General features: G+C 55.4%; 1 protein-coding gene, 1 long non-coding RNA gene and 1 pseudogene across 10 annotated transcripts; 2 read left to right on the top strand and 1 right to left on the bottom strand.

Moving 5' to 3' along the window:
- Positions 1–16,606: 16,606 nt before the first annotated feature.
- On the top strand, positions 16,607–48,575 carry CLEC2D (C-type lectin domain family 2 member D). 8 transcript variants are annotated; one of them, XM_054443409.2, is made up of 7 exons: positions 21,918–21,970; positions 25,509–25,655; positions 32,353–32,414; positions 33,088–33,198; positions 40,038–40,222; positions 45,041–45,144; positions 46,957–48,575. In XM_054443409.2, exons 2-7 carry the CDS (start codon positions 25,651–25,653, stop codon positions 47,069–47,071), a joined length of 582 nt encoding a protein of 193 aa, XP_054299384.1. In that variant the 5' UTR covers positions 21,918–21,970; positions 25,509–25,650; the 3' UTR covers positions 47,072–48,575. The 8 variants fall into 8 exon arrangements, with proteins under 8 accessions (XP_063528483.1, XP_054299385.1, XP_054299382.1 ...); XM_063672413.1 differs by lacking the exons at positions 25,509–25,655; positions 32,353–32,414 and adding an exon at positions 16,607–16,860 and having other exon boundaries at positions 21,871–21,970; XM_054443407.2 differs by lacking the exons at positions 25,509–25,655; positions 32,353–32,414 and adding an exon at positions 32,207–32,294 and having other exon boundaries at positions 21,871–21,970.
- Positions 47,377–48,712, top strand: LOC129009825 (nucleophosmin-like; annotated as a pseudogene).
- Positions 48,713–54,295: 5,583 nt separating this feature from the next.
- LOC129009928 (uncharacterized) lies at positions 54,296–75,926 on the bottom strand. Of its 2 annotated transcripts, none has more exons than XR_010127769.1 (3): positions 74,904–75,926; positions 70,817–70,970; positions 54,296–54,544 (listed from the first exon to the last, which is right to left on the bottom strand). It is a non-coding gene; the product is annotated as an uncharacterized LOC129009928 (long non-coding RNA). The 2 variants fall into 2 exon arrangements; XR_010127768.1 differs by lacking the exon at positions 74,904–75,926 and adding an exon at positions 72,670–72,761.
- Positions 75,927–140,472: the final 64,546 nt, after the last annotated feature.

Below are 140,472 nucleotides of genomic sequence, written 5' to 3' on the forward strand. Positions count from 1 at the left end.
ACATTCCTACTAAGTTATATTCTTACTAAGCCCAAATGTTACGTTCTTATTAAGCCAAATGTTATATTTTAAAGAATGTTTACAGAACCGAACCTAAATATTTGTTACCTGGTACAGTTGTGAAACTCGTTTTTTAAAATGCATCCTGTGATTAAGTTTTTCAGATCCTGAAACTGAGTTAAAATTTGATCAGTAATAATGCTTTATTTCTTTGTTCTTCTGAGACATAATTCCTAACGTTGTTTTTCCAACTAGAAGTCTGAAGAGTATTGTGTTCACTGTGTACTTTAAGAGTGGTATGAATTTGTGGGAGTCAGGACACACTATAAGAAAGGTATAAGAGAAATAAGTGAGCAAGAGAGAGAAGTGGAACAAGATGCATGTGGGAATATTGCTGCAGGACTTTTCCTTATTTCAGCTAAAAATGGGCTTCTTTGTCCCAGGCCACGGAAATTCAGGCTCGCATACGGTTTAAAGGGTGTGTGAAGCAGAGTTTTATTGGGTGAAAAAGGGAAAAAAGGGGGGGAAACAGGTACTTTTGCAAGGCCAGAGTCCTTCCGCCAGAGCGCTTCCCACCTGACAGTTTGAATCCCAGGTTCTACAAATGAAAAAGAGGGGCAAGGCTCAGGCTTCTCCCTGCGGCAAACCTTGTTAACTTCCCAAGGCTCCACCTCATTGGGCAGGCTAATTGGAGTTTCTCCAGGGACCCCTTCCCACCTGGCTGTCTCAGTATTAGTAGGAGGAACTAGAGATGTAAAAAAGAAGAAGAGAAAGCAGGCACATTTAGAAGATTATTAAGAGAGGCAAATGGGAGATTTGGGGGAAGTTTTAAGGGGAGAGTTACACATTACCCTAGTAACAATGAAAAAGAATTGCGGAAGTCTTAGTATTCTGAACCTTTAAGACAATTTTGCATTAGTGTAGAACCAGAAAGAATAAAGGTTGATATTTTTATATGAGCCAAAATCCAAACGATATTTACTGCTTAAGATCATCCAATCTTACCCATCTTTCCCCCTGTCTAGAATTTAAGCTGAAGCTCCCTGTTATTCTTGTAGATGTATATTAAACGGACGAAAGTTGGCAGGGACTTTTAAAGTATTATAATTTATATTTAGTAGAATTCACTCTTTTGGTGTAGATTTCTATGGTAAACATATATACTCATGTAACTACCATAAAAGTCAAGATATAGAACCATACCCACCCACTCGAAATTCCCTCATGTCCCTTTGTAGAATGTCTCTTCCTCTACCCCTAGCCCTTGGCAACCACTGATCTGTTTTCTGTTGTTGCACTTTTGCTTTTCCAGAATGTCACATCAGTGGAATCTTGCAGTAGGTAAATGTAGAATCTGACTTCATTCACTTAGCAATAATGCATTTTCAAGTCATCTGTATTATAGTATGTGTCATTTGTCAAAGAAAAACAAGTCTGGACTTAGATAGGGAGAAACTTTATTCAAAAGGACTGTTGCAATAGGAATAACACTGATTTCAAAAATATGTTAGTGGGCCAGGTGCGGTGGCTTATGCCTATAATCCCAGCAATTTGGGAGGCTGAGGCGGGTGGATCACGAGGTCAGGAGACTGAGACCATCCTGGCTAACACGGTGAAACCCCGTCTCTACTAAACAAAATACAAAAAATTAGCCGGGCATGGTGGTGGGCATCTGTGGTCCCAGCTACTCGGGAGGCTGAGGCAGGAGAATGTCGTGAACCCGGGAGGTGGAAGCTTGCGGTGAGCCGAGATCACGCTTCTGCACTCCAGCGTGGGCGACAGAGACTCTGTCTTTAAAAAAAAAAAAAGTTAGTGGTGTGGGAGAGAGCAGGGGGCAAAGTCTAGGCATTTCAACAGGAAATAGTGCAATGTGGTCTGTGGTCAGGTTAAGGCAGGATGTTTTTTGCAAGTCTGTGCTTTGAGGCATTTAGGCATACTTGCAGGCAAACACGTGTAGGGCTTGTGGGGAGGAGAAAAACCTGACAAAAGTTTGGCCAGCTAACACACAGTAAGAAATCGACAATTGTGAATGTGTGATCGAGTTTTTTATTTTATTAGGCCTGAGGAATAGTTGTTTACCTCTTCAGCAGCTGAAGCATATTTGAGTTGTTGCTAGTTTTTTGTGATAATGAATAAACCTGGTGCAAAATATTCCTTACAGGTTTTTGGGTAAACACGAGTTTTCACTTCCCTTGTTTAAATACCTAGGGATAGGATGGCTAGGGCATGTGGTGAATTTACATTTACCATAACAAACTGCTTAACTGTTTTCCAAAATGCCCATAACATTTTGCATTTCCAGTGATGATGCATGAAAATTCCAGTTGCATCGTGTCCATTCTTGCACTGCTATAAGGAAATAGCCTGAGACTGAGTAATTTGTAAAGAAAAGAGGTTTAATTGCCTCACCATTCCACAGGCTGGCCAGGAAGCATGATTCTGGCATCTGCTCAGCTTATGGGGATGCCTCAGGAAACTTACAATTCATGGCAGAAGGCAAAGGGGGAGTCCATACTTCACTTGGCCAGAGCAGGAGGAAGAGAGGAAGTGAGGGAGGGCATCACACAGTTTTCAACCACCAGATCTCACGAGGACTCACTCTTATCACGACACAGTACCAAGGGGGAAATCTGCCCCCATGATCCAATCACCTTCTACCAGACCCCACCTCCAACGCTGGAGATTACAATTCAACATAAGATTTGGGTGGGGACACAGATCCAAACCATATCACATCCCTTCCTCACCAGCAGTTGATTGTTTCTTTTTTTGTTTTGTTTGCCACTCTAATAACCATGTAGTAGTCACTCATGGTTTTAATTTGTATTTCTCAAATGGCTGGTTATTTCAAGCATGTTTTTATGCACTTGTTTGCTATTCATATATCCTCTTTAATCAAGTATATCTCCAAATCATTGGCCCACTTTTTAATCTAGTTTTTGTTTTCTTATTGTTGAGTTTTGAGTTCTTAATATATTCTAGATACAAGTCGCTTTTTAGAAAGCTGTTTTTCTGCCTTTGCTTGTCTTTTTATTCCCTTTTCAGGGTTTTTTTCTAGCAGAGAGTTTTAATTACATTAAAGTTCAATTTATCAATTTTTAAAATACTGATAATGCTTTTGGTGTTGTATGTAAGAAATTTTTGCCTAATTCAAGTTCACAAAAATGTTATTTTCCTCTTTCCTTCTAATAGTTTTAGGGTTTGAGGCTTCGTATATGAGTCTAAAATTTATTTTGAGTTAATTTTCTTATAAGGTATTAGGTGTGAGCTGAGGTTCACTGTTTTGCATTAGGACACTCAATTGTTCCAGCACTACATGTTCAGAAAATATTACCCCTTACCTACCTGATTACTTTCTACGTCTGTCAAATGTCAGTTGACCATACATGTTTAGATTTGGTTCTGAAACCTTTTTTCTGTTCCATTGGTTTATGTGTCTGTTCTTTTGTCAATATCATACTGTCTTTGTTTCTATTACTTTGTAAATTATGAAGGCACGTTCCCTGATTTCCAAATTTGGCCATTTTTTTTTCCTTCAAAATTGTTTGGCTATTCTAGTTCTTTGCTTTTTCATATAATTTTAAAATTACCTTGCTTATTTCTACAAAAAATTCATACTGCAATGTTTATCAGGATTGCACTGAATCTCTAAACCTGTTTGGGTATAATTGACATCCAGCAATATTGCATATTCCAATCTATAAATATCTTATATCTCTCTGTTGATTCAAGTCTTCTTTGATTTCTTTGTCCCTTTGGTTTCCAGCTTTCATCATACTGATCCTAAACATATTTTGATATATTTATTTGATATCTTTCATGTTATTATAAGTGACACTGTTTTTATATTTAAATTTCTACTTCATAATTATGAATATATGAAAATATAAGTGGTTTTTATATATGAACATAGCTAATCCTGTAGCTTTGCCAAATTCATTTATTCTCATAGCCATTTGGTAGATTCCTTAGAATTTTACATGCAGACAACTATGTTGTCTGTGAATAGCAATGATTTATTTCTTTCCAATCTGTATGACATTTATTTCTTTTTTCTTGCCTTTTTGCCCCTAATAGGATATCCAGTAAAATGTTAAATTGGATTGGTGAGAGAGATCAGACATCCTTGCCTTGTTCTGTGTCACTGGGGGAAAGCATTTATTCTTTCATCGTTAAGTTTGGTGCTAGTTGTAGTTTTTCAGTGGATGCCCTTTATCAGGTTGAAGAAGGTTCTTCAATTTCTAATTTGTTGAGTCTTACTATCGTGGATGAATATTAAGCTTTTCACATCCTCTTGCTGCATTTATTCAGATGCTCATATGTTGTCCCTTGTCTCATTCTGTCAATACGGTGAATTACATTGATTTATTTTCTGCTTCCCTTGTTGCTTCTAACCAGCTGCTTTACTATGGGGCTAAATCTGGATTGTGTATGTTTCTTTTTCATCCCAATTTCTGCTCTTTTTCCAATAACTGGAAGATTCCCTGGGGGTGGGGAGAATTCGATTTTTATCTCTAGCCCTCTTTGGGCCATTATTCTCATTTATGAACCAAGCCCTTTTGTGAAAGGAGTTGGCAGTAGGAGAATTGAAGTACATCTGATCTTAGTGTTGATTCTATGATAAATTTTTTCTCTCTACGATATTCCTGAGATTGAGATTCTGATGTTTGTATTTTACAGATAAAACTCTGCAAAGAAAGTGTCTAGCACTTATATCTCCAGTAACTCCTGTCAAGGTTTGTTGTTGCTTGTTCATCTTTGCAGTCCTGACTACAAGTGTGATTGCACTTTCTATTGTTCTGTCAGGTAAGTTACTTGTTCTCCAAACTGTACAATATTCTCCATATGTTTTTGTTGTCAATAAATATTTATTAAGCTCCATTATGTGCCTGTCACTGTGTGAAATGCTTGAATTACATCAGCAAACAAAATACACACAAAAGAATTCCTGCCCTTCGGAACTTATATTCCAGCAGAAAAACACAAGTAAAAATAAATAAGGGTGGAGGTATAACAGGTTGCAATGGCTTGACAAAACTAAGCCTTCTTAGGAAGATGACATTTCAGCAACCTTTTGAAAGAGATGGAGGAACCATGTGAAGGAACCTATTCCAGGCAGAGAACAAGTAGACCAAAAGCCTGAAGGAGGATTCTTCCTGGCTTATTTGAGGAAGAGCAAGGAGGCTGCTGTAGGTGAAGCAAAGTGAAGATGGAGAAGAAGAGTGATACCATGGGGCGTCAGGAACGGAGGAACGTTGAGGGTCAGTTAAAGACTTTGGCTTTTACCTTCAGTGCAATAGGGAGACTAGATGAGGGAAGTTGTACGAGAGGAATGTCTTGATGTCACTTTCATTGTAGAATAATCATTTAATTGCTATATTGAGACTAGGTAGGGGAGGGTGGTCAGATTCTGGATATTTTGAAAGCTGAGCCAACAGTATTTTATATCAAATTGGATAAAAAGTCTTAGAAAGAGGAATGTCAAAGTTAAGCCTGTCTTTTCTTTTGAGCCTTGGCAAGAATGCATTTGCCATCCATTGATATGAGAAAGGCTATGGGTATAGGAATTCCACTTACGGAACTATTTCCTGACAAGTTTCTCTCAGAATTGTCATTTTTTATTAAAAATAAAGTAAGATCTCTACTTGAAATGTTTTCAGGCAAATCACCTGGCCCTAAGAGCTGGTATCTTCTACTTAAGCAGATTGAGAATGCACGAAAGTACAGAGAACTGTATACATAAAAAAATCATCTCTTGTATATAGAGGTAATAGGTCCTCAGCATTGCTTTGTCAAGAGGAAGAAGGGCTAATATGAGCGAGGATATGGAAAAATCATCCGTATGACCCTGTGAAAGTACAGTACTATGGAAGTCGATGCTATAGAAATTGATTTCCTTGAAACTGTTAGTGTCAGTGTAAATTTCAGAAAGTCAAGGGTGCAGATACCCAGCTGAAAACCACTGGACTGATGATTGTTGTGCTTAGGATAAGGCACTTTGTGATGAGTTAGGAAAACAATCAGATATGTACACTTCAAAATTGACCTCAGGAAGTTAAGCAGAAAAATAGATAAAAGGGGTGAGAAAATTTATCTATTATGTTTCATTGTGATTGTCTCACTTTTAGCAAGAAAGGAAAAGCCAGTGGTAGAGTCGTCTAAGTATGCTGCTTGCCCAAAAAGCTGGATTAGATTTAGGAGTAAATGTTTTTATTTTTCTGAAGGCATAAGAAATTGGACATTGAGTCAAACCTTCTGTGTCTCATTAGAAGCCAGCCTTGCTCAGTTTGCAACTATGGAGGAACTGGTAAGAGATATTTTTGAATCATGTTTTCTGTTAAATACTTAGCCCCCTGAGGCAGGTCGGCTACATAGGGTTAAAGCTGAAATACTAAGCAGGATCCCATTCCAGGGGCATGAGATGTGTTTTCATGTCTAACATTTGTTGAGGGTGTGTTCTCTGCCTGGAACGCTGTGAGATATTTTAGATATATTTCCTTATGTAATTCTGATAGTGAGCCTGTAAGATGAGATGTATTGTTCTCATTCTATTAAGAAGTAAGGTAATTATATAATTTGTCATCTAGATTAAGACATATAGGGTATTAAAAGTGATCATTAATACATTGGTGGAATGACAAGCATAAACTGAGAATTTCCCAATGAAACTGGGATATATGCTCACTTTAAATAAAGTAATTTAGGATCAGAGACATTAAATGACTTAAACTGAGAACTGGGAATTAGTCTCACTCTAGAGTTTATGCTGCTTAATTATACCACTCTGCCAGTGAAAAAGAAAAGGGATAGGGAAGAGAGACTCCAGAGTAATATGAAAGAAAGGGGCTCATGGTGTTAGTTTCTGTTTTATTATAGAATTTCCTGAAAAGATACAAAGGCCCTTCTGACCATTGGATTGGCCTTAGAAGAGAATCATCCCATCACATTTGGGAATGGACAGACAACATGGAATATAATAACACGTATGTTTTGAGACTTCTCATCTTCCTGCTGTGTTTATGTATGGTTATGTGTGTGAGTTGTGTTTATGAGATAAGAAATGTAGTATCATGGAAAACTTACTGCAATATGAGGTAAGAAATCTAAACCCTTTTTATGCTCTTCAGTTTATTAGCTGTGTCTTTGGGAACGCTTTACCTAACTGTGATTTCAGTTGAAATCTTTAACATGACAGTGACATTTCACACAATTTTACACTTTCATCCACTGATTTAAAACTGCTGAAATCCCTACTTATAGCTGATGTGCAACAAAGGTTCTACAATCATAGGAAGCCACTGAGGAGCTGATATCCACAAGGCTGTTAAGCCCACTCTTCCAGGTGTTGCATCCATTTACAATAAGAAAGCATCCAGGGAACTCATGGGAATCTCTCCTAAAGTTTTATCACCAGAAGGAAACTAGTAACAGTTCCTTGGACTGTGAACATTTCAAAGGGGTATTTTGAATATAATCATTACATTGCAGCAGATAAAATGTAGGAACCCAGTCATATCCATTAATCAAAGCTAAGCCCTTTCAGGAATTTACTAGTTTTTTTTTTTTTTTTTTTTTTTTTTAATTTTCACACATTTATAAAACAATTTGGGAGGAGACTGGAAATCATCTTGACTGAAGACCACCAATGGCAGCAGTTCATTTGGGTACAGCAGCAAGCATCAGTTAAATACCTATCAACATAGCTGGGCTTGGTATGGATGAATGATAAGCTTGTGATTTTCAAGCAAGGACCTTGAGGACATAAAGGACACTAAATACAGAAATGGTTTATATTACTATGAAGCAATATTAATGACAGACTTTTGCTTTTCTCTTATTCACATTAAAATATGGAGGGGGTGCAGAACATAGGGGAGGAACAAATGCAGGTGTCTAACTTACAAATATTTAATATTTTTGTGTTTGGATTTAGGCTTGCTATCAGAGGAGGTGGAGAATGTGCCTTCCTGAATGACAATGGAGTAAACAGTGACAGAATCTACATAAACAGAAAATGGATTTGTAGCAAGCCAAACAGTTATGTCTACAGTTGCCAGTTATGTCCCCACTGAGATACTACCTAGTAGAGCTGTGAGAAGAGGGCCACCATCCTCCAGACTCCAGAATGGTAGACTCATCAGCAGCTTCCACCATGCCCCTGGAAAAACTGCAAGTAACAGACCTGCACATGGATCCCCTAAATCTAAAATAAAAGTTGGAAAAAATGGAACTTTGATATTAAGATGCACTGATACAAAACTTAAATTTTGGTCTCCTACATTAAAACAATATGAGTCTCTTAAAATATTGATTTGTTCTTAGTAGGATTACAAGAGGCTTTGATTTTTAATTCTGCAATGTTTCCTTAACAGCCATTCTCTGAATTACAAACTAATTCCTATTTCTGCCACATTCCTTCCTGAGAACTGTCTAGTCCTGGTTTGGGGTTTATCTTAAAGGTCTAGAAAGGCAACATTTTACTTCAGCAAAACTTGATTCTATATTGTTGTTTTTTCTTAATGTGTCAAAATTGTTTTGTTACTAGGACTTCTATGTTGTCACTAAATGTATTCCCCTGATCAAGGTAACTGGCCTAGGAAACAAAGATTCTGTGTTTTACCAAGATAATTCCCAGTGCTTCATGGTGTCTTTATTAGGCTTTGACTGCTTAGGGAAACTGAGCTTTAAAAGGGTAAAGGTTTTTCCATCCATGTAACTTTCTGAGGTCTTTAGGTTGTCACTCTGATTAAATGAGTAGTATTCTTTTTTTTTTTTTTATCATAGCACAAACTTTAATACATTTAAGGAATTGCAATCTTGCAGAATAATGTATATTGTAACAACAGTGGAATCTAACTAGAAATGAATAATAGAAGATTACAGAAAAATCTGAAGTACTTGGAAGCAGAACAGCACATCCTAAATAATCCATGAGTTTAAAAGGAAGCTTCCAAGGAAATCTAAAATCACACTAAACTGAATGAAAATGAAAATACAAATTATAAATTGTGAGATAGAGCTAAAACAGTGTTGAGAGAGAAATTTATAGCATTGAGTACATCTTTAATGAAAGAGAAAATGTATTCAATCAATTATCCAAGTTCCCATCTCAAGATCCTAGGGAAAAATAAACCACATGACACAGAACAAAAATAAAAAAGTTAAGAGAGAAAATTAAGAAAACATAAATACTAAAACAATAAAGAAACATGATGACAAAATCTGATACAAATATCATTAAAATTTCCAAACCTCTAGAAAAACATAATAAAAAAGAGAGAAGACACAATATCAGAAATTAAAGAGAGGATATCACTACTGGCTCTATAGGCATCAAAAGAATAATACTAAGGATAATAATGAACACATAAATACAAAAACTTAGTTAAAATAGATACCTACATTACACCTACTATGATGTAGATTATTTATTTATTTATTATTATTATACTTTAGGTTTTAGGGTACATGTGCGCAATGTGCAGGTTAGTTACATATGTATACATGTGCCATGCTGGTGTGCTGCACCCACTAGCTCATCATCTAGCATTAGGTATATCTCCCAATGCTATCCCTCCCCCCTCTCCCCTCCCCTCACCCCGCAACAGTCCCCAGAGTGTGATGTTCCCCTTCCTGTGTCCATGTGTTCTCATTGTTCAATTCCCACCTATGAGTGAGAATATGCGGTGTTTGGTTTTTTGTTCTTGTGATAGTTTACTGAGAATGATGATTTCCAATTTCATCCATGTCCCTACAAAGGACATGAACTCATCATTTTTTATGGCTGCATAGTATTCCATGGTGTATATGTGCCACATTTTCTTAATCCAGTCTATCATTGTTGGACATTTGGGTTGGTTCCAAGTCTTTGCTATTGTGAATAATGCTGCAATAAACATACGTGTGCATGTGTCTTTATAGCAGCATGATTTATAGTCCTTTGGGCATATATCCCAAATGAGTAGTATTCTTAGCAGTGACTTATTATCTGTTGAAGGAAGTATTTTAGGCTTTTTGACATCTTTGGCAGGTTTCTCTAGAATCCAAATCCTAAATTAAGCCTTTTGGCCTAAAATTGACTGGGATTTTTCCAGGTGGACCCCCTAGATATGCCCCTCAAAAGGCATATCTTTCTTGTAGAGTTATTAAATGATTAGGCTTATTTGGCAAATACTACTGGAAGCATTGTCAAATAAGAAATGGTGTTTTACCTTTCTTTAAGCTATGTTTGTGTAAGTTCATCATTTATAGAAATGTGAAATTTTATGAGATTCCTAAGATACTGACATGCTGAGATACGTGTAATAATTGCAGTTTTTATGTTGGATGATTGTATGCCACAGAAACACTTAAATTTCCTTGTTAATTGGTAACTTTAATCAGATCTTTACCTATGGCTGTTCTGGGTTTTTGTCATTCACAGTTATTATTTTAATTTCTTCTTTGGAAGCATTCGCAATCATCTGTAGTCCAAAATTGCTAATTAAGATCAAGCAAAACAAAATTAATTACATAAAATTAATTTATAAGGATGTTTTTATGACTTAAATGTTTTATTTTCCAGAGCCAAGGAAATTTTCTGTCACAAGCTATCTATTATTTGCAATAATTTGATAAATAATCGTTTGTGAACAAATATGGAAGCATTTACTTTTTCTCTCTACTTGATTCCTGCAAAATTCAGAAACTATTTGTGAATATTTTTATTTTTATTTATACAAGTTCAGTAAAAATCCACTCTTTCTTTGTAAGCAGGATCCAATTGGAAACATTGTTTATATTGCTAAGGTTTGGCTTGAAATGTCATATTTAAGAATGTGCATAGAGGCCAGGGGTGGTGGCTCACACCTGTAATCCCAGCATGTTGGCAGGCTGAGGTGGGTGGATCACTTGAGGCCAGGAGTTTGAGATCAGCCTGGTCAAAATGGTGAAACCTCATCTCTTCTAAAAACACAAAAATTAGCCAGGCATCGTGGCACACGCCTGTAGTCCCAGCTATTCAAGAGGCTGAGGCACGAGAATTGCTTGAACCCAGGAGGTGGAGGTTGCAGTGAGTGGAAATCCCACCACTGCACTCCAGCCTGGGCGACAGAGTAAGACTGTGTCTCAGAGAAGAAAAAAAAAAAAGTACATAAAATGCCTTACTTCATGAGTTCCCAGCTTTACAGGGAATGAGTAAAAATTGTCACTTTCTGGCAGGTTCAAGAACCTTATTATAAGCAAAATCCAAAGGCTGCTTTGGTTTAATTTCCTAGCCTCAAGAGGTTCTAAAATCTAAGATCTCCTACATCATCAACGGGGGGAAAAAGTTATGCTTCTAAGGAAAGCAAAGTTACACCTGTTTTTAGATTTTAACCCTGTACATTGTCTTCAAGTCCTTGTTATCTGCCTGTAGACTGAACTAGATCCTGAATTCTCCTAAGTTCCTCCAATATTAGGTTATAACAGTCCTGATGGAGTCCCCCAACCCTCTTGCCTCGATTGTGACTAGGGATGCTCCAGGGACATTCAGGTGACTTCCCCTTCTTAAAAATCTGACCAACTAGGGACATTAGATACCAGAATTGGGAACAAACTAGATCCATAAGATACTATGGTCAGTAATGAGATCTTATTGTTCAGTGACTTTTTTTTTTTTTAAATGGAGTCTCACTCTATCACCCAGAGTGGAGTGCAGTGGCATGATCTCAGCTCGCTACAACCTCCCATCTCCCAAGTTCAAGTGATTCTCATGCCTCAGCCCCCCAATTAGCTGGTGTTACAGGCATGTGCCACCACACCCGGCTAATTTTTGTATTTTTAGTAGAGATTGGGTTTCGCCGTGTGGGCCAGGCTGGCCTCTGGCCTCGAACTCCTGACCTCAGGTGATCCACCTGCCTTGGCCTCCCAAAGTGTTGAGATTACAGGCATGAGCCCCTGCACCTGGCCTGCTCAGTGACTTCTAACACTTGCTGCTGTACCTGGGTAAATACTTCCAGTCATATTTAAACAGGCTTAAAGTCGGCAAAATCTCTGAAAGAGACATTTTCAGAAAGCCTCCACGCTGGACTTAGTGGATAAAATTTCCAATGTCCAGATATTTTCAGCTGCTTTCTCCTTGGTATAGGATTTCTTCTGCATTCTACCCTACACATCTTAATGATACCCGTCACATTTTGGCTAAGCATTTGACTCCCCTTTAGAATTGCTCTAACTTGTTTTTAACAGATGTCTACAAGAGATCCCCACCAGGATCCTGCCCATGCAATCTTTGAGACTCTAAACTCACTCCAGCTGGAAATAGGAACCAACTTAACCCAAGAGACTTTGGTTCACATTTAACCAGTACTTTCCTGAATGCCTCCCCTAAGTAAATGGCTCTAGTTGCTCTATTGGCCACTGCGCTGCCACTAGGATTCCTGCAAGGGATCCGATGGGCCCAGAGCAGGTAGCCAACCACTTCTCTGTTGGATGGAATGCAATGCTGTTTACCAGCATGTTTGAGCCAGTCCTTCAAGATGGATTCTGAGTGACTAACTGGACCTAAATTTAAATAGCACACAGCAGCCATTTGCTAACTAGATTTCATAGAAATGCTCTGAGTTCCTGGAAAACCCACACTCCTTAACTTTGGGACTTTCAAGACTCACCTAAATCAATCAACTAAAGCTCACTTGTGTCAGCTAATCAGGGATCCGCTGTATTGACTAATGAAAACTAAGCGAGTTTCAAATTTTAACCATTCATTTGTTTAGAAGACTTGATTGGGAGCCTGGGTATGAACACTTGATATAAAATCTGAGCATTCCCTTTGTTCTCTGGAGCAAACAACGTTAAGTTGTTAACTCTCTGTACCTTTCTCTAGAACTGGATGGAAACAACTCCATCTGAAATGCAGCCCTAATACCAGGGAACTCCTACAGCAAAGTGCTAAACAACTTTATTACTCTAACGAACATTTATGTCCCTAATCAGCAAGAAGTAGTTAGAATGGTCATCATCCCTTTCCCTCAAGATTGAGGAATGGACATAAAAAAGGAGGGGATTTGTAACTGCTCCAGACTAATCTGTTGTCAGAAAGGGGCTCTTGAACCAGACCGCGAAAGAGGGTTCTTGGATCTCCTGCAGGAAGGAATTCAAGGAGAGTCACAGAGTGTAGAGAGAATAGACAGTTTATTGAAAGCTACTCAGTTACAGAGTAGGGCATCCTCCAAAAGCAAGAGGAGGAATGTGCTGTCTTTGTTTTAAACTCTTCTTTTATAGGGGTTTTATCTATGTAAAACCTAAGCTATGTCTACATGTGGGTAGGCTGTCAGTGTGACAAAATTTAGTACTGTGTTGATATAAAGAAACTTATCCTTGTCATCTTAGTGCATAAGTACATCAAAGTATGACTATAGCTATCTTAAAAGCATGTATTGTTACGTGATGTTGGGACATCTGGACATTCTGCTGTCATAGGAGTCTGTCCTTGCAGCATTACTATATCAATTCCTTAGCTGTAAACATCTTATAATCATAGGTCATGACTGTCAAGGAACGTGCCTTGCTAGTTTTTAGATGGAGTTGATTTTAAAATAGTGTCACTCTGGCTTTCCTATGCTCCTGCTTTCCTAACAAATCTGGTTCAACTTTTTTTTTTATTCAACATAATCTTTTTTTTCTATGCTACCTCATTTACAGAGTGCTTCCTATAGATATGGTCGGTCTGTATGTTTCCTTTTTCAGCTATGATTCTTATTTTTTTGAATCACACATGCTTTATGGGGGCTTCCACTACCATGAGCCATATTTTCTGTATTACCAGCAAGATGTTTCGGTTTGTTTTTTGTTTTGTTTATATTTCAAATTTTATTTTAGATTTAGGAAGTACATGTGCAGGTTTGTTAACATGGGTATATTGCATGATGCTGAGCTTACAATACCAATGATCCCATCACTCAGGTAGTGAGCATAATATCCAATAGGTAGATTTTCAGAACTTGCCTTATCTTCCCTCTCTCCCTGCTCTCTTAATTCGAAGCCTGTTTTTCCTATCTTTATGTCCACATGTTTCCAGCATTTAGCTCCCACTTATAGGTGAGAGTATGTGGTATTTGTTTTTCTGTGTCTGCATTAATTTACTTAGGATGATGGCTTCCAGCTGCATCTTTTGTTGCAAAGGACATGACTTTGTTCTTTTTTATGACTGTGTAGTATTCCATGGTGTATATGTACCACATTTTCTTTATCCAATCCACTGTTGATAGGCATCTACATTGATTCCATGTCTTGGCTATTGTGAATAGTGCAGCAATAAACATGCATGGTTCAACTTTTATGGTAACAAAGCTGTGAGTTGTTCTTCAGTTGTCATGGACCCTCAGGTCATGTAACCTGAGCATGGACAGGTGAAACAAGTGCAACCACAAGGGAAACCTAATCATTCAGACTGAGGTACAGGGACCGAAGTAAGAAGTGGACATAGGATGGCAGGATTCAGGATCCAACTGGATAGAATTCAGGCATCACTTCATGGCAGGATCCAGTCAGATCTTGCCTCCCAGCATCACCTCATTGCAAGATCCAATCAGATTATTCCTCACTACCCTATGCTTATAAAACCTGACCCACCTCCCGGCTTGGGGAGGTACTACTTTGGGAGCTTTGTCCAGTGTTCTCTTTACTTTCTGTAAGTAACAAAATCTCCTTGCTAAATCCTCCCTGGCTGTGGTCATTGGGTTGATACCTGCCAAGTGACTAAACCCACCTGTTGTGTGGGTAACATTTAGAACGTATTTTCCATTTCTTTATTTTCCTTGACTCTCTGCATTGGTGTCTGTGCACCAGATAAAATAGCTTCCTTTCCAGTCTTCACAGACAGGTCTCATACAGGACAACAACTTTACCAATCAGTCTAGACAGAGGTTCTGGGTATCTTCCTGGTAGTTGAAACCACAATGTTTGCTCTTAATGGTCCTCAGGCATCTAGAGTATGCCAGGTCCTTTGAGTGCTCTCAGATATGTAAGATAAAATCCAGTTCCTCAGGTAGCAGCCAGAAAAGCTGGGGTGCTAGTTATTTGGTCTGTCTCCTTTGCTTTTCAGAGAGAAGCTGGAAGCCGGGCTTTATCACTCTGCACTGAGCCAAAGTGGGGAGCAGGGAGAAGTACCCACATGCTTATTAAAAACCGCTCTGAAAATATTTGAAGTAACAGGGCTATAACAATTATTATTTTAAAAACAACTGCTGTTTTGTTTTGTGTAGCCCCAGAGGTTTAGCAGATGCTGGGCCCTGTCAGCTCACCAAAACAGGGAAATTAGAAACCAGTCTCTCTGGTAGTATCTAGAGAAGTTGTGATACCAGATAGGTGGTCCAAACCCTTCACTCCTCAGGGATGGACTAAGAGATGGGAGTTCCTTCCCGATCATATGGCGTTGTATTAGGGTTGGGGGTTATGATCACAGTGTGTGCAAGTTTTTTCCTATCAGTTGTGATGTGGATAGTTTCACACTCGCCTAGGGTGCAGGAGTGGCTCAGTCAGTTTCTGGATTTCCAATGATGGGAATTTGCCTGTGTGTTGCTGTTGAATTGATGGTGGGGAAGGAGAGTTTAGGGCCTTCTATTCTGCCATCTTGTGACTCTGACAGTTTCTTTTAATATTAAACTCTCATACAATCTAGTTACTACATTTGTAGACATTTCTGTCACACAAATGACAACTTATATTTACACAAAAGCCTGTATATAAAATGTGCATAACAGCTTTATTCATAATAGTCAAAACTTGTAAACAACCGTATGTCTCAAAATGGCTGAATAATTAAGTAAACTCTGTTATAGGCATACAATGGAATACTACTCAGCAATAAAAAGGAATGGGCTAATGATACATACAACAACTTCCTTGAATCTCAAAGTACTTGGGCTAAGTAAGAAAAGCCAATTACTGAAGATTGCATTCTGTATGATTTAATTTACATAACATTCTTGAAATGACAAAATTGTACAGATAGAGAATGAGGGTTATGGATGGGTGAGTGGAGAAGAAGGGGCAGTATGGAGAAAGGGTGGTGTGGATCTCCGTGGTGATGGAAGAGTTTCGTTTCCTCATTGTATCAATGGCATTATCTTAGTCGTGATATTATAGTGTAGTTTTTTAGATGTTACCATTGGGAGAAACTGAGTAAAGAAGATGTGGGATCTTTCTGTAGTATTTCTTACAACTGCATGTGGATCTACAACTAGCTCAAAATAAAAAGTTTAATTATAAAATAAAAGCTACATGAAATGAAGCAAAAAATAATTCACCCTTGTCATGCACACAGAGTCAGAGACTGTAACATAATTTGCAGGATCTAGAGCAGAATACAGATGTAAAACATCTTGTTCAAAAATTATTAATAATTTTGAGACATTGATGATAAAGCATTAAGCCACCTGTGGGGCCCTTTAAGCATGATAAACTGTGCTACCACACAGGTTGCACGTTCACATATCTGGCCCTGCAAATGGAGTGATTTTTGCCCATGATCAATTCACCATGGCCTCTTTGGGCTCAGTGAATTTGCTTCTTCAGGAGGGTAATTTTCTCTTCTTTCTCTGCTAAGCTGTTTAACAGTAGCCGCCCTGCCTAATGGGCTTCATCCATCCATTTCTCTTAGATCGTTATCATGACGCACTAGGATGAAGCACACCCTTTCTCCTAGTCTTGAGGAAACATCGATATTCAGAATATTTAAACCCAGGCACTGACCAATCAGAAGAGTTTCTGGCCAACGTTCCGCACTTGAGGGAAATGACATTATCTGAGCCCTAAAGAAAAAGGTTGTAGATATTCTCCAGATCAAAGCATCGCCAGGAAGATTTTAGATGTTGAAGTTCGTAATACTTCCTAAAGCAGGTATGAATTACTTGTAACTTAATAGGTATATTAACTGATGAAGTTTTCATTTCTCAGGACAAACCAGTCAAGGAAGGTGCTATTATACTCCTTTTATTCATATAGATCTTGAGGCTGAGAGTGTTTAATCAATATGCTATAATTATTGTGTAATAATAAATTACCATAAACTAGGGGTGCTATGATCTCAATATTTGTGTCTCCCACTCCCAAATTCACATGTTGAAATCCTGACTCCCAAAGTGATGGCATTAGGAGATGAAACCTTTGGGAGGTGATTAAGTCATGAGGATAGAACACTGATGAATGGGGTTAGTGCCCTTAAAAAAGGGGCCCACCAAAGCTCCCTTGTTCCTTCTACTATGTGAGGACACATCTAGAAGTTGCCATCAATGAACCAGAAAGTGGGCCCTCACCAGGCACCAAATCTGCCAGCGCTCTGATCTTGGACTTCCAGCCTCCTGAACTGTGAGAAATAAATTTCTGTTGTTTATAAGTTACCCATTTTATGGTATTTTGTTATAGGCCACATGAACTAAGACAAATGGATTAAAAACAACACAAATTATTATCTTACTGTCTAGAAATGAGAGGTTCAAAATGGCTAAAGTTAGGGTGCCACTGATAGGGCTGCATTTCTTTCGGAGGCTCTAGGGAAGAAGCTGTTTCCTTGCCTTTTTCAGCTTCCAGAGGCCGCCTGCATTCCTTAGCTTACGGTCCCTTGCTACAGCTTTAAAGCCAGCAGCACAGCGTCTTCAAATCTCTCTCTGACAGTGACATTCCTGCCTTCCCCTAATAAAGACCCTTGTGATTAGATTAGGCCCACCTGGATTATCCAAAATAATCCCTCTGTCTTTAGACCCTTAACCATATCTGCAAAATGTCTTTTGTCATGTAAAATAACATCCTTACCTCAAGGTTTTGGGAATTAGCTTATTAATGTCTTTAGGGGGTCATTATTCTGCTTTCCACATACATTTAAAATTAACTGTCAGGCTACAAAAGTCATATATGAATTGAGCTTGTTTTGCTCCAAAGGCTGTGTTCTTTTTTTATTTTTTTTATTTTTATTTTTTGAGACGGACTCTCACTGTCACCCAGGTGGGAGTGCAGTGGCACAATCTCGGCTCACTGCAACCTCCGCCTCCTGGGTACGAGCGATTCTCCTGCCTCAGCCTCCCAAGTAGCTGGGATTACAGGTGCGCACCACCACGCCCAGCCAGTTTTTGTATTTTTAGTAGAGACAGGGTTTTGCCATGTTGGCCAGGCTGGTCTCCAACTCCTGACCTGAGGTGATCTGCCTGCCTCGGCCTCCCAAAGTACTGGGATTACAGGCGTGAGCCACCACGCCCTGTCAGCTGTGTTCTTTTACATCATAATACACTGCCTTTTATATCCCTCACTTATTCAATATCATTACCATCCATCATGCTGTCACAAACACAAAAACCCAAGAAAAGTGGGATACAGGTCATTAAGAATAAATAATTTTTATAAACTTTTGTTCTTTCTTGTAACTTTTTATCAGTCAGCTATTCCAATGAAGCAAAATCTGATAATATATTGCTTTTATACTACTTAGTTGAGACACTCACATCTATTGAAGAGTAATGGGTACCTTGAAGGGGCTTTTTTCTTTCCTTTTATATCCGGTCAATTAGTCATCAATTTCTGCCTTCTAATATAGAGTCAACTAAAAAATTATATTTTGAAAAAAGAAATTTATTTTCTAAATGAAGTTAAAATTACTCTGTATGTGTACTTCTTTTCCTCACACTGGAATTCTCTAAGGACAGTGTAAATGCACATCACTGTATCTTATGTATGGTATCAGCTATTTAACACAAGGTTGCATAAGAAAGTAAGCACGATGGCTTAGAAGTCATGAGATTCACATAGTTTAATATAAAGCTCTTGTGATAATTGGAGAGTTATTTTGTCACGTTTCTCCTTTCATAATTTATGCTCCAGCTCTCAGATTTCAGGTGTTTTCCCAACTCTGAGATATATTCTCTTCTCTCTGGGCCTAACTAAAGAAACTAGAAGACTTCCTTCAACTGGAAGACTTCTTCCTCCACCTCAAATGCCTCACTTTATTTTTTTAATTAATTAATTAATTTATTCATTTATTATTTTGAGACAGAGTCTCGCTCTTTCGCCCAGGCCGGACTGCAGTGGCACTATCTCTGCTCACTGCAAGCTCCGCCTCCTGGGTTCACGCCATTCTCCTGCCTCAGCCTCCCGAGTAGCTGGGACCACAGACCCCCGCCACCGCGCCCGGCTAATTTTTTGTATTTTTAGTAGAGACAGGGTTTCACTGTGTTAGCCAGGATGTATTTATTTATTTATTTTAAGACAGAGTCTCACTCTGTCGCCCACGTGGTGCAACCTTAGCTCACTGCAACCTCTGCCTCTAGGGTTCAAGCAATTCTCCTGCCTCAGCCTCCCAAGTAGCTAGGACTACAGGTGCAAGCCACCATGCCCAGCTAATTTTTGTATTTTTAGTAGAGATAGGATTTCACCATGTTGGTCAGGCTGATCTTGAACTCCTGACCTCAGGTGATCCACCCGCATTGGCCTCCCAAAGTGCTGGGATTGCAGGTATGAGTCACCATGCCTGGCCTAAATGCCTCACTTTATTTAACTAACTCCAGCTCATTTGAGTGGTACTTTCTTGGGAAAACTTCTTCTGGGTTAAGTACCCTCATTAACTGCTCTCCTAATAAATTATTCTACTGCCATTCACATCGTGTTACAATAAGTCATGTATACCTACTTATTTTTCAGTTTCATATTAACTTCCTTAAAGAAAGGGACATTACTCTACCCTCAAAGTCCACCTGGCATGCTGGCTGAAAGACGTTAAGTTTGAAAATATTTGTTAAAGGGTAAATGATTATGTACATCTTTAGGACTTCATGAACTTACTTTCAGTTTAGTTTCCACATAAGGAGAAACTTACAGCAAGGTAGAAACCAAGAGATTGATATGAATAAATGATGTGATTAACTCACAAATACCTTGTCATTTGATATTTGACCTTTAAAGTAGTTTTCATATCAGATCTTTCAGTCATGGGTTCTATAGCTTACTGTGAACTTAGACATATTAGTCCCTCACCCAAGATCATCTGAAAAATAAAGGTCATATCAGCCTCATTAGTTATGCCAATTAAATAAGAACACATATTTAAATCTCATATTAATGTGTATGGAGCATAGTAAGCAGTAATAAGCTGGCATGTTGTCATGCCAGGCTAGTAACAGTAAAAGTAATAGTTTCACTGGAAGGTCCAAGACTGGTGTGGAAATTCCAAGATGATGTGAAATTTATCAGGGTTTACCTTCTGTCCCCTTTAAGCTAAAAATGAAATCATAAAAGGATATGAAAGGGATAAGCCTGACAGTTCATATCCACTTCTGTGTATGATAATATAACTGGAGAGACATCAAACTCATGCTGAGAACAACTAGAAGAGTTAGAATTGAAGAAAAAGGATTTCATTAAGATATTAGAGAGTGTTCAAGGCAACTGGAGGGGGAACAAAGATTCTGGAAAGGGGCCACAGAGAAGTGAGTCAGCATTCCAGGAGCCACCCTTCTCTTAGGGGCATCTTGGCAGTGGGTCAGATGCTGAGATTCTGGGGAGAGGGCAGTGGATACCAGGCATTTTTTGGGGGGAGAGAAAAATCTCTTCCTAAAGCACTTGAAGGGCCAAAACCCCCAGAGAGGAGAGAGGGCCAAAGAAATGAGAAAAATTTTTCTCTCAAGCAATTTTCAAATTATTAAATTTCACAGGAAAAGAGGTTAGGAAGAACTGTGTGAAAAACAGACTTCAACTTTTAGCAATCACGTGTTGTTCAGGAGACAAAACCAAATTCAACTTCCAACAAAGAGAAGCAGCTTTGATAAAAAGCAGGTTCTCAGATGGAATTTCTAGAAGGCTTTATCATAGGTCCTAGGACAAACTAGAAATGATGAAATAGTAAAGAAAGAGTTATATAGAATCTTACAGAAACTGGAACTCAGTCCTAACTCAACTTCGTTTCTATTCGATTAAGGCAATAGCTGTCCAATCTGGAACTTATTTCTCACAGGTAAGGGGGGACTACTGTATAGAATTCAAAAGCAGGGAAAATAAATTTATGTTGTAAGAGTTAAGATAGAGATTATATTTGGGGTAATGAGCATTGCAGGACATGAGTAGGGCACATAGCATGTTGGTATTGTTTTATGTGGTTTTAAGATATACTTCATCTAAGCACTTGTTGCATGTTATATTTTTAATGAATGTGTTTAGTTATATGCTTATGATTTGTGCACATTACTATAAATTATACTTTAGTAAAAGGTGCCCTTACCGGCATTTATATACAAGAAATCAACACATCTGACAAGAAGCTCCTGCTGCTAAAGAGTCTCTGTGCTCCTGGATTATGCCAGAGTGAGCACAGAAGCTGCACACCATTCAAGCCCATTTTTGAAACGTTGTTGTAGCAGCCATAGCAGCAAATTCCCAAAATATCTTGCAGAAATTGAAAACAAGATATTTTTTGAATGAGCATAAACTCTTGGGAATGAATTTTAATTTGAGATTAAAGTTGCTGTTGTCTTTACTTACCTAACATTCATTTCCTCTGAGAGCCAACTCCTTCCTTTCAATAAATTCTTATTTTCTATCACAATATTGCTTTGTACTGCACAAAATACAATTATAATTTTTAATAGTCAAAAAAATTTTAAGTTATCAAACATTAGTTTCTTTCGTAACCAAAATACTGTTAGAGAAGTAGCTTCAACTTTTTTTCTTTTAAATTCTTACAAACACCAGTTTATTCTGTTGTGATGAGCTGATTTTTGAAACAATTTATGCTTCATTTGTTCCTCTAGCCATATTTAACTTAAAGGCTTGACATTTTGAGTTACTGGGGAGGTTACACACTGACACATTTAAATCGTTGGGCTTTTTTTTTTGTCTTGTTTTGAATCATTCTTGGGGTTGAAAACGTAGAGACTGTGGTTTAGATCACTCATAGAAACTGGAGGCAAAATGCATGACAGGAACAATGTGGAGAAAGACATTGCACCATCTGAATTGCCTGCAAACCCAGGTAAGAAGCTGGGCTCTACAGAGTAAGTGTGAGGACTGGAATGGGAAGGTAGTGGTAGTGATGGGCTCACACAGGAAAGGTGCTGATCTAGTAAAAAGTTTTCAAGGATAAGAGATGGAATGTGGGAGTCCATAAATTGGCTTATAATTTGTGTAAAACATGCATATATTTATATTCCCAGTTCTAACAACTAAAGAGAGGGAACAATGAGAGAAAGATGTAAGACAATGAGATAAGGTTAAGTTTAGGATTGAAAATAAAAAGTTAATTTCACTAAAAAAAAACAAAAACCATACAAACTCTAAAGTGTTACTCAGATACAAGATACTATCATTATTACATAGGTAGAAAACCTATCATGGAAGCTCTTAAGAGAGAAAAGGTAGAAAATAGTATGTAAAGGACATTTACAAATCAAAAAAGTAAAAGGTTGAAGTAAAAACTTAGTAGGGCATTCTAATGGAATTATGTTACATTGGATGCACTGGAAATATATATATATATAGCTTTATATGATGATTTAGTAAGTGAAAAAAATGACTTTTGCCACAGTTAGGGAAAATCAAGGTTTTATAACTTAGGACTTAAAAGTTTGGAGTTTTTTTCCTCCCAACTTAAAAGGTAATCAATTTAGAGAAAAGGTAATTCAGACGCGGAAAAAGATGAACTCTAAATGTTGTTAAATGACTTCATTTATTTCTTCATTCATTGGGTATTTTGAGCATTTTATACCAAATGCTTTAAAGTATTTGTCAGATAGTTCCAACATCTCTGTTGTGTCCTCCTTGGCTTGTGTCGTCTTTCCTCATGGAAGTTGACATTTTCATGGTTCTTCATATACTGTGTAATTTTGGATTGCAATTTGAACGTTTTGAACAAATATTTAGTTAGACTGGATCTTATTTAAATTTTGGAGTATATTGATACTATTGTTTTAGCAAGCAATCACCCTGGTGAGATGAAGACAATCTGTGGGATCTGGTTCCAATGTCAGTTCCATTCTGAAAGCCTTTGTAGTGCTATTCAGCTATGTGCATCAACCAGGGGTGAAATTGGGAACTGTGCAATGCTCTATTCATTAGTTCAGGTCTTAGCATCTTTAGTATACCAATTAGAACCATATCTAGGCATGCATAAGTTGAGGGGCAGGTGAATCCAGGAGTTTATAAATAATGTTCATGGGTCTCTTTCTAAAGTTTCTTCCTCTTCACCATCTGACCAGTACTTTCAGGTTCCCAGGGGCTTCTCCTTTCCATCCTCCAGCTAGAAATGCGGGGCTCCTTTTATTCTGATGAACCATACACTTCTGCAATTATGGCTGCATCTTTAAGCTCATGTGGCAGACAGACAGTGAGAGAAGAAAAAAAAGCAAGAGGTTTGGCCCCACTCTCATGGAGCCACAGCTCTACTGAATGGAGAGGATTGACTTTTCTTTTCTTTTTTTGAGGCGGAGTCTCGCTCTGTCCCCCAGGCTGGAGTGCAGTGGCGTGATCTCGGCTCACTGCAAGCCCCGCCTCCTGGGTTCACGCCATTCTCCTGCCTCAGCCTCCCAAGTAGCTGGGACTACAGGCGCCCGCCACCACGCCTGGCTACTTTTTTGTATTTTTAGTAGAGACGGGGTTTCACCGTGTTAGCCAGGATGGTCTCAATCTCCTGACTTTGTGATCCGCCCGCCTCGGCCTCCCAAAGTGCTGGGATTACAGGCGTGAGCCACCACGCCCGGCCGAGGATTAACCTTTCTCAAGGTTTTGGCTATTGCATGTTGCTGTAGTTTCCCCTACCATCATCAGATTGCCTGAGGTTTGAGGCACATGAGAATGTAGACAAGAGGGGGAGAAAAAATAAATGTGGTATTTTCATACTGTATTTGAGGTAGGAGTTTGCTTTTCTGTTCCTCAGACCATACCTCTAGTGCTTCTCCTGGAGCCCTCTCTATTTTTATGCTGACAGAGGCTCAATTCCATGTTTCTGGCTGTATTAAGTTCAGGGCAGTGATACTGGAGGAGGGAAATTTAAATTCACCACTGGTTTGATGGCTCTTTAAATTTGGATATTCTTGTAAGATCTGCTGCTAGTATATCCTTTTTCCTTTTGCTCTTTTTTTTGTTGTTTAAAGACCATATTTTTAGAGCCTTTTTGGGATCACAGCAAAATTGTGAGACAGGTAGTTTGTTTTTTTTTTTTTTTTTAATTTTCTCCTTGTTGCCACACATACATAGACTCTGTCTTAGTCTGTTTTGTGCTGCTATTACAGAATACCCAAGACTGGGTAATTTATAATGAACAAAATCTATTGGCTCATAGTTCTGGAGGCTGGAAAGTTCAAGACTGAGAGACACATCTTGCTCCATCATCCCATGGCAAAATTTGGAAGGGCAAGAGAGCGCATGCATAACAAAGAGAGCAAGAGGCACCAAACTTGCTTTTATAACAAATCCACTTTCGTGATAGTAAACCCACTCCCATTATAAGGACATTATGACCTGATTACCTCTTAAAGGGCCTGCCTCTCAACACTATTGCATTGGGGATTAAGTATCTAACACATGAACTTTGGAGACACATTCAAACCATAGCAGTCTCTAACATCAACATTCTTCACCAGCAGTACATTTATTACAATTAATAACCTACATTGGCATATTGTAGTCACTCAAAATTCATAGTCTGATGGACTTCCCTTTGTCGGTGACCTGACCTTTCTCCCTGGCTGCCCTTAATATTTTTTCTTCCATTCTGACCTTGGAGTATGTGTCTTGGGGTTGATCTTCTCATGAAGTATCTTATTGGGGTTCTCTGGATTTCCTGAATTTGAATGTTGGCCTGTCTTGCTAGGTTGGGGAAGTTCTCCTGGATTATATCCTGAAGTGTGTTTTCCAACTTGATTCCATCCTGCCTGTCTCTTTCAGGTACTCCAATCAGTGGTAGGATCTGTCTTTTTACATAGTCCCATAGTTCTTGGAAGTTTTGTTCTTTTCATTCTTTTTTCTCTAATCTTGTCTGTCTGCCTTATTTCAGCAAGATAGTCTTCAAGCTCTGATATTTTCTCTTCTGCTTGGTCAATTCGGCTATTGATACTTGTGTTTGCAACATGATGTTCTCATGCTGTGTTTTTCAGCTCCATCAGGTCATTTGTGTTCCTCTCTGAACTGGTTATTCTGGTTAACAGCTCCTGTAATCTTTTATCATGCTTCTTAGCTTCTTTGCATTGGGTTAGAACATAATGCTTTAGCTCAGCGAAATTCGTTATTACCAACTTTCTGAAGCTTACTTCTGTCAGTTCATCCATCTCCGCTTCAGCCTTGTTCTATGCCCTCACAGGAGAACTGTTGCGATCATTTGGAGGAGAAGAGGCATTCTGGCTTTTGGAATTTTCAGCGTTTTTTCATTGTTTTTTCCTCATCTTCGTGGATTTATCCACCTTTGATCTTTGAGGCTCATGACCTTTGAATGGGGTTTTTGTGGAGTCTTTTTTGTTGATGTTGTTGTTGTTACTTTCTGTTTATTTATCTTCTAACAGTCAGCCTTTCTGCTGCAGGTCTGCTGGGGATCCATTCCAGACCCTGTTCACATGGGTATCACCAGTGGAGGCTGCAGAACAGCAGATTGCTGCCTGCTTCTTCCTTCAGAAGTTTCGCCCCAGAGGGGCACTGGCCTGATGCCAGCTGGAACTCTTCTGTATGAGGTGTCTGGTGACCCTTGTTGGGAAGTCTCACCCAGTCAGGAGGCATGGGATCAAGGACCCGCTTATGTAGAGTCTGACATTCCCTTAGCAGAGCTGGTGCACTGTGCTGGGGGAATCCCACTCATCGGGTTCATCTCATCTCTTCAGAGCCAGCAGGCAGAAAAGATTAAGTCCGATGAACCTGAAACTGCCTCTCCCCTCAGGTACTCTGACTCAGGGAGATGAGAGTTCTGTCTGTAAGCCCCTGACTGGAGCTGCTGGAATTCTTGCAGGGATGACCTGCCTGGTGAGGAGGGATGGCTCAGGGTCCCACCTAAAGAGGCAGTCTGGCCACAACCTGCCACAGCCACTTTGCTGCACTGTGGGAAATTTGGCCCAGTCCAAACCTCTCAGGCTCCTTTGCACTGTCAGGGGCAAACCGCCAACTAATGGTGGTCATCCCTCCCCCCAGGAACTTAGTCATTCCAGGCACTCTCCAGACTACTCTGCTGGCAGCGGGGATCTCAAGCCAGTGGGTCTTAGCTTGCAGGGATCCATGGGAGTAGAACCCACTGATTGAGACTGCTGGGCTCTCCTCCTTGGCTTCAGCCCCCTTTCCATGGGACTGGATGGTTCTCCTGCCTCACTGGAGTTCCAGGTACCACTGGAGTATGTAAAAACTCCTGCAGCTCAGTGCCTGCCTAAACAGCCACCAGTGGGAGTGGCTGTCATTGGTTTGCCCAGGTTTGTGCTTGAGACCCAGGGCCCTGGTGGTGTAGGCTCACGAGGGAATCTTCTGATCTGCAGACTGCAAAAATCTGTGGGAGAAGCATAGTACCCCTGGTGGGTAGGACAGACCCTCCCCACTTCCCTTACCTCAGGGAGGCAGGTCTCCCTGCCCTGTGAAGCTCCTGAGTGAAATGACACCCCACCTGCTTTCTTCCTGCTTTCTGTGGGTTGCACCAGCTGCCCAATGAGATGAACTTGGCACCTCAGATGGAGATGCAGAATTCACCTGCCTTCTGCATTCATCTCACTGGGAGCTTCAGACCAGAGCTGTTTCCATTTGGCCATTTTGGCCCCTCCCTTCAAGTATGTTTTCTTTTGTAAGAAACTGCCAAAGTGGCTGTAGCATTTAGCTTTCTTACCAGTAATGCATGAGACTTCTGGTTGCTCCACATCCTTGCTAGCATTTGATATTGTTAGTGTTTTAATGTAACACTTAAGTAATATGTAATGATATCTCATTATTTTAACTTGCAATTCTCAAAAGACATATGATATTAATAATTTGTCTTTTCATTATTTTGATTATGTCTTTTGAAGGTCAAAAGTTTTTAGTTTTAATGAAGTCCAGTTATCAGTTCTTTCTTTCATGGATTGTGCCTTTGGTATTATATTTAAAAAGTCATCACCATACCCAAAGTTATCTAGGCTTTCTCTTATATTATCTTCCATGAGTTTTACAGTTTTGTGTTTTACCTTTAGGACTATGATACATTTTCAGTTATTTTGGTGAAAAATGTAAAATCTGGGCCTAGATTCATTTATTTGTATGTGGGTGTCTAGTTGTTCAGCATCGTTAGTTGAAAAGACTGTCTTTTCTTAATTGTATTGCTTTTGCTCCTTTATCAAAGATCAGTTGACTATATTTATCTGGGTCTATTTCTTTTTAGTCTGCTACTCTGCTTTCTATTTGAATAGACAAATTTATTTGTCTATTCTTTTTTTTTTTTTTTTTTTAAGAGACGGAGTCTCACTCTCTTGCCTAGGCTGGAGTGCAGTGGCGCAATCTCGGCTCACTGCAAGCTCTGCCTCCTGGGTTCACCCACCATTCTCCTGCCTCAGCCTCCTGAGTAGCTGGGACTACAGACACCTGCCACCATGCCCAGCTAATGTTTGTATTTTTAGTAGAGATGGGGTTTCACCGTATTAGCCAGGATGGTATTGATCTCCTGACCTCATGATCTACCTGCCTTGGCCTCCCAAAGTGCTGGGATTACAGGTGTGAGCCACCGCACCCAGCCTTATTTGTCTGTTCTTTAACAAATACCACACTGTCTTGATTACTGTAGTTTTAGAGTAAATCATGAAGTCAGGTAGTATCAGTTTAACTTTGCTCATCTCCTTCAATAATGTGTTTGCTTTTCTGGGTCTTTTGCCTATCTATATAAACTTTAGAATCAGTTTGTTGATATTTATACAATAACTTGCTGAGATTATTATTCTCATTGCATTTAATCTGTAGATTAAGCTGGGAAGAATTGATATCTTGGCAGTGTTCAGTCTTTCTCTCCATGAACATAAAATACTTCTCCATTTATTTAGTTCTTCATTGATTTCATTCATCAGTTTGTAGTTTTCCACATATAGATTTTGTATATATTTTGTTAGATTTATGCCTAAGTATTTTATTTTTTGAGTGATAATGTATATGGCACTGTGTTCTCAATTAAAAGTCTATTTGTTCATTTCTGGCATATAGAAAAGTGATTGACTTTTGTGTATTAGCCATGCATTCTGCAATCTTACATATTAGTAAACTTGCATATCAGTTCCCAGAATTGTCAATTCTTTTGGATTTTCTACATAGATGATTATGTCATCTGCAAAGAAATACAGTTTTATTTCTTACTTTCTCATCTGTATACCTTTTATTTCCTTTATTTCCTTTTCTTGTCTTACTGTGTTATCTAGTACTTCCAGAACAATGTTGTAAAGTATTGGCGAGAGGGACATCTTTGCCTTGTTCTTGATCTTAGTGGGAAAACTTCAAGTTTCTCACCATAGTTGAGGATGTTAGCTGTAGGTTATTGTAGATATTCTTTATTAAGGTGAAGAAGTTCTTCCCTATTTCTAGTTTACTGGGAGTTTTTGTCACAAATCCGTGTTGAATTTTGTTTACTGAAAGTTTTTATCACAAATGGGTGTTGAGTTTTCTTAAATATTTTTTGTATATATTGATATAATCAAGTGTTTTTTTTAGCTTGTTAATGTTATGGATAACATTAATTGATTTTTTAATGTTGAACCTGCCTTAAATAGCTGAAATAAATTTCACTTCATCACAGTGTATAATTCTTTTTATACATCATTGGATTGGATTTGCTAATGTTTTGTTAAGGTTTTGCATCTATGTTCATGGGGTATATTGGTCCATAGTTTTCTTGTGATGTCTTAATCTGATTTTCCTATTAGGATAAAGCTGGCCTCATAGAATGCGTTAAGAAGTATTCTCTTGGCTCTAACTTCTAAAACAAATTATAGACAATTGGTATAATTTTTTCCTTAAATATTTGGTTGAATTCACCAGTGAGTCCATCTTGACATGGTGCTTTCTGTTTTGGAAGGTCAACTTCTGTAATAAATGTAAACATATTTAGGTCATCTATTTCTCCATGTATGAGTTTAGACAAATTATGTCTCTCAAGTGATTGATCCTCTGTGTGGACATAGAACTGTCCATTTTAGCATCCATGGGATCTGTAGTAACAACTCCTTATTTATTTCTGATATAGATAATTTGTGTCCTTCCTCTTTTCTTCTTGATTAGCCTGGCTAGAGCCTTATCCTTTTTTTTTTTTTTTAATCTTTCAAACCTAGTTTTTGGTTGTGATAACTTTTTTCTATTAGTGTCCGATTTTTTATTTCTGCTCTAATTATTTCTTTTCTTCTGTTTACTTTGCACCTGATTTGCTCTTCTATTTCTAGTTTCCTAAGGTGTAAACTTAGATCATTAATTTTAGATCTTTATTTTTTTCTAATAGATGCATTCGATCCTATCAATTTCTCTTTAAACAATGCTTTTACTGCATCCCACAAATTTTGTTAAGCTGTATTTTCATTTTCATTTAGTTGAAATATTTTAAAACTTCTGTTGTGATTTCTTCCTTGACCCATATGTTGTTTAGAAACATATTGTTTAATCTCCACATGTTTGTGGAGATTAGTGGGATTTTAAAATTTTCTTTCTGTTATTGACTCCAGTTTATTTACATTGTGGTCTGAGAGCAGACACTGTATGATTTCTATTTTGTTAAATTTGTTAGGATATGTTTTATGGCCCAGAAGGTGGTCTATTATGGTGACTATTCCATGTAATCTTGAGAGTGTGTATTTTGCTGTTGTTGGACAAAGTAGTCTATAGATGTCAATTATATTCGGTTAATTGATGGTGTTGCTGAGTTCACCTAAGTTCTACTGATTTTCTGCCTGCTGGATCCGGGCATTTCTTTCTTTCTTTTTTTTTTTTTTATTTTGTTGTTTTTGAGACAGAGTCTCACTCTGTCACCAGACTGGAGTGCAGTAATGCAATCTCATCTCATTTCAACCACTGCTTCCCGGGTTCAAGCAATCCTCCCACCTCAGTCTCCTGAGTAGCTGGGAATACCGGCAAATACCACTACACTTGGCTCATTTTTGTCTTTTTGTAGAGACAGAATTTTACCACATTGCTCAGGTTGGTCTTGAACTCCTGAGATCAAATAATCCAGCCTTTTGGGCCTCCCAAAGTGCTGAGATTACAGGCATGAGCCACTGTACCCTGCTGGATCTGTGCATTTCCAATAGAGTGTTGTTGAAATCTCCAACTATGATAATGAATTCGTTGATTTCTCCTTGCAGTTCTATTAATTTTTGCCTCACATAGTTAAATACTCTCTTGTTAGGTGCGTGCACATTTAGGTTTGTTATGCGGAAACATAGCATAGTTTCTTGGAAAGCTAATTCTTATACCATTATGCAATGCTTTTCTTCATTCCTGATAAATTTCCTTGCTTTGAGGTTTGTTCTGTTTGAAATTTGTATAGCTTCTCCTGCTTTCTTTTGTTTGTGCCAGTATGATATAATACATATATATATTCATGATCCATGTACTTTTAATTTGTGTGTCTTTATATTTAAAGTGCATTTCCTGCAGACATCATATAGTTTAATCTCTGATTTTTAATTGGTGCATTTAGATCATTGATATTAAAATGATTATTAATATAGGTGGATTAAATATCTACCATATTTCTTTCTGTTTTCTATTTGTTGCCTTTGTTCTTTGTTTCTATTTTTGTTTTTCATTCTCTTATTTTCAGAGACAGAGTCTCATTCTGTTCATTAGGCTAGAGTGTGGTGGTATAAGCATAGCTCCCTGTACCCTTGAAATCCTAGGCCCAAGTGATTCTCCTACCTGAGCCCTGAGTACCTGGTATTACGGGCATGTGCCACAAAGCCTGGCTAATTTTTATTTAATTTTTGTAGAGACAGAGTCTTGCTACATTGCCCAGGCTGGTCTTGAACTTCTGGCCTCAAATGATCCTCCTGCCTCAGTGTCCCAAAGGGTCGGGATTATAAGTGTAAGCTACCACACCCAGCCATGTTTTCCATTTTTTTCCTGCATTTTTAGTTTTTAACTTAGTATTTATAAATTTCCATATTTTCTCATTCTTAGTATATCAATTATACTTTAAAAATGTGATTTTAGTGGTTACCCTAGTGTTTGCAATATACACTCACAACTAACATAAGTTTGCTTTCAAATAATACTATACCATTTCACAGGTACTGTGAGTACCTTATAATAAAAAAAATCCTAATTCTCTGCTTTTATCCCATGCGTCATTTCTGTTATTTATTTTATTTACGTATAAGAATACATAAGCATATAAATATATATAAAAGATGTATACATAAGCACGCATAATTAAATATATTGCTACTATTGTTATTTTGAACAAACTGCCATTTGTTAGGTCAATTAAGAATAAGAAAAATAGTTTTATTTTACCTTCACTTATTTTTTATATTGTTCCTTTTTCATATAATTTATGTTTCTAACCTGTATAATTCTCTTTCCTTTTAAAATAATTGCATTTAACTTTTTTGTTTTTTGATATAAGACAAGTCTACTGGCAACAAGTTATCTCAATGTTTGTTTGTCCAAAATAATGTTTGTTTCTCATTCACTTTGAATAATTTTTTTGGCTAAAGAATTCTAAGTTGATAAGGTTTTTTCTCTTAATACCTTAAATATTTGTTTCCACTGTCTTCTTGCTTGCATGGTTTTTGAGAATAATGTAAATGTCATTTTTATCTTTGTTTCTCTACATATAGAATTTATTTTCCTCTGGATTCTCTTATGATTTCTTAAATCTTTGATAAAGGGTACAGGGGCATATGTGAACTCTATGTTTTTAATTCAGTATTTCTGTCAACTTAAACTGATAAAAACTAAAATCTATTGATTAAGACAAATATCTTGGGAAACATCAATGTAAAGCTTGCTAATGTCTCTAGTGTTGGGGGGAATGTTGGAGAAAAATATGCCTATTTAGCTAAGGACAAACCTAGATAAATTAACTAGAAGTGTGAATTGTATGCAGGAGATTGTGTCAGAACAGGGTTCCAATAATAAACTTCATAAGAGGTTTTAGATAACCTAAGACATTTTGAAATATAACACAACTACAGGAAATTATACAATACAAATATGTAGCTTGATTAATTATTATAAGATAAACACCTTTATTGACTCCTGATATGGCCTAGCTGTGTCTTCACCTAAGTCTCATCTTGAATTGTAGTTCTCATAATCCCCACTTGTCATGGGAGGGACCCAGTGGGAGATAACTGAATCATGGAGGTGGTTACCCTCGTGCTGTTCTCGTGATAGTAAGTGAGTTTTCATGATATCTGATGGTTTTATAAGGGGCTTTTACCCCTTTGTTAGGCACTTCTGTCTCCTGCTGCCATGTGAAGAAGAACATGTTTGCTTCCTCTTCCACCATTATTGTAAGTTTCCTGAGGCCTCCCCAGCCATGTAGAACTGTGAGTCAATTAAACTTCTTTCCTTTTTAAATTATCCAGTCTCGGGCAGTTCTTCATAGCAGTGAGGATGGTCTAATACAACTACTAACATTGTCTGAGAAAGATCCTTGTTATGTGGCTCAGAGGCCCTCCATGTATTCTTAACTATTCACTCTCCTATCCTTCCAAGAATAACACTAATTTGACCTCTACAATAATCACTTTATCACTCCAGTTTTGCCTTTTTTCCTCCAAAACAATGCCTTTTAAGTCTATTTTAATCGATAGATTTCCTCTTAATATCATTTAAAAATATTTCTTTACATTTTTAGACAGAAATCAGAATAATTTGCTATGTTGAATTTCCAGTAATTTGGATTTTGTTGATTTCATTCCTGTGGTTTAGTTGACATGAATCTCTCCAATTGAAAGGGTAACTTGAATATGGTAGCTGGAAATTTAAAATCAATTCTTTTAACTTGGAAAATGATTAAATTCTGGAGATAGAATAGTAAGTTCATAAGATGACAGGTCATTTGCATCCTCTAGTGAAAAGCGAAGGAATTAAATAAAAATAACATTTTGATGCTTAATGTTTCTGGCTTAATGTTTATGTCTGTATTTAATTGTTAAAATGTTTTTCAATAATTTTTTCCAGGTTATCTACATTCAAAAGAGCATTCTATTAAAGCTACCTTAATTTGGCGCTTATTTTTCTTAATCATGTTTCTGACAATCATAGTGTGTGGAATGGTTGCTGCTTTAAGCGGTAAGTGAACTGTAATCTTTATTCATCTGGAGAGAATTATACTTGTAAAAAGAAGAGAAAGAATCTAAATAATTTTGTTATTCTTTACAGCTTTTAATATATTGTCTCACTAACTGAGTTAAACTCTAACAACTTTTTAAGTGGCATCAAAAATTTTAATTATGTAAATAGGGTTCACATTATTCCAAGTTTAGTGAGATGATCAGAGTCTTCAGAAGGTAGAAGACAGACCACTATTCCTTAAGAATATTGATGCAAAAATTAAAAAAAATAGTAAACTGAAAAATAGTCTTTTGTCCAATCTAGGGGCATGGTTAATTTTACCTCCACAACAACCTTGTTTCATTAAAAATAGCAAAACAGATGGTTTAAAGTACACAAAACTACTAAGTGGCTGTATAACATTACAGGCAGCCTGTTCTTTCTTCCTAGCTATTTGAGCATGTTCTGTCCCTTGTTTTTTTTTAGCATATGTAGCCCATCTTCCTAGAAAACAAACTCCTTTTAGTGATTGTACCCTAAAAGCAATTTAGCTATAAAAATTATCTTGTACCTCAAAACATACTTGCAGTGCATCTAATATAGACCAAGCTAAGACATAGAAAACTACAAAAGCACTTTCTCCAAACCTCATGCCAATCTGGGTATCAACCTAAAATCTACCCCCTGTTATTATATTCTGAAGTAATTTCAGAGAGACCCTTCAAATACTGCTTACATAACTTAGAGTCAGCAATACTTGGAACACTCCATGTTCTAGATAATTTCTATTCATTTGCAAATCTTTTGCTTATTATCTTTTGCCATTTTGAAACCACAGATAATATACTTTATACATTTATGAAGCAAAAATAATTTTTTTATTTCAGAGATTTAAGTCAACTAATTGTAACTATTTAAGAAAGAAAAAATTGGAAAGAGACAATTTTTGTAGTCTGTAAGTACCTCAATATTAATCAAGGGAATGTATTCTGAAATATAATTTAAATTTATAGCCCTTTTTTTACAGTAAGCATATGAAATTGACACTTATGACTGTTTTCCTTTATTATCCATTATGTGTTTCTCTTCCTTTCAGCTAGCAATTTGACTGGAAATGATTTCTTGTGTGGAGCCAATAGCTGGAGCCATCTTCTAATCTGGTCATTTTCTTTCTTTCTGTTTTTGAATGTGTTATTATTTATTACTTTGTATCATTTTTATGTTTTATTTAACATTTAGATTGTTAGTTAACTATTCAAGTGTGGTATTTCCCCATTTAGATCGAGTTATTTAGATTGGCTTTAGTTATAAAAATTCCTAATAGAGCTTTGCAGTTATAGCTCTGGTCCCTAACTTTTTTTTTTAATTATACTTTAAGTTCTAGGATAAATGTGCAGAACCCGCAGGTTTGTTACATAGGTATACATGTGCCATGGTGGTTTGATGCACCTATCAACCCGTCATCTATATTAGGTATTTCTCCTAATGCTATCCCTCCCGTTGCCCCCCAACCCTCAACAGGCCTCAGTGTGTGATGTTCCCCTCCCTGCATCCATGTGTTCTCATTGTTCAACTCCCACATATGAGTGAGAATCTGCAGTATTTGGTTTTCTGTTCCTGTGTTAGTTTGATGAGAATGATGGTTTCCAGTTTCATTTGTCTCCCTGCAAAGAATATGAACTCATTCTTCTTTATGGCTGTATAGTATTCCATGGTGTATATGTGCCACATTTTCTTTATCCAGTCTATCATTGATGAGCATTTGGGTTGGTTCCAAGTCTTTGCTATTGTGAATAGTGCCACAGTAAACATACGTGTGCATGCGTCTTTATAGTAGAATGATTTATAATCCTTTGGGTATAGACCCAGTATTTCTGGTTATAGATCCTTGAGTAATTGCCACACTGTATTCCAAAATGGTTGAACTAATTTACACTCCCCCCAACAGTGTAAAAGTGTTCCTATCTCTCTACATCCTCTTCAGCGTCTGTTGTTTCCCGACTTTTTAATGATTGTCATTGTAACTGGCATGAGATGGTATCTCGTTGTTGTTTTGATTTGAATTTCTCTAATGATCAGTTATGATGAGCTTTTTATCATATATTTGTTGGCCACATAAATGTCTTCTTTTATGAAGTGTCTGTTCATATCTTTTGCCCATTTTTTGATAGGGTTTTTTGTTTTATTCTTGTAAATTTGTTTAAGTTCCTTGTAGATTCTAGGTATTAGCTGTTTGTCAAATGGATAGATTGCAAAATTTTTCTCCCATTCTGTAGGTTGCCTGTTCACTCTGATGATAGGTTTTTTTTTTTTTTTTTTTTGTGCAGAAGCTCTTTAGTTAAATTAGATCCCACTTGTCAATTTTGGCTTTTGTTGCAATTGCTTTTGGTGCTTTAATCATAAAACCTTTGCTCATGCCTGTGTCCTGAATGGTATTGCCCAGGTTTTGTTCTCAGGTTTTTATGGTTTTAGGTCTTATGTTTAAGTCTTTAATCCATCTTGAGCTAATTTTTGTATAAGGTGTAAGGAAGGGGTCCAGCTTCAGTTTTCTGCATATGGCTAGCCAGTTTTCTCAACACCATTTATTAAATAGGGAATCCTTTCCCCATTGCTTGTTTTTGTCAGGTTTGTCAAAGATCAGATGGTTGTAGATGTTTGGTGTTATTTCTGAGGCCTCTGTTCTGTCCATTGGTCACTATATCTGTTTTGGTACCAACACCATGCTGTTTTGGTTAGTGTAGCCTTATAGTGTAGTTTGAAGTCAGGTAGCATGATGCCTCCAGCTTTGTTCTTTTTGCTTAGGATTGTCTTGGCTATACAGGCTCTTTTTTGGTTCCATATGAAATTTAAAGTTTTTTTTTTTTAAATTCTGTGAAGAAAGTCAATGGTAGCTTGATGGGAATAACATTCAATCTATAAATTACTTTGAGCTATATGACTATTTTCATAATATTGATTCTTCCTATCTATGAGCATGGAATGATTTTCCATTTGTTTGTGTCATCTCTTATTTCCTTGAGCAGTGATTTGTAGTTCTCCTTGAAGAGGTCCTTCACATCTCTTGTAAGTTGTATTCTTAGCTATTTTATTCTCTTAGTAGCAATTGTGAATGGGAGTTCACTCATGATTTGGCTCTCTGTTTGTCTGTTATTGGTGTATAGGAATGCTTGTGATTTTTGCACATTGATTTTGTATCCTGAGAATTTGCTGAAGTTGCTTATCAGCTTAATAAGTTTTAAGGGGATGAGACAATAGGGTTTTCTAAATATACAATTCTGTCATCTGCAAACAGAGATAATTTGACTTCCTCTCTTCCTATTGAATACACTTTATTTCTTTCTTTTACCTGATTGCCCTGACCAGAACTTCCAATACTATATTGAATGGGAGTGGTGAGAGAGGGCATCCTTGCCTTGTGCCAGTTTACAAAGGGAATGCTTCTAGCTTTTGGCCACTCAGTATGATATTCGTTATGAGTTTGTCTTAAATAGCTCTTATTATTTTAAGATCTGTTCCATCAATACCTAGTCTATTGTGTGTTTTTAGCATGAAGGGGTGTTGAATTTTATCAAAGGCCTTTTCTGCATCTATTGAGATCATCATGTGGTTTTTGTCATTGGTTCTGCTTATGTAATGGATTACATTTATTAATTTACATATATTGAACCAGACTTTCATCCCACGGATGAAGCTGACTTGATCATGGTGGATAAGCTTTTGATGTGCTGCTGGATTCGGCTGGCCAGTATTTTATTGAGGATTTTTGCATTGATGTTCATCAGGAATATTGGCCTGAAATTTTCTTTTTTGTTGTATCTCTGCTAGGTTTTGGTATTAGGATGATGCTGGTCTCATATAATGAGTTAGGGAGAATTCCCTCTTTTTCTATTGTTTGGAATAATTTCAGAAGGAATGGTACCAGCTCCTCTTCGTACCTCTGGTAGAATTCGGCAGTGCATATGTCTGGACCTGGGCTTGTTTTGGTTGGGTAGGCTATTAATTACTGCCTCAATTTCAGAACCTGTTATTGGTCTATTCAGGAATTTGATTTCTTCCTGGTTTAGTCTTGGGAGGGTGTATGTGTCCAGGAATTTATCCATTTCTTCTTTGCCTGGGTATCACCAGCAAAGGCTGCAGAAAAGCAAAGATTGCTGCCTGCTCCTTCCTCTGGAAGCTTCATCCCAGAGGGGCACCCACCAGATGCCAGCTGAGCTGTCCTGTTTGAGGTGCCTATCAACCCCTGCTAGGAGTTGTCTCCCAGTCAGGAGGCATGGGGGTCAGGGACCCACTTGAGAAGGCAGTCTTTCCCTCAGAAGAGCTCGAGCACTGTGCTGGGAGATCCACTGCTCTTTTCAGAGCTGGCCGGCAGGAATGTTTAAGTCTGCTGAAGCCATGACCACAGACACCCTTTCCCCCAGGTGCTCTGTCCCAGAGAGATAAGAGTTTTATCTATAAGCCCCTGACTGGGGCTGCTGCCTTTCTTTCAGAGATGCCCTGCCCAGAGAGGAGGAATCTAGAGAGGCAGTCCGGCTGCAGTGGCTTTGCTGCACTGTGGTGGGTTCCACCCAGTCCGAACTTCCCCCGGGGCTTTGTTTACACTGTGAGGGGAAAATCACCTACTCAAGCCTCAGTAATGGCGGATGCACCTCCCCTCACCAAGCTTGAGCATCTGGGGTCCACTTCAGACTACTGTGCTGGCAGCAAGAATTTCCAGCTAGTGGATCTTAGCTTGCTGGGCTCTGTGGGGATTGGACCCACTGAGCAAGACCACTTGGCTCCCTGGCTTCAGCCCCCTTTCCAGCAGAGTGAATGATTCTGTCTCAGTGGGTTCCAGGCACCACTGGGGTATGAAAAAAACTCCTGCAGTTAGCTCGGTGACTGCCCAAATGGCCACCCAGTTTTGTGCTTGAAACTCAGGGTTCTGGTAGTGTTGGCACTCTAGGGAATCTCCTGGTCTGTGGGTTGCAAAAACCGTGGGAAAAGCGTAGTATCTGGGCCAGATAGCACCTCACAGCACAGTCCCTCACAGCTTCCCTTGACTAGGGGAGGGCGTTCTCCCACCCCTTGTGCTTCCTGGGTGAAGCAGTGCCCCACCCTGCTTCTGCTTGTCCTCTGTGGGCTGCACCCACTGTGTAACCAGTCCCAGTGAGATGATCCTGGTACCTCAGTTGGAAATGCAGAAATCACCTGCCTTCTGCATTGGTCTCACTGGGAACTGCAGACCAGAGCTGTTCCTAATCAGCCATCTTGCCCTCTCTGGTCTGGTCATTTTCTTTAAACTGGTTGATACAGGAGCAGTGATAGCACAACAAATATGCACAGATTTGGGGAAAGTCATCCTGCCTTATGGTCTGGTTCAAGAAATTACATTTTAATAGTTAAAATTTGGTACCAGTTATAATCTGGTACCAAACCAGATACAATAAACGTTTGCCTCATGTTATGATTTGAGATTCAGATTACACCAGTTATTATTCATAACTAAGAGTGATTTCTCATCTCGTAAGAGCCAAATCCAAGGATAATGGTGCCAATTGATAGTAATGATTCTGTGAATACCCAGCATTCTGGTCTATCATAGACACTTTCAGAACCATTGAGTTGAAGGGAGAAGATGGTTATATAATAGAAGATGAACTGGTAGCTACTAGGGGCTCAGTGACAACAATCTGGAGAGACATTCATTCATCTCGATCCCACATGAAGAGAGCATTTCTCCTGATTATATAAGAAGTGGATCAGAAAAGCCTGTCCAGTGAAGTATTGCTGCCTTCAAAGTGTAGAAAACCTCACTAAATCTCCTTAGTGGAAGGAAGTTCACTGTACAACAACTTATTTCATATTTATGATAGTATTTAGACATATACAAGGCTTTTTCACATCAAGAAACCTTATTCACATAAGGCATCTATATCCTGCCCTTCATTTTACCAAGTCATCTAGAGCAGCAGTCCCCAACCTTGTTGGCATGAGGGACCAGTTTTGTGAAAGAGAATGTTTTCATGGACTGGGGTCAAGGAATGGTTTGGGGATAATTTAAGTGCATTACTTTTATTGTGCCCTTTATTTCCATTATTATTACATTGTGTAATAATATATAATAAAATAATTATACAACTCACCATAATGTAGAATCAGTGGGAGCCCTGAGCTTGTTTTTCTGAAAGTAGATGGTACCATCTGTGAGTGATGGGAGACAGTGACAGTTCATCAGGCATTAAATTCTCACAAGGAGCCCACAACCTAGATTCCTCACATGAGAAGTTCCCAACAGGGTTTGCCCTCCTATGAGAATCTAATGCCACTGGTGATCTGACAGGAGGTGGAGCTCATGAGGTAATGTGAGTGATGGGGAGTGGCTGTAAATACAGATGAAGCTTCACTTACTCATTTGCTGCTTACCTCCTGCTGTGCAGCCTGCTTCCTGACTTGTCCATGGACCAGTACTGATCCATGGCCTAGGGGTTGGGGACCCCTGATCTAGAGCACTTGGAGAACTATCTGTTCTCCAAAGCTGATCAAATGCTATCATTAATGTATCTAATATTTTAAGAAAGGGTAACACCATTGAGAGCCAAATAGATACATGGCCCAGAGCAAGCTTAAGTTAGTAATAACTCCTTTTTCAGCTCACCCGCTGCCGAAGGCATGAGTTTGAATCTCAGTTTTGCCATTTGCTGTGTAATGTATGCAATTATATTTAGCATCATATTTCTCATTTGAAAAATGAAAATAATACATTTAGTACTTAACAGGAGTGTCAGAAAGTATATTAGTACTTGGTAATTTATACAATACAATATAAAAGTAAGAAATTTTTATTTTATTTATTTTATTTATTTTTATTTTATTTTCAGCAATAAGAGCTAACTGCCATCAAGAGCCATCAGTATGTCTTCAAGCTGCATGCCCAGAAAGCTGGATTGGTTTTCAAAGAAAGTGCTTCTATTTTTCTGATGACACCAAGAACTGGACATCAAGTCAGAGGTTTTGTGACTCACAAGATGCTGATCTTGCTCAGGTTGAAAGCTTCCAGGAACTGGTAAGAAAATAGTTCTGGCCAGAATCAAAGATTCAGCCCTACAAGGATATATTTTCTGTGAAATTATCTAAGAAGTAGGTTTAGACATCTGCTTTTACATTGATTTTTTTTTGTATAACAAAAGAGTAACCTAGCATGTATTCCATTTTACAGTGAATCATCTAAAATTACCTTAATATTCATGGCAGGAACAGGCCCAGAGGGCAAGCAAGCCAGAGCCTTCTTTGATTTGTGAGCCAGAACTGTGCTAATAAGGATTAGAAAAGTATTGGTAAAAACTCAGTTTTAAGTGTGTATGAAGTTAGCAACATTGTTTCAAAATAAACAAGGCCAGGAGCAGTGACACATGCCTGTAATCTCAGCACTTTGGGAGGCCAAGGCGGGTGGATCACTTGAGGTCAGGAGTTTGAGATCAGCCTGGCCAACGTGGTGAAACCCCATCTCAACTAAAAAATACAAAAATTAGCTGGGCATGGTGGCATATGCCTGTAATTCCAGCTACTCAGGAGGCTGAGGCAGGAGAATTGCTTGAACCTGGGAGGTGGAGGCCTGCAGTTAGCTGAAATCATGCTACTGTACTCCAGCCTGGGCAACAGAGTGAGACTCTATCTCAAAAAAATAATAAAAACAATAAGTCAAGCAAGAATGATGTCATAGAGGATGGTAGACTAAAAAGCTACAGAAATCTGTTCTCCACTGAGAAAACTATTAAACTGTCAAAAACTGTCTGAAGTAACTATTTGGAATTCTCTAGTCAAACACTGGAAGCATCAAGGGAAGAGTTTGATAAAGAGGATGATAAATTTTGGTTAATGTCGGTGAATTTCAGCCTTTCCACTCAATAATAACTATTTTCCACACCCCATTATTGCAGGGATCCATGGGAACTGCTGACCATGTTCCTGTAATGAATTCCTGCAGCCAGGGTGGACAATAAGAACCTTTTTGTCCAAATATCAGGGTTATTGCTGATTTCTGCCTTTGAATGCTGAGGGGCAGACACAGAAATGGGCTATCATTGCATCAGTCCTCATCAGCTGAAGTGGCTTCCCAAGGATTTAAATAAATAGTATGTGTTTTTCCTCCATTTGGGAAGCAGTCATTTAAGACAATTTTTATTAGATAACTGGCTGACTGCAGAGATAACAGAACAGAGATTTCAATGACCATGCACAATGGAGAATAAAAATAGTTGGGAAAAAATCATGACCAAATGACTCTGAACCACAACAACCAAGATTTGACAATCCCTGAAGAGCAAAAGAATTAAGTTACCAGAGTTACCACAACATAGTACTCATAATGTCCAGTTCTCAAAAAAAATTACAAAACACGCAAAGAAAAGTATGGTTCATTCACAGGAAAAAAAAGTAATCTGACAGAAACTATCCCTGAAGAGGCTCAGATATTAAAAATATGAGTCAAAAATGTTAAATCAGCTGTCTTAAGTATAACCAATGAGTTAAAGGAAACTAGACAAAAAGCTAAAGGAAACCCAAAACATAATAAATGAACAAAATTAGAATATCAATATGAAGGTAGAAATTGTAAAAAAGAACCAAGCAAAAATTCCAGAGCTGAGAAGTACAATGACTGAAGTTTAAAAATAATTTTAAAAACTCGCTGAAGAAGTTCAACAGCAGATTTGAGAAGTAAGAGATCAGAAAACTTGAAAATAAGATAATTGAAACAATCCAGACTAAGAAAAACAAAGAAAAAGAATGAAGATAAATAAATTCTAAGGAACCTGTAGGATATCAGCAAACATACTAACATATGTACTGTAGAAATCCAGGAAAGAGAAGAGAAAGAGAAGCAGAGAAATACAGTTAAAGAAATAATGAAATTTCTTTCCAATTTCATTCCAATTTCAGACTTTCCAAAATCTGAGGAAATACATAAATATATATACATCCAAGAGGCTCAATGAACTCCAAAAGGGTAAACTTAAAGAGATCTACTTGAGACAAATTATAGTCAAGTTGACAAAATCCAAAGAGAGAATTTTGAAAGCAGCCAGAATGAAGCAACTCGTCATTTACATAAGACCCTGAATAAAATTAATAGCTGATTTTCTCTGAGAAACCATGGAGATCAGAAGGTAGTGGAATGGCATATTTAAATGTCTGAAAGAAAAAATAAAACTGCCAACCGTGAATTCTATGTATAGCAAAGTTGTCCTTCAAGAATGAAGGAAAAAGTAACACATTTTCAGATAACCAATAATTAAGGGATTTTATTACCAGTAGACATGTGCTACAGAAAATGCTAAAGGAAACCTTTTAGGCTGAACTGAAAGGACACTAGACAGCAACTCAGAACCTCCAAAATAAAGAATATTCATAAAAGTAACAATAGAGGTAAATATAAAACCCAGAATTACTACATGTGTCATATAGTTTATAACTTCTCCTATTTATAGCTTTCTATATTTATATTTATCTATCTATAATTTCATAGGCAAATGAATAAAAATTATAAATCTATGATAGTGGTCATATAATGTATAAAGATGCAATCTGTGAGAATCTTATGAAGCAGGAGGGATGAAGACATATAGGATCAAAATGTTTGCATAGTTATTGAAGCTATGTTGATATTATGAAATTATATTGTTACAAGTTTAAGATGCTAATTATAATTCTCAAGGTAACCACTAATAAAATTACCAAAAATATGCAGAAAAGGAAAAAAGAAAAACAATACACTATAAAAAATCAATTAAATACAAAAAAGTCAGTAACAGAAAACTTGAGAAACAAAGACATATAAGGTATAGAGAAAACAAATGATTAAATGGCAAAAGTAAATCTTGTTTTAGTAATCACATTAAATAGAAAAGGATGAAGCCATAGGGCTGAGACTGACAAGTTGGCTAAAAACCAAAATAAATTAAAAAGAAAAACAAGACTCATCTACATGCTGTCTATAAGAGACTTGCCTTAGATATAAGGACACAAAGAAGTTGAAAGTAAAAGGACTGAAAAAGATATTCCATACAAACAGTAGTAACCAAAATAGTGCTGAGTGGCCATATTTTTGTCAAACAAAATAAACTAAAGTAAAAAATTTTACAAGAGAAAAAGAAGGGCATTATGCATTGACAAAAATTTTGACATAGCCAAACAATTATCTGTTATATATGTACTTAATAATACAGCCTCAAAATATATGAAGCAATAATTGCTATAATTTAAGGGAGAAATGAACAGTTCTATGAAAAGTTGGAGAATGAAATATTCCACTTTCAACATGAGATTAAACAACTAGACAGAAGATCAATAAGGAAATAGAAAATTTGAACAACACTATAAACCAATTATCCCTGACAGGCATATACAGAAGAATCTACCCAACAGGAGCAGAATATTAATTGTTCTCAAATGCACATGGAACAATCTTAAAAATAGACCATATGTTAGGCCACAAAACAAGTGTTAATAAATTTGAAAATTTGAAGTCATAAAAAGTATCTTTTTCAATTACAATGGAATGAAGCTAGAAATCAATAACTAGAAAAACCAGAAAACTCACGCATATGTAGAAATTTAAAAACCCACTCTTAAACAGCCAGTGGTCAAAGAAGAAATCACAAGGGACATTAGAAAATACCTTGACACAAATGAAGTAAAAATACAAATAGCACGTTTATGGTATACACTGAACATAGTTCTAAGAGGGAAATTTATAGCTGTGAACAGTTAACTAAAAAAGGAGAAAGATCTCAAATCCATAGCCTAACTGTACACTGTAAGGAACTAAAAAAAGTAAAGCAAAAATAGTCATCTTTATGATTTGAAAGAGTAAAAGATTTACCTAATAAGTCCCTAAATTTACTACTAATAAAGGAAATTGTTTATATATTTAATTGCATTAAAATTCAGAACTTGTAATCATAAAAAGGACAGTACATGTTGACAAGGAAACACAGCAAAGGAAACCAGCCTATGCTGCTGCTGTGAGGATAATTTGGTACACTTACATTAGTTTGGTGTCTTTTTCTTTCTTTCTTTCTTTCTTTCTTTTCTTTCTTTCTTTCTTTTTCTTTCTTTCTTTTTCTTTCTTTCTTTCCTTTCTCTCTCTCTCTCTCTCTCCCTTTCCTTTCTTTTCTTTTCTTTTTTTTTCTTTTCTTTTCTTTTCTTTTTGAGACAGAATCTCACTCTATTGCCCAGGCTGGAGTGCAGTGATGTGATCTTGGCTCACTACAACTTTTGTCTCCCAGGTTCAAATGATTCTCATGCCTCAGCCTCCCAGATAGCTGGGATTATAGGTGCATGCCATCACGCCCAGCTAATTTTTGTATTTTTTTAATAGAGAGGGGGCTTCATCATGTTGGCCAAAGCTAGTCTCAAACTCTTGGCCTCAGGTGATCTGCCCGCCTCTGCCTCCCAAAGTACTGGGATTACAGGTGCCTGGCCTGGTGGTGTCATTTCTTAAAGTTGACAAAAAGCATATCCTGGAGCCTAAAAATTCTATTCTAGGACGAGTGCCAAGAATGTCATAGTAGCATACATTCCAAACTTGATAAAACACTGGTGTCAACCAATAGTATAATAGATAAATTGGAGAAGAGTCATACAAAGGAGTACAATACAGAAACAAAAGTAACCAAATTATCAACAATTTCTCTTAGTTTTAAATTATCTTCTTTTGATATGTATGATAATATAGCACACCTATTCTGTATGTATTACTAAACAATACAAAATCAAAAGGAAGAAAATTATGGGTAGTTAAGAATATGGCATAGCAGCAACATTTCTGGGAGAGGATGGGTTATGTTAGATTAATGAATATCATCTCTGTGTTTTCTGAAAGAATTTCCTGTTGAGATATAAAGGCCCATCTGATCACTGGATTGGGCTGAGCAGAGAACAAGGCCAACCATGGAAATGGATAAATGGTACTGAATGGACAAGACAGTAAGTTCTAAAAATCTGGCAGTAATATTTGTATTTGAATTTACTTTGCATTAAATCTAAAGTGTTCTCTAGTTACATGCTTTAAAAATTCTCATTTTAAGATTAGTCATGAAAGAAGATGGTGCCAACTTGTATGTTGCAAAGGTTTCACAAGTTCCTCGAATGAATCCAAAACCTGTCATGGTGAGGTAGACTGACTGTGAACTTGGCTCCAGGCTTAGCTATGTCATTTTTAAACACTTTCATTCTGATCAAACCATACAATATCTTTAAGTCTGTTCCTTACCTCTACAACAAAATTAAATTGCACTTGCCCTCCTGATTTCATAGGGTTGATGTGAGGAACAGAGGTTTTGATGTATCAGGGAAAGATTACGAGTGACAGCAATTATACCTATTATTTAAAATAAGACAATAGTTTTAAAATTTTAAAATGGGTAAAGTTTGGCACTAGAAAATTTAATCTCAATTGTATATTTATAGGATCTTTAGATTACTAAAAAGATTTGAGATAATGCTGGAAAAATTGGATTCACACAATTTCACTCAATGTTTGAGAGATGAGACAGTTTTGAAAAGCTACTTTATTGTAATACATTCTTCAATATTGGAAATATAACTTTATTTAATAAAAAGAGCCCCAGACTGGACATTGGCAGGTTTGAAATGAGTTTTTTCTCATTAGCTTTTGACCTTGGATAGGATGGTAAGTTTTAGAAATCAGACAACATGTACATTTCTACATTGTTGTATCTACACTGCCTTGCACATTGTGACTGCTTCATAAATATCTAGAATTAACTTTTATTTCTTATTTTACAATACAGAAGTAGTAAATTTTCTCTACCTAATTCTTAAAATGGTTTTTTGTTTGTTTGTATTTTTGTGAGACAGGGTCTCACTCTGTTACCCAGGCTGGAGTGCAGTAGTACCATCATGGCTCACTGCAGCCTTGACTTCCCTGGGTCAAGTGAGCCTCCCACCTCAGCCTCCCACCTCAGCTGGGACTACAGGTGTGTGCCACCTTGCTTGGCTTTTTTTTTGTTTTTTTCAGAGATGGGGTCTCACTATGTTGCCTGGGCTGATCTTGAACTCCTGAGCTCAAGCAATCCTCCCACTTCGGCCTCCCAAAATGTTGGAATTACAGGTGTGAGCCACCATACCTGGCCTCTCAAAATATTTTAAGGATCAAATACATTATTAACTAACCAGTTGTTGGAAACTGCTCATCACTTAAAGAAATGTAAAATATTATATGATTAAGGTCTAACATGTTTGAACAATTAGCAAATCGTATCAGAGATGATAGTGATTCCAATGAGCAAAGAAGAAAAATTTGTAATCCAAATGCTGACCTAAAATATCTGTGCCAAGCCATCTAAACTCAGCTAAATAGCACTGCAGTTTCAGTACTAAAACCACCAGGGGAGTAGGAATAAAATCAAGCAAGCATGGTTTTTAGAAATAGCTGCTGAGTCTTCAGTTATTTAAGGAAGCAAAATATTGGGAAACTGTGTAAAGAAAACGTGTCAGACTTCTCCCATCAGCCAGCTAAGGCTTTGGATGTACTGGAAAGAATATTATGCTTACAGACATGAAATAGGTTTGATTCAGGACTTTGCAGTATTCCTATAGTTGATTTATAACATCTCCTGCTAAGCAAAGCCCACTGACTAATTAGCACTACACAAGGAAAAACAACATTATTTTTAGAGGCTGAATTAATGTTAGTTTTCTCATTTTCTCATCTTCGTTCTCTCTGCTTTTGAAGAAATATTCAGTGGCCAACTGATTCTGCTTCTTCTCTCGCAGGTTTCCTATCCTGGGAGCAGGAGAGTGTGCCTATTTGAATGACAAAGGTGCCAGTAGTGCCAGGCACTACACAGAGAGGAAATGGATTTGTTCCAAATCAGATATACATGTCTAGATGTTACAGCAAGGCCCCAACTAATCTTTAGAAGCATATTGGAACTGACAACTCCATTTTAAAATGAGCAAAGAATATATTTCTTATATGAACAGGTATATGAAAATGTGCTCAATATCGCTAATAACTGGGAAAATACAAATCAAAATCATAGTAAAATATTACCTGTTTTCATGGTGCTAATATTACCTGTTTTCCCACTGCTGATGACATACCCAAGACTGAATAATTTATAAATAAAAGAGATTTAATTGACTCATAGTTCCACATGGCTGGGGAGGTCTTGCAATCATGGCAGAAGGCAAATGGGAAGCAAAGTCATGTCTTATATGGTGGCAGGCAGGGGGACTTGTGCACAGGAACTCCTATTTATACAACCATCAGATATCTTGAGACAAGAACAGTATGGGGCTCCCTGGTGTGATTCCATCCTGTGCGGCTGTTCTCTGGAGCAGCATTCATTTATCTTCGTCTGCCTTGTCTCCTACCTAAGTGTGTGCTGCCACCCGATGGAAGATTCGATGGACATGGACATGAGCCCCCTGAGGCCCCAGAACTATCTTTTTGGTTGTGAACTAAAGGCCGACAAAGATTATCACTTTAAGGTGGATAATGATGAAAATGAGCACCAGTTATCTTTAAGAACGGTCAGTTTAGGGGCTGGTGCAAAGGATGAATTGCACATTGTTGAAGCAGAGGCAATGAATTATGAAGGCAGTCCAATTAAAGTAACACTGGCAACTTCGAAAATGTCTGTACAGCCAATGGTTTCTCTTGGGGGCTTTGAAATAACACCACCAGTGGACTTAAGGTTGAAGTGTGGTTCAGGGCCAGTGCATATTAGTGGACAGCACTTAGTAGCTGTGAAGGAAGATGCAGAGTCAGAAGATGAAGAAGAGGAGGATGTGAAACTCTTAAGTATATCTGGAAAGCAGTCTGCCCCTGGAGGTGGGCAGAAAAAAGTAAAACTTGCTGCTGCTGCTGATGATGATGATGATGAAGATGATGATGATGATGATTATGATGATGAGGAAGCTGAAGAAAAAGTGCCAGTGAAGAAATCTATATGAGATATTCCAGCCAAAAATGCATAAAAGTCAAATCAGAATGGAAAAGACTCAAAACCGTCATCAACACCAAGATCTAGTTCTGTAGAAGACCTTAAAGCAAAAATGCAAGCAAGTATAGAAAAAGGTGGTTCTCTTCCCAAAGTGGAAGCCAAGTTCATCAATTATGTGAAGAATTTCTTCTGGATGACTGACCAAGAGGCTATTCAAGATCTCTGGCAGTGGAGGAAGTCTCTCTAAGAAAATAGTTTAAACAATTTGTTAAAAATTTTCCGTCTTATTTCATTTCTGTAACAGTTGATATCTGGCTGTCCTTTTTATAATGCAGAGTGAGAACTTTCCCTACCATGTTTGATAAATGTTGCCCAGGTTCTATTGCCAAGAATGTGTTGTCCAAAAATGCCTGTTTAGTTTTTAAAGATGGAACTCCACCCTTTGCTTGGTTTTAAGTATGTATGAGATGTTATGACAGGACATAGTAGTAGCGGTGGTCAGACATGGAAATGGTGGGGAGACAAAAATATACATGTGAAATAAAACTCAGTATTTTAATAAAGTAAAAAAAAAAAAAAAACAGTATGGGGAAAACTGCCCCCATAAAGCAATTGTCTCCACCTGGCCCTGCCCTTTGCATGTGGAGATTATTACAATTCAAGGTGAAATTTGGGTGGAGACACAACCAAACCATATCAAATGGCTATATCAAAAAGACAAGAAATAACAAGCATTGGTGAGAGTGTGGAGAAGGGGGAACCCTTGTACACAGTTGGTGGGAACACAGTTTGGTGCAGCCATTATAGAAAACGGCATGGAGGTTCCTAAAGAAATTAAAAAGAGAACTACCATATGAACCAGCAATCCCTTTTCCAGATATACACCCAAAGGAAATGAAATCACCACCTCATAAAGATATCTGCATTCCTGTTTATTATAACACATCATTATTCATAATAGCCAAGATATGGAACTAACTGAAGTGACCATTAACAGATGAATGGATAAAGAAATTGTCATATATATAAAACACACGCATTATATACATATATATATAATAGAATATTATTCAACCTTGTAAAAAGAAATCCTGTTATATTGGGAACAAGCCCCCCAAAATCTGGCCATAAACTCACCCCAAAACTGGCCATAAACAAAATCTCTGCAGCACTGTGACATGTTAGTGATGGCCATAATGCCCATGCTGGAAGGTTGTGGGTTTATGGGAATGAGGGCAAAGAACACCTGGCCCACCCAGGGCGGAAAACCACTTAAAGGCATTCTTAAGCCACAAACAATAGCATGAGCGATCTGTGCCTTAAGGACATGTTCCTGCTGCAGTTGACTAGCCCAACCTATTTCTTTAATTCGGCCCATCCCTTCATTTCCCATAAGGCATACTTTTAGTTAATTTAATATCTATAGAAACAATGCTAATGACTGGCTTGCTGTTAATAAATACGTGGGTAAATCTCTGTTCTGGGCTCTCAGCTCTGAAGGCTGTGAGACCCCTGATTTCCCATTTCACACCTCTATATTTCTGTGTGTGTCTTTAATTCATCTAGCGCTGCTGGGTTAGGGTCTCCCTGACTGAGCTGGTCTCGGCACTGTTATCTGAAACAATGTAAATAAACCTATAGGGTTTATTATATATACTAAGTTAAATAAGCCAGACACAGAAAAAAAATGTTGCATGATCTCACTTATATGTGAAACTTAAAAAAAAAAACCAAATACATAGAAATAGAGTAGAATGGTGGTTACCAGAGATAAGGAAAATACAAAGACACAGATCAAAAGATACAGAGTTGCAGTTACAAAGGGTGAGTATGTCTAGATATCTAACATACAGTATGAGGACTATAATAGTATTGCACTGTGTACTGAAAACTTGATGACAGATTTTAGATATTCTTACCACACACACACAGACAAACGTAAGTATGTGAGATGAAGCTTATGTTAATTAGATTAAGTGTATGTACATAAAAACATCACATTATACACATAAAATATATACAATAAAAAAGCACATTGGGAGATACATGATAAATTTCTATCTGCAGTTGCCATTTGCATTTTTAAAGGATATTTTTATTTTTAAAATTTTTAGCTGACAACTATAATTATGGAATACAATGTGATGTTCTGATATATGTGTACACTATGGAATGATTAAATCTAACATTTCATCATCTCACATACTTATTTTCTGTGGTGAGAACATTTGAAATTCTCTTGGCAATTTTGAAAGATCCAATACACTATTATTAACTATAGTCACTATGCTGTGCAATAGATCTCAAGAGCTTATTCCTCTTAACTGAAACCTGCTATCCTGTGACATGTGGTGAACATCTCTCTATTCCCCAGCCCCAGTCCCTAAATGTTGAATACACAATGGGGAAAAAATAGTCTTTTCAATGAATGGTGGTGGGAAAATTGTATATCCACATGCAGAAGAATAAAATTGGACCCTTACTTCCTACCATATATAAAAACCAACTGAAAATCGATTAAAGACTTAAACTGTAAAACTACTAAAAGACAACATAGGGAGAAAGCTTCACAACGTTGGTCTGGGCAATAATTTTTGGATTTGACCTCAAAAGTAGATGCAACCACAGTGAAAATAAATTGCATGAAATAAAAAATGTTTCTGCACAGCAAAGGAAATAATTAATGGAGTAAAGAGACAACTTACAGATTGGGAGAAGATATTTCCAAACTATTGTTGGGGCTCAGAAACGAATACCCTAAAATATAGTGATTTGACAGGTGGAACTAAAGAAGACTCGAGGTCTCTCTGACCTCCTCCTCAACCTCTGTTTCTTAATCCTCTGTTTTCCCAGAGCACAGGAGGAAGTTGTTCTCTGAAGTTCCTTTATCTGCTTTAAGTTCCAACTCACCAAATAAGAAAACAGTTCATTCTGGTGCCTTCCATGGGTTTTCATTAACTGGTCATGTTACAGGAAAAAGAATGAAGTCTCTTAACCCACCTGGATAGATTTTTCTCACAAACCATTGTCTTCTCTGCAAGCCCAGTAGACTTTTTCCCAGGCCATTTTTGTGATCTTCACCCCATTAAGTTCTCCCCAAATTATTTACTATTCCCCCAAAATCACCCACACTTCCCCATCTCCCTCTCCCCTAAGAACAAGGGTATATCACCATCTATACCCCATTGTTTGGTGGGGTGATCACTCTGATTCTCTGCATGCATTTTTATAGATTTGTTTGCCATTTATCCTATTAATCTGCCTTCTGTCAGTTGTGGCAAGTTATCAGCATATTTTTTAACCTTTAATTATTCTTAATGGAAAGACATTTCTGTATACACTGGAAATCTCAGGAAATTTCTTTTTTCCTTAAGCTTAATTGAAATGTTTACTTTTCAGTAAAATTTCAAGCTTGAATAATGTTCATGCCAGCTTTTCATTGAAATAGAATGAAAAGGTTGCACAATAAAATATTATTTTCATGAAATTACTTCTAGTATAATTCTGAATAAACACTTTGAAAGGCAGCGAACTGTAAATGTATTACAGCTATCTCTTATTCTTCAGGGTGGGTCTCAATTATGAAAAAGATGATTGGCTTTCTGTTTTAAGTAACAGTCATTTTGAAAACACTTTAAAACTGTCAAGTAAAGTGTGATGGCTAATTTTGTATGTCAACTTGACTGAGATAAGGTATACTCAGCAGGGAAAGCATTATATCTGGATGTGTCTATGAGGGCTTTTCTGAAAGAGATTGATGTTGGAATCACTAAGCTGTGTAAAGATGATCTACCTTCACCAATGTTGGCAGGCATCATCCAATCCGTGCAGGTCCTGCCCAAACAGAGCAAAAAGTCAGGGTAAATTTATTCTCTTCTAAAGCTAGGGCATCCATTTCTTCCTACTCTCAGACATTGGATTTCCCCAGTTTCCCAGACCTTTGGCCTTACACTGAGAATTATGCTTTGTTTTATTTAGGCATATTTTAATAATACTTCATGTACTGGTCAGGAAGACATTTCCTGGTTCTAAGGCTTTTGACTCAGACTAGATTACAACACTGGCTTTCCTGGTTCTCTAGCTTGCAGAAGAGAATACTAGGAAGCGTGTACTTCCTACATAAGTAAGAAGAGGAAACTAAATCTCTGGCTTATAAACTATGTAACCAACCACAGTTCACAAAGATTCCACAATTTCCTTGGCAGGAGGCTAAGATCTAAAGCCCAATATGATTGTGCTTCTCTTATCAGTTTTCTGCAAACAAAAGAGAATAGAACTAAAATACAGCTTTCTTAAAATAATGTTGATTCATTTGTGTGAAATATCAGATCACAGAAAAAACATTTTTATAAAATACGAGCTCTGTCACATTGGCCCTCCTAGACACATCCAGAGATAATGCTTTCCCTGCTGTGTATACCTTATCTCAGTCAAGCTGACATATAAAATTAGCCATCACACTTCACTTGACAGTTTTAAAATTAGGTTGTTTTTTCCAAATGACAAAAAGCAGGAGCAAACTGCAAGTGCTCCTGCAACACATCTAACAAGAAAGCCTTATCTGACTTTTATGAGGTTCAATATAATGCCCAAACTGCATATTTCAAACTCTTGCCATCAGATTCACCTAAGAAGACAAAAGATCTATTGCCTTTGAACCTACAGTCCCAGAGCGTGCAACATGAACTTGCCTACATCCAAGGGGTAGCACCTTTTTACGTAGTGAATTCCCAAAGTGTTGCTGAAATTATGAACAGTGTTCTGCCTCATACTGACAAGTGAAACCTCTATCTCTGATTGCCCAAAGATGTCTAATGAAGCTATAGCATCACTACAATTTGGAATAGACACTTAATCCAGAATTGAAGAGATATAGATAAAAATGAACTGAGTGCAATGCCAAAAGATAAGGATAAATATGGCCCCCTCAAAAAAAGATCCTAAGTCCTTGACAATGCTGCTAGAGATTTCTCACGAAACTCCAAGGAGTAAAACAAGAAACTATAAAGACAGATGGAGAACCACATGTTATGGTACATCATATAAACAACGAAGAGATGGTAGTCAATTGTGTAAGAATCTTGAAGTTATTGGGTCCAAATAAAGAGAATTATGAAATGAAATAAGTATCCAATTAACACAGGAAATAATATGAACAATGGGGTTAGGAGAGCAGAGGTCAATGTAAGAGATGTTTCCAAAAGTAATGATGTTGTCATGGAAGTTGGCAGATGATCAAATTATCAGGCATGTAAAACTGATCATGAAGGTGTTCCAAGGAAATTAATTGTTTCATCAATATTGAACCCAAAATTAAATCAACCCAAACATAGAAAAGGAAAAAAAAAAAAAGGCAAAAGGCACAGTGTAATGATGCTCTCTTTACTCCTTTGGAAGGGATTGATAAAATTGCAACTACTTCTTGTATAAAGAATCATCCATTTTATAGATGACTACAAATTCAATCCTAAACCTTCAAATACAATGAAAAGAAAGTATGTACTGAGAGTTGGAATGACTACTCACCTAGGCCAAACTCTCACCTAGGAATGAAGCATCAGGCACACAGTGCACTGAGCATGGCTGAAGGTGCATTGACTAATCTTCTAAAACCTACTCCAGAACGACAGAGACTGGTACAACTCCATTTGTGCTAAATTTGGAGATATAAACAATATTTTGGAGTTAAAACTTAGAATTTTTCAAATCTACATAAAAAGTCAATTTCTTTTTTTTCTTGCAAAAGCAGAAAAGATGAGAGGACATTGGCACCTGCCAAGAGTGTTGATGAAACGGGATACTTCCCTGGCCTCTTTGCAGGAGTTGCAAAGGGGTTGGCTTGTTTACTCGGCCCACAGCTCTCAACCCCTCATGGGAGGGGAAACTCACAGGTGAGTGGGTGTAGGGGCCAGGACGAGGGCTTCTGTGTGCCAGCAGGAGTAGAACTCTGTGCAGCCCCATGGCAGCATCTAGGGGGATTCCCATGACCCCTCAAGCCCCAGAGGGTGAGTGTTACAGTGTGCTCTTTTAGCTTTTCTATCCACAGATGACTTAAGTATTTAACAGCTCAGTGGAGGGTCAGGGTGACAGCCTTTTGGACATGCCCTCTTGGTACCTCAGTTCTTGTTTAGCATCCAGGAAGAATCAGGTCATGCAAACAAATTGAAGGGTAGTGAATGTGGAGGATTTTATTGAGGGATGGAAGTAGCTCTCAGCAGGATGGGGAGCTGGAAAGTGGATGGAATGGGAAGGTGGTCTTCCCCTGGAGTTCAGCCAAACTCTTCTCTGAGGTCCCACCATCAAGCTGTCCCTCTGAGCTCAAACTGCTTCTCTCTGACATCCGGCTTCTTCTTTCTTTCTCTGCCACTGTGCTACTCCACTGCTCTGCTGCTCTGCCACTCTGGTGATGGGGCCTGTGGTTTTTATGGGTAGAGGATGGGGTGTGGGGTGGGCCAAAAAGCAAAATTTGAGTGGGAAAGCAGGAAATGCATGTTCTCATTTTGGTCTGTGGTCCCAGGCTTGAGGATGTGTGGCTCTTGCTGGGGGCAGCCCTCTTCTACCCAGTATTTCCCTGCTTCCCACCCATATCACCAACACTGCTCCTAACCCTACTCAAAAGGTACATTAAAATATAGAGGTGGAAAGTTATATGCTGCTTCTCTCAGAGCAAACCCTTTGTCTTATATAAAATAACTAACTTTATATAATGCTCCACAGCATAATTTAAAAAGAAAACTAATTTTGACATTAGTCAGAAATCTGTAGACATCTCTACTCCTCTAGTAACTCTGAAAACTGGGTCTGCTAATGAGTTGGTAGCATTAAATCTGAAGACTGAAAATTTTCTATTCTGTTCTTCTCTTTTTACCCTTACTTTAGTGGAACAGTAAATTTCAGTAAAATCAGTGAAGGTGTATCTGCCAAGGTTCCAATCAACACAGAGGAAGAGAAGACTTGTTCTATAGCTAAACTAGTAGACAACCCAGAAAAAATATCTCTACTTATAATAAACAGAAATCCTAATTACTGCATCCAACTACCTGACCATCATTCATTTTTAAGAGACAGACTTTTTAACATTCCAAAGTTCTCACCCAAAAGAGATCTGACAGTTTTCTGACTGCAATCCATTCTGGAGAAGTTGCTACTAAACTGAATAGAATAAAGTTATTGTTCCTTTAAATACATTATCTATGAATGGACAATCAAGATTTATGTCCCTTAAGGCATAGGACAGCTGTTAAATGTTGTTCCTCCATTGTACTAATCAACTTCATACTACTGGAGGATATTTGTAAAAAATATTTATATATACACACATACACACACACTCTTAAAAGAATTTGTACTAGGTTATTTATTTATTTATTGAGACAAGGTCTCACTCTGTTGCTCAGGCTGGAGTGCAGTGGCATGATCATAGCTCACTGCAGCCTCAGCTTCCCAAACTCTGGTGATCGTCTCACATCAGCCTCCCAAGTACCTGGGACCACAGGCATGTGGCATTATACCTGACTAATTTTTGAATTTTTTGTAGAGACAGAGCTACACCATGTTGCCAAGGCTGGTCTCAAAATTTTGGGGTCAAACAATCTACCTGCCTTGGTCTTTCAAAGTGCTTGGATTACAGTTGTGAGCCACTGAGCTCAGCCTGTCCTAGGTCTTTTAATGTCAAAAGAACACTTGCCAGTATATATGTGTGTGTGTGTGTGTGTGTGCGTGTATATATATATACACACATATATATACACTATATATATACACATATATATATACACATATATATACACATATATATACACATATATATATACACATATATATACACACACATATATACACACACACACATATATACATATATATATACACATATTTGTCGTTTCTTTGTCTTAAAACTGGTATATCCTGCTTTAAAACTTTAAGACAAAGTGTAAATGATTTTCTTTTTTTAATGAGAAATAATCACCTTTTGCCAATTTTATTTGCTGATTTTATTGACTTGCGTATTCCACAGTGGAGACCTCAACATATTCTATGTATTGTGTTTTAGTAGCTAGGTGAACATATGTATGATATTTTCCACCTTAATATTACTCTTTAATTGAATACATTTATAAGTTACATTAAAGCTTATTTTATGTTGAAAGAAGGAGCTAGAAAACTAGTGATGTTAAACAATGTTTAACTAGTGATGTTAATAAATGTGTTAACATTTATTTTCAATGATGAATCATTGATGAATCATTTATTTTCATTCATCATATATTCAATGATGAATCACTTATTTTCAATGATGAATCATTTAGTTTACAAGACGTATCTTGTATTTTCTTTATGTAATTGCCAAATCAGAGTCAAATTTATGATAAGTTCATAGTACTTCCATATTTTATTAATATGAAATACTTGATTTTTACACCTTTAGAATTTTAATTGCACAAGGAGAATTTCCAATAAATATTTTCTGTATATAATTTGACACTTTCTTCACAAATATTACACATTCTATGCTCCAAGGCCTTAAACAATTTCTTGTGAAAATGTTGCTGCATTGTCACGGTTATTTCACAATTTTCATATAGAGAGGAATACGGATTAAGTTATGTTCATTTGCTTTTTTTAACTTTTATTTTAAGTTCAGAGATACATGTGCAGGATTTGTAGATTTGTTACATAGGTAAACACATGTCATGGAGATTTATTGTACAGATTATTTTATCACTCAAGTATTATGCCTAGTATCCATTATTTTTTTAATTCTCTCCCTCCTTTCACCCTCTACTGTTTGGTAGGCCCCCGTGTTTGTTATTTCCCTCTATGTATCTATGTGTTCCCATCATTTAGCTCACACTTACAAGTGAGAACGTGTGGTATTTGGTTTTCCATTCCTGCGATAGTTTGGTAAGAGTAATGGCATCTAGTTCCACCTATGTCCCTTCAAAGGACATGATCTTGTTCCTTTTTATGGCTGCATAGTATTCCATGGTGTATTTGTACCACATTTTCTTCATCCAGTCTATCATTGATGGGCATTTAGGTTGATTTTGTGTCTTTGCTATTGTGAATAGTGCTGCAATGAGCATATGTGTGCATGTGTAGTTATTATAGAACAATTTATATTGCTTTGGGTATACGCCCAGTAATTGGATTGCTGGGTCGAATAGTAGTGCTGTCTCTAGGTCTTTGAGAAATTGCCATACTGTCTTCTACAATGGTTGACCTAATTTACACTCCCGCCAACAATGTAAAAGCATTCGTTTTTCAACACAACCTTGCCAACATCTATTATTTTTTGACTTTTTAATAATAGCCATCTGACTGGTGTGGGATGGTATTTCATTGTGGTTTTGATTTGCATTTCTCTAATGATCAGTGATATGGAGCTTTTTTTCATATAATTGTTGGCCACATGTATGTCTTCTTTTGAGAAATGTCTTTTCATGTCGTTTGCTTACTTTTTAATGAGGTCTTTTTTTTGTAAATTTGTTTAATTTCCTTATAAGTGCTAGATATTAGATCATTATCAGATGCATGAATTACAAAAATTTTGTCCCATTCTGTAGGTTGTTTACTCTGTTGATAGTTTCTCTTGCTGTGCAGAAGATCTTTAGTTTAATTAGATCCCATTTGTCAATCTTTGCTTTTCTTACAATTGCTTTTGGCATCTTCATCATGAAATATTTGCCTGTGTCTATATCCTGAGTGTTATTGCTTAGGTTTTCTTCTATAGTGTTTATAGTTTTGGGTTTTACACTTGTCTTTAATCCATCTTGAGTTGATTTTTGTATATGATATAAGGAAGGGGCCCAGTTTCAATTTTCTGCATATGGCTAGCCAGTTCTCCCAGCACTATTTAGAGGGGAATCCTTTCCCATTGCTCATTTTTATCAGGTTTGTCAAAGATCAGATGGTTGTAGGTGTGTGGTCTTATTTCTGAATTCTCTACTCGGTTCCATTGGTCTATGTGTCTGTTGTTGTACTGGTACCATGCTGTTTTGATTACTGTAGCCTTGTAGTATAGTTTGAACTTGGGTAGTGTGATGCCTCTGGCTTTGCTGTTTTTGCTTAATATTATTCAGGCTATTCAGTCTCTTTTTTATTCCGTATAAATTTTATTCCACATAAATTTTAAAATAAGTATTTTTCTATTGAATCTGTAAGTTGCACTGGGAAGTACGGCCATTTTCAAAATCTTGATTCTTCCTATCCATGAGTATGGAATGTTTTTCCATTTGTTTGTGTCTTCTCTGATTTATTTGAGCAGTGGTTTGTACTTCTCCTTGAGGAAGCCCTTCACTTTTCTTGTTAGCTGTATTCCTAGGTATTTGTTCTCTTTGTAGCAATTGTGATTTGGCTCTCTGCTTGCCTGTTGTTGGTGTATAGGAATGCTAGTGATTTTTGCAAATTGATTTTGTAACCTGAGACTTTGCTGAAGTTGCTTCTCAGCTTAAGAAGCTTTTGGGCTGAGATGATGGGATTTTCCAAATATAGAATCATGTCATCTGCAAACAAAGACAATTTTACTTCCTCTCTTCTTATTTGAATATGCTTTATTTCTTTCCCTTGCCTGATTGCCCAGGCCAAAACTTCTAATACTGTGTTGAAAAGCTGTGGTGAGAGATGTTATCCTTGTCTTGTGTCAGTCTTCAAGGGGAATTCTTTGAGCTTTTGCCCATTTAATATGATATTGACTGTAGATTTGTCATATATGACTCATTATTTTGATGTCTGTTCCTTAAATACCAGTTATATTGAGAATTTTTAACATGAAGGGATACTGAATTTTATTGAAAGCCTTTTCTGCATTTACTGAGATAAGCATGTGGTTTTTGTCTTTAGTTTTATTTATGTGATGAATTACATTTATTGATTGATGTATGTTGAAACAACCTTGCATCCCAAAGATGAAGCCAACTTGATCGTGGTCGATAAGATTTCAGTGTGCTGCTGGATTCAGTTTGTTAGTATTTTGTTGAGAATTTTTGCATATGATCATCAAGGATATTGGCCTGAAGTTGTCTTTTTGTTTGTATTTCTGCCAGGTTTTGGTATCAGGATGATGCTGCCCTCATAGAACGAGTTAGGGAGAAGTCACTTCATTCAAGTTTCTGAAATAGTTTCAGTAGGAATGGTACCAGCTTTTCTTTATACATCTGGTTGAATTCAGCTGTGAATCCATCTGGTCCTGGGCTGTTCTGGGGGCGGTTGGTAGGCTATTTATTACTGCCTCAACTTCAGAACTCATGACTGGTCTTTCAGGGATTCAATTTCTCCCCTGGTTCAGTCTTGGGAAGGTGTATTTGTCCAGAAACTTATCCATTTCTTCTAGATTTTCTAATTTATGTGCATAGATGTATTTTATGTTCATTTGAAAAAGCTGAAGGATTAATTGAAGTACCAGAAATTTTAGTTTTAATTCTAGTAAAATGACTAAATAAATTATGATGTAGGCATGCAGTAGATACCAGTTTAAAGTTCTGGCAAATGTCACCAATCTAAAAACTATGAAGGATACAGATTATAAAAGTTTTATACAAAATTAGAAGTATTAGCATCTAAAATTACATAGTAATTTTATCATTTTATTAGAACTAAAGCCAAGATTTCTTAAATGTTTACACATACATTTGATATGGGAGTGCTGGGAAGGGAAGAACACGGTCCCTTTAAATGATATGGAGTTGGGGAAGGGAAGTGCTAGGTAGATGAGGGTGTGGTCTCTGGCTAGGGCTCCGCTTCTCCCCCACTGCCATGAGTTTGGAGCACCCCAGCCTGCCTGTCTGTGTATGCTCCCCTAGAGATTTGAGCAGTGGGGCACTGAAGAAGCAAGCCACACCCCCATCACATGCCCTGCAAGGGGACAAGGGAACTTTTCCCATTTCAAATGGGGGCTTTTCCAGGATCTCAAAAGTTGAGTATGAGCAAATACAAAACTATGGGGTCTGCTTTTCTTCCAAAACCCTGCCACTTTTCTTTCTATGGGTAAGATGCTCTGTTTTCTCTTTGTCTCTTTTCTCTCTCACATGGTTTAAAATGGCTGTCTCTTTCTTTATAGTGTTAAGAGTTTTGTTACAGGCTGCAGCAATTTTACTAAGTAAAATGAGCATTTGGCTCAGCCAACAAAGATGCAAGTCAGACCAACTGTTCCTAGAGGTGCCATGTATGCCTCCATGTCAACAGCCACAGGTACACATGGCTCAGGGCACCTCCCGTTACCCTTTTTCCTCCCAGTTCAGGTGCCTGGGTGTGCCCACAGCAGGCAAAGGCCAAGTTCACCAGCCATGAGGAGGGTGGGAGGAAGCTGAGGCAGTAACCAGGACTCTACAAGGTGCTTCTTACCTGCCGTGCCAAGGGAACTTTCTCTCCCCTGGCCAAGGAATTAAATCTGGTCTGAACTGGGGAAAGAATGGGAAAGTTATAAGGATTAGGAGGGCCCACTTGCACTAAGCAAGTGGTTCTTCCCTCAGAATCTCTCCCATTTTTGCCCCTTAAGCTGTTTTTCTGTTTTTTCCTTTTTTAAGTGAGAAGGCTCCCCGTTCTAACACTGTTTCTGATAGGGAAGTTAACGGTGAAACGACCCCTGCTGGCTGAGAACTGCAAATTCAGCAGGGCATACTTGAGACTCTCTAAATGGACACAAACCGCTTCTGAAACACCTTTTCAGTCCCAAACTTGATTCTAAGCTTCAGGCTGAGGTCCTAAAAAGGAAAACCAGGTCTGAGGGATCCAAAGCCAGGCAACAGGAACAATATAAATGGACAGCCAATTTCTGCCAATTGAAGCCTCCACCCCATGGAAGGAGGCCATGCTTCGTGGCATAAACAGGCCCAGGGAACTCAAAGTTTGCCAACAGCAGGGAGAAAAGAAGGCATAGATGAGGGCAGTTAATTCCTATTCTCCAGATTTTCTCTACTTCATGGGTACCTACCGCATTGGTACCTATGTCACTTGCCAAGGTCAAGGTCAGTGGGGCTCAGGGACAAAAGGTGGAAAGTTAAAGGGACACTGGCTTTCTCTCTCCATCACACCCTGAGTATTTGCTGAAAGAAGAGAATGATGGACACCTCTGTTCCCTGTCTTTCAGAATGGGCAACCAGTTCTCTTCACCACCTCCAGCTTATACTCCTCTGGAGTGTATCCTGAACCATTGGGACTGCTTTGACCCTCAGAATCTGGAGGAAAAACACCTCATAGCCCTATGCACAAAGGGTTGGCCAAATTATGATTTACAGGAAAGACTGAGTTGGCCTCAGGAAGGAACCATTCATTTCAATACCACTTGGCAGTTGGAACTTTTCTGCAGACATGAGGACAGATGGTCTGAGGCCACATATATGGAGGCTTTCTATATCTTGCAAGGCAATCCAGACCTTGGCTAACAATGTAAGATAGATCCAGCCCTCCTGTTTGCCATCTTAGGGAAGGCTGCAAGGGGCAAGCCTAGAGAATTAAAGATATGAGTCCCAGATGCACCCCCAACAGGGGAGCCAACTCCCTCAAACCCTGCTCCTCCAGGTCTACCCCAACCTCCCTATCCAGCTTCAGCCTCTCACTTGCCCCCTCCTAGAAATCCTCACTCTAAACAAGCCCCAGTCTCACTCCTGCCCCTCCAACAGATGCCCAGTGAATTTGGGCCCAGTAAGGTCCAGGTCTCCTTCTCCCTACAGGACTTAAAGCAAATTAAGGAGGATCTTGACAAGTTTTCAGATGACCCTTATAGATAGAGGCTCTCCAGAATTTCACCCAAATATTTGAACTCTCTTGAAAAGACGTTATGTTACTTTTGAATCAGACCCTGATGGACACTGAGAAACAGTCCACTCTGCAAGCAGCAGAGAGATTTAGGCATGAGCTTTGTATCACATATAGTGTCAGGGAAGGGGATGAATATTATCCAACTGGAAGAGAAGCAGTACCAGTAAATGACCCTAAATGGCATCCCAATGATGAGATGGAAGACTGGAGACGCACACACTTTCAGGTGTGCATAATGGAAGGCTAGTATAAATTTATTACTCAGGCAGCTCCTGATATCAGGAGGAAGTTGCAGAAACGATCCCTGGGATCAGCTCGTACATTAGAGGACCTCCTGAAAGTGGCTACTTTGGTCTTTTATAATACAGACTGGGAGGCCCAGGAAGGAGAGAGGAAATACACAAAAGAGCAAAAGCTTTAATGGCCACCATGCAACCCCACAAACCCTAGAATTCCCAGGGTACACCTGTTAGTTGCTAAAGATATGGCAAGAACAGTCATCTCTCTTCTAAAGTTTATTTGCTCCTGTGCAAGGTTTTATTTCTTTCAACAGAGTGAAACAGCTTGGGGTACAATGTTATTGTTAGTATATTTTCTTCTTATGTCTGTAATATTTGGCACTAAATTGTTTCTTTTAATAATACACATGTTTAACCCATGTATACTTAACCTTATAAAGCTTGTTTTTTCTCTCATGCCTGGAAGCCATCAAACTCCAAATGTTCAGGCAACCAGAGCCTCAGATGATGGCTCCGCTTTGCTAGGAACCCTTACGTAGACCTCTCAGAAGCATCTGACAGCAGTTTACCCCAAAACAATGCCCCCTGTCAGCAGGAAGCAGCTAAGACCAGTCATTGTCCATATTCTCATGGTAGTTAGATACACCTCTTCAGAGAGGGGAAATAATATGGGAGTGCTAGGAAGGGAAGAACGTGGCTGGCTAGGGCTCCACACCCATGGAGCTAACTGAGAACAGGCATTTCCTGCCCAAATGTTGCATTTCCCAAGACCACCCTGGCCTGCCATGCCCCCATCCTGTGCCTATAAAAACCTGAGACCCTAGCAAGGCAGACACAGAAGCAACTGGACATCAAGAGGAGCACATCAGCAGAGGAACACACAGGCAGAGGAGCACATAGGTGGCTGGACATTGAGAGGAGCACACTGACAGGCACCAGCATGATGGTAGGCCACTGACTGACAGAACAATGCGGAGTTAGGCTGGGGCAGCTGGAGGACAGTCTGGGCCGCTGAGCAGCCTGACTTCAGGGGAAAACCATCTCCCTTCTGGCTCTCCCATCTGCTGGTAGCTATTTCCACTCAATAAAACCTTGCACTCATTCTCCAAGCCCATATGTGATCTGATTCTTCTGGTACCCCAAGGCAAGAACCTCAGGATACAGAAAGCCCACTGTCCTTGTGATAAGGCAGGGGTCTAATTGAGTCGACTAAAACAATGCACCTAGAGCGGCTAAACTAGAAGAGCAAAACTAAAAGAGCACACTGTAACACATGCCTACTGGGGCTTCAGCTGCAAACATTCACCCCTAGACATTGCTGTGGGATCTGAACCCCACAGCCTGCCCGCCTGTAAGCTCCCCTAGGGTTTGAGCAGGGGGGCACTGAAGAAGCCAGCCAAACCCCCATCTCACATCCTGCAAGGGGATAAGTGAACTTTTCGCATTTCACATTCAAGCCAGAACTGTTGAGAGAAACAATGGGTAATTTTCTGGCTTATACTTATTCTGGGTTTCAGAGAAGGTTGGTGTTCTGTTTCTACCTTCAGAATTGCATTGGCTACTTAATTTAAAACTTTGGTCAAACAAGCTGATTGTGGAGTTAACTGCTCTTCATTAAAGCTACTTAGAGCTTTTCCACTTCATATTATTAAGCTTCTGTGAAAATTTTGCTTTTGCCTGGTTTCAGAGAGTAAGTTATTTAAAAAAAAAAAGAAAAAAATCTCTTCTTAGTTTTCACCGTACTCAACTATCAGTAGAATTTCACATACTTGATTGCTTCCTCCTTGAAATTCTTTCTTTAAAAGAAACCCTCTCCCCACCCCAGATTCTTCTTCTTCTTTTTTTTTTTTTTTTGATGGTCCTTCTCAGCTTTCTTTTGTGGTTCCTTTTCCTTTTTCCACCCCCTAAAGTTTGGAATACCCCAGTGCTTGTACCTCTTCTTATCTGTGCTTACTTCCTAGGCAATGTCTTCTGGTGTCATCTATGGGCTGCTAACAATCACATTTATTTCTTTAGACCTAGCCTTTCCCTTGACTTCCAGCCTAAAGTGTCTAACTGGATTCCTGACATTCCTACAATGATAGTTAATAGGCACTTTACACTTAGCATGACTCAAGCTGAAAGCCTAGTCTTTACTTCATACAAGCTTCTCCCTCAGTATTATCATTATCAAATACATCTTACTACTTGATTTTCATTTCATATTACCTATCCAATACATCTAGATAAATTTAGAGTATATCTAGATATTCTCTATCTTTTGAGGCCAGTTTAACCCCAGCTTGGGCAACACAGCAAGACCCTATAGCTTACTTTTAAGGTAAAGATATATATACCTTAAAAATAGCTGCCAACCCAAACCAAGCCATTTTCATTTCTCACTGATTATTGTGATAGGCTCTTGACCAGTGTCCTTGTACTTATCTCCTCATCCCCATAGTCTATTCTGCACACATTATTTAGAATGAATTTATAAAAATGTAAGTCTAATGATGTAAGTCTTTATGGCAAATTTTCAACTACCTATCTCACTCAGTAAAACATGAAGGTTTCCCTGTAGTTCACAAGTTACTATATGATGAGGCTCCCATGTACTTCTCCAAACTTACATCTTCCTACAGTTCTTTTTAGTGCCTGTTGCACCATCATACTGTTCTGCTTTAGCCAAGCATGAACAATGCAATCTACAAATGAGATCTGTTTTATTTCTTTCTTTACAATCTGTATGCCTTTTATTTATTTTTCATGTTTTATTGCACTAAATAAAACTTCTATTGTGATATTCAATAAAAGTGGCAAGAGTGGCCATCCTTGCCTTTTTTCTAATCTTAGGGAGAAAGCATTCAAATCTTTCCCCATTAAATATGATGTTGTCTGTAGTTTATTACAGATAGTCTTTAACAAATTAAGGTAATGTCTCTTTTATTCCTAGGCTTCCAAGAGTTTTAATCATAAATGGTTGCTGAATTTTGCCAACTTCTTTTTTTAATCGATTGATACAATCACATAAAGCTTTTTTATGTAAATACAACTATTAATAGAACCCAGAATCAGAAGACTAAAAAGGACCCTGCATCTATTGAAATATTTAGACAAATTAATAACTATATGAGAAACAAAAACTATATTGTAGCAGGATGAGCCGCAGGCAAAACCTCTCAGACACAAAGTTGGAGAAGGAAGGGCTTTATTCATCTGGGAGCATCGGCAAGCTACTGCCTCAAAATCTGAGCTCCCCGAATGCACAATTTCTGTCCCTTTTAAGGGCTCAGAACACTAAAGATTTCACATGAAAGGGTCGTGATTGATTTGAGCAAGCAGGTGGTACATGACAGGGGCTGCATGCACCGGTGGTCAGAGAGAAACAGAACAGGGCAGGGAGTTTCACAATGTTCTTCTATACAATGTCTGGAATCTATGAATAACATCGGTTTCTAAGTTATGAGTTGATTCTTAACTAATGGGTTTAGGCCAGGCAGGCCCAGGCCTGGTTTTGGGCCTGGTGCTGGGCTGCCTGTCTTTGGTTTTACTTCCTTATTGTTTTTTCTTAAAACAGGTACTGAGTATAAAACAATATAAAACAATATGAGAGGGTCTCTCTCTTCCCTCATTTCCCCCATTTGAGACTCTCACTTTTTATTAGGGGGAGTTCTCACTCCTATTTTTGCTACTTATGTCTTTTTGTGCAATAGATTGATAATGATTTATATAGTATGCTTGTGCTGAAGCATTTTGGTGAACTAAGGTAGCGACAAAGTTTTTTATCATTTGGAGAAATACAGGTATCAGACAAGGGAGCAGTAAGCAAGTTCCTATTACTATTATTACTCTTATTAGAAGAGTTCTAAATCTTCTTATTGCTGGGAACCAATTTCCAAACATGGCCCCTGGATTGAGTCCGTGCCACACTTGCATAGGTACATGTGCCAGTTTTGTTATATATTTAACTATGTCTTTAACTACTTGCCTTTGGTTATCTATGTGTAGACAGTAATTAGTAAGGTTAAATTTCTTATAGACCTCTCTTTTAGCTGCTAGCAAGTAGTCGAGAGCCAATCTATTTTGATAGACAGCATTTCTTCATAAGAGTCTCTTGCCAGGCAAGAACAGTCAAAGCTTGACTGGTTTTATTAGTAATAATTTCTAAAACAGCTTGTAACTGTATGATTCGGTTGAGCATGTAGATAGGGGTTTGATATCTTCATGAGCCATCTTGTGCATAAGCGGTGGGTCCATAGTATTGTATGATTTTTTCAGGAGACCATTCATTATCTTTCTAATCACCTATGGCTATGCTTCTTTTTTCCCGGGAAGCACAGACTGGGAAGCCCAGAAGTTCACCTGTTTTTATGGACAGTAAGAAGAAAGATGGCTTAATGGTGCCAATTACACAGCTACCTGTCCACTGATCAGGCAGCTTAGCATAAGCTCTGTGTCCACATATCCAGTATAACCCAGTGGGGGCCATCCAGTCCTGGTGGAATTCTGGGTGGGCCTAAACAGCCTGCAACTTTGGAAATTTACTGAATGGATTTCTTTCTGTGTAATTGGACCTCCACCATGTAACTGTTTTTGTGGTACCATTATACAGCTTTTGCCTAAGACAACTAAGCCGCTTTACAGGATGAGTGAATCCTTTTCCTTCTCTAGCTATACAATACTGTCTAATAATTGAGACTTTTAGAACTTAAAAATTGTCAGGGTGGTTCTTTTGGGCTGGAAATTCATCAGGAACTGGTCTGTAGGAACTAATTCTCGGGCTTCTTATGGCCATTGATCTCTTATTACAGTTTTCCTACAAACAAAATGAAGTGACATTTAGAGACTGGGCTACATGCTCGGCTAATTGCAAAAACAAATTTCTGGTTTTTCCTGGAGTCTCTGGTACTGGCACATTTAGTTTATCATAGAAAGTCTGAAATACTGGTTCTGGAGAGCATCTTTGAACCTCTCCTTTTATTAGGATGCTTACACTAAAATCTAGTCCTTTTCTATCAATGCCTAATATTACATATTTTCCTTTATTCTACTTTGGGTCTGAGGGCTTTGTGATTATCAATTCTAAAGGGCTGCAGCTCCCACTCATGCAGGAGGGGCTGACTTTTCCTTTTTTGGAGCCAAACAGGATCTTTTTTATCTTCTTTCTAAGTAACCTAAATGAACGACACAAGACCAGTATTGACACATCTCACATAAATATGATTCTTGACAGATGTACTTATATTCTGCTATGTAACTTTTTTTCTAATCTAGAGAACTGCATCTTAACCTATGCTGTTTACTATTAATAGCAGCACAGGCATCAAATTTTAAGGTTACATTTTTGGGGACCCCTTTTTCTTCTGTTCTAGCTATTACTTTACTTGTGTCCCTTAGAGAATGACTAGTTCTTAGTCTTACTTCAAAGACTGTGATCATGGGAGGTTCAAAGGGGTCATAGCACACATTGGGCTGGTCACTTCCTGGATTACATACTTTGTACTGGGTGTTATTATACAAACAGTTTCTCTTTGGAGTCCCCAGGCATTCATAATAGCTATAAAATAAAAAGATTGTCTTAACTTGTCCTACCTCAGTGACCTGATGTATGCACTGAAGGCAGTCCTCTGTGTGGGAAGAAGTATTGGAAGCTTTTGCCATACAGGTCCATGTTATAAGGAAAATAAGTCCTATGATGGTTTTCATCATGCTTCAGCTGTGCGTAGACCAGTCAGCTTCCAGGTGTGACTGGAGCAGGGTTTGTCGTCTTCTTCAGAGTCACTTTGCAGTGGTTGGCGAAGCTGCTTCCATCTACATACAGCTCCTAGTCTACAGATGTTTAAGGGTGGTCTTGGAGGTTGGGCCTACTAGAATAAACTGAGTCCAACACCTCTACACAGTTTATGTTTAACTGGGCTCTCTGATACTAGGAGTAAGGCGGCGGGGTTCAGGTGTTGCAAACTTCAATGGTTATGCGGGGATTTTCACAGAGCAAGCTTTGGTATCTAGTTAGTCTAGCATTCATTAGTTAATGGTGTCCTTTGGTATTAATTAAAATCACCACAGCATGGGGGGACTTTATGTTTAGCTTTTGTCTAAGAGTTAGCTTATCTGCTTCTTGTGCTAACAGGGCCATTGCTACCAGGGCCCTTGGACATGGGGGCCAGGCTTTGGAAACCCCGTCTAGTTGCTCTGAGAGATAGGCCACTGGCCTTGGCCAGGGCCCTGCAGTCTGGGTTAAAACTCCAACAGCCATTTTTTCTCTTTCTGACACATAGAGTGTAAAGAGTTTTGTCAGGTCAGGTAGCCTCAGGGCTGGGGCCGACATGAGTTTTTCTTTTTAACTTATGAAAAGCTCATTGCTGTTGGTTGTAATAGATGTAGTTTATTTAATCTACATTTTTATTGACTGTCGTCTACTAAAATATTGACTTAAATCCTGTAACTATTTGATTTCAAGCCTTAAATTAATCTGGTTTTCTTTGCGGGGCTCCAATTGCATCTAAATAGATGTGAGAGTTGAAAGACCTATAAGTTGCTTCTCTCACTTTACGATGTCTTATTATTATTATTATTATTTTCCCCTCTGGTTGATGAAATGCCAAGATGAAAGGGATAGCCAAATGGACTAAAGCACAAGTGCCACTCTAGTTATTCGGCAGAGTGTCCAGTAAAGGTCCACACATCCGCTTGGGGATGAACAAGGGCTGACTGATTGATAAGCTCTTGAAAATTCTTAAGCTCACTGCATCCCTTCGGGTCTCCAAGGAATGCTAAGTCTCCTCCCTGCCGTGAGAGACAAAAAGTGAACTTAGCATTTGGAGATGGAGGCTGGATGGCCCTCAGGGGCTGACCCGCAGGGACTTCGGGATATAGCAGAGAGAGCTTGGCATGACTTATTACTCCAGGCTGTAGAATCCCGGAAAACAGCTACCATGCAGCCCACGCCTGGTAGACTGGAGGACCACCTTAGTGGAAAGGGGACAATCAGGGCCTCTGGCCTGCCACGTGCACAAGCATAACAATTGCTTTTGTTTAACATGCAGATGGAATATTTGATCTATTTCAACCAGGCATTTGCATCTTGGTATGCTGGCTTAATTGCCAAAGTTTGTTTTAAGTCTTTAACTTATATGATCCTCTAGTAAAATGAATGTTTCCTTTAGCACCTATTTTTATTAGTTTTTAGACCAAAGAAAGCTAAACACCATTTTATATTTAATAATGATTCTTGTATGATTTTTATACCAGATAAGTTAAATTTTACTTTTATATTAGTGTGTTATTTATGTTAAACTTAATTTTAATAAAATCCTTGTAGACATATTTATCTATTTTTTTATGTTTGACCATAAGGTAAGATTTTATAAACTCTTTTTAACCTTTTATAATTTTTGTTAAAGAACAGGTTGATGCTTTAAGAAAAAACCTGTCGCATTTTTACTTTAATGTCCAGTTCACAGAAAAACTGGATGATACCTTTTAACTTTAGCTAATATGTTGCACGCAGAATTTTCTTCACAATTAACGTTTTAAAACTTGCTTAAACTTTCAAAACAGTAATTTTTTAACCTTTCAATTTAAGCAAAAATTCACATTCTTATGCCTCCTTATAATCTTTTTACCAAAAGTATATTTCACTTTTTTTATACACCTTGCATATAAATGGTTTCTTCAATAGTACTCAGGAGGCCTTATTACTTTTAAATTATACAACATTTTTTGCATGAAATTTTTTTATAACATTTTTTCTTTCACAAATTTTGCAGACAATTTTTCAACATGTCTTAACTTTTTGACTTATTACAAACTTTTTTTTTTTTTAAACAACCAGTTAATTTATTTCAGGACAAGAATTTACCATATAACATTCTATTTATATAAATTCTGCCTCCCCCTTTTTTTTTTCCTTTTTTTTTGTGAAGATAACCATTAGTTATGTCTTTGGACTAGACTAAGGCCACAAGATTAGAAGTTACTATAATACATGTTGTACTGTTAACTTTTAGCAAACTTCACTTTTGTTGAAAACCTTGTAAGTTTGGGATTTCAATTATCTTTTGCTATTAATAAGACCTTGTTCAGTCTAAATTAACTTAGAATTGCTATAGATGGGCATCTTTGGTTTTTCTCTGCTGGTCTTTCCTTGCCTCTGCCAGCCGCTTATGCGGCTGTTCTCTTAACTACTGTGGGTGGGGAGGGGCTCTAAAACCAGCTGTAACTGTGTATGAACGGAAACTGGTCTGGGTGCCTTGGCTTACGTGTTACCTTGCGCGTTACCTCTGAAACAAGGGACCTGTCAAGGCTTCCTTCTGATGGCCAACCTGCCTCTAATGCTGCCCAGTCTATTTCACACAAAGTTCTAAGTTTTCCTGGTGTCATAGTAACACTGTAATCTCCTTTAAATCCTTTCTTGAAATTTTTTTTTCCGATTCAAAATACCATGCTCACACCACACACTCTCACCACAAGACAAACAACGGGTAAAGAGGGCACACACACACTTTTACCATTTACAGTAAATCAAAACCATGAAATTCAAAATCTGAGTACCAAAAAATTCAAGACAAGTCAAAACCAAAACCAAAGTATCCAGCAAGTCAAGTCAAGTCAAAACCAGAACGAAAGTGCCAATGCAGGCACACCGTGGGCGGTCAGGCCACGCTTCTAATCAGATGGAGTGGGGCAAGTTCCGAAGACTAGTCTTACCAAGTTTCAGATGTCCGGACTCCAAGTGCCAGTTCCTTCCTGGTGTTCAGCCACTGTGTTAATCCTCTGCAGGGACCTGCTATGCAATGCGCTGGCAAGGCATTCCACCGGGGCAATTTCCTACCATATCGCTGGGGGTGACTCACCCGGCTGCCTATTAGGAACAATGTCACAGAAGGGGTGTACACCCCCTGCTACATTGGGAGTGATATCATCCTCTCGGTCCCTGTTTATTAGGAACAATATCCCTAGGGAGTGTACACCTCCTGCAATATTCAGACTAATATCATCCTCTCGCCCCCTGGATATTAGGGTCAATATCACAGGGGTGGTGTGCACCCCCGGCAAAATTGGAAGAAGTATCATCCTCTCCACCTTTGGATGGACAGTATCACGCGGGAGGTCTCTGCCCCCTGCGATATTGGGAGTCATATCATCCGCTCCCACGCAGGACATTAGGAACAAGATGACCGAAGGGATGTACACCCACTGCGATATTTTCCATAATGTCATCCTCTACCCCCTGGCTATTAGGAGTAACATCATAGAGGGGTGTACACTTTCTGCGATATTGGGAGTCATATCCTCTCCCCCACGGATATGGCTAAGAGTTTTATTAATTATTAATAGTAATAAATAATAAATACAACAGCAATTAATAGTAATCACCAATATTAATAACTACAGTGGAGACAGTAAAACTTAATGTGGATTAAAAATAATAATGATTACTATTAATCATTAATGGCAATATCAATATTAATAATAAAATAATGATATCAGAAGTGATGTTACTTAAATCCATCGTAAGTGATGTTGGTAATAAGACAATGATTAATATTAATAACTAATATTATTAAAAATGACATTAATGGTAAGAATTCATTTTAATCATGCATAATCCTATCTTTAAAGTAATCATGAATGATTAATAATATTAATTAATAATATGCTATTAATTAATATTACCATTGATAATTATTAATGAGGCAGATGTTTAATAATTCATAATATTATTACTCCTAATACCGCAGGGGGTGTACACCTACCTGTGATATTGTTCCTAATGTCCAGGGATGGAGAGCAGGATAGTAGTTTTAATATCGCAGTAGGTGTACACTCACCCTGTGACACTGATCCTAATATCCAGCGGGTGGAGTATGACATGACTGCCAACATAGCAATGAATGTACAGCCACCCGGTGATATTACTCCTAATATTCACGGAAGAAGCGTATGATATTACTCCCAATGTGGCAGAGAGTGTACACCTCTTCTGTGATATTGTTCCTAGTAACTCGAGGGGGAGAGGGTGATAATAATTCCAGCATCGCAGGCTGTGTTCACCCACCCTGTGATATTGTTATTAATATCCTGAAAGGGAGGGGATGATATTACTCCCCATAAAGGAGCAGGAGCTGTACACCCACCCTGTGATACTCTTCCTAATATTCAGAGGCCGAGAGGTTGATAGTACTCCCAATATCGCAGGAAGTGTACACCCCCGTGCGAGACGGTCCTTCATAATATTCCAAGGCCGACGGGGTGATATGACTACATATATCACAGAAAGTGCACACCCCCCAGGGATATCGTTCCCATGATCCTGGAGGGAAGAGGATGGTATTACTTTAAATATCACAGAAGGTGGACACGCCACCACTAATATTGATTCTAATTTCAACGTGGGAGAGGAGGATATGACACCCAATAACGCAGGGAGTAGAAAGGCCCTTGTGATACTGTTCTTAATATTCAGGGAGGAAGAGGATGATATTACCCCCAATACAGACGGGTGTACACCCGTCTGTGAAATAGTTCATAATTTCCAGAGGGGAGACGACATTACTCACAATATGGTAAACAGGCTGTGGGTCCACCGCAGATCCTAAAAACCAGGGGGGCAGAGGGGCTGGCTCTTACTCCCCGCCTCGCGGGGGGCGCCTCGTCCCCCCGCGATGGGGGTCCTAAGAGCCAGAGGGCAGAGGGGCTGGCTCTTTCTTACTCCCCGCCTCGCGGGGGGAGCCTCGCCCCCCTGCGATGGGGGTCCTAAGAGCCAGGGGGGCAGGGGGGCTGGCTCTTACTCCCTGCCTCGCGTGGGGTGTGTACAACCCCTGCTATTTTGGGAGTAATATCATCCTCTCCCCCTGAACATAAGAAACAGTATCACAGGTGCATGTACACTCCCTGCGATATTGGAAGTAACAGCATTTCCTCGCCCTCCGCATATTCGGAACAATATCACAGTGGGTGTGTACAGGCCCGGCGACATTGCCGCTAGTTTCTTCCTCTCCCTCCCAGGATAGTGGGAACAATGTCACAAGGGGGTGTACACCCCCTGCGATATTGGGGGTAATATCTTCCTCTCCCCCGCTGCCTATTAGGAACAATGTCACAGAAGGGGTGTACACCCCCTGCTATATTGGGAGTGATATCATCCTCTCGGTCCCTGTTTATTAGGAACAATATCCTTAGGGAGTGTACACCTCCTGCAATATTCAGACTAATATCATCCTCTTGCCCCCTGGATATTAGGATCAATATCACAGGGGTGGTGTGCACCCCCGGAGAAATTGGAAGAAGTATCGTCCTCTCCACCTTTGGATGTTAGGGACAGTATCACGCGGGAGGTCTCCGCCCCCTGCGATATTGGGAGTCATATCATCCGCTCCCACGCAGGACATTAGGAACAAGATGACCGAAGGGATGTACACCCACTGCGATATTTTCCATAATGTCATCTTCTACCCCCTGGCTATTGGGAGTAACATCGTAGAGGGGTGTACACTTTCTGCGATATTGGGAGTCATATCCTCTCCCCCACGGATATGGCTAAGAGTTTTATTAATTATTAATAGTAATAAATAATAAATGCAATAGCAATTAATAGTAATCACCAATATTAATAACTACAGTGGAGACAGTAAAACTTAATGCGGATTAAAAATATTAATGATTACTATTAATCATTAATGGCAATATCAACATTAATAATAAAATAATGATATCAGGAAGTGATGTTACTTAAATCCATCATAAGTGATGTTGGTAATAAGACATGATTAATATTAATATTAATAACTAATATTATTAAAAATGACATTAATGGTAAGAATTCATTTTAATCATGCATAATCCTATCTTTAAAGTAATCATGAATGATTAATAATATTAATTAATAATATGCTATTAATTAATATTACCATTGATAATTATTAATGAGGCAGATGTTTAAAAATTCATAATATTATTACTCCTAATACCGCAGGGGGTGTACACCTACCTGTGATATTGTTCCTAATGTCCAGGGATGGAGAGCAGGATAGTAGTTTTAATATCGCAGTAGGTGTACACTCACCCTGTGACACTGATCCTAATATCCAGCGGGTGGAGTATGACATGACTGCCAACATAGCAATGAATGTACAGCCACCCGGTGATATTACTCCTAATATTCACGGAAGAAGCGTATGATATTACTCCCAATGTGGCAGGGAGTGTACACCTCTTCTGTGATATTGTTCCTAGTAACTCGAGGGGGAGAGGGTGATAATAATTCCAGCATCGCAGGCTGTGTTCACCCACCCTGTGATATTGTTATTAATATCCTGAAAGGGAGGGGATGATATTACTCCCCATAAAGGAGCAGGAGCTGTACACCCACCCTGTGATACTCTTCCTAATATTCAGAGGCCAAGAGGTTGATAGTACTCCCAATATCGCAGGAAGTGTACACCCCCGTGCGAGACGGTCCTTCATAATATTCCAAGGCCGACGGGGTGATATGACTACATATATCGCAGAAAGTGCACACCCCCCAGGGATATCGTTCCCATGATCCTGGAGGGAAGAGGATGGTATTACTTTAAATATCACAGAAGGTGGACACACCCCCACTAATATTGATTCTAATTGCAACGTGGGAGAGGAGGATATGACATCCAATATTGCAGGGAGCAGAAAGACCCCTGTGACACTGTTCTTAATATTCAGGGAGAAAGAGGATGATATTACCCCCAATACAGACGGGTGTACACCCGTCTGTGAAACAGTTCATAATTTCCAGAGGGGAGACGATATTACTCACAATATGGTAAACAGGCAGTGGGTCCACCGCGGATCCTAAAAACCAGGGGGGCAGAGGGGCTGGCTCTTACTCCCGGCCTCGCGGGGGGCGCCTGGCCCCCCAGCGATGGGGGTCCTAAGAGCCAGGGGGGCAGGGGAGATGGCTCTTACTCCCGGCCTCGCCGGGGGCGCCTCGCCCCCCTGCGATGGGTGTCCTAAGAGCCAGGGTGGCAGGGGGGCTGGCTCTTACTCCCAGCCTCGCGGGTGGCGGCTGGCCCACCTGTGATGGGGGTCCTAAAAGCCAGGGGGGCAGGAGGGCTGGCTCTTTTACTCCCGGCCTCGCGGGGGGCGCCCTAAGAGCCAGGGGTGCAGGGGGTCTGGCTCTTTTACTCCCGGCCTCGCGGGGGGCACCTCGCCCCAATGCGAGGGGGGGTCCTAAGAACAGGGGAGCAGGGGGGCTGGCTCGTTTACTGCGGGCCTCGCGGGAGGCGCCTCGCCCACCTTGGGGGGGGGGGTCCTAAGAGCCAGGTGGCCAGGGGTACTGGCTCGCTTACTGCCGGCCTCGCGGGGGGCGCCTCGCACTCCTGCGAGGGGGGTCCTAAGAGCCAGGGGGCCAGGGGGGCTGGCTCGTTTACTGCCGGCCTCGCCTGCGAGGGGGGTCCTAAGGGCCAGTGGGCCAAGGGGGCTGGCCCGTTTACTGTCGGACTCGCATGCGAGGTGGGGTCCTATGAGCCACGGGGCCAGGGGGGCTGGCGCGTTTACTGCCGGCCTCCCCTGCGAGGCGGATCCTAAGAGCCAGGGGGCCAGGGTGGCGGGCCCGTTTACTGCCGGCCTCGCCTGTGAGGGGGGTCCTAAGGGCTAGGGTCCAGGGGGGCTGGCTGGTTTACTGCCGGGCTCGCGGGGGGCACCGCGCCCCCGTGGGAGGGGTGTCCTAAGAGCCAGGGGGGCAGGGGGAGTGGCTCTTAATCCCAGTCTCGCAGGGGGCGCCTTCCCCCCAGCGATGGGGGACCTAAGAGCCAGGAGACCAGGGGTGCTGGCCCGTTTACTACCGGCCGAGCCTGCGGGGGGGGGGGGGGGTCCTAAGAGCCAAGGAGCCAGGGGGCTGGCCCATTTACTTCCTGCCTTGCCTGGCGGTAGGGGGGGAGGGGTCCTGAGGGCCAGGGGGGCTGCCCCGCTCACTGCTGGCCTGGCCTGCAGTGGGGGTCCTGAGGGCCAGGGTGGCTGCCCCGCTCACTGCCGGCCTGGCCTGCCAGATGGGGTCCTGAGGGCAGCGGGGCAGCCCCGCTCACTGCCGGCCTGGGCTGCAGCGGGGGTCCTCAGGGCCAGGGGGACTGCCCCGCTCACTGCCGGACTGGCCTGAAGCCGGGGTCCTGAGGGCCAGCGGGGCTGCCCTGCTCACTGTCGGCATGGCCCGCAGCGGGGGTCCTGACGGCCAGCGGGGCTGCCCCGCTCACTGCCGGCCTAGCCTACCAGCGGGGGTCCTGAGGGCCAGTGGGGCTGCCCCGCTCACTGCCGGCATAGCCTGCCAGTGGGGTTCCTGAGGGCCAGGGGGGATGCCCGGCTCACTGCCGGCCTGGCCTGCAGCGGGGGTCCTGAGGGCCGGGGGGCTGCCCCGCTCACTGCCGGAATGGCCTGCCAGCGGGGGTCCTGAGGGCCGGGGGGCTGCCCCGCTCACTGCCGGCCTGGCCTGCCAGCCGGGGCCCTGAGGGCCAGGGGGCTGCCCCGCTCACTGCCGGCCTGGCCTGCCACCGGGGGTCCTGAGGGCCAGGGGGGCTGCCCCGATCACTGCCGGACTGGCCGGCAGCGGGGGGGTCCTGAGGGTCAGGGGGGCTGCCCTGCTCACTGCCGGCCTGGCCTGCAGCGGGGGTCTTGAGGGCCAGGGGGGCTGCCCCGCTCACTGCCGGCCTGGCCTGCAGCGGGTGTCCTGAGGGCCAGGGTGGGTGCCCCGCTCACTGCCAGATTGGCCTGCAGCAGGGGTCCTGAGGACCAGGGGGGCTGCCCCGCTCACAGCCGGCCTGGCCAGCAGCGGGGGTCCTGAGGGCCGGGGGACTGCCCCGCTCACTGCCGGCCTGGCATGCCAGCGGGGGTCCTAAAGGACAGTGGGGCTGCCCCGCTCACTGCCGGCCTGGACTGCAGCGGGGGCCCTGAGGGCCGGGGGGCTGCCCCGCTCACTGCCGGCCTGGCCTGCCAGCGGGGGTCCTGAGGACAAGGGGGGCTGCCCCGCTCACTGCCGGCCTGGCATGCAGCGGGGGTCCTGAGGGCAAGGGGGGCTGCCCCGCTCACTGCCGGATTGGCCTGCAGCGGGGGTCCTGAGGGCCAGGTGGGCTGCCACGCTCACTGACGGCCTGGCCTGCCAGCGGGGGCCCTGAGGGCCATTGGGGCTGCCCCGCTCACTGCCGGCCTGGCCTGCCACCGCGGGTCCTGAGGGCCAGGGGGGCTGCCCTGCTCACTGCCGGACTGGCCTGCAGCGGGGGTCCTGAGGGCCAGGGGGGCTGCCCCGCTCTTTGCCGGCGTGGCCTGCTGGAGGGTGTCCTGTGGGACAGCGGGGCTGCCCCGCTCACTGCCGGCCTGGCCTGAAGCGGGAGTCCTGAGGACCAGGGGGGCTGCCCCGCTCATTGCCGGCGTGGCCTGCTGGACGGTGTCCTGTGGGACAGCGGGGCTGCCCCGCTCACTGCCAGATTGGAATGCAGCAGGGGTCCTGAGGACCAGTGGGGCTGCCCTCCACACTGCCGGCCTGGCCAGCAGCGGGGGTCCTGAGGGCCGGGGGGCTGGCCCGCTCACTCCCGGCCTGGCATGCCAGCAGGGGTCCTAAAGGACAGTGGGGCGGCCCGGCTCACTGCCGGCCTGGACAGCAGCGGGGGTCCTCAGGGCAAGGGGAGCTGCCCCGCTCACTGCCGGCCTGGACTGCAGCGGGGGTCCTGAGGACCGGGGGGCTTCCCCGCTCACTGCCGGCCTGGCCTGAAGCGGGAGTCCTGAGGCCCGGGGGGCTGCCCCGCTCACTGCCGGCCTGGCCTGCCAGCAGGGTCCTGAGGACCAGGGGGGCTGCCCCGCTCATTGCCGGCGTGGCCTCCTGGAGGGTGTCCTGTGGGACAGCGGGGCTGCCCCGCTCACTGCCAGATTGGCCTGCAGCAGGGGTCCTGAGGACCAGTGGGGCTGCCCTCCACACTGCCGGCCTGGCCAGCAGCGGGGGTCCTGAGGGCCGGGGGGCTGGCCCGCTCACTCCCGGCCTGGCATGCCAGCGGGGGTCCTAAAGGACAGTGGGGCTGCCCGGCTCACTGCCGGCCTGGACAGCAGCGGGGGTCCTCAGGGCAAGGGGAGCTGTCCCGCTCACTGCCGGCCTGGACTGCAGCGGGGGTCCTGAGGGCCAGGGTGGCTGCCCCGCTCACTGCCAGATTGGCCTGCAGCAGGAGTCCTGAGGACCAGTGGGGCTGCCCCGCTCACTGCCGGCCTGGCCAGCAGCGGGGGTCCTGAGAGCCGGGGGACTGCCCAGTGCACTGCCGGCCTGGCATGCCAGCGGGGGTCCTAAAGGACAGTGGGGCTGCCCCGCTCACTGCCGGCCTGGACTGCAGCGGGGGTCCTGAGGGCCGGGGGGCTGCCCCGCTCACTGCCGGCCTGGCCTGCCAGCGGGGGTCCTGAGGACCAGGGGGGCTGCCCCGCTCACTGCCGGCGTGGCATGCTGGAGGGTGTCCTGTGGGACAGCGGGGCTGCCCCGCTCACTGCCGGCCTGGCCTGAAGCGGGGGTCCTGAGGGCCAGGGGTCTGCCCCGCTCACTGCCAGATTGGCCTGCAGCAGCGGTCCTGAGGACCAGTGGGGCTGCCCCCCTCACTGCCGGCCTGGCCAGCAGCGGGGGTCCTGAGGGCCGGGGGGCTGGCCCGCTCACTGCCGGCCTGGCATGCCAGCGGGGGTCCTAAAAGACAGTGGGGCTGCTCGGCTCACTGCCGGCCTGGAGAGCAGCGGGGGTGCTCAGGGGAAGGGGAGCTGCCCCGCTCACTGCCGGCCTGGACTGCAGCGGGGGTCCTGAGGGCCGGGGGGCTGCCCCGCTCACTGCCGTCCTGGCCTGCCAGAGGGGGTCCTGAGGGCCAGGGGGGCTACCCCGCTCACTGCCGGCGTGGCCTGCTGGAGGGTGTCCTGTGGGACAGCGGGGCTGGCCCGCTCACTGCCGGCCTGGCATGAAGCGGGGTTTCTAAAGGACAGTGGGGCTGCCCGGCTCACTGCCGGCCCGGACAGCAGCGGGGGTCCTCAGGGCAAGGGGAGCTGCCCCGCTCACTGTCGGCCTGGACTGCAGCGGGGGTCCTGAGGGCCGGTGGGCTGCCCCGCTCACTGCCGGCCTGGCCTGCCAGCGGGGGTCCTGAGGGCCAGGGGGGCTGCCCCGCTCACTGCCGGCCTGGCATGCAGCGGGGGTCCTGTGGGCCAGGGGGGCTGCCCCGCTCACTGCCGGATTGGCCTGCAGCGGGGGTCCTGAGGGCCAGGTGGGCTGCCACGTTCACTGCCGGCCTGGCGTGCCAGCGGGGGCCCTGAGGGCCATTAGGGCTGCCCTGCTCACTGCCGGACTGGCCTGCAGCGGGGGTCCTGAGGGCCAAGGGGGCTGCCCCGCTCACTGCCAGATTGGCCTGCAGCAGGGGTCCTGAGGACCAGTGGGGCTGCCCCCCTCACTGCCGGCCTGGCCAGCAGCGGGTGTCCTGAGGACAGGGAGGCTGGCCCGCTCACTGCCGGCCTGGCATGCCAGCGGGGGTCCTAAAGGACAGTGGGGCTGCCCGGCTCACTGCCGGCCCGGACAGCAGCGGGGGTCCTCAGGGCAAGGGGAGCTGCCCCGCTCACTGTCGGCCTGGACTGCAGCGGGGGTCCTGAGGGCCGGGGGGCTGCCCCGCTCACTGCCGGCATGGCCCGCTGGACGGTGTCCTGTGGGACAGCGGGGCTGCCCCGCTCACTGCCGGCCTGGCCTGAAGCGGGGGTCCTGAGGGCCAGGGGGGCTGCCCCGCTCACTGCCGGCCTGGCCTGCCAGCGGGGGTCCTGAGGGCCAGGGGGGCTGCCCCGCTCACTGCCGGCCTGGCATGCAGCAGGGGTCCTGAGGGCCGGGGGGCTGGCTCGCTCACTGCCGGCCTGGCATGCCAGCGGGGGTCCTAACGGACAGTGGGGCTGCCCGGCTCACTGCCGGCCTGGACAGCAGCGGGGGTCCTCAGGGCAAGGGGAGCTGCCCCGCTCACTGCCGGCCTGGACTGCAGCGGGGGTCCTGAGGGCCAGGGTGGCTGCCCCGCTCACTGCCAGATTGGCCTGCAGCAGGAGTCCTGAGGACCAGTGGGGCTGCCCCGCTCACTGCCGGCCTGGCCAGCAGCGGGGGTCCTGACAGCCGGGGGACTGCCCCGTGCACTGCCGGCCTGGCATGCCAACGGGGGTCCTAAAGGACAGTGGGGCTGCCCCGCTCACTGCCGGCCTGGACTGCAGCGGGGGTCCTGAGGGCCGGGGGGCTGCCCCGCTCACTGCCGGCCTGGCCTGCCAGCGGGGATCCTGAGGACCAGGGGGGCTGCCCCGTTCACTGCCGGCGTGGCCTGCTGGAGGGTGTCCTGTGGGACAGCGGGGCTGCCCCGCTCACTGCCGGCCTGGCCTGAAGCGGGGGTCCTGAGGACCAGTGGGGCTGCCCCCCTCACTGCCGGCCTGGCCAGCAGCGGGGGTCCTGAGGGCAGGGGGGCTGGCCCGCTCACTGCCGGCATGGCATGCCAGCGGGGGTCCTAAAGGACAGTGGGGCTGCCCGGCTCACTGCCGGCCTGGACAGCAGCGGGGGTCCTCAGGGCAAGGGGAGCTGCCCCGCTCACTGCCGGCCTGGACTGCAGCGGGGGTCCTGAGGGCCGGGGGGCTGCCCCGCTCACTGCCGGCCTGGCCTGCCAGCGGGGGTCCTGAGAGCCAGGGGGGCTGCCCCGATAACTGCCGGATTGGCCTGCAGCGGGGGTCCTGAGGGCCAGGGGGGCTGCCACGCTCACTGCCGGCCTAGCCTGCCAGCGGGGGCCCTGAGGGCCATTGGGGCTGCACCGCTCACTGCCGGCCTGGCCTGCCCCCGGGGGTCCTGAGGGCCAGGGGGGCTGCCCCGCTCACTGCCGGACTGGCCTGCAGCGGGGGTCCTGAGGGCCAGGGGGGCTGCCCCGCTCACTGCCGGCCTGGCCTGAAGCGGGGGTCCTGAGGGCCAGGGGTGCTGCCCCGCTCACTGCCAGATTGGCCTGCAGCAGGGGTCCTGAGGACCAGTGGGGCTGCCACCCTCACTGCCGGCCTGGCCAGAAGCGGGGGTCCTGAGGGCCGGGGGGCTGCCCCGCTCACTGCCGACCTGGCATGCCAGCAGGGGTCCTAAAGGACAGTGGGGCGGCCCCGCTCACTGCCGGCCTGGACTGCAGCGGGGACCTAAGGGCCAGGGGTCTGCCCCGCTCACTGCCGACCTGGCCTGCAGCATGGGTCCTGAGGGCCACAGGGGCTGCCCCGCTCACTGCCGGCCTGGCCTCCCTGCGGGGGTCCTGAGGGACAGCGGGGCTGCCCCGCTCACTGCCGGCCTGGACTTCCAGCGGGGGTCCTGAGGACCAGTGGGGCTGCCTCGCTCACTGCCTGCCTGGCCAGCAGCGGGGTTCCTGAGGGTCGGGGGGCTGCCCCGCTCACTGCCGGCCTGGCATGCCAGTGGGGGTCCTGAGGGAGAGCGGGGCCTCCACGCTCACTGCCGGCCTGGCCTGCCAGCAGGGGTCCTGAGGGCCAGTGGGGCTGCCCCGCTCACTGCCGGCCTCGCCTGCCAGTGGGGTTCCTGAGGGCCAGGGTGGATGCCCGGCTCACTGCCGGTCTGGCCAGCAGCAGGGGTCCTGAGGACCAGGGGGCTGCCCCACTCACTGCCGGCGTGGCCTGCCAGCGGGGGTACTGAGGGACAGTGGGGCTGCCCCGCTCACTGCCAACCTGGCCTGCAGCGGGGGTCCTGAGGGCCAGGGGGGCAGCCCTGCTAACTGCTGGCCTGGCCTGCCAGATGGGGTCCTGAGGGCCAGGGGGAATGCCCGGCTCACTGCCGGCCTGGCCTGCAGCGGGGGTCCTGAGGGCCGGGGGGCTGCCCCGCTCACTGCCGGCATGGCCTGCCAGAGGGGGTCCTGAGGGCCACAGGGGCTGCCCCGCTCACTGCCGGCCTGGCCTGCAGCGGGGTTCCTGAGGGCCAGGGGGGCAGCCCTGCTAACTGCTGGCCTGGCCTGCCAGATGGGGTCCTGAGGGCCAGGGGGAATGCCCGGCTCACTGCCGGCCTGGCCTGCAGCGGGGGTCCTGAGGGCCGGGGGGCTGCCCCGCTCACTGCCGGCATGGCCTGCCAGAGGGGGTCCTGAGGGCCACAGGGGCTGCCCCGCTCACTGCCGGCCTGGCCTGCAGCGGGGTTCCTGAGGGCCAGGGGGGCTTCCCCGCTCACTGCCGGCCTGGACTGCCAGCGGGGGTCCTGAGGGCCAGGGGGGCTGCCCCGCTCACTGCCAGCCTGGCCTGCAGTGGGGGTCCAGAGGGCCGGGGGGCTGCCCCGCTCACTGCCGGCCTGGCCAGCAGCGGGGTTCCTGAGGGCCAGGGGTGCTGCCCTGCTCACTGCCGTACTGGCCTGCCGCGGGGGTCCCGAGGGCGAGGGCGGTTGCCCCGCTCTTTGCCAGCGTGGCCTGCTGGACTGTGTCCTGTGGGACAGCGGGGCTGCCCCGCTCACTGCCGGCCTGGCCTGCCAGCGGGTCCTGAGGGCCAGGGGGCTGCCCCGCTCACTGCCAGCCTAGCCTGCAGAGGGGTTCCTGAGGGCCAAGGGGGCTGCCCCGCTCACTACCGGCCTGGCCTGCAGCGTGGGTCCTGAGGGCCAAGGGGGCTGCCCCGCTCACTGCCGGCATGAGGGTGTCCTCTGGGACAGCGGGGCTGCCCCGCTCACTGCCGGCCTGGCCTGCAGCGGGTGTCCTGAGGGCCGGGGTGGCTGCCCCGCTCACTGCCAGATTGGCCTGCAGCAGGAGTCCTGAGGACCAGTGGGGCTGCCCCGCTCACTGCCGGCCTGGCTAGCAGCGGGGGTCCTGAGGGCCGGGGGACTGCCCCGCGCACTGCCGGCCTGGCATGCCAGCGGGGGTCCTAAAGGACAGTGGGGCTGCCCCGCTCACTGCCTGCCTGGACTGCAGCGGGGGTCCTGAGGGCCGGGGGGCTGCCCCGCTCACTGCCAGCCTGGCCTGCCAGCGGGGGTCCTGAGGGCCGGGGGACTGCCCCGCGCACTGCCGGCCTGGCATGCCAGCGGGGGTCCTAAAGGACACTGGGGCTGCCCCGCTCACTGCCGGCCTGGACTGCAGCGGGGGTCCTGAGGGCCGGGGGGCTGCCCCGCTCACTGCCGGCCTGGCCTGCCAGCGGGGATCCTGAGGACCAGGGGGGCTGCCCCGCTCACTGCCGGCGTGGCCTGCTGGAGGGTGTCCTGTGGGACAGCGGGGCTGCCCCGCTCACTGCCGGCCTGGCCTGAAGCAGGGGTCCTGAGGGCCAGGGGGGCTGCCCCGCTCACTGCCGGCCTGGCATGCAGCGGGGGTCCTGAGGGCCGGGGGGCTTGCCCGCTCACTGCCGGCCTGGCATGCCAGCGGGGGTCCTAAAGGACAGTGGGGCTGTCCGGCTCACTGCCGGCCTGGACAGCAGCGGGGGTCCTCAGGGCAAGGGGAGCTGCCCCGCTCACTGCCGGCCTGGACTGCAGCGGGGGTCCTGAGGGCCAGGGTGGCTGCCCCGCTCACTGCCAGATTGGCCTGCAGCAGGAGTCCTGAGGACCAGTGGGGCTGCCCCACTCACTGCCGGCCTGGCCAGCAGCAGGGGTCCTGAGAGCCGGGGGACTGCCCAGTGCACTGCCGGTCTGGCATGCCAGCGGGGGTCCTAAAGGACAGTGGGGCTGCCCCGCTCACGGCCGGCCTGGACTGCAGCGGGGGTCCTGAGGGCCGGGGGGCTGCCCCGCTCACTGCCGGCCTGGCCTCCCAGCGGGGATCCTGAGTACCAGGGGGGCTGCCCCGTTCATTGCCGGCGTGGCCTGCTGGATTGTGTCCTGTGGGACAGCGGGGCTGCCCCGCTCACTGCCGGCCTGGCCTGAAGCGGGGGTCCTGAGGACCAGTGGGGCTGCCCGCCTCACTGCCGGCCTGGCCAGCAGCAGGGGTCCTGAGGGCAGGGGGGCTGGCCCGCTCACTGCCGGCCTGGCATGCCAGCGGGGGTCCTAAAAGACAGTGGGGCTGCTCGGCTCACTGCCGGCCTGGAGAGCAGCGGGGTTCCTCAGGGCAAGGGGAGCTGCCCCGCTCACTGCCGGCCTGGACTGCAGCGGGGGTCCTGAGGGCCGGGGGGCTGCCCTGCTCACCGCCAGCCTGGCCTGCCAGCGGGGGTCCTGAGGGCCGGGGGACTGCCCCGCGCACTGCCGGCCTGGCCTGCCAGCGGCGGTCCTGAGGACCAGGGGGGCTGCCCCGCTCACTGCCGGCGTGGCCTGCTGGAGGGTGTCCTGTGGGACAGCGGGGCTGCCCCGCTCACTGCCGGTCTGGCCTGAAGCGGGGGTCCTGAGGACCAGTGGGGCTGCCCCCCTCACTGCCGGCCTGGCCAGCAGCGGGGGTCCTGAGGGCCGGGGGGCTGGCCCGCTCACTGCCGGCCTGGCGTGCCAGCGGGGTTCCTAAAGGACAGTGGGGCTGCCCGGCTCACTGCCGGCCTGGACAGCAGCAGGGGTCCTCAGGGCAAGGGGAGCTGCCCCGCTCACTGCCGGCCTGGACTGCAGCGGGGGTCCTGAGGGCCGGGGGGCTGCCCCGCTCACTGCCGACCTGGCCTGCCAGCGGGGGTCCTGAGGGCCAGGGTGGCTGCCCCGCTCTCTGCCGGCGTGGCCTGCTGGAGGGTGTCCTGTGGGACAGTGGGGCTGCCCCTCTCACTGCCGGCCTAGCCTGCCAGCGGGGGCCCTGAGGGCCATTGGGGCTGCCCCGCTCACTGCCGGCCTGGCCTGCCACCGGGGGTCCTGAGGGCCAGGGGGGCTGCCCCGCTCACTGCCGGACTGGCCTGCTGCGGGGGTCCTGAGGGCCAGGGGGGCTGCCCCGCTCACTGCCGGCCTAGCCTGAAGCGGGGGTCCTGAGGGCCAGGGGCGCTGCCCCGCTCACTGCCAGATTGGTCTGCAGCAGGGGTCCTGAGGACCAGTGGGGCTGCCACCCTCACTGCCGGCCTGGCCAGCAGCGGGGGTCCTGAGGGCCGGGGGGCTGCCCCGCTCACTGCCGGCCTGGCATGCCAGCGGGGGTCCTAAAGGACAGTGGGGCGGCCCCGCTCACTGCCGGCCTGGACTGCAGCGGGGACCTAAGGGCCAGGGGTCTGCCCCGCTCACTGCCGACCTGGCCTGCAGCATGGGTCCTGAGGGCCACAGGGGCTGCCCCGCTCACTGCCGGCCTGGCCTCCCTGCGGGGGTCCTGAGGGACAGCGGGGCTGCCCCGCTCACTGCCGGCCTGGACTTCCAGCGGGGGTCCTGAGGACCAGTGGGGCTGCCTCGCTCACTGCCTGCCTGGCCAGCAGCGGGGTTCCTGAGGGTCGGGGGGCTGCCCCGCTCACTGCCGGCCTGGCATGCCAGTGGGGGTCCTGAGGGAGAGCGGGGCCTCCACGCTCACTGCCGGCCTGGCCTGCCAGCGGGTCCTGAGGGCCAGGGGGCTGCCCCGCTCACTGCCAGCCTAGCCTGCAGAGGGGTTACTGAGGGCCAGGGGGGCTGCCCCGCTCACTGCCGGCCTGGCCTGCCAGCGGGGGCCCTGAGGGCCAGGGGGGCTGCCCTGCTCACTGCCGGACTGGCCTGCAGCGTGGGTCCTGAGGGCCAAGGGGGCTGCCCCGCTCACTGCCGGCATGAGGGTGTCCTCTGGGACAGCGGTGCTGCCCCGCTCACTGCCGGCCTGGCCTGCAGCGGGTGTCCTGAGGGCCGGGGTGGCTGCCCCGCTCACTGCCAGATTGGCCTGCAGCAGGAGTCCTGAGGACCAGTGGGGCTGCCCCGCTCACTGCCGGCCTGGCCAGCAGCAGGGGTCCTGAGGGCCGGGGGACTGCCCCGCGCACTGCCGGCCTGGCATGCCAGCGGGGGTCCTAAAGGACAGTGCGGCTGCCCCGCTCACTGCCGGCCTGGACTGCAGCGGGGGTCCTGAGGGCCGGGGGGCTGCCCCGCTCACTGCCAGCCTGGCCTGCCAGCGGGGGTCCTGAGGGCCGGGGGACTGCCCAGTGCACTGCCGGCCTGGCATGCCAGCGGGGGTCCTAAAGGACAGTGGGGCTGCCCCGCTCACTGCCGGCCTGGCCTGCCAGCGGGGGTCCTGAGGACCAGGGGGGCTGCCCCGCTCACTGCCGGCATGGCCTGCTGGAGGGTGTCCTGTGGGACAGCGGGGCTGCCCCGCTCACTGCCGGCCTGGCGTGAAGCCGGGGTCCTGAGGACCAGTGTGGCTGCCCCCCTCACTGCCGGCCTGGCCAGCAGCGGGAGTCCTGAGGGCCGGGGGGCTGGCCCGCTCACTGCCGGCATGGCATGCCAGCGGGGGACCTAAAGGACAGTGGGGCTGCCCGGCTCACTGCCGGCCTGGACAGCAGCGGGGGTCCTCAGGGCAAGGGGAGCTGCCACGCTCACTGCCGGCCTGGACTGCAGCGGGGGTCCTGAGGACCGTGGGGCTGCCCCGCTCACTGCCGGCCTGGCCTGCCAGCGGGAGTCCTGAAGGCCAGGGGGGCTGTCCCGATAACTGCCGGATTGGCCTGCAGCGGGGGTCCTGAGGGCCAGGGGGGCTGCCACGCTCACTGCCGGCCTAGCCTGCCAGCGGGGGCCCTGAGGGCCATTGGGGCTGCACCGCTCACTGCCGGCCTGGCCTGCCACCGGGGGTCCTGAGGGCCAGGGGGGCTGCCCCGCTCACTGCCGGACTGGCCTGCAGCGGGGGTCCTGAGGGCCAGGGGGGCTGCCCCGCTCACTGCCGGCGTGGCCTGCTGGAGGGTGTCCTGTGGGACAGCGGGGCTGCCCCGCTCACTGCCGGCCTGGCCTGAAGCGGGGGTCCTGAGGGCCAGGGGGGCTGCCCCGCTCACTGCCAGATTGGCCTGCAGCAGGGGTCCTGAGGACCAGTGGGGCTGCCACCCTCACTGCCGGCCTGGCCAGCAGCGGGGGTCCTGAGGACCGGGGGGCTGGCCCGCTCACTGCCGGCCTGGCATGCCAGCGGGGGACCTAAAGGACAGTGGGGCTGCCCGGCTCACTGCCGGCCTGGACAGCAGCGGGGGTCCTCAGGGCAAGGGGAGCTGCCACGCTCACTGCCGGCCTGGACTGCAGCGGGGGTCCTGAGGACCGGGGGGCTGCCCCGCTCACTGCCGGCCTGGCCTGCCAACGGGAGTCCTGAAGGCCAGGGGGGCTGTCCCGATAACTGCCGGATTGGCCTGCAGTGGGGGTCCTGAGGGCCAGGGGGGCTGCCACGCTCACTGCCGGCCTAGCCTGCCAGCGGGGGCCCTGAGGGCCATTGGGGCTGCACCGCTCACTGCCGGCCTGGCCTGCCACCGGGGGTCCTGAGGGCCAGGGGGGCTGCCCCGCTCACTGCCGGACTGGCCTGCAGCGGGGGTCCTGAGGGCCAGGGGGGCTGCCCCGCTCACTGCCGGCGTGGCCTGCTGGAGGGTGTCCTGTGGGACAGCGGGGCTGCCCCGCTCACTGCCGGCCTGGCCTGAAGCGGGGGTCCTGAGGGCCAGGGGGGCTGCCCCGCTCACTGCCAGATTGGCCTGCAGCAGGGGTCCTGAGGACCAGTGGGGCTGCCACCCTCACTGCCGGCCTGGCCAGCAGCGGGGGTCCTGAGGACCGGGGGGCTGGCCCGCTCACTGCCGGCCTGGCATGCCAGCGGTGGTCCTAAAGGACAGTGGGGCAGCCCGGCTCACTGCCGGCCTGGACAGCAGCGGGAGTCCTCAGGGCAAGGGGAGCTGCCCCGCTCACTGCCGGCCTGGACTGCGGCGGAGGTCCTGAGGTCCGGGGGCTGCCCCGCTCACTGCCGGCCTGGCCTGCCAGCGGGGGTCCTGAGGGCCAGGGGGGCTGCCCCGCTCACTGCCGGCCTGGCATGCAGCGGGGGTCCTGAGGGCCAGGGGGGCTGCCCCGCTCACAGCCGAATTGGACTGCACCAGGGGTCCTGAGGGCCAGGGGGGCTGCCAGGCTCACTGCCGGCCTGGCCTGCCAGCGGGTGCCCTGAGGGCCATTGGGGCTGCCCCGCTCACTGCCGGCCTGGCCTGCCACCGGGGGTCCTGAGGGCCAGGGGGGCTGCCCTGCTCACTGCCGGACTGGCCTGCAGCGGGGGTCCTGAGGGCCAGGGGGGCTGCCCCGCTCTTTGCCGGCGTGGCCTGCTGGAGGGTGTCCTGTGGGACAGCGGGGCTGCCCCGCTCACTGCCGGCCTGGCCTGAAGCGGGAGTCCTGAGGGCAGGGGGGCTGCCCCGCTCACTGCCGGCCTGGCCTGCCAGCGGGGGTCCTGAGGACCAGGGGGGCTGCCCTGCTCATTGCCGGCGTGGCCTCCTGGAGGGTGTCCTGTGGGACAGCGGGGCTGCCCCGCTCACTGCCAGATTGGCCTGCAGCAGGGCTCCTGAGGACCAGTGGGGCTGCCCTCCACACTGCCGGCCTGGCCAGCAGCGGGGGTCCTGAGGGCCGGGGGGCTGGCCCACTCACTCCTGGCCTGGCATGCCAGCGGGGGTCCTAAAGGACAGTGGGGCTGCCCGGCTCACTGCCGGCCTGGACAGCAGCGGGGGTCCTCAGGGCAAGGGGAGCTGCCCCGCTCACTGCCGGCCTGGACTGCAGCAGGAGTCCTGAGGACCGGGGGGCTTCCCCGCTCACTGCCGGCCTGGCCTGAAGCGGGAGTCCTGAGGGCCGGGGGGCTGCCCCGCTCACTGCCGGCCTGGCCTGCCGGCGGGAGTCCTGAGGGCCAGGGGGGCTGCCCCGCTCACTGCCGGCCTGGCCTGCCAGCGGGGGTCCTGAGGGCCAGGGTGGCTGCCCCGCTCACTGCCGGCCTCGCATGCAGCGGGGGTCCTGAGGGCCGGGGGGCTGGCCCGCTCACTGCCGGCCTGGCATGCCAGCGGGGGTCCTAAAGGACAGTGGGGCTGCCCGGCTCACTGCCGGCCTGGACAGCAGCGGGGGTCCTCAGGGCAAGGGGAGCTGCCCCGCTCACTGCCGGCCTGCACTGCAGCGGGGGTCCTGAGGGCCAGGGTGGCTGCCCCGCTCACTGCCAGATTGGCCTGCTGCAGGAGTCCTGATGACCAGTGGGGCTGCCCCGCTCACTGCCGGCCTGGCCAGCAGCGGGGGTCCTGAGAGCCGGGGGACTGCCCAGTGCACCGCCGGCCTGGCATGCCAGCGGGGGTCCTAAAGGACAGTGGGGCTGCCCCGCTCACTGCCGGCCTGGACTGCAGCGGGTGTCCTGAGGGCCGGGGGTCTGCCCCGCTCACTGCCGGCCTGGCCTGCAGCGGGGGTCCTGAGGACCAGGGGGGCTGCCCCGCTCACTGCCGGCGTGGCCTGCTGGAGGGTGTCCTGTGGGACAGCGGGGCTGCCCCGCTCACTGCCGGCCTGGCCTGAAGCGGGGGTCCTGAGGACCAGTGTGGCTGCCCCCCTCACTGCCGGCCTGGCCAGCAGCGGGAGTCCTGAGGGCCGGGGGGCTGGCCCGCTCACTGCCGGCAAGGCATGCCACAGGGGTCCTAAAGGACAGTGGGGCTGCCCGGCTCACTGCCGGCCTGGACAGCACCGGGGGTCCTCAGGGCAAGGGGAGCTGCCCCGCTCACTGCCGGCCTGGACTGCAGCGGGGTTCCTGAGGACCGGGGGGCTGCCCCGCTCACTGCCGGCCTGGCCTGCCAGCGGGGGTCCTGAGGGCCAGGGGGGCTGCCCCGATAACTGCCGGATTGGCCTGCAGCGGGGGCCCTGAGGGCCATTGGGACTGCCCCGCTCACTGCCGGCCTGGCCTGCCACCAGGGGTCCTGAGGGCCAGGGGGGCTGCCCCGCTCACTGCCGGACTGGCCTGCAGCGGGGGTCCTGCGGGCCAGGGGGGCTGCCCCGCTCACTGCCGGCGTGGCCTGCTGGAGGGTGTCCTGTGGGACAGCGGGGCTGCCCCGCTCACTGCCGGCCTGGCCTGAAGCGGGGGTCCTGAGGGCCACGGGGGCTGCCCCGCTCACTGCCAGATTGGCCTGCAGCAGGGGTCCTGAGGGCCAGTGGGGCTGCCCCGCTCACTGCCGGCCTCGCCTGCCAGTGGGATTCCTGAGGGCCAGGGGGGATGCCCGGCTCACTGCCGGTCTGGCCGGCAGCAGGGGTCCTGAGGACCAGGGGGCTGCCCCACTCACTGCCGACGTGGCCTGCCAGCGGGGGTACTGAGGGACAGTGGGGCTGCCCCGCTCACTGCCAACCTGGCCTGCAGCGGGGGTCCTGAGGGCCAGGGGGGCAGCCCTGCTAACTGCTGGCCTGGCCTGCCAGATGGGGTCCTGAGGGCCAGGGGGAATGCCCGGCTCACTGCCGGCCTGGCCTGCAGCGGCGGTCCTGAGGGCCGGGGGGCTGCCCCGCTCACTGCCGGCATGGCCTGCCAGAGGGGGTCCTGAGGGCCACAGGGGCTGCCCCGCTCACTGCCGGCCTGGCCTGCAGCGGGGGTCCTGAGGGCCACGGGGGCTACCCCGCTCATTGCCGGCCTGGCCTGCAGCGGGGTTCCTGAGGGCCAGGGGGGCTTCCCCGCTCACTGCCGGCCTGGACTGCCAGCGGGGGTCCTGAGGGCCAGGGGGGCTGCCCCGCTCACTGCCAGCCTGGCCTTCAGTGGGGGTCCAGAGGGCCGGGGGGCTGCCCCGCTCACTGCCGGCCTGGCCAGCAGCGGGGATCCTGAGGGCCAGGGGTGCTGCCCTGCTCACTGCCGTACTGGCCTGCAGCGGGGGTCCTGAGGGCCAGGGGGGCTGCCCTGCTCACTGCCGGACTGGCCTGCAGCGGGGGTCCTGAGGGCCAGGGGGGTTGCCCCGCTCTTTGCCAGTGTGGCCTGCTGGACTGTGTCCTGTGGGACAGCGGGGCTGCCCCGCTCACTGCCGGCCTGGCCTGCCAGCGGGTCCTGAGGGCCAGGGGGCTGCCCCGCTCACTGCCAGCCTAGCCTGCAGAGGGGTTCCTGAGGGCCAGGGGGGCTGCCCCGCTCACTGCCGGCCTGGCCTGCCAGCGGGGGCCCTGAGGGCCAGGGGGGCTGCCCTGCTCACTGCCGGACTGGCCTGCAGCGTGGGTCCTGAGGGCCAAGGGGGCTGCCCCGCTCACTGCCGGCATGAGGGTGTCCTCTGGGACAGCGGGGCTGCCCCGCTCACTGCCGGCCTGGCCTGCAGCGGGTGTCCTGAGGGCCGGGGTGGCTGCCCCGCTCACTGCCAGATTGGCCTGCAGCAGGGTTCCTGAGGACCAGTGGGGCTGCCCCCCTCACTGCCAGCCTGGCCAGCAGCGGGTGTCCTGACGGCTGGGGCGCTAGCCCGCTCACTGCCGGCCTGGCATGCCAGCGGGGGTCCTAAAGGACAGTGGGGCTGCCCGGCTCACTGCCGGCCCGGACAGCAGCGGGGGTCCTCAGGGCAAGGGGAGCTGCCCCGCTCACTGTCGGCCTGGACTGCAGCGGGGGTCCTGAGGGCCGGGGGGCTGCCCCGCTCACTGCCGGCCTGGCCTACCAGCGGGGGTCCTGAGGGCCAGGGGGGCTGCCCCGCTCACTGCCGGCCTGGCATGCAGCGGGGGTCCTGTGGGCCAGGGGGGCTGCCCCGCTCACTGCTGGATTGGCCTGCAGTGGGGGTCCTGAGGGGCAGGTGGGCTGCCACGCTCACTGCCGGCCTGGCGTGCCAGCGGGGGCCCTGAGGGCCATTAGGGCTGCCTTGCTCACTGCCGGACTGGCGTGCAGCGGGGGTCCTGAGGGCCAAGGGGGCTGCCCCGCTCACTGCCGGCATGAGGGTGTCCTCTGGGACAGCGGGGCTGCCCCGCTCACTGCCGGCCTGGCCTGCAGCGCGTGTCCTGAGGGCCAGGGTGGCGGCCCCGCTCACTGCCAGATTGGCCTGCAGCAGGAGTCCTGAGGACCAGTGGGGCTGCCCCGCTCACTGCCGGCGTGGCCAGCAGCGGGGGTCCTGACAGCCGGGGGACTGCCCAGTGCACTGCCGTCCTGGCATGCCACCGGGGGTCCTAAAGGACAGTGGGGCTGCCCCGCTCACTGCCGGCCTGGACTGCAGAGGGGGACCTGAGGGCCGGGGGGCTGCCCCGCTCCCTGCCGGCCTGGCTAGCAGCGGGGGTCCTGAGGGCCGGGGGACTGCCCCGCGCACTGCCGGTCTGGCATGGCAGCGGGGGTCCTAAAGGACAGTGCGGCTGCCCCGCTCACTGCCGGCCTGGACTGCAGTGGGGGTCCTGAGGGCCGGGGGGCTGCCCCGCTCACTGCCGTCCTGGCCTGCCAGAGGGGGTCCTGAGGGCCAGGGGGTCTACCAAGCTCACTGCCGGCGTGGCCTGCTGGAGGGTGTCCTGTGGGACAGCGGGGCTGCCCCGCTCACTGCCGGCCTGGCCTGAAGCGGGGGTCCTGAGGGCCAGGGGGGCTGCCCCGCTCACTGCCAGATTGGCCTGCAGCAGGGTTCCTGAGGACCAGTGGGGCTGCCCCCCTCACTGCCAGCCTGGCCAGCAGCGGGTGTCCTGACGGCAGGGGGGCTAGCCCGCTCACTGCCGGCCTGGCATGCCAGCGGGGGTCCTAAAGGACAGTGGGGCTGCCCGGCTCACTGCCGGCCCGGACAGCAGCGGCGGTCCTCAGGGCAAGGGGAGCTGCCCCGCTCACTGTCGGCCTGGACTGTAGCGGGGGTCCTGAGGGCCGGGGGGCTGCCCCGCGCACTGCCGGCCTGGCCTACCAGCGGGGGTCCTGAGGGCCAGGGGGGCTGCCCCGCTCACTGCCGGCCTGGCATGCAGCGGGGGTCCTGTGGGCCAGGGGGGCTGCCCCGCTCACTGCTGGATTGGCCTGCAGCGGGGGTCCTGAGGGCCAGGTGGGCTGCCACGCTCACTGCCGGCCTGGCGTGCCAGCGGGGGCCCTGAGGGCCATTAGGGCTGCCTTGCTCACTGCCGGACTGGCGTGCAGCGGGGGTCCTGAGGGCCAAGGGGGCTGCCCCGCTCACTGCCGGCATGAGGGTGTCCTCTGGGACAGCGGGGCTGCCCCGCTCACTGCCGGCCTGGCCTGCAGCGCGTGTCCTGAGGGCCAGGGTGGCGGCCCCGCTCACTGCCAGATTGGCCTGCAGCAGGAGTCCTGAGGACCAGTGGGGCTGTCCCGCTCACTGCCGGCGTGGCCAGCAGCGGGGGTCCTGACAGCCGGGGTACTGCCCAGTGCACTGCCGGCCTGGCATGCCACCGGGGGTCCTAAAGGACAGTGGGGCTGCCCCGCTCACTGCCGGCCTGGACTGCAGAGGGGGACCTGAGGGCCGGGGTGCTGCCCCGCTCACTGCCGGCCTGGCCTGCCAGCGGGGATCCTGAGGACCAGGGGGGCTGCCCCGTTCACTGCCGGCGTGGCCTGCTGGAGGGTGTCCTGTGGGACAGCGGGGCTGCCCCGCTCACTGCCGGCCTGGCCTGAAGCGGGGGTCCTGAGGACCAGTGGGGCTGCCCCCCTCACTGCTGGCCTGGCCAGCAGCGGGGGTCCTGAGGGCAGGGGGGCTGGCCCGCTCACTGCCGGCATGGCATGCCAGCGGGGGTCCTAAAGGACAGTGGGGCTGCCCGGCTCACTGCCGGCCCGGAAAGCAGCGGGGGTCCTCAGGGCAAGGGGAGCTGCCCCGCTCACTGTCGGCCTGGACTGCAGCGGGGGTCCGGAGGGCCGGGGGGCTGCCCCGCTCACTGCCGGCGTGGCCTGCCGGAGGGTGTCCTGTGGGACAGCGGGGCTGCCCCGCTCACTGCCGGTCTGGCCTGAAGCGGGGGTCCTGAGGACCAGTGGGGCTGCCCCCTCACTGCCGGCCTGGCCAGCAGCGGGGGTCCTGAGGGCCGGGGGGCTGGCCCGCTCACTGCCGGCCTGGTGTGCCAGCGGGGGTCCTAAAGGACAGTGGGGCTGCCCGGCTCACTGCCGGCCTGGACAGCAGCGGGGGTCCTCAGGGCAAGGGGAGCTGCCCCGCTCACTGCCGGCCTGGACTGCAGCGGGGGTCCTGAGGGCCGGGGGGCTGCCCCGCTCACTGCCGGCCTGGCCTGCCAGCGGGGGTCCTGAGGGCCAGGGTGGCTGCCCCGCTCTCTGCCGGCGTGGCCTGCTGGAGGGTGTCCTGTGGGACAGCGGGGCTACCCCGCTCACTGCCGGCCTGGCCTGAAGCGGGGGTCCTGAGGGCCAGGGGTCTGCCCCGCTCACTGCCAGATTGGCCTGCAGCAGGGGTCCTGAGGACCAGTGGGGCTGCCCCCCTCACTGCCGGCCTGGCCAGCAGCCGGGGTCCTGAGGGCCGGGGGGCTGGCCCGCTCACTGCCGGCCTGGCATGCCAGCGGGGGTCCTAAAAGATAGTGGGGCTGCTCGGCTCACTGCCGGCCTGGAGAGCAGCGGGGTTCCTCAGGGCAAGGGGAGCTGCCCCGCTCACTGCCGGCCTGGACTGCTGCGGGGGTCCTGAGGGCCGGGGGGCAGCCCCGCTCACTGCCGTCCTGGCCTGCCAGAGGGGGTCCTGAGGGCCAGGGGGGCTACCCCGCTCACTGCCGGCGTGGCCTGCTGGAGGGTGTCCTGTGGGACAGCGGGGCTGCCCCGCTCACTGCCGGCCTGGCCTGAAGCGGGGGTCCTGAGGGCCAGGGGGGCTGCCCCGCTTACTGCCAGATTGGCCTGCAGCAGGGGTCCTGAGGACCAGTGGGGCTGCCCCCCTCACTGCCGGCCTGGCCAGCAGCGGTTGTCCTGAGGGCAGGGGGGCTGGCCCGCTCACTGCCGGCCTGGCATGCCAGCGGGGGTCCTAAAGGACAGTGGGGCTGCCCGGCTCACTGCTGGCCCGGACAGCAGCGGGGGTCCTTAGGGCAAGGGGAGCTGCCCCGCTCACTGTCGGCCTGGACTGCAGCGGGGGTCCTGAGGGCCGGGGGGCTGACCCGCTCACTGCCGGCCTGGCCTGCCAGCGGGGGTCCTGAGGGCCGGGGGACTGCCCCACGCACTGCCGGCCTGGCATGCCAGCGGGGGTCCTAAAGGACACTGGGGCTGCCCCTCTCACTGCCGGCCTGGACTGCAGCGGGGGTCCTGAGGGCCGGGGGACTACCCCGCTCACTGCCGGCCTGGCCTGCCAGCGGGGGTGCTGAGGACCAGGGGGGCTGCCCCGCTCACTGCCGGCTTGGCCTGCTGGAGGGTGTCCTGTGGGACAGCGGGGCTGCCCCGCTCACTGCCGGCCTGGCCTGAAGCGGGGGTCCTGAGGGCCAGGGGTCTGCCCCGCTCACTGCCGGCCTGGCATGCAGCGGGGGTCCTTAGGGCCGGGGGGCTGGCCCGCTCACTGCCGGCCTGGCATGCCAGCGGGGGTCCTAAAGGACAGTGGGGCTGCCCGGCTCACTGCCGGCATGGACAGCAGCGGGGGTCCTCAGGGCAAGGGGAGCTGCCGCGCTCACTGTCGGCCTGGACTGCTGCGGGGGTCCTGAGGGCTAGGGTGGCTGCCCCGCTCACTGCCAGATTGGCCTGCAGCAGGAGTCCTGAGGACCAGTGGGGCTGCCCCGCTCACTGCCGGCCTGGCCAGCAGCGGGGGTCCTGAGAGCCGGGGGACTGCCCAGTGCACTGCCGGTCTGGCATGCCAGCGGGGGTCTTAAGGACAGTGGGGCTGCCCCGCTCACGGCCGGCCTGGACTGCAGCGGGGGTCCTGAGGGCCGGGGAGCTGCCCCGCTCACTGCCGGCCTGGCCTGCCAGCGGGGGTCCTGAGGACCAGGGGGGCTGCCCCGCTCACTGCCGGCATGGCCTGCTGGAGGGTGTCCTGTGGGACAGCGGGGCTGCCCCGCTCACTGCCGGCCTGGCCTGAAGCGGGGGTCCTGAGGACCAGTGTGGCTGCCCCCTTCACTGCCGGCCTGGCCAGCAGCGGGAGTCCTGACGACCGGGGGGCTGGCCCGCTCACTGCCGGCATGGCATTCCAGCGGGGGTCCTAAAGGACAGTGGGGCTGCCCGGCTCACTGCCGGCCTGGACAGCAGCGGGGGTCCTCAGGGCAAGGGGAGCTGCCCCGCTCACTGCCGGCCTGGACTGCAGCGGGGGTCCTGAGGAACGGGGGGCTACCCCGCTCACTGCCGTCCTGGCCTGCCAGCGGGGGTCCTGAGGGCCAGGGGGGCTGCCCCGATAACTGCCGGATTGGCCTGCAGCGGGGGTCCTGAGGGCCAGGGGGTCTGCCACGCTCACTGCCGGCCTAGCCTGCCAGCGGGGGCCCTAGGGCCATTGGGGCTGCCCCGCTCACTGCCGGCCTGGCCTGCCACCGGGGGTCCTGAGGGCCAGGGGGGCTGCCCTGCTCAGTGCCGGACTGGCCTGCAGCGGGGGTCCTGAGGGCCAGGGGGGCTGCCCCGCTCTTTGCCGGCGTGGCCTGCTACAGGGTGTCCTGTGGGACAGCGGGGCTGCCCCGCTCACTGCCGGCCTGGCCTGAAGCGGGAGTCCTGAGGGCCGGGGGGCTGCCCCGCTCACTGCTGGCCTGGCCTGCCAGCGGGGGTCCTGAGGACCAGGGGGGCTGCCCCGCTCATTGCCGGCGTGGCCTCCTGGAGGGTGTCCTGTGGGACAGCGGGGCTGCCCCGCTCACTGCCTGATTGGCCAGCAGCAGGGGTCCTGAGGACCAGTGGGGCTGCCCTCCACACTGCCGGCCTGGCCAGCAGCGGGGGTCCTGAGGGCCGGGGAGCTGGCCCGCTCACTCCCGGCCTGGCATGCCAGCGGGGGTCCTAAAGGACAGTGGGGCTGCCCGGCTCACTGCCGGCCTGGACAGCAGCGGGGGTCCTCAGGGCAAGGGGAGCTGCCCCGCTCACTGCCGGCCTGGACTGCAGCGGGGGTCCTGAGGACCGGGGGGCTTCCCCGCTCACTGCCGGCCTGGCCTGAAGCGGGAGTCCTGAGGGCCGGGGGGCTGCCCCGCTCACTGCCGTCCTGGCCTGCCAGCGGGGGTCCTGAGGGCCAGGGGGGCTGCCCCGCTCACTGCCGGCATGGCCCGCTGGAGGGTGTCCTGTGGGACAGCGGGGCTGCCCCGCTCACTGCCGGCCTGGCCTGTAACGGGGGTCCTGAGGGCCAGGGGGACTGCCCCGCTCACTGCCGGCCTGGCCTGCCAGCGGGGGTCCTGAGGGCCAGGGGGCTGCCCCGCTCACTGCCGGCCTGGCATGCAGCGGGGGTCCTGAGGGCCGGGGGGCTGGCCCGCTCACTGCCGGCCTGGCATGCCAGCGGGGGTCCTAAAGGACAGTGGGGCTGCCCGGCTCACTGCCGGCCTGGACAGCAGCGGCGGTCCTCAGGGCAAGGGGAGCTGCCCCGCTCACTGCCGGCCTGGAATGCAGCGGGGGTCCTGAGGGCCAGGGTGGCTGCCCCGCTCACTGCCAGATTGGCCTGCAGCAGGAGTCCTGAGGACCAGTGGGGCTGCCCCGCTCACTGCTGGCCTGGCCAGCAGCGGGGATCCTGAAAGCCGGGGGACTGCCCAGTGCACTGCCGGCCTGGCATGCCAGCGTGGGTCCTAAAGGACAGTGGGGCTGCCCCGCTAACTGCCGGCCTGGACTGCAGCGGGGGTCCTGAGGGCCGGGGGGCTGCCCCGCTCACTGCCGGCCTGGCCTGCCAGCGGGGGTCCTGAGGACCAGGGGGGCTGCCCCGCTCACTGCCGGCGTGGCCTGCTGGAGGGTGTCCTGTGGGACAGCGGGGCTGCCCCGCTCACTGCCGGCCTGGCCTGAAGCGGGGGTCCTGAGGACCAGTGTGGCTGCCCCCCTCACTGCCGGCCTGGCCAGCAGCGGGAGTCCTGAGGGCCGGGGGGCTGCCCCGCTCACTGCCGGCATGGCATGCCAGCGGGGGTCCTAAAGGACAGTGGGGCTGCCCGGCTCACTGCCGGCCTGGACAGCAGCGGGGGTCCTCAGGGCAAGGGGAGCTGCCCCGCTCACTGCCGGCCTGGACTGCAGCGGGGGTCCTGAGGACCGGGGGGCTGCCCCGCTCACTGCCGGCCTGGCCTGCCAGCGGGGGTCCTGAGGGCCAGGGGGGCTGCCCCGATAACTGCCGGATTGGCCTGCAGCGGGGGTCCTGAGGGCCAGGGGGGCTGCCACGCTCACTGCCGGCCTAGCCTGCCAGCGGGGGCCCTGAGGGCCATTGGGGCTGCCCCGCTCACTGCCGGCCTGGCCTGCCACCGGGGGTCCTGAGGGCCAGGGGGGCTGCCCCGCTCACTGCCGGAATGGCCGGCAGCGGGGGTCCTGAGGGGCAAGGGGGCTGCCCCGCTCACTGCCGGCGTGGCCTGCTGGAGGGTGTACTGTGGGACAGCGGGGCTGCCCCGCTCACTGCCGGCCTGGCCTGAAGCGGGGGTCCTGAGGGCCAGGGGGGCTGCCCTGCTCACTGCAAGATTGGCCTGCAGCAGGGGTCATGAGGATCAGTGGGGCTGCCACCCTCACTGCCGGCCTGGCCAGCAGCGGGGGTCCTGAGGACCGGGGGGCTGCCCCGCTCACTGCCGGCCTGGCCTGCCAGCGGGGGTCCTGAGGACCAGGGGGGCTGCCCCGCTCACTGCCGGCGTGGCCTGCTGGAGGGTGTCCTGTGGGACAGCGGGGCTGCCCCGCTCACTGCCGGCCTGGCCTGAAGCGGGGGTCCTGAGGACCAGTGTGGCTGCCCCCCTCACTGCCGGCCTGGCCAGCAGCGGGAGTCCTGAGGGCCGGGGGGCTGCCCCGCTCACTGCCGGCATGGCATGCCAGCGGGGGTCCTAAAGGACAGTGGGGCTGCCCGGCTCACTGCCGGCCTGGACAGCAGCGGGGGTCCTCAGGGCAAGGGGAGCTGCCCCGCTCACTGCCGGCCTGGACTGCAGCGGGGGTCCTGAGGACCGGGGGGCTGCCCCGCTCACTGCCGGCCTGGCCTGCCAGCGGGGGTCCTGAGGGCCAGGGGGGCTACCCCGATAACTGCCGGATTGGCCTGCAGCGGGGGTCCTGAGGGCCAGGGGGGCTGCCACGCTCACTGCCGGCCTAGCCTGCCAGCGGGGGCCCTGAGGGCCATTGGGGCTGCCCCGCTCACTGCCGGCCTGGCCTGCCACCGGGGGTCCTGAGGGCCAGGGGGGCTGCCCCACTCACTGCCGGAATGGCCTGCAGCGGGGGTCCTGAGGGGCAAGGGGGCTGCCCCGCTCACTGCCGGCGTGGCCTGCTGGAGGGTGTCCTGTGGGACAGCGGGGCTGCCCCGCTCACTGCCGGCCTGGCCTGAAGCGGGGGTCCTGAGGGCCAGGGGGGCTGCCCCACTCACTGCAAGATTGGCCTGCAGCAGGGGTCCTGAGGACCAGTGGGGCTGCCACCCTCACTGCCGGCCTGGCCAGCAGCGGGGGTCCTGAGGACCGGGGGGCTGGCCCGCTCACTGCCGGCCTGGCATGCCAGCAGGGGTCCTAAAGGACAGTGGGGCAGCGCGGCTCACTGCCGGCCTGGACAGCAGCGGCGGTCCTCAGGGCAAGGGGAGCTGCCCCGCTCACTGCCGGCCTGGACTGCCAGAGGGGGTCCTGAGGGCCAGGGGGGCTACCCCGCTCACTGCCGGCGTGGCCTGCTGGAGGGTGTCCTGTGGGACAGCGGGGCTGCCCCGCTCACTGCCGGCCTGGCCTGAAGCTGGGGTCCTGAGGGCCAGGGGGGCTGCCCCGCTCACTGCCAGATTGGCCTGCAGCAGGGGTCCTGAGGAACAGTGGGGCTGCCCCCCTCACTGCCGGCCTGGCCAGCAGCGGGTGTCCTGAGGGCAGGGAGGCTGGCCCGCTCACTGCCGGCCTGGCATGCCTGCGGGGGTCCTAAAGGACAGTGGGGCTGCCCGGCTCACTGCCGGCCCGGACAGCAGCGGGGGTCCTCAGGGCAAGGGGAGCTGCCCCGCTCACTGTCGGCCTGGACTGCAGCGGGGGTCCTGAGGGCCGGGGGGCTGCCCCGCTCACTGCCGGCCTGGCCTGCCAGCGGGGGTCCTGAGGGCCAGGGGGGCTGCCCCGCTCACTGCCGGCCTGGCATGCAGCGGGGGTCCTGTGGGCCAGGGGGGCTGCCCCGCTCACTGCCGGATTGGCCTACAGCGGGTGTCCTGAGGGCCAGGTGGGCTGCCACGCTCACTGCCGGCCTGGCGTGCCAGCGGGGGCCCTGAGGGCCATTAGGGCTGCCCTGCTCACTGCCGGACTGGCCTGCAGCGTGGGTCCTGAGGGCCAAGGGGGCTGCCCCGCTCACTGCCGGCATGAGGGTGTCCTCTGGGACAGCGGGGCTGCCCCGCTCACTGCCGGCCTGGCCTGCAGCGGGTGTCCTGAGGGACGGGGTGGCTGCCCCGCTCACTGCCAGATTGGCCTGCAGCAGGAGTCCTGAGGACCAGTGGGGCTGCCCCGCTCACTGCCGGCCTGGCCAGCAGCGGGTGTCCTGACAGCCGGGGGACTGCCCCGTGCACTGCCGGCCTGGCATGCCAGCGGGGGTCCTAAAGGACAGTGGGGCTGCCCCGCTCACTGCCGGCCTGGACTGCAGCGGGGGTCCTGAGGGCCGGGGGGCTGCCCCGCTCACTGCCGGCCTGGCCTGCCAGCGGGGATCCTGAGGACCAGGGGGGCTGCCCCGTTCACTGCCGGCGTGGCCTGCTGGAGGGTGTCCTGTGGGACAGCGGGGCTGCCCCGCTCACTGCCGGCCTGGCCTGAAGCGGGGGTCCTGACGACCAGTGGGGCTGCCCCCCTCACTGCCGGCCTGGCCAGCAACTGGGGTCCTGAGGGCCGGGGGGCTGGCCCGCTCACTGCCGGCCTGGCATGCCAGCGGGGGTCCTAAAAGACAGTGGGGCTGCTCGGCTCACTGCCGGCCTGGAGAGCAGCGGTGTTCCTCAGGGCAAGGTGAGCTGCCCCGCTCACTGCCGGCCTGGCATGCCAGCGGGGGTCCTGAGGGCCGGGGGGCTGCCCCACTCACTGCCAGCCTGGCCTACCGGCGGGGGTCCTGAGGGCCGGGGGACTGTCCCGCGCACTGCCGGCTTGGCATGCCAGCGGGGGTCCTAAAGGACACTGGGGCTGCCCCGCTCACCGCCGGCCTGGACTGCAGCGGGGGTCCTGAGGGCCGGGGGGCTGCCCCGCTCACTGCCGGCCTGGCCTGCCAGCGGGGGTCCTGAGGACCAGGGGGGCTGCCCCGCTCACTGCCGGCGTGGCCTGCTGGAGGGTGTCCTGTGGGACAGCGGAGCTGCCCCGCTCACTGCCGGTCTGGCCTGAAGCGGGGGTCCTGAGGACCAGTGGGGCTGCCCCCCTCACTGCCGGCCTGGCCAGCAGCGGTGGTCCTGAGGGCCGGGGGGCTGGCCCGCTCACTGCCGGCCTGGCGTGCCAGCGGGTGTCCTAAAGGACAGTGGGGCTGCCCGGCTCACTGCCGGCCTGGACAGCAGCAGGGGTCCTCAGGGCAAGGGGAGCTGCCCCGCTCACTGCCGGCCTGGACTGCAGCGGGGTTCCTGAGGGCCGGGGAGCTGCCCCGCGCACTGCCGGCCTGGCCTGCCAGCGGGGGTCCTGAGGGCCAGGGTCGCTGCCCCGCTCTCTGCCGGCGTGGCCTGCTGGAGGGTGTCCTGTGGGACAGCGGGGCTGCCCCTCTCACTGCCGGCCTAGCCTGCCAGCGGGGGCCCTGAGGGCCATTGGGGCTGCCCCGCTCACTGCCGGCCTGGCCTGCCACCGGGGTTCCTGAGGGCCAGGGGGGCTGCCCCGCTCACTGCCGGACTGGCCTGCTGCGGGGGTCCTGAGGGCCAGGGGGGCTGCCCCGCTCACTGCCGGCCTGGCCTGAAGCGGGGGTCCTGAGGGCCAGGGGGGCTGCCCCGCTCACTGCCAGATTGGCCTGCAGCAGGGGTCCTGAGGACCAGTGGGGCTGCCACCCTCACTGCCGGCCTGGCCAGCAGCGGGGGTCCTGAGGGCCGGGGGGCTGCCCCGCTCACTGCCGGCCTGGCATGCCAGCGGGGGTCCTAAAGGACAGTGGGGCGGCCCCGCTCACTGCCGGCCTGGACTGCAGCGGGGACCTAAGGGCCAGGGGTCTGCCCCGCTCACTGCCGACCTGGCCTGCAGCATGGGTCCTGAGGGCCACAGGGGCTGCCCCGCTCACTGCCGGCCTGGCCTCCCTGCGGGGGTCCTGAGGGACAGCGGGGCTGCCCCGCTCACTGCCGGCCTGGACTTCCAGCGGGGGTCCTGAGGACCAGTGGGGCTGCCTCGCTCACTGCCTGCCTGGCCAGCAGCGGGGTTCCTGAGGGTCGGGGGGCTGCCCCGCTCACTGCCGGCCTGGCATGCCAGTGGGGGTCCTGAGGGAGAGCGGGGCCTCCACGCTCACTGCCGGCCTGGCCTGCCAGCAGGGGTCCTGAGGGCCAGTGGGGCTGCCCCGCTCACTGCCGGCCTCGCCTGCCAGTGGGGTTCCTGAGGGCCAGGGGGGATGCCCGGCTCACTGCCGGTCTGGCCGGCAGCAGGGGTCCTGAGGACCAGGGGGCTGCCCCAATCACTGCCGGCGTGGCCTGCCAGCGGGGGTACTGAGGGACAGTGGGGCTGCCCCGCTCACTGCCAACCTGGCCTGCAGCGGGGGTCCTGAGGGCCAGGGGGGCAGCCCTGCTAACTGCTGGCCTGGCCTGCCAGATGGGGTAATGAGGGCCAGGGGGAATGCCCGGCTCACTGCCGGCCTGGCCTGCAGCGGCGGTCCTGAAGGCCGGGGGGCTGCCCCGCTCACTGCCGGCATGGCCTGCCAGAGGGGGTCCTGAGGGCCACAGGGGCTGCCCCGCTCACTGCCGGCCTGGCCTGCAGCGGGGGTCCTGAGGGCCACGGGGGCTACCCCGCTCATTGCCGGCCTGGCCTGCAGCGGGGTTCCTGAGGGCCAGGGGGGCTTCCCCGCTCACTGCCGGCCTGGACTGCGAGCGGGGGTCCTGAGGGCCAGGGGGGCTTCCCCGCTCACTGCCAGCCTGGCCTGCAGTGGGGGTCCAGAGGGCCGGGGGGCTGCCCCGCTCACTGCCGGCCTGGCCAGCAGCGGGGTTCCTGAGGGCCAGGGGTGCTGCCCCGCTCACTGCCGTACTGGCCTGCAGCGGGGGTCCTGAGGGCCAGGGGGGCTGCCCTGCTCACTGCCGGACTGGCCTGCAGCGGGGGTCCTGAGGGCCAGGGGGGTTGCCCCGCTCTTTGCCAGCGTGGCCTGCTGGACTGTGTCCTGTGGGACAGCGGGGCTGCCCCGCTCACTGCCGGCCTGGCCTGCCAGCGGGTCCTGAGGTCCAGGGGGCTGCCCCGCTCACTGCCAGCCTAGCCTGCAGAGGGGTTCCTGAGGGCCAGTGGGGCTGCCCCGCTCACTGCCGGCCTGGCCTGCCAGCGGGGGCCCTGAGGGCCAGGGGGGCTGCCCTGCTCACTGCCGGACTGGCCTGCAGCGTGGGTCCTGAGGGCCAAGGGGGCTGCCCCGCTCACTGCCGGCATGAGGGTGTCCTCTGGGACAGCGGGGCTGCCCCGCTCACTGCCGGCCTGGCCTGCAGCGGGTGTCCTGAGGGACGGGGTGGCTGCCCCGCTCACTGCCAGAATGGCCTGCAGCAGGAGTCCTGAGGACCAGTGGGGCTGCCCCGCTCACTGCCGGCCTGGCCAGCAGCGGGTGTCCTGACGGCCGGGGGACTGCCCCGTGCACTGCCGGCCTGGCATGCCAGCGGGGGTCCTAAAGGACAGTGGGGCTGCCCCGCTCACTGCCGGCCTGGACTGCAGCGGGGGTCCTGAGGGCCGGGGGGCTGCCCCGCTCACTGCCGGCCTGGCCTGCCAGCGGGGATCCTGAGGACCAGGGGGGCTGCCCCGTTCACTGCCGGCGTGGCCTGCTGGAGGGTGTCCTGTGGGACAGCGGGGCTGCCCCGCTCACTGCCGGCCTGGCCTGAAGCGGGGGTCCTGAGGACCAGTGGGGCTGCCCCCCTCACTGCCGGCCTGGCCAGCAACGGGGGTCCTGAGGGCAGGGGGGCTGGCCCGCTCACTGCCGGCCTGGCATGCCAGCGGGGGTCCTAAAAGACAGTGGGGCTGCTCGGCTCACTGCCGGCCTGGAGAGCAGCGGGGTTCCTCAGGGCAAGGGGAGCTGCCCCGCTCACTGCCGGCCTGGCATGCCAGCGGGGGTCCTGAGGGCCGGGGGGCTGCCCCGCTCACTACCAGCCTGGCCTGCCAGCGGGTGTCCTGAGGGCCGGGGGACTGCCCCGCGCACTGCCGGCTTCGCATGCCAGCGGAGGTCCTAAAGGACACTGGGGCTGCCCCGCTCACCGCCGGCCTGGACTGCAGCGGGGGTCCTGAGGGCCGGGGGGCTGCCCCGCTCACTGCCGGCCTGGCCTGCCAGCGGGGGTCCTGAGGACCAGGGGGGCTGCCCCGCTCACTGCCGGCGTGGCCTGCTGGAGGGTGTCCTGTGGGACAGCGGGGCTGCCCCGCTCACTGCCGGTCTGGCCTGAAGCGGGGGTCCTGAGGACCAGTGGGGCTGCCCCCCTCACTGCCGGCCTGGCCTGCCAGCGGGGGCCCTGAGGGCCATTGGGGCTGCCCCGCTCACTGCCGGCCTGGCCTGCCACCGGGGGTCCTGAGGGCCAGGGGGGCTGCCCCGCTCACTGCCGGACTGGCCTGCAGCGGGGGTCCTGAGGGCCAGGGGGGCTGCCCCGCTCACTGCCGGCGTGGCCTGCTGGAGGGTGTCCTGTGGGACAGCGGGGCTGCCCCGCTCACTGCCGGCCTGGCCTGAAGCGGGGGTCCTGAGGGCCAGGGGGGCTGCCCCGCTCACTGCCAGATTGGCCTGCAGCAGGGGTCCTGAGGACCAGTGGGGCTGCCACCCTCACTGCCGGCCTGGCCAGCAGCGGGGGTCCTGAGGACCGGGGGGCTGGCCCGCTCACTGCCGGCCTGGCATGCCAGTGGTGGTCCTAAAGGACAGTGGGGCAGCCCGGCTCACTGCCGGCCTGGACAGCAGCGGGAGTCCTCAGGGCAAGGGGAGCTGCCCCGCTCACTGCCGGCCTGGACTGCGGCGGAGGTCCTGAGGGCCGGGGGCTGCCCCGCTCACTGCCGGCCTGGCCTGCCAGCGGGGGTCCTGAGGGCCAGGGGGGCTGCCCCGCTCACTGCCGGCCTGGCATGCAGCGGGGGTCCTGAGGGCCAGGGGGGCTGCCCCGCTCACAGCCGAATTGGACTGCAGCAGGGTTCCTGAGGGCCAGGGGGGCTGCCAGGCTCACTGCCGGCCTGGCCTGCCAGCGGGTGCCCTGAGGGCCATTGGGGCTGCCCCGCTCACTGCCGGCCTGGCCTGCCACCGGGGGTCCTGAGGGCCAGGGGGGCTGCCCTGCTCACTGCCGGACTGGCCTGCAGCGGGGGTCCTGAGGGCCAGGGGGGCTGCCCCGCTCTTTGCCGGCGTGGCCTGCTGGAGGGTGTCCTGTGGGACAGCGGGGCTGCCCCGCTCACTGCCGGCCTGGCCTGAAGCGGGAGTCCTGACGGCCGGGGGGCTGCCCCGCTCACTGCCGGCCTGGCCTGCCAGCGGGGGTCCTGAGGAACAGGGGGGCTGCCCCGCTCATTGCCGGCGTGGCCTCCTGGAGGGTGTCCTGTGGGACAGCGGGGCTGCCCCGCTCACTGCCAGATTGGCCTGCAGCAGGGGTCCTGAGGACCAGTGGGGCTGCCCTCCACACTGCCGGCCTGGCCAGCAGCGGGGGTCCTGAGGGCCGGGGGGCAGGCCCACTCACTCCCGGCCTGGCATGCCAGCGGGGGTCCTAAAGGACAGTGGGGCTGCCCGGCTCACTGCCGGCCTGGACAGCAGCGGGGGTCCTCAGGGCAAGAGGAGCTGCCCCGCTCACTGCCGGCCTGGACTGCAGCAGGGGTCCTGAGGACCGGGGGGCTTCCCCGCTCACTGCCGGCCTGGCCTGAAGCGGGAGTCCTGAGGGCCGGGGGGCTGCCCCGCTCACTGCCGGCCTGGCCTGCCAGCGGGGGTCCTGAGGGCCAGGGGGGATGCCCCGCTCACTGCCGGCATGGCCCGCTGGAGGGTGTCCTGTGGGACAGCGGGGCTGCCCCGCTCACTGCCGGCCTGGCCTGAAGCGGGGGTCCTGAGGGCCAGGGGGGCTGCCCCGCTCACTGCCGGCCTGGCCTGCCAGCGGGGGACCTGAGGGCCAGGATGGCTGCCCCGCTCACTGCCGGCCTGGCATGCAGCGGGGGTCCTGAGGGCCGGGGGGCTGGCCCGCTCACTGCCGGCCTGGCATGCCAGTGGGTGTCCTAAAGGACAGTGGGGCTGCCCGGCTCACTGCCGGCCTGGACAGCAGCGGGGGTCCTCAGGGCAAGGGGAGCTGCCCCGCTCACTGCCGGCCTGCACTGCAGCGGGGGTCCTGAGGGCCAGGGTGGCTGCCCCGCTCACTGCCAAATTGGCCTGCTGCAGGAGTCCTGATGACCAGTGGGGCTGCCCCGCTCACTGCCGACCTGGCCAGCAGCGGGGGTCCTGAGAGCCGGGGGACTGCCCAGTGCACTGCCGGCCTGGCATGCCAGCGGGGGTCCTAAAGGACAGTGGGGCTGCCCCGCTCACTGCCGGCCTGGACTGCAGCGGGTGTCCTGAGGGCCGGGGGGCTGCCCCGCTCACTGCCGGCCTGGCCTGCAGCGGGGGTCCTGAGGACCAGGGGGGCTGCCCCGCTCACTGCCGGCGTGGCCTGCTGGAGGGTGTCCTGTGGGACAGCGGGGCTGCCCCGCTCACCGCCGGCCTGGCCTGGAGCGGGGGTCCTGAGGGCCAGGGGGGCTGCCCCGCTCACTGCCGGCCTGGCATGCAGCGGGGGTCCTGACGGCCGGGCGGCTGGCCCGCTCACTGCCGGCCTGGCATGCCAGTGGGGGTCCTAAAGGACAGTGGGGCTGCCCGGCTCACTGCCGGCCTGGACAGCACCGGGGGTCCTCAGGGCAAGGGGAGCTGCCCCGCTCACTGCCGGCCTGGTCTGCAGCGGGGGTCCTGAGGACCGGGGGGCTGCCCCGCTCACTGCCGGCCTGGCCTGCCAGCGGGGGTCCTGAGGGCCAGGGGGGCTGCCCCGCTCACTGCCGGCATGGCCCGCTGGAGGGTGTCCTGTGGGACAGCGGGGCTGCCCCGCTCACTGCCGGCCTGGCCTGAAGCGGGGGTCCTGAGGGCCAGGGGGGCTGCCCCGCTCACTGCCAGATTGGCCTGCAGCAGGGGTCCTGAGGACCAGTGGGGCTGCCACCCTCACTGCCGGCCTGGCCAGCAGCGGGGGTCCTGAGGACCGGGGGGCTGGCCCGCTCACTGCCGGCCTGGCATGCCAGCGGTGGTCCTAAAGGACAGTGGGGCAGCCCGGCTCACTGCCGGCCTGGACAGCAGCGGGGGTCCTCAGGGCAAGGGGAGCTGCCCCGCTCACTGCCGGCCTGGACTGCGGCGGGGATCCTGAGGGCCGGGGGGCTGCCCCGCTCACTGCCGGCCTGGCCTGCCAGCGGGGATCCTGAGGGCCAGGGGGGCTGCCCCGCTCACTGCCGGCCTGGCATGCAGCGGGGGTCCTGAGGGCCAGGGGGGCTGCCCCGCTCACTGCCGAATTGGCCTGCAGCGGGGGTCCTGAGGGCCAGGGGGGCTGCCAGGCTCACTGCCGGCCTGGCCTGCCAGCGGGTGCCCTGAGGGCCATTGGGGCTGCCCCGCTCACTGCCGGCCTGGCCTGCCACCGGGGGTCCTGAGGGCCAGGGGGGCTGCCCTGCTCACTGCCGGACTGGCCTGCAGCGTGGGTCCTGAGGGCCAAGGGGGCTGCCCCGCTCACTGCCGGCATGAGGGTGTCCTCTGGGACAGCGGGGCTGCCCCGCTCACTGCCGGCCTGGCCTGCAGCGGGTGTCCTGAGGGCCGGAGTGGCTGCCCCGCTCACTGCCAGATTGGCCTGCAGCAGGAGTCCTGAGGACCAGTGGGGCTGCCCCGCTCACTGCCGGCCTGGCCAGCAGCAGGGGTCCTGAGGGCCGGGGGACTGACCCGCGCACTGCCGGCCTGGCATGCCAGCGGGGGTCCTAAGGACAGTGCGGCTGCCCCGCTCACTGCCGGCCTGGACTGCAGCGGGGGTCCTGAGGGCCGGGGGGCTGCCCCGCTCACTGCCAGCCTGGCCTGCCAGCGGGGGTCCTGAGGGCCGGGGGACTGCCCCGCGCACTGCCGGCCTGGCATGCCAGCGGGGGTCCTAAAGGACACTGGGGCTGCCCCGCTCACTGCCGGCCTAGACTGCAGCGGGGTTACTGAGGACCAGGGGGGCTGCCCCGCTCACTGCCGGCGTGGCCTGCTGGAGGCTGTCCTGTGGGACAGCGGGGCTGCCCCGCTCACTGCCGGCCTGGCCTGGAGCGGGGGTCCTGAGGGTCAGGGGGGCTGCCCCGCTCACTGCCCGCCTGGCATGCAGCGGGGGTCCTGAGGGCCGGGCGGCTGGCCCGCTCACTGCCGGCCTGGCATGCCAGCGGGGGTCCTAAGGGACAGTGGGGCTGCCCGGCTCACTGCCGGCCTGGACAGCAGCGGGGGTCCTCAGGGCAAGGGGAGCTGCCCCGCTCACTGCCGGCCTGGACTGCAGCGGGGGTCCTGAGGGCCAGGGTGGCTGCCCCGCTCACTGCCAGATTGGCCTGCAGCAGGAGTCCTGAGGACCAGTGGGGCTGCCCCGCTCACTGCCGGCCTGGCCAGCAGCGGGGGTCCTGAGAGCCGGGGGACTGCCCAGTGCACTGCCGGCCTGGCATGCCAACGGGGGTCCCAAAGGACAGTGGGGCTGCCCCGCTCACTGCCGGCCTGGCCTGCCACCGGGGGTCCTGAGGGCCAGGGGGGCTGCCCCGCTCACTGCCGGCGTGGCCTGCTGGAGGGTGTCCTGTGGGACAGCGGGGCTGCCCCGCTCACTGCCGACCTGGCCTGCAGCGGGGGCCCTGAGGGCCATTGGGACTGCCCCGCTCACTGCCGGACTGGCCTGCAGCGGGGGTCCTGAGGGCCAGGGGGGCTGCCCCGCTCACTGCCGGCGTGGCCTGCTGGAGGGTGTCCTGTGGGACAGCAGGGCTGCCCCGCTCACTGCCGGCCTGGCCTGAAGCGGGGGTCCTGAGGACCAGTGTGGCTGCCCCCCTCACTGCCGGCCTGGCCAGCAGCGGGTGTCCTGAGGGCCGGGGGGCTGGCCCACTCACTGCCGGCATGGCATGCCAGCGGGGGTCCTAAAGGACACTGGGGCTGCCCGGTTCACTGCCGGCCTGGACAGCACCGGGGGTCCTCAGGGCAAGGGGAGCTGCCCCGCTCACTGCCGGCCTGGACTGCAGCGGGGGTCCTGAGGAACGGGGGGCTGCCCCGCTCACTGCCGGCCTGGCCTGCCAGCGGGGGTCCTGAGGGCCAGGGGGGCTGCCCCGATAACTGACGGATTGGCCTGCAGCGGGGGCCCTGAGGGCCATTGGGAGTGCCCCGCTCACTGCCGGCCTGGCCTGCCACCGGGGGTCCGGAGGGCCAGGGGGGATGCCCCGCTCACTGCCGGACTGGCCTGCAGCGGGGGTCCTGAGGGCCAGGGGGGCTGCCCCGCTCACTGCCGGCGTGGCCTGCTGGAGCGTGTCCTGTGGGACAGCGGGGCTGCCCCGCTCACTGCCGGCCTGGCCTGAAGCGGGGGTCCTGAGGGCCAGGGGGGCTGCCCCGCTCACTGCCAGATTGGCCTGCAGCAGGGGTCCTGAGGACCAGTGGGGCTGCCACCCTCACTGCCGGCCTGGCCAGCAGCGGGGGTCCTGAGGACCGGGGGGCTGGCCCGCTCACTGCCGGTCTGGCATGCCAGCGGTGGTCCTAAAGGACAGTGGGGCAGCCCGGCTCACTGCCGGCCTGGACAGCAGCGGGGGTCCTCAGGGCAAGGGGAGCTGCCCCGCTCACTGCCGGCCTGGACTGCGGCGGGGATCCTGAGGGCCGGGGGGCTGCCCCGCTCACTGCCGGCCTGGCCTGCCAGCGGGGGTCCTGAGGGCCAGGGGGGCTGCCCCGCTCACTGCCGGCCTGGCATGCAGCGGGGGTCCTGAGGGCCAGGGGGGCTGCCCCGCTCACTGCCGAATTGGCCTGCAGCGGGGGTCCTGAGGGCCAGGGGGGCTGCCAGGCTCACTGCCGGCCTGGCCTGCCAGCGGGTGCCCTGAGGGCCATTGGGGCTGCCCCGCTCACTGCCGGCCTGGCCTGCCACCGGGGGTCCTGAGGGCCAGGGGGGCTGCCCTGCTCACTGCCGGACTGGCCTGCAGCGGGGGTCCTGAGGGCCAGGGGGGCTGCCCCGCTCTTTGCCAGCGTGGCCTGCTGGAGTGTGTCCTGTGGGACAGCGGGGCTGCCCCGCTCACTGCCGGCCTGGCCTGCCAGCGGGTCCTGAGGGCCAGGGGGCTGCCCCGCTCACTGCCAGCCTAGCCTGCAGAGGGGTTCCTGAGGGCCAGGGGGGCTGCCCCGCTCACTGCCGGCCTGGCCTGCCAGTGGGGGCCCTGAGGGCCAGGGGGGCTGCCCTGCTCACTGCCGGACTGGCCTGCAGCGTGGGTCCTGAGGGCCAAGGGGGCTGCCCCGCTCACTGCCGGCATGAGGGTGTCCTCTGGGACAGCTGGGCTGCCCCGCTCACTGCCGGCCTGGCCTGCAGCGGGTGTCCTGAGGGCCAGGGGGGCTGCCCCGCTCACTGCCGGCCTGGCCAGCAGCGGGTGTCCTGAGGGCAGGGGGGCTGGCCCGCTCACTGCCGGCCTGGCATGCCAGCGGGGGTCCTAAAGGACAGTGGGGCTGCCCGGCTCACTGCCGGCCCGGACAGCTGCGGGGGTCCTCAGGGCAAAGGGAGCTGCCCCGCTCACTGTCGGCCTGGACTGCAGCGGTGGTCCTGAGGGCCGGGGGGCTGCCCCTCTCACTGCCTGCCTGGCCTGCCAGCGGGGGTCCTGAGGGCCAGGGGGGCTGCCCCGCTCACCGCCGGCCTGGCATGCAGCGGGGGTCCTGTGGGCCAGGGGGGCTGCCCCGCTCACTGCCGGATTGGCCTGCAGCGGGGATCCTGAGGGCCAGGTGGGCTGCCATGCTCACTGCCGGCCTGGCATGCAGCGGGGGTCCTGTGGGCCAGGGGGGCTGCCCTGCTCACTGCCGGATTGGCCTGCAGCGGGGGTCCTGAGGGCCGGGTGGGCTGCCACGCTCACTGCCGGCCTGGCGTGCCAGCGGGGGCCCTGAGGGCCATTAGGGCTGACCTGCTCACTGCCGGACTGGCCTGCAGCGGGGGTCCTGAGGGCCAAGGGGGCTGCCCCGCTCACTGCCGGCATGAGGGTGTCCTCTGGGACAGCGGGGCTGCGCCGCTCACTGCCGGCCTGGCCTGCAGCGGGTGTCCTGAGGGCCGGGGGGCTGCCCCGCTCACTGCCGTCCTGGCCTGCCAGAGGGGGTCCTGAGGGCCAGGGGGGCTACCCCGCTCACTGCCGGCGTGGCCTGCTGGAGGGTGTCCTGTGGGACAGCGGGGCTGCCCCGCTCACTGCCGGCCTGGCCTGAAGCGGGGGTCCTGAGGGCCAGGGGGGCTGCCCCGCTCACTGCCAGATTGGCCTGCAGCAGGGGTCCTGAGGACCAGTGGGGCTGCCCCCCTCACTGCCGGCCTGGCCAGCAGCGGGTGTCCTGAGGGCAGGGAGGCTGGCCCGCTCACTGCCGGCCTGGCATGCCAGCGGTGGTCCTAAAGGACAGTGGGGCTGCCCGGCTCACTGCCGGCCCGGACAGCAGCGGGGGTCCTCAGGGCAAGGGGAGCTGACCCGCTCACTGTCGGCCTGGACTGCAGTGGGGGTCCTGAGGGCCGGGGGCTGCCCCGCTCACTGCCGGCCTGGACTGCCAGCGGGGGTCCTGAGGGCCAGGGGGGCTGCCCCGCTCACTGCCGGCCTGGCATGCAGCGGGGGTCCTGTGGGCCAGGGGGGCTGCCCCGCTCACTGCCGGATTCGCCTGCAGCGGGGGTCCTGAGGGCCAGGTGGGCTGCCACGCTCACTGCCGGCCTGGCGTGCCAGCGGGGGCCCTGAGGGCCATTAGGGCTGCCCTGCTCACTGCCGGACTGGCCTGCAGCGGGGGTCCTGAGGGCCAAGGGGGCTGCCCCGCTCACTGCCGGCATGAGGGTGTCCTCTGGGACAGCGGGGCTGCCCCGCTCACTGCCGGCCTGGCCTGCAGCGGGTGTCCTGAGGGCCAGGGTGGCTGCCACGCTCACTGCCAGATTGGCCTGCAGCAGGAGTCCTGAGGACCAGTGGGGCTGCCCCGCTCACTGCCGGCCTGGCCAGCAGCGGGTGTCCTGACAGCCGGGGGACTGCCCCGTGTACTGCCGGCCTGGCATGCCAGCGGGGGTCCTAAAGGACAGTGGGGCTGCCCCGCTCACTGCCGGCCTGGACTGCAGCGGGGGTCCTGAGGGCCGGGGGGCTGCCCCGCTCACTGCCGGCCTGGCCTGCCAGCGGGGGTCCTGAGGACCAGGGGGGCTGCCCCGTTCACTGCCGGCGTGGCCTGCTGGAGGGTGTCCTGTGGGACAGCGGGGCTGCCCCGCTCACTGCCGGCCTGGCCTGAAGCGGGGGTCCTGACGACCAGTGGGGCTGCCCCCCTCACTGCCGGCCTGGCCAGCAGCGGGGGTCCTGAGGGCAGGGGGGCTGGCCCGCTCACTGCCAGCCTGGCATGCCAGCGGGGGTCCTAAAAGACAGTGGGGCTGCTCGGCTCACTGCCGGCCTGGAGAGCAGCGGGGTTCCTCAGGGCAAGGGGAGCTGCCCCGCTCACTGCCGGCCTGGACTGCAGCGGGGGTCCTGAGGGCCGGGGGGCTGCCCCGCTCACGGCCAGCCTGGCCTGCCAGCGGGGGTCCTGGGGGCCGGGGGACTGCCCCGCGCACTGCCGGCCTGGCATGCCAGCGGGGGTCCTAAAGGACACTGGGGCTGCCCCGCTCACTGCCGGCCTGGACTGCAGCGGGGGTCCTGAGGGCCGGGGGGCTGCCCCGCTCACTGCCGGCCTGGCCTGCCATCGGGGGTCCTGAGGACCAGGGGGGCTGCCCCGCTCACTGCCGGTGTGGCCTGCTGGAGGGTGTCCTGTGGGACAGCGGGGCTGCCCCGCTCACTGCCGGTCTGGCCTGAAGCGGGAGTCCTGAGGACCAGTGGGGCTGCCCCGCTCACTGCCGGCCTGGCCTGAAGCAGGGGTCCTGAGGGCCAGGGGTCTGCCCCGCTCACTGCCAGATTGGCCTGCAGCAGGGGTCCTGAGGACCAGTTGGGCTGCCCCCTCACTGCCGGCCTGGCCAGCAGCGGGGGTCCTGAGGGCCGGGGGGCTGGCCCGCTCACTGCCGGCCTGGCATGCCAGCGGGGGTCCTAAAATACAGTGGGGCTGCTCGGCTCACTGCCGGCCTGGAGAGCAGCGGGGGTCCTCAGGGCAAGGGGAGCTGCCCCGCTCACTGCCGGCCTGGACTGCAGCAGGGGTCCTGAGTGCCGGGGGGCTAATCCGCTCACTGCCGTCCTGGCCTGCCAGAGGGGGTCCTGAGGGCCAGGGGGGCTACCCCGCTCACTGCCGGCGTGGCCTGCTGGAGGGTGTCCTGTGGGACAGCGGGGCTGCCCCGCTGACTACCGGCCTGGCCTGAAGCGGGGGTCCTGAGGGCCAGGGGGGCTGCCCCGCTCACTGCCAGATTGGCCTGCAGCAGGGGTCCTGAGGACCAGTGGGGCTGCCCCCCTCACTGCCGGCCTGGCCAGCAGCGGGGGTCCTGAGGGCAGGGGGGCTGGCCCGCTCACTGCCGGCCTGGCATGCCAGCGGGGGTCCTAAAGGACAGTGGGGCTGCCCGGCTCACTGCCGGCCCGGACAGCAGCGGGGGTCCTCAGGGCAAGGGGAGCTGCCCCGCTCACTGTCGGCCTGGACTGCTGCGGGGGTCCTGAGGGCCGGGGGGCTGCCCCGCTCACTGCCAGATTGGCCTGCAGCAGGAGTCCTGAGGACCAGTGGGGCTGTCCCGCTCACTGCCGGCCAGGCCAGCAGCGGGGGTCCTGACAGCCGGGGGACTGCCCCGTGCACTGCCGGCCTGGCATGCCAGCGGGGGTCCTAAAGGACAGTGGGGCTGCCCCGCTCACTGCCTTCCTGGACTGCAGCGGGGGTCCTGAGGGCCGGGGGGCTGCCCCACTCACTGCCGGCCTGGCCTGCCAGCGGGGATCCTGAGGACCAGGGGGGCTTCCCCGTTCACTGCCGGTGTGGCCTGCTGGAGGGTGTCCTGTGGGACAGCTGGGCTGCCCCGCTCACTGCCGGCCTGGCTTGAAGCGGGGGTCCTGAGGACCAGTGGGGCTGCCCCCCTCACTGCCGGCCTGGCCAGCAGCGGGGGTCCTGAGGGCAGGGGGGCTGGCCCGCTCACTACCGGCCTGGCGTGCCAGCGGGGGTCCTAAAAGACAGTGGGGCTGCCCGGCTCACTGCCGGCCTGGACAGCAGCGGGGGTCCTCAGGGCAAGGGGAGCTGCCCCGCTCACTGTCGGCCTGGACTGCAGCGGTGGTCCTGAGGGCCGGGGGGCTGCCCCGCTCACTGCCTGCCTGGCCTGCCAGCGGGGGTCCTGAGGGCCAGGGGGGCTGCCCCGCTCACTGCCGGCCTGGCATGCAGCAGGCGTCCTGTGGGCCAGGGGGGCTGCCCCGCTCACTGCCGGATTGGCCTGCAGCGGGGGTCCTGAGGGCCAGGTGGGCTGCCACGCTCACTGCCGGCCTGGCATGCAGCGGAGATCCTGTGGGCCAGGGGGGCTGCCCCGCTCACTGCCGGATTGGCCTGCAGCGGGGGTCCTGAGGGCCAGGAGGGCTGCCACGCTCACTGCCGGCCTGGCGTGCCAGCGGGGGCCCTGAGGGCCATTAGGGCTGCCCTGCTCACTGCCGGACTGGCCTGCAGCGGGGGTCCTGAGGGCCAAGGGGGCTGCCCCGCTCACTGCCGGCATGAGGGTGTCCTCTGGGACAGCGGGGCTGCCCCGCTCACTGAGGGCCTGGCCTGCAGCGGGTGTCCTGAGGGCCAGGGTGGCTGCCCCGCTCACTGCCACATTGGCCTGCAGCAGGAGTCCTGAGGACCAGTGGGGCTGCCCCGCTCACTGCCGGCCTGGCCAGCAGCGGGGGTCCTGACAGCCGGGGGACTTCCCCGTGCACGGCCGGCCTGGCATGCCAGCGGGGGTCCTAAAGGACAGTGGGGCTGCCCCGCTCACTGCCGGCCTGGACTGCAGCGGGGGTCCTGAGGGCCGGGGGGCTGCCCCGCTCACTGCCGGCCCAGCCTGCCAGCGGGGATCCTGAGGACCAGGGGGGCTGCCCCGTTCACTGCCGGCGTGGCCTGCTGGAGGGTGTCCTGTGGGACAGCGGGGCTGCCCCGCTCACTGCCGGCCTGGCCTGAAGCGGGGATCCTGAGGGCCAGGGGGGCTGCCCCGCTCACTGCCAGATTGGCCTGCAGCAGGTGTCCTGAGGAACAGTGGGGATGCCCCCCTCACTGCCGGCCTGGCCACCAGCGGGTGTCCTGAGGGCAGGGAGGCTGGCCCGCTCACTGCCGGCCTGGCATGCCAGCGGGGGTCCTAAAGGACAGTGGGGCTGCCCGGCTCACTGCCGGCCCGGACAGCAGCGGGGGTCCTCAGGGCAAGGGGAGCGGCCCCGCTCACTGTCGGCCTGGACTGCAGCGGGGGTACTGAGGGCCAGGGGGCTGCCCCGCTCACTGCCGGCCTGGCCTGCCAGCGGGGGTCCTGAGGGCCAGGGGGGCTGCCCCGCTCACTGCCGGCCTGGCATGCAGCGGGGGTCCTGTGGGCCAGGGGGGCTGCCCTGCTCACTGCCGGATTGGCCTGCAGCGGGGGTCCTGAGGGCCAGGTGGGCTGCCACGCTCACTGCCGGCCTGGCGTGCCAGCGGGGGCCCTGAGGGCCATTAGGGCTGCTCTGCTCACTGCCGGACTGGCCTGCAGCGGGGGTCCTGAGGGCCAAGGGGGCTGCCCCGCTCACTGCCGCCATGAGGGTGTCCTCTGGGACAGCGGGGCTGCCCCGCTCACTGCCGGCCTGGCCTGCAGCGGGTGTCCTGAGGGCCAGGGTGGCTGCCACGCTCACTGCCAGATTGGCCTGCAGCAGGAGTCCTGAGGACCTGTGGGGCTGCCCCGCTCACTGCCGGCCTGGCCAGCAGCGGGGGTCCTGACAGCCGGGGGACTGCCCCGTGCACTGCCGGCCTGGCATGCCAGCGGGGGTCCTAAAGGACAGTGGGGCTGCCCCGCTCACTGCCGGTCTGGACTGCAGCGGGGGTCCTGAGGGCCGGGGGGCTGCCCCGCTCACTGCCGGCCTGGCCTGCCAGCGGGGATCCTGAGGACCAGGGGGGCTGCTCCGTTCACTGCCGGCGTGGCCTGCTGGAGGGTGTCCTGTGGGACAGTGGGGCTGCCCCGCTCACTGCCGGCCTGGCCTGAAGCGGGGGTCCTGAGAGCCAGGGGGGCTGCCCCGATAACTGCCGGATTGGCCTGCAGCGGGGGTCCTGAGGGCCAGGGGGGCTGCCACGCTCACTGCCGGCCTAGCCTGCCAGCGGGGGCCCTGAGGGCCATTGGGGCTGCCCCGCTCACTGCCGGCCTGGCCTGCCCCCTGGGGTCCTGAGGGCCAGGGGGGCTGCCACGCTCACTGCCGGACTGGCCTGCAGCGGGGGTCCTGAGGGCCAGGGGGGCTGCCCCGCTCACTGCCGGCCTGGCCTGAAGCGGGGGTCCTGAGGGCCAGGGTGGCTGCCCCGCTCACTGCCAGATTGGCCTGCAGCAGGGGTCCTGAGGACCAGTGGGGCTGCCACCCTCACTGCCGGCCTGGCCAGAAGCGGAGGTCCTGAGGGCCGGGGGGCTGCCCCGCTCACTGCCGACCTGGCATGCCAGCAGGGGTCCTAAAGGACAGTGGGGCGGCCCCGCTCACTGCCGGCCTGGACTGCAGCGGGGACCTAAGGGCCAGGGGTCTGCCCCGCTCACTGCCGACCTGGTCTGCAGCATGGGTCCTGAGGGCCACAGGGGCTGCCCCGCTCACTGCCGGCCTGGCCTCCCTGCGGGGGTCCTGAGGGACAGCGGGGCTGCCCCGCTCACTGCCGGCCTGGACTTCCAGCGGGGGTCCTGAGGACCAGTGGGGCTGCCTCGCTCACTGCCTGCCTGGCCAGCAGCGGGGTTCCTGAGGGTCGGGGTGCTGCCCCGCTCACTGCCGGCCTGGCATGCCAGTGGGGGTCCTGAGGGAGAGCGGGGCCTCCACGCTCACTGCCGGCCTGGCCTGCCAGCAGGGGTCCTGAGGGCCAGTGGGGCTGCCCCGCTCACTGCCGGCCTCGCCTGCCAGTGGGGTTCCTGAGGGCCAGGGGGGATGCCCGGCTCACTGCCGGTCTGGCCGGCAGCAGGGGTCCTGAGGACCAGGGGGCTGCCCCACTCACTGCCGGCGTGGCCTGCCAGCGGGGGTACTGAGGGACAGTGGGGCTGCCCGGCTCACTGCCAACCTGGCCTGCAGCGGGGGTCCTGAGGGCCAGGGGGGCAGCCCTGCTAACTGCTGGCCTGGCCTGCCAGATGGGGTCCTGAGGGCCAGGGGGAATGCCCGGCTCACTGCCGGCCTGGCCTGCAGCGGGGGTCCTGAGGGCCGGGGTGCTGCCCCGCTCACTGCCGGCATGGCCTGCCAGAGGGGGTCCTGAGGGCCACAGGGGCTGCCCCGCTCACTGCCGGCGTGGCCTGCAGCGGGGTTCCTGAGGGCCAGGGGGGCTTCCCCGCTCACTGCCGGCCTGGACTGCCAGCGGGGGTCCTGAGGGCCAGGGGGGCTGCCCCGCTCACTGCCAGCCTGGCCTGCAGTGGGGGTCCAGAGGGCCGGGGGGCTGCCCCGCTCACTGCCGGCCTGGCCAGCAGCGGGGTTCCTGAGGGCCAGGGGTGCTGCCCTGCTCACTGCCGTACTGGCCTGCCGCGGGGGTCCCGAGGGCCAGGGCGGTTGCCCCGCTCTTTGCCAGCGTGGCCTGCTGGACTGTGTCCTGTGGGACAACGGGGCTGCCCCGCTCACTGCCGGCCTGGCCTGCCAGCGGGTCCTGAGGGCCAGTGGGCTGCCCCGCTCACTGCCAGCCTAGCCTGCAGAGGGGTTCCTGAGGGCCAGGGGGGCTGCCCCGCTCACTGCCGGCCTGGCCTGCCAGCGGGGGCCCTGAGGGCCAGGGGGGCTGCCCTGTTCACTGCCGGACTGGCCTGCAGCGTGGGTCCTGAGGGCCAAGGGGGCTGCCCCGCTCACTGCCGGCATGAGGATGTCCTCTGGGACAGCGGGGCTGCCCCGCTCACTGCCGGCCTGGCCTGCAGCGGGTGTCCTGAGGGCCGGGGTGGCTGCCCCGCTCACTGCCAGATTGGCCTGCAGCAGGAGTCCTGAGGACCAGTGGGGCTGCCCCGCTCACTGCCGGCCTGGCTAGCAGCGGGGGTCCTGAGGGCCGGGGGACTGCCCCGCGCACTGCCGGCATGGCATGCCAGCGGGGGTCCTAAAGGACAGTGCGGCTGCCCCGCTCACTGCCGGCCTGGACTGCAGCGGGGGTCCTGAGGGCTGGGGGGCTGCCCCGCTCCCTGCCGGCCTGGCCAGCAGCGGGGGTCCTGAGGGCCGGGGGGCTGGCCCGCTCACTGCCGGCCTGGCATGCCAGCGGGGGTACTAAAATACAGTGGGGCTGCTCGGCTCACTGCCGGCCTGGAGAGCAGCGGGGGTCCTCAGGGCAAGGGGAGCTGCCCCGCTCACTGCCGGCCTGGACTGCAGCGGGGGTCCTGAGGGCCGGGGGGCTGCCCCGCTCACTGCCGTCCTGGCCTGCCAGAGGGGGTCCTGAGGGCCAGGGGGGCTACCCCGCTCACTGCCGGCGTGGCCTGCTGGAGGGTGTCCTGTGGGACAGCGGGGCTGCCCCGCTCACTGTCGGCCTGGACTGCAGCGGGGGTCCTGAGGGCCGGGGGGCTGCCCCGCTCACTGCCGGCCTGGCCTGCCAGCGGGGGTCCTGAGGGCCAGGGGGGCTGCCCCACTCACTGCCGGCCTGGCATGCAGCGGGGGTCCTGTGGGCCAGGGGGGCTGCCCCGCTCACTGCCGGATTGGCCTACAGCGGGGGTCCTGAGGGCCAGGTGGGCTGCCACGCTCACTGCCGGCCTGGCGTGCCAGCGGGGGCCCTGAGGGCCATTAGGGCTGCCCTGCTCACTGCCGGACTGGCCTGCAGCGGGGGTCCTGAGGGCCAAGGGGGCTGCCCCTCTCACTGCCGGCATGAGGGTGTCCTGTGGGACAGCGGGGCTGCCCCGCTCACTGCCGGCCTGGCCTGCAGCGGGTGTCCTGAGGGCCAGGGTGGCTGCCACGCTCACTGCCAGATTGGCCTGCAGCAGGAGTCCTGAGGACCAGTGGGGCTGCCCCGCTCACTGCCGGCCTGGCCAGCAGCGTGGGTCCTGACAGCCGGGGGACTGCCCCGTGCACTGCCGGCCTGGTATGCCAGCGGGGGTCCTAAAGGACAGTGGGGCTGCCCCGCTCACTGCCGGCCTGGACTGCAGCGGGGGTCCTGAGGGCCGGGGGGCTGCCCCGCTCACTGCCGGCCTGGCCTGCCAGCGGGGATCCTGAGGACCAGAGGGGCTGCCCCGTTCACTGCCGGCGTGGCCTGCTGGAGGGTGTCCTGTGGGACAGCGGGGCTGCCCCGCTCACTGCCGGCCTGGCCTGAAGCGGGGGTCCTGAGGACCAGTGGGGCTGTCCCCCTCACTGCCGGCCTGGCCAGCAGCGGGGGTCCTGAGGGCAGGGGGGCTGGCCCGCTCACTGCCGGCCTGGCATGCCAGCGGGGGTCCTAAAAGACAGTGGGGCTGCTCGACTCACTGCCGGCCTGGAGAGCAGCGGGGTTCCTCAGGGCAAGGGGAGCTGCCCCGCTCACTGCCGGCCTGGCATGCCAGCGGGGGTCCTGAGGGCCGGGGGGCTGTCCCGCTCACTGCCAGCCTGGCCTGCCAGCGGGGGTCCTGGGGGCCGGGGGACTGCCCCGCGCACTGCCGGCCTGGCATGCCAGCGGGGGTCCTAAAGGACACTGGGGCTGCCCCGCTCACTGCCGGCCTGGACTGCAGCGGGGGTCCTGAGGGCCGGGTGGCTGCCCCGCTCACTGCCGGCCTGGCCTGCCAGCGGGGGTCCTGAGGACCAGGGGGGCTGCCCCGCTCACTGCCGGTGTGGCCTGCTGGAGGGTGTCCTGTGGGACAGCGGGGCTGCCCCGCTCACTGCCGGTCTGGAATGAAGCTGGGGTCCTGAGGACCAGTGGGGCTGCCCCCCTCACTGCCGGCCTGGCCAGCAGCGGGGGTCCTGAGAGCCGGGGTCTGGCCCGCTCACTGCCGGCCTGGCGTGCCAGCGGGCGTCCTAAAGAACAGTGGGGCTGCCCGGCTCACTGCCGGCCTGGACAGCAGCAGGGGTCCTCAGGGCAAGGGGAGCTGCCCCGCTCACTGCCGGCCTGGACTGCAGCGGGGTTCCTGAGGGCCGGGGGGCTGCCCCGCGCACTGCCGGCCTGGCCTGCCAGCGGGGGTCCTGAGGGCCAGGGTGGCTGCCCCCCTCTCTGCCGGCGTGGCCTGCTGGAGTGTGTCCTGTGGGACAGCGGGGCTGCCCCGCTCACTGCCGGCCTGGCCTGAAGCGGGGGTCCTGAGGGCCAGGGGACTGCCCCACTCACTGCCGGCCTGGCCTGCCAGCGGGGGTCCTGAGGGCCAGGGGGGCTGCCCCGCTCACTGCCGGCCTGGCCAGCAGCGGGGGTCCTGAGGGCCGGGGGACTGCCCCGCGCACTGCCGGCCTGGCGTGCCAGCGCGGTTCCTAAAGGACAGTGGGGCTGCCCGGCTCACTGCCGGCCTGGACAGCAGCGGGGGTCCTCAGGGCAAGGGGAGCTGCCCCGCTCACTGCCGGCCTGGACTGCAGCGGGGGTCCTGAGGGCCGGGGGGCTGCCCCGCTCACTGCCGGCCTGGCCTGCCAGCGGGGGTCCTGAGGGCCAGGGTGGCTGCCCCGCTCTCTGCCGGCGTGGCCTGCTGGATGGTGTCCTGTGGGACAGCGGGGCTGCCCCGCTCACTGCCGGCCTGGCCTGAAGCGGGGGTCCTGAGGGCCAGGGGTCTGCCCCGCTCACTGCCAGATTGGCCTGCAGCAGGGGTCCTGAGGACCAGTGGGGCTGCCCCCCTCACTGCCGGCCTGGCCAGCAGCGGGGGTCCTGAGGGCCGGAGGGCTGACCCGCTCACTGCCGGCCTGGCATGCCAGCGGGGGTCCTAAAAGACAGTGGGGCTGCTCGGCTCACTGCCGGCCTGAAGAGCAGCGGGGGTCGTCAGGGCAAGGGGAGCTGCCCCGCTCACTGCCGGCCTGGACTGCAGCGGGGGTCCTGAGGGCCGGGGGGCTGCCCCGCTCACTGCCGGCCTGGCATGCCAGCGGGGGTCCTAAAGGACAGTGGGGCGGCCCCGCTCACTGCCGGCCTGGACTGCAGCGGGTTCCTAAGGGCCAGGGGTCTGCCTCGGTCACTGCCGACCTGACCTGCAGCATGGGTCCTGAGGGCCATAGGGGCTGCCCCGCTCACTGCCGGCCTGGCCTCCCTGCGGGGGTCCTGAGGGACAGCGGGGCTGCCCCGCTCACTGCCGGCCTGGACTGCCAGCGGGGGTCCTGAGGACCAGTGGGGCTGCCTCGCTCACTGCCTGCCTGGCCAGCAGCGGGGTTCCTGAGGGTCGGGGGGCTGCCCCGCTCACTGCCGGCCTGGCATGCCAGTGGGGTCCTGAGGGAGAGCGGGGCCTCCACGCTCACTGCCGGCCTGGCCTGCCAGCGGGTGTCCTGAGGGCCAGTGGGGCTGCCCCCCTCACTGCCGGACTGGCCAGCAGCGGGGGTCCTGAGGGCAGGGGGGCTGGCCCGATCACTGCCGGCATGGCATGCCAGCGGGGGTCCTAAAGGACAGTGGGGCTGCCCGGCTCACTGCCGGCCTGGACAGCAGCGGGGGTCCTCAGGGCAAGGGGAGCTGCCCCGCTCACTGCCGGCCTGGACTGCAGCGTGGGTCCTGAGGGCCGGGGGGCTTCCCCGCTCACTGCCGGCCTGGCCTGAAGCGGGAGTCTTGAGGGCCGGGGGGCTGCCCCGCTCACTGCCTGCCTGGCCTGCCAGCGGGGGTCCTGAGGGCCAGGGGGGCTGCCCCGCTCACTGCCGGCGTGGCCCGCTGGAGGGTGTCCTGTGGGACAGCGGGGCTGCCCCGCTCACTGCCGGCCTGGCCTGAAGCGGGGGTCCTGAGGGCCAGGGGTCTGCCCCACTCACTGCCGGCCTGGCCTGCCAGCGGGGGTCCTGAGGGCCAGGGGGGCTGCCCCGCTCACTGCCGGCCTGGCATGCAGCGGGGGTCCTGAGGGCCGGGGGGCTGGCCCGCTCACTGCCGGCCTGGCATGCCAGCGGGGGTCCTAAAGGACAGTGGGGCTGCCCGGCTCACTGCCGGCCTGGCCCTCAGGACCCCCGGCAAGGGGAGCTGCCCCCCTCACTGCCGGCCTGGACTGCAGCGGGGGTCCTGAGGGCCGGGGGGCTTCCCCGCTCACTGCCGGCCTGGCCTGAAGCGGGAGTCCTGAGGGCCGGGGGACTGCCCCGCGCACTGCCGGCCTGGCATGCCAGCGGGGGTCCTAAAGACAGTGCGGCTGCCCCACTCACTGCCGGCCTGGACTGCAGCGGGGGTCCTGAGGGCCGGGGGGCTGCCCCGCTCACGGCCAGCCTGGCCTGCCAGCGGGGGTCCTGAGGGCCGGGGGACTGCCCCGCGCACTGCCGGCCTGGCATGCCAGCGGGGGTCCTAAAGGACACTGGGGCTGCCCCGCTCACTGCCGGCCTAGACTGCAGCGGGGGTCCTGAGGACCAGGGGGGCTGCCCCGCTCACTGCCGGCGTGGCCTGCTGGAGGGTGTCCTGTGGGACAGCGGGGCTGCCCCGCTCACTGCCGGCCTGGCCTGGAGCGGGGGTCCTGAGGGCCAGGGGGTCTGCCCCGCTCACTACCGGCCTGGCATGCAGCGGGGGTCCTGAGGGCCGGGCGGCTGGCCCGCTCACTGCCGGCCTGGCATGCCAGGGGGGGTCCTAAAGGACAGTGGGGCTGCCCGGCTCACTGCCGGCCTGGACAGCAGCGGGGGTCCTCAGGGCAAGGGGAGCTGCCCCGCTCACTGCCGGCCTGGACTGCAGCGGGGGTCCTGAGGGCCAGGGTGGCTGCCCCGCTCACTGCCAGATTGGCCTGCAGCAGGAGTCCTGAGGACCAGTGGGGCTGCCCCGCTCACTGCCGGCCTGGCCAGCAGCGGGGGTCCTGAGAGCCGGGGGACTGCCCAGTGCACTGCCGGCCTGGCATGCCAGCGGGGGTCCTAAAGGACAGTGGGGCTGCCCCGCTCACTGCCGGCCTGGACTGCAGCGGGGGTCCTGAGGGCCGGGGGGCTGCCCCGCTCACTGCCGGCCTGGCCTGCCAGCGGGGGTCCTGAGGACCAGGGGGGCTGCCCCGCTGACTGCCGGCATGGCCTGCTGGAGGGTGTCCTGTGGGACAGCGGGGCTGCCCCGCTCACTGCCGGCCTGGTCTGAAGCCGGGGTCCTGAGGACCAGTGTGGCTGCCCCCCACACTGCCGGCCTGGCCAGCAGCGGGGGTCCTGAGGGCCGCGGGGTGCCCCGCTCACTGCCATCCTGGCCTGCCACCGGGGGTCCTGAGGGCCAGGGGGGCTGCCCCGCTCACTGCCGGACTGGCCTGCCACCGGGGGTCCTGAGGGCCAGGGGAGCTGCCCTGCTCACTGCCGGACTGGCCTGCAGCGGGGGTCCTGAGGGCCAGGGGGGCTGCCCCGCACTTTGCCGGCGTGGCCTGCTGGAGGGTGTCCTGTGGGACAGCGGGGCTGCCCCGCTCACTGCCAGATTGGCCTGCAGCAGGGGTCCTGAGGACCAGTGGGGCTGCCCTCCACACTGCCGGCCTGGCCAGCAGCGGGGGTCCTGAGGGCCGGGGGGCTGGCCCGCTCACTCCCGGCCTGGCATGCCAGCGGGGGTCCTAAAGGACAGTGGGGCTGCCCGGCTCACTGCCGGCCTGGACACCAGCGGGGGTCCTCAGGGCAAGGGGAGCTGCCCCGCTCACTGCCGGCCTGGACTGCAGCAGGGGTCCTGAGGGCCGGGGGGCTTCCCCGCTCACTGCCGGCCTGGCCTGAAGCGGGAGTCCTGAGGGCCGGGGGGCTGCCCCGCTCACTGCCTGCCTGGCCTGCCAGCGGGGGTCCTGAGGGCCAGGGGGGCTGCCCCGCTCACTGCCGGCATGGCCCGCTGGAGGGTGTCCTGTGGGACAGCGGGGCTGCCCCGCTCACTGCCGGCCTGGCCTGAAGCGGGGGTCCTGAGGGCCAGGGGGGCTGCCCCGCTCACTGCCGGCCTGGCATGCCAGCGGGGGTCCTGAGGGCCAGGGGGGCTGCCCCGCTCACTGCCGGCCTGGCAGGCAGCGGGGGTCCTGAGGGCCGGGGGGCTGGCCCGCTCACTGCCGGCCTGGCATGCCAGCGGGGGTCCTAAAGGACAGTGGGGCTGCCCGGCTCACTGCCGGCCTGGACAGCAGCGGCGGTCCTCAGGGCAAGGGGAGCTGCCCCGCTCACTGCCGGCCTGGACTGCAGCGGGGGTCCTGAGGGCCAGGGTGGCTGCCCCGCTCACTGCCAGATTGGCCTGCAGCAGGAGTCCTGAGGACCAGTGGTGCTGCCCCGCTCACTGCCGGCCTGGCCAGCAGCGGGGGTCCTGAGAGCCGGGGGACTGCCCAGTGCACTGCCGGCCTGGCATGCCAGCGGGGGTCCTAAAGGACAGTGGGGCTGCCCCGCTCACTGACGGCCTGGCCTGCCAGCGGGGGTCCTGTGGACCAGGGGGGCTGCCCCGCTCACTGCCGGCGTGGCCTGCTGGAGGGTGTCCTGTGGGACAGCGGGGCTGCCCCGCTCACTGCCGGCCTGGCCTGAAGCGGGGGTCCTGAGGACCAGTGTGGCTGCCCCCCTCACTGCCGGCCTGGCCAGCAGCGGGAGTCCTGAGGGCCGGGGGGCTGGCCCACTCACTGCCGGCATGGCATGCCAGCGGGGGTCCTAAAGGACAGTGGGGCTGCCCGGTTCACTGCCGGCCTGGACAGCAGCGGGGGTCCTCAGGGCAAGGGGAGCTGCCCCGCTCACTGCCGGCCTGGACTGCAGCGGGGGTCCTGAGGACCGGGGGGCTGCCCCGCTCACTGCCGGCCTGGCCTGCCAGCGGGGGTCCTGAGGGCCAGGGGTCTGCCCCGATAACTGCCGGATTGGCCTGCAGCGGGGGCCCTGAGGGCCATTGGGACTGCCCCGCTCACTGCCGGCCTGGCCTGCCACCGGGGGTCCGGAGGGCCAGGGGGGATGCCCCGCTCACTGCCGGACTGGCCTGCTGCGGGGGTCCTGAGGGCCAGGGGGGCTGCCCCGCTCACTGCCGGCGTGGCCTGCTGGAGCGTGTCCTGTGGGACAGCGGGGCTGCCCCGCTCACTGCCGGCCTGGCCTGAAGCGGGGGTCCTGAGGGCCAGGGGGGCTGCCCCGCTCACTGCCAGATTGGCCTGCAGCAGGGGTCCTGAGGACCAGTGGGGCTGCCACCCTCACTGCCGGCCTGGCCAGCAGCGGGGGTCCTGAGGACCGGGGGGCTGGCCCGCTCACTGCCGGTCTGGCATGCCAGCGGTAGTCCTAAAGGACAGTGGGGCAGCCCGGCTCACTGCCGGCCTGGACAGCAGCGGGGGTCCTCAGGGCAAGGGGAGCTGCCCCGCTCACTGCCGGCCTGGCCTGCCAGCGGGGGTCCTGAGGGCCAGGGGGGCTGCCCCGCTCACTGCCGGCCTGGCATGCAGCGGGGGTCCTGAGGGCCAGGGGGGCTGCCCCGCTCACTGCCGAATTGGCCTGCAGGGGGGGTCCTGAGGGCCAGGGGGGCTGCCAGGCTCACTGCCGGCCTGGCCTGCCAGCGGGTGCCCTGAGGGCCATTGGGGCTGCCCCGCTCACTGCCGGCCTGGCCTGCCACCGGGGGTCCTGAGGGCCAGGGGGGCTGCCCTGCTCACTGCCGGACTGGCCTGCAGCGGGGGTCCTGAGGGCCAGGGGGGCTGCCCCGCTCTTTGCCAGCGTGGCCTGCTGGAGTGTGTCCTGTGGGACAGCGGGGCTGCCCCGCTCACTGCCGGCCTGGCCTGCCAGCGGGTCCTGAGGGCCAGGGGGCTGCCCCGCTCACTGCCAGCCTAGCCTGCAGAGGGGTTCCTGAGGGCCAGGGGGGCTGCCCCGCTCACTGCCGGCCTGGCCTGCCAGTGGGGGCCCTGAGGGCCAGGGGGGCTGCACTGCTCACTGCCGGACTGGCCTGCAGCGTGGGTCCTGAGGGCCAAGGGGGCTGCCCCGCTCACTGCCGGCATGAGGGTGTCCTCTGGGACAGCGGGGCTGCCCCGCTCACTGCTGGCCTGGCCTGCAGCGGGTGTCCTGAGGGCCGGGGTGGCTGCACCGCTCACTGCCAGATTGGCATGCAGCAGGAGTCCTGAGGACCAGTGGGGCTGCCCCGCTCACTGCCGGCCTGGCCAGCAGCGGGGGTCCTGAGGGCCGGGGGACTGCCCCGCGCACTGCCGGCCTGGCATGCCAGCGGGGGTCCTAAAGGACAGTGCGGCTGCCCTGCTCACTGCCGGCCTGGACTGCAGCGGGGGTCCTGAGGGCCGGGGGGCTGCCCCGCTCACTGCCAGCCTGGCCTGCCAGCGGGGGTCCTGAGGGCCGGGGGACTGCCCCGCGCACTGCCGGACTGGCATGCCAGCGGGGGTCCTAAAGGACACTGGGGCTGCCCCTCTCACTGCGGGCCTGGACTGCAGAGGGGGTCCTGAGGGCCGGGGGCTGCCCCGCTCACTGCCGGCCTGGCCTGCCAGCGGGGGTCCTGAGGACCAGGGGGGCTGCCCCGCTCACTGCCGGCGTGGCCTGCTGGAGGGTGTCCTGTGGGACAGCGGGGCTGCCCCGCTCACTGCCGGTCTGGCCTGAAGCGGGGGTCCTGAGGACCAGTGGGGCTGCCCCCCTCACTGCCGGCCTGGCCAGCAGCGGGGGTCCTGAGGGCCGGGGGGCTGTCCCGCTCACTGCCGGCCTGGCGTGCCAGCGGGGGTCCTAAAGGACAGTGGGGCTGCCCGGCTCACTGCCGGCCTGGACAGCAGCAGGGGTCCTCAGGGTAAGGGGAGCTGCCCCGCTCACTGCCAGCCTGGACTGCAGCGGGGGTCCGGAGGGCCGGGGGGCTGCCCCGCTCACTGCCGGCCTGGCCTGCCAGCGGGGGTCCTGAGGGCCAGGGTGGCTGCCCCGTTCTCTGCCGGCGTGGCCTGCTGGAGGGTGTCCTGTGGGACAGCGGGGCTGCCCCGCTCACTGCCGGCCTGGCCTGAAGCGGGGGTCCTGAGGGCCAGGGGTCTGCCCCACTCACTGACAGATTGGCCTGCAGCAGCGGTCCTGAGGACCAGTGGGGCTGCCCCCCTCACTGCCGGCCTGGCCAGCAGCGGGGGTCCTGAGGGCCGGGGGGCTGGCCGCTCACTGCCGTCCTGGCATGCCAGCGGGGGTCCTAAAAGACAGTGGGGCTGCTCGGCTCACTGCCGGCCTGGAGAGCAGCGGGGGTCCTCAGGGCAAGGGGAGCTGCCCCGCTCACTGCCGGCCTGGACTGCAGCGGGGGTCCTGAGGGCCGGGGGGCTGCCCCGCTCACTGCCGTCCTGGCCTGCCAGAGGGGGTCCTGAGGGTCTGGGGGGCTACCCCGCTCACTGCCGGCGTGGCCTGCTGGAGGGTGTCCTGTGGGACAGCAGGGCTGCCCCGCTCACTGCCGGCCTGGCCTGAAGCGGGGGTCCTGAGGGCCAGGGAGGCTGCCCCGCTCACTGCCAGATTGGCCTGCAGCAGGGGTCCTGAGGACCAGTGGGGCTGCCCCCCTCACTGCCGGCCTGGCCAGCAGCGGGTGTCCTGAGGGCAGGGGGGCTGGCCCGCTCACTGCCGGCCTGGCATGCCAGCGGGGGTCCTAAAGGACAGTGGGGCTTCCCGGCTCACTGCCGGCCCGGACAGCAGCGGGGGTCCTCAGGGCAAGGGGAGCTGCCCCGCTCACTGTCGGCCTGGACTGCAGCGGTGGTCCTGAGGGCCGGGGGGCTGCCCCGCTCACTGCCTGCCTGGCCTGCCAGCGGGGGTCCTGAGGGCCAGAGGGGCTGCCCCGCTCACTGCCGGCCTGGCATGCAGCGGGGGTCCTGTGGGCCAGGGGGGCTGCCCCGCTCACTGCCGGATTGGCCTGCAGCGGGGGTCCTGAGGGCCAGGTGGGCTGCCACGCTCACTGCCGGCCTGGCATGCAGCGGGGATCCTGTGGGCCAGGGGGGCTGCCCCGCTCACTGCCGGATTGGCCTGCAGCGGGGGTCCTGAGGGCCAGGTGGGCTGCCACGCTCACTGCCGGCCTGGCGTGCCAGCGGGGGCCCTGAGGGCCATTAGGGCTGCCCTGCTCACTGCCGGACTGGCCTGCAGAGGGGGTCCTGAGGGCCAAGGGGGCTGCCCCGCTCACTGCCGGCATGAGGGTGTTCTCTGGGAGAGCGGGGCTGCGCCGCTCACTGCCGGCCTGGCCTGCAGCGGGTGTCCTGAGGGCCAGGGTGGCTGCCCCGCTCACTGCCAGATTGGCCTGCAGCAGGAGTCCTGAGGACCAGTGGGGCTGCCCCGCTCACTGCCGGCCTGGCCAGCAGCGGGGGTCCTGACAGCCGGGGGACTGCCCCGTGCACGGCCCGCCTGGCATGCCAGCGGGGGTCCTAAAGGACAGTGGGGCTGCCCCGCTCACTGCCGGCCCAGCCTGCCAGCGGGGATCCTGAGGACCAGGGGGGCTGCCCCGTTCACTGCCGGCGTGGCCTGCTGGAGGGTGTCCTGTGGGACAGCGGGGCTGCCCCGCTCACTGTCGGCCTGGCCTGAAGCGGGGGTCCTGAGGACCAGTGGGGCTGCCCCCCTCACTGCCGGCCTGGCCAGCAGCGGGGGTCCTGAGGGCAGGGGAGCTGGCCCGCTCACTTCCGGCCTGGCATGCCAGCGGGGGTCCTAAAAGACACTGGGGCTGCTCGGCTCACTGCTGGCCTGGAGAGCAGCGGGGGTCCTCAGGGCAAGGGGAGCTGCCCCGCTCACTGCCGGCCTGGACTGCAGCGGGGGTCCTGAGGGCCGGGGGGCTGCCCCGCTCACTGCCGTCCTGGCCTGCCAGAGGGGGTCCTGAGGACCAGGGGGGCTACCCCGCTCACTGCCGGCGTGGCCTGCTGGAGGGTGTCCTGTGGGACAGCGGGGCTGCCCCGCTCACTGCCGGCCTGGCCTGAAGCTGGGGTCCTGAGGACCATTGGGGCTGCCCCCCTCACTGCCGGCTTTGCCAGCAGCGGGGGTCCTGAGGGCAGGGGGGCTGGCCCGCTCACTGCCAGCCTGGCATGCCAGTGGGGGTCCTAAAAGACAGTGGGGCTGCTCGGCTCACTGCCGGCCTGGAGAGCAGCGCGGTTCCTGAGGGCAAGGGGAGCTGCCCCGCTCACTGCCGGCCTGGACTGCAGCGGGGGTCCTGAGGGCCGGGGGGCTGCCCCGCTCACTGCCAGCCTGGCCTGCCAGCGGGGGTCCTGGGGGCCGGGGGACTGCCCCGCGCACTGCCGACCTGGCATGCCAGCGGGGGTCCTAAAGGACAGTGGGGCTGCCCCGCTCACTGCCGGCCTGGACTGCAGCGGGGGTCCTGAGGGCCGGGGGGCTGCCCCGCTCACTGCCGGCCTGGCCTGCCAGCGGGGGTCCTGAGGACCAGGGGGGCTGCCCCGCTCACTGCCGGTGTGGCCTGCTGGAGGGTGTCCTGTGGGACAGCGGGGCTGCCCCGCTCACTGCCGGTCTGGCCTGAAGCGGGGGTCCTGAGGACCAGTGGGGCTGCCCCCCTCACTGCTGGCCTGGCCAGCTGCGGGGGTCCTGAGGGCCGGGGGGCTGGCCCGCTCACTGCCGGCCTGGCGTGCCAGCGGGCGTCCTAAAGAACAGTGGGGCTGCCCGGCTCACTGCCGGCCTGGACAGCAGCAGGGGTCCTCAGGGCAAGGGGAGCTGCACCGCTCACTGCCGGCCTGGACTGCAGCGGGGTTCCTGAGGGCCGGGGGGCTGCCCCGCGCACTGCCGGCCTGGCCTGCCAACGGGGGTCCTGAGGGCCAGGGTGGCTGCCCCGCTCTCTGCCGGCGTGGCCTGCTGGACGGTGTCCTGTGGGACAGCGGGGCTGCCCCTCTCACTGCCGGCCTAGCCTGCCAGCGGGGGCCCTGAGGGACATTGGGGCTGCCCCGCTCACTGCCGGCTTGGCCTGCCACCGGGGGTCCTGAGGGCCAGGGGGGCTGCCCCGCTCACTGCCGGACTGGCCTGCAGCGGGGGTCCTGAGGGCCAGGGGGGCTGCCCCGCTCACTGCCGGCCTGGCCTGAAGCGGGGGTCCTGAGGGCCAGGGGGGCTGCCCCGCTCACTGCCAGATTGGCCTGCAGCAGGGGTCCTGAGGACCAGTGGGGCTGCCACCCTCACTGCCGGCCTGGCCAGCAGCGGGGGTCCTGAGGGCCGGGGGGCTGCCCTGCTCACTGCCGTCCTGGCATGCCAGCGGGGGTCCTAAAGGACAGTGGGGCGGCCCCGCTCACTGCCGGCCTGGACTGCAGCGGGGACCTAAGGGCCAGGGGTCTGCCCCGCTCACTGCCGACCTGGCCTGCAGCATGGGTCCTGAGGGCCACAGGGGCTGCCCCGCTCACTGCCGGCCTGGCCTCCCTGCGGGGGTCCTGAGGGACAGCGGGGCTGCCCCGCTCACTGCCGTCCTGGACTTCCAGCGGGGGTCCTGAGGACCAGTGGGGCTGCCTCGCTCACTGCCTGCCTGGCCAGCAGCGGGGTTCCTGAGGGTCGGGGGGCTGCCCCACTCACTGCCGGCCTGGCATGCCATTGGGGGTCCTGAGGGAGAGCGGGGCCTCCACGCTCACTGCCGGCCTGGCCTGCCAGCAGGGGTCCTGAGGGCCAGTGGGGCTGCCCCGCTCACTGCCGGCCTCGCCTGCCAGTGGGGTTCCTGAGTGCCAGGGGGGATGCCCGGCTCACTGCCGGTCTGGCCGGCAGCAGGGGTCCTGAGGACCAGGGGGCTGCCCCACTCACTGCCGGCGTGGCCTGCCAGCGGGGGTACTGAGGGACAGTGAGGCTGCCCCGCTCACTGCCAACCTGGCCTGCAGCGGGGGTCCTGAGGGCCAGGGGGGCAGCCCAGCTAACTGCTGGCCTGGCCTGCCAGATGGGGTCCTGAGGGCCCGGGGGAATGCCCGGCTCACTGCCGGCCTGGCCTGCAGCGGCGGTCCTGAGGGCCGGGGGGCTGCCCCGCTCACTGCCGGCATGGCCTGCCAGAGGGGGTCCTGAGGGCCACAGGGGCTGCCCCGCTCACTGCCGGCCTGGCCTGCAGCTGGGGTCCTGAGGGCCACGGGGGCTAAACCGCTCATTGCCGGCCTGGCCTGCAGCGGGGTTCCTGAGGGCCAGGGGGGCTTCCCCGCTCACTGCCGGCCTGGCCTGCAGCGGGGTTCCTGAGGGCCAGGGGGGCTGCCCTGCTCACTACCGGACTGGCCTGCAGCGGGGGTCCTGAGGGCCAGGGGGGTTGCCCCGCTCTTTGCCAGCGTGGCCTGCTGGACTGTGTTCTGTGGGACAGCGGGGCTGCCCCGCTCACTGCCGGCCTAGCCTGCCAGCGGGTCCTGAGGGCCAGGGGGCTGCCCGGCTCACTGCCAGCCTAGCCTGCAGAGGGGTTCCTGAGGGCCAGGGGGACTGCCCCGCTCACTGCCGGCCTGGCCTGCCAGCGGGGGCCCTGAGGGCCAGGGGGGCTGCCCTGCTCACTGCCGGACTGGCCTGCAGCGTGGGTCCTGTGGGAACAGGGGGATGCCCCGCTCACTGCCGGCATGAGGGTGTCCTGTGGGACAGCGGGGCTGCCCCGCTCACTGCCGGCCTGGCCTGCAGCGGGTGTCCTGAGGGCCGGGGTGGCTGCCCCGCTCACTGCCAGATTGGCCTGCAGCAGGAGTCCTGAGGACCAGTGGGGCTGCCCCGCTCACTGCCGGCCTGGCTAGCAGCGGGGGTCCTGAGGGCCGGGGGACTGCCCCGCGCACTGCCGGCCTGGCATGCCAGCGGGGGTCCTAAAGGACAGTGCGGCTGCCCCGCTCACTGCCGGCCTGGACTGCAGCGGGTGTCCTGAGGGCCGGGGGGCTGCCCCGCTCACTGCCAGCCTGGCCTGCCAGCGGGGGTCCTGAGGGCCGGGGGACTGCCCCGCGCACTGCCGGCCTGGCATGCCAGCGGGGGTCCTAAAGGACACTGGGAATGCCCCGCTCACTGCCGGCCTGGACTGCAGCGGGGGTCCTGAGGACCAGGGGGGCTGCCCCGCTCACTGCCGGCGTGGCCTGCTGGAGGGTGTCCTGTGGGACAGCGGGGCTGCCCGCTCACTGCCGGCCTGGCCTGAAGCGGGGGTCCTGAGGGCCAGAGGGGCTGCCCCGCTCACTGCCTGCCTGGCATGCAGCGGGGGTCCTGAAGGCCGGGGGGCTGGCCCGCTCACTGCCGGCCTGGCATGCCAGCGGGGGTCCTAAAGGACAGTGGGGCTGCCCGGCTCACTGCCGGCCTGGACAGCAGCGGGGGTCCTCAGGGCAAGGGGAGCTGCCCCGCTCACTGCTGGCCTGGACTGCAGCGGGGGTCCTGAGGACCGGGGGGCTGCCCCGCTCACTGCCGGCCTGGCCTGCAGCGGGGGTCCTGAGGGCCACGGGGGCTACCCCGCTCACTGCCGGCCTGGCCTGCAGCGGGGTTCCTGAGTACCAGGGGGGCTGCCCCGCTCACTGAGGGCCTGGCCTGCCAGCGGGGGTCCTGAGCGCCAGGGGGGCTGCCCCGCTCTCTGCCGGCATGGCCTGCTGGAGGGTGTCCTGTGGGACAGCGGGGCTGCCCCGCTCACTGCCGGCCTGGTCTGAAGCGGGGGTCCTGAGGGCCACGGGGGCTGCCCCGCTCACTGCCAGATTGGCCTGCATCAGGGGTCCTGAGGACCAGTGGGGCTGCCCCCCTCACTGCCGGCCTGGACAGCATCGGGGGTCCTGAGAGCCGGGGGACTGGCCCACTCACTGCCGGCCTGGCATGCCAGCGGGGTTCCTAAAGGGCAGTGGGGCTGCCCCGCTCACTGCCGGCCTGGACAGCAGCGGGGGTCCTCAGGGCAAGGGGAGCTGCCCCGCTCACTGCCGGCCTGGACTGCAGCGGGGGTCCTGAGGGCCGGGGGCCTGCCCCACTCACTGCCGGCCTGGCCTGCCAGCGGGGGTCCTGAAGGCCCGTGGGGCTGCCCCGCTCACTTCCGGCCTGGCATGCAGCGGGGGTCCTGATGGCCAGGGGGGCTGCCCTGCTCACTGCCGGATTGGCCTGCAGCGGGGGTCCTGAGGGCCTGGGGGGCTGCCACGCTCACTGCCGGCCTGGCCTGACAGCGGGGGCCCTGAGGGCCATTGGGGCTGCCCCGCTCACTGCCGGCCTGGCCTGCCAGCGGGTCCTGAGGGCCAGGGGGCTCCCCCGCTCACTGCCGGCCTAGCCTGCAGCGTGGGTCCTGAGGGCCAGGGGGGCTGCCCCGCTCATTGCCGGCCGGGCCTGCCAGCGGGGGCCCTGAGGGCCATTGGGGCTGCCCCGCTCACTGCCGGCCTGGCCTGCCACCGGGGGTCCTGAGGGCCAGGGGTCTGCCCTGCTCACTGCCGGACTGGCCTGCACCGGGGGTCCTGAGGGCCAGGGGGGCTGCCACGCTCACGCCGGCCTGGCCTGCCAGCGGGGGCCCTGAGGGCCATTGGGGCTGCCCCGCTCACTGCCGGGCTGGCCTGCCACCGGGGGTCCTGAGGGCCAGGGGGGCTGCCCTGCTCACTACCGGACTCGCCAGCAGCGGGGGTCCAGAGGGCCAAGGGTGCTGCCCCGCTCACTGCCGGCCTGGACTGCTGGAGGGTGTCCTGTTGGACAGCGGGGCTGCCCCCCTCACTGCCGGCCTGGCCTGCCAGCGGGGGTCCTGAGGGCCAGGGGGGCTGCCCCGCTCACTGCCGGTCTGGCCTGAATGCGGGGGTCCTGAGGGCCAGGGGGGCTGCCCCGCTCACTGCCAGCCTGGCCTGTAGCACAGGTCCTTAGGGCCAGGGGGGCTGCCCCGCTCACTGGCGGGCTGGCCTGCCACCGGGAGCCCTGAGGGCCAGTGGGGCTGCCCCGTTCACTGCCGGCCTGGCCTGCCACCGAGGGTCCTCAGGGCCAGGGGGGCTGCCCCGCTCACTGCCGTCCTGGCCAACAGCGGTGTTCCTGAGGGCCAGGGGCGCTGCCTTGCTCACTGCCGGACTGGCCTGCAGCGGGAGTCCTGAGGGCCAGGGGGGCTGCCCTGCTCACTGCCGGACTGGCCTGCAGCGGGGATCCTGAGGGCCAAGGGGGCTGCCCCGCTCACTGCCGGCGTGGCCTGCTGGAGGGTGTCCTGTGGGACAGCGGGGCTGCCCCGCTCACTGCCGGCCTGGCCTGCAGCGGGGGTCCTGAGGGCCAGGGGGCTGCCCCGCTCACTGCCGGCGTGGCCAGCAGCGGGGGTCCTGAGGGCCGGGGGGCTGCCCCGCTCACTGCCGGCCTGGCATGCCAGCAGGGGTCCTAAAGGACAGTGGGGCGGCCCCGCTCACTGCCGGCCTGGACTGCAGCGGGGGTCCTGAGGGCCAGGGGGGCTGCCCCGCTCACTGCCGACCTGGCCTGCAGCGGGCGTCCTGAGGGCCAGGGGGGCTGTCCCGCTCATTGCCGGCCTGGCTTGCAGCGGGCGTCCTGAGGGCCAGGGGGGCTACCCCGCTCACTGCCGGCCTGGCCTGCAGCGCGGGTCCTGAGGGCCAGGGGGGCAGCCCCGCTCACTGCTGGGCTGGCTGCCAGCGGGAGCCCTGAGGGCCAGTTGGGCTGCCCCGTTCACTGCCGGCCAGGCCTGCCACCGGGGGTCCTGAGGGCCAGGGGTGCTGCCCCGCTCACTGCCGGCCTACCCTGCAGCGGGGGTCCTGAGGGCCAAGGGGGCTGCCCCGCTCACTGCCGGCCTGGCATGCAGCGGGGGTCCTGTGGGCCAGGGGGGCTGCCCCGCTCACTGCCGGATTGGCCTGCAGCGGGGGTCCTGAGGGCCTGGTGGGCTGCCACGCTCACTGCCGGCCTGGCGTGCCAGCGGGGGCCCTGAGGGCCATTAGGGCTGCCGTGCACACTGCCGGACTGGCCTGCAGCGGGGGTCCTGAGGGCCAAGGGGGCTGCCCCGCTCACTGCCGGCCTGGCATGCAGCGGGGGTCCTGTGGGCCAGGGGGGCTGCCCCGCTCACTGCCGGATTGGCCTGCAGCGGGGGTCCTGAGGGCCAGGTGGGCTGCCACGCTCACTCCCGGCCTGGCGTGCCAGCGGGGGCCCTGAGGGCCATTAGGGCTGCCGTGCTCACTGCCGGACTGGCCTGCAGCGGGGGTCCTGAGGGCCAAGGGGGCTGCCCCGCTCACTGCCGGCATGAGGGTGTCCTCTGGGACAGCGGGGCTGCCCCGCTCACTGCTGGCCTGGCCTGCAGCGGGTGTCCTGAGGGCCAGGGTGGCGGCCCCGCTCACTGCCAGATTGGCCTGCAGCAGGAGTCCTGAGGACCAGTGGGGATGCCCCGCTCACTGCCGGCCTGGCCAGCAGCGGGGGTCCTGACAGCCGGGGGACTGCCCCGTGCACTGCCGGCCTGGCATGCCAGCGGGGGTCCTAAAGGACAGTGGGGTTGCCCCGCACACTGCCGGCCTGGACTGCAGAGGGTGTCCTGAGGGCCGGGTGGCTGCCCCGCTCACTGCCGGCCTGGCCTGCCAGCGGGGATCCTGAGGACCAGGGGGGCTGCCCCGTTCACTGCCGGCGTGGCCTGCTGGAGGGTGTCCTGTGTGACAGCGGGGCTGCCCCGCTCACTGCCGGCCTGGCCTGAAGCGGGGGTCCTGAGGACCAGTGGGGCTGCCCCACTCACTGCCGGCCTGGCCAGCAGCGGGGGTCCTGAGGGCAGGGGGGCTGGCCCGCTCACTGCCGGCATGGCATGCCAGCGGGGGTCCTAAAGGACAGTGGGGCTGCCCGGCTCACTGCCGGCCTGGACAGCAGCGGGGGTCCTCAGGGCAAGGGGAGCTGCCCCGCTCACTGCCGGCCTGGACTGCAGCGGGGGTCCTGAGGGCCGGGGGGCTTCCCCGCTCACTGCCGGCCTGGCCTGAAGTGGGCGTCCTGAGGGCCGGGGGGCTGCCCCGCTCACTGCCTGCCTGGCCTGCCAGCGGGGGTCCTGAGGGCCAGGGGTGCTGCCCCGCTCACTGTCGGTGTGGCCCGCTGGAGGGTGTCCTGTGGGACAGCGGCGCTGCCCCGCTCACTGCCGGCCTGGCCTGAAGCGGGGGTCCTGAGGGCCAGGGGGGCTGGCCTGCAGCGGGGGTCCTGAGGGCCAGGGGGGCTGCCCCGCTCACTCCCGGCGTGGCCTGCTGGAGGGTGTCCTGTGGGACAGCGGGGCTGCCCCGCTCACTGCCGTCCTGGCCTGCCAGCGGGTCCTGAGGGCCAGGGGGGCTGCCCCGCTCACTGCCGGCCTAGCCTGCAGCGTGGGTCCTGAGGGCCAGGGGGGCTGCCCCGCTCATTGCCGGCCGGGCCTGCCGGCGGGGGCCCTGAGGGCCATTGGGGCTGCCCCGCTCACTGCCGGCCTGGCCTGCCACCGGGGGTCCTGAGGGCCAGGGGTCTGCCCTGCTCACTGCCGGACTGGCCTGCACCGGGGGTCCTGAGGGCCAGGGGGGCTGCCCTGCTCACTGCCGGACTGGCCTGTAGCGGAGGTCCTGAGGGCCAAGGGGGCTGTCCCGCTCACTGCCGGCCTGGACTGCTGGAGGGTGTCCTGTGGGACAGCGGGGCTGCCCCGCTCACTGCCGGCCTGTCCTGCAGTGGGTGTCCTGAAGGCCAGGGGAGCTGCCCCGTTCACTGCCAGATGGGCCTGCAGCAGGGGTCCTGAGGACCAGTGGGGCTGCCCCGCTCACTGCCGGCCTGGCCAGCAGCAGGGGTCCTGAGGGCTGGGGGGCTGCCCCGCTCACTGCCGGAATGGACTGCAGCGGGTCTCCTGAGGACTGGGGGGCTGCCCGCCTCACTGCCGGCCTTGCCTGCCAGCGGGGGTCCTAAGGGCCATGGGGGCTGCCCCGCTAACTGCTGGCCTGGCCTGCAGCAGCGGTCCTGAATGCCAGGGTGGCTGCCCCACTCACTGCCGGATTGGCCTGCATCAGGGGTCCTGAGGGTCAGGGGGGCTGCCCCGGTCATTGCCGGCCTGGCCTGCCAGCGGGGGCCCTGAGGGCCATTGCGGCTGCCCCGCTCACTGCCGGCCTGTCCTGCCACCGGGGGTCCTGAGGGCCAGGGGGGCTGCCCTGCTCACTGCCGGACTGGCCTGCAGCGGGGGTCCTGAGGGCCAGGGGGGCTGCCCCGCTCACTGCCGGCGTGGCCCGCTGGAGGGTGTCCTGTGGGACAGCGGGGCTGCCCCGCTCACTGCCGGCCTGGTCTGAAGCGGGGGTCCTGAGGGCCAGGGGGGCTGCCCCGCTCACTGCCGGCCTGGCCTGCCAGCGGGGGTCCTGAGGGCCAGGGGGGCTGCCCCGCTCACTGCTGGCCTGGCATGCAGCGGGGGTCCTGAGGGCCGGGGGGCTGGCCCGCTCACTGCCGGCCTGGCATGCCAGCGGGGGTCCGAAAGGACAGTGGGGCTGCCCGGCTCACTGCCAGCCTGGACAGCAGCGGGGGTCCTCAGGGCAAGGGGAGCTGCCCCGCTCACTGCCGGCCTGGAATGCAGCGGGGGTCCTGAGGGCCAGGGTGGCTGCCCCGCTCACTGCCGGCCTGGCCAGCAGCGGGGGTCCTGAGAGCCGCGGGACTGCCCAGTGCACTGCCGGCCTGGCATGCCAGCGGGGGTCCTAAAGGACAGTGGGGCTGCCCCGCTCACTGCCGGCCTGGACTGCAGCGGGGGTCCTGAGGGCCAGGGGGCTGCCCCGCTCACTGCCGGCCTGGCCTGCCAGCGGGGGTCCTGAGGACCAGGGGGGCTGCCCCGCTCACTGCCGGCGTGGCCTGCTGGAGGGTGTCCTGTGGGACAGCGGGGCTGCCCCGCTCACTGCCGACCTGGCCTGAAGCGGGGGTCCTGAAGACCAGTGGGGCTGCCCCCTCACTGCCGGCCTGGCCAGCAGCGGGGGTCCTGAGGGCCGGGGGGCTGGCCCGCTCACTGCCGGCATGGCATGCCAGCGGGGGTCCTAAAGGACAGTCGGGCTGCCCGGCTCACTGCCGGCCTGGACAGCAGCGGGGGTCCTCAGGGCAAGGGGAGCTGCCCGGCTCACTGCCGGCCTGGACTGCAGCGGGGGTCCTGAGGACCAGGGGGCTGCCCCGCTCACTGCCGGCCTGGCCTGCCAGCGGGGGTCCAGAGGGCCAGGGGGGCTGCCCCGATAACTGCCGGATTGCCCTGCAGCGGGGGTCCTGAGGGCCAGGGGGGCTGCCACGCTCACTGCCGGCCTAGCCTGCCAGCGGGGGCCCTGAGGGCCATTGGGGCTGCCCCGCTCACTGCCGGCCTGGCCTGCCACCGGGGGTCCTGAGGGCCAGGCGGGCTGCCCCGCTCACTGCCGGACTGGCCTGCAGCGGGGGTCCTGAGGGCCAGGGGTGCTGCCCCGCTCACTGCCGGCGTGGCCTGCTGGAGGGTGTCCTGTGGGACAGCGGGGCTGCCCCGCTCACTGCCGGCCTGGCCTGAAGCGGGGGTCCTGAGGGCCAGGGGGGTTGCCCCGCTCACTGCCAGATTGGCCTGCAGCAGGGGTCCTGAGGACCATTGGGGCTGCCACCCTCACTGCCGGCCTGGCCAGCAGCGGGGGTCCTGAGGACCGGGGGGCTGGCCCGCTCACTGCCGGCCTGGCATGCCAGCGGGGGTCCTAAAGGACAGTGGGGCAGCCCGGCTCACTGCCGGCCTGGACAGCAGCGGGGGTCCTCAGGGCAAGGGGAGCTGCCCCGCTCACTGCCGGCCTGGACTGCGGCGGGTATCCTGAGGGCCGGGGGGCTGCCCCGCTCACTGCCGGCCTGGCCTGCCAGCGGGGGGCCTGAGGGCCAGGGGGGCTGCCCCGCTCACTGCCGGCCTGGCATGCAGTGGGGGTCCTGAGGGCCAGGGGGGCTGCCCCGCTCACTGCCGAATTGGCCTGCAACGGGGGTCCAGAGGGCCAGGGGGGCTGCCAGGCTCACTGCCGGCCTGGCCAGCCAGCGGGTGCCCTGAGGGCCATTGGTGCTGCCCCGCTCACTGCCGGCCTGGCCTGCCACCGGGGGTCCTGAGGGCCAGGGGGGCTGCCCTGCTCACTGCCGGACTGGCCTGCAGCGGGGTCCTGAGGGCCAGGGGGGCTGCCCCGCTCTTTGCCAGCGTGGCCTGCTGGAGTGTGTCCTGTGGGACAGCGGGGCTGCCCCGCTCACTGCCGGCCAGGCCTGCCAGCGGTTCCTGAGGGCCAGGGGGCTGCCCCTCTCACTGCCAGATTGGCCTGCAGCAGGGGTCCTGAGGAACAGTGGGGCTGCCCCCCTCACTGCCGGCCTGTCCAGCAGCGGGTGTCCTGAGGGCAGGGGGGCTGGCCCACTCACTGCCGGCCTGGCATGCCAGCGGGGGTCCTAAAGGACAGTGGGGCTGCCCGGCTCACTGCCGGCCCGGACAGCAGCGGGGGTCCTCAGGGCAAGGGGAGCTGCCCCGCTCACTGTCGGCCTGGACTGCAGCGGGGGTCCTGAGGGCCGGAGGGCTGCCCCGCTCACTGCCGGCCTGGCCTGCAGCGGGGCTCCTGAGGGCCGGGGGGCTGCCCCGCTCACTGCCGGCATGGCCTGCCAGAGGGGGTCCTGAGGGCCACAGGGGCTGCCCCGCTCACTGCCGGCCTGGCCTGCAGCGGGGGTCCTGAGGGCCACGGGGGCTACTCCGCTCATTGCCGGCCTGGCCTGCAGCGGGGTTCCTGAGGGCCAGGGGGTCTTCCCCGCTCACTGCCGGCCTGGACTGCCAGCGGGGGTCCTGAGGGCCGGGGGGCTGCCACGCTCACTGCCGGATTGGCCTGCAGCGGGCGTCCTAAGGGCCAGGGGGGCTGCTCCGCTCACTGCCGGCCTGGCCTGCAGTGGGTGTCCAGAGGGCCGGGTGGCTGCCCCGCTCACTGCCGGCCTGGCCAGCAGCGGGGTTCCTGAGGGCCAGGGGTGCTGCCCTGCTCACTGCCGGACTGGCCTGCAGCGGGGGTCCTGAGGGCCAGGGTGGCTGCCCTGCTCATTGCCGGACTGGCCTGCAGCGGGGGTCCTGAGGGCCAGGGGGGCTGCCCCGCTCACTGCCAGATTGGCCTGCAGCAGGGGTCCTGAGGACCAGTGGGGCTGCCCCCCCACTGCCGGCCTGACCAGCAGCGGGGGTCCTGAGGGCCGGGGGGCTGGCCCGCTCACTGACGGCCTGGCATGTCAGCGGGGGTCCTAAAGGACAGTGGGTCTTCCCCGCTCACTACCGGCCTGGACAGCAGCGGGGGTCCTCAGGGCAAGTGGAGCTGCCCCGCTCACTGCCGGCCTGGACTGCAGCGGGGGTCCTGAGGGCCGAGGGGCTGCCCCGCTCACTGCCGGCCTGGCCTGCCGGCGGGGGTCCTGAGGGACAGTGGGGCTGCCCCGCTCACTGCCGGCCTGGCATGCAGCGGGATTCCTGAGGGCCAGGGGGGCTGCCCCGCTCACTGCCGGCCTGGCCTGCCAGTGGGGTTCCTGAGGGCCAGGGGAGATTCCCGGCTCACTGCCGGCCTGGCCAGCAGCGGGGGTCCTGAGGGCCACACGGGCTGCCCCGCTCACTGCCGGCCTGGCCTGCAGCGGGGGTCCTGAGGGCCACGGGGGCTACCCCGCT

Source organism: Pongo pygmaeus, chromosome 10 (genome assembly GCF_028885625.2).
Source record: "Pongo pygmaeus isolate AG05252 chromosome 10, NHGRI_mPonPyg2-v2.0_pri, whole genome shotgun sequence".
Lineage (NCBI taxonomy): Eukaryota > Metazoa > Chordata > Mammalia > Primates > Hominidae > Pongo > Pongo pygmaeus.

Excerpts from the sequence above, each read along its gene's own strand:
- CLEC2D (XM_054443406.2), top strand. The coding sequence starts at position 26,254 with ATGGGACTGGATGGTTCTCCTGCCTCACTGGAGTTCCAGGTACCACTG. Across the intron at positions 33,199-40,037 it reads AATGGTTGCTGCTTTAAGCG|CAATAAGAGCTAACTGCCAT; the intron begins GTAAGTGAACTG and ends TTTTATTTTCAG. Across the intron at positions 45,145-46,956 it reads GGTACTGAATGGACAAGACA|GTTTCCTATCCTGGGAGCAG; the intron begins GTAAGTTCTAAA and ends CTTCTCTCGCAG.